Source organism: Phacochoerus africanus, chromosome 1, assembly GCF_016906955.1.
Source record: "Phacochoerus africanus isolate WHEZ1 chromosome 1, ROS_Pafr_v1, whole genome shotgun sequence".
Lineage (NCBI taxonomy): Eukaryota > Metazoa > Chordata > Mammalia > Artiodactyla > Suidae > Phacochoerus > Phacochoerus africanus.
In genome coordinates this window covers 79974154-80099426 of record NC_062544.1, presented here as the reverse complement: position 1 = coordinate 80099426, position 125273 = coordinate 79974154, and the positions used below count along the sequence as shown (strand labels likewise).

Here is a 125273-nt window from a genome sequence, read left to right as displayed (position 1 = left end):
GATGGGGTTTGATCCCCGACCTTGCTCAGTATGTTAAAGAATCCAGTGTTGCCATGAGTTGCAGTGTAGGCTCGGATCTGGTGTTGCTCTGGCTGTGGCTTAGGCAGGTAGCTGCATCTCCAATTTGGACCTCTAGCCCGGGAACTTCATATGCTGCAGGTGACACCCCCCCAAAAAAAATTTTTTTTTAATTCTGGGAGTTCCCCCTGTGGTGCAGTGGATTACTTAAGGATTCCATGTTGCTGCAGCTGCAGCTGGGATTCATCCTTGATATGCTTTGGGTGTGGCCAAAGAAGAAGACAAACAATTTAAAATTCTACCTCTTCTCAGAAGTACCCATTGGTAGGGAGGCATTCTTCAGCCGTGTTTCTATATGTTTATTTACATGTGTATATAGAAACAAATTCAGTTTTGTTTTTACATGAATTCTTTTTTTTTTGTCTTTTGTCTTTTTTGTTGTTGTTGTTGTTGCTATTTCTTGGGCCGCTCCACGGCATATGGAGGTTCCCAGGCTAGGGGTTGAATCGGAGCTGTAGCCACCGGCCTACGCCAGAGCCACAGCAACCTACACCACAGCTCACGGCAACGCCGGATCGTTAACCCACTGAGCAAGGGCAGGGACCCAACCCGCAACCTCATGGTTCCTAGTCGGATTCATTAACCACTGCGCCACGACGGGAACTCCCTGTTTTTACATGTATTCTTTTACCCTAGTGGTCCACCGTAAATGTTGTTCTTTAGTCTGGCCCATAAAGGGCGCTCCATTAGTACTTGGGGACTGGCCTTCTGACTTGGGACTGAGGCTCTTCCAGCCCAATACAGGCCATGTCCAGCTCTGCCCCCTGGGAGGCAGCAGAGTAGAGGGAGGGGACCATGGACCCGTGACAGCTCTGCCTCCTACCAGCCACCAGGCCCTGCAGGTGACCTCACCTCCCTATGCTTCAGTGTCCTCATTCTTCAAGTAGAGACTTTTCTAGTTTGCAGACTTTTCATAAAGATTGAATTAAATGACAAAATCGTCCCAAGATCTTTACCAAGGCAAACACTGAGTTGGTGACCACTAAAAAGCTGTCCCCTCCAACCCCACCAATGTTGTTTTCTTCCTTCCTCTGTCATACTCCAGATTAAATAATGGGCCATGATGAAATCTAGAGACAATCACTGGGACCTCTACTTTCTCAGTGTGACTCCCAGGTGAGTGAGTGGAGCTCTGAACCCTGTCCCTTCCACCACCTCACCTCCACCCCCGCCCACTGCCTTCCTATTGGCTCTGAAAGCTCTGTGATGTTACAGAGGCCACACCCATGGCCTTTAACGCCTTTTTATTCTGAGACTCAAGATAGGGTCACAGCCTGCACTGAGTGTACTCAGTATTCTCCAAGCAAAAGGCCCTACACCCCGTAGGGGTAGGACCAAGGAGAGACGAGGCTCATTTCACTCTCTGTTCCCAGCCTGGGGCAGCCTTAAGGGCTGAGGCTGAGGCTCCATCCACGGCTCATCCAGGGCATCATGGTCCCTTCTCATATGGGCTGTGGTGCCTTCTGAGCTGCTCTTTGTGCATCTCTGGAGGTCATTCTGGGGCCCCAGCTCTGTTTCTGAGAGATGAGCAGGAGCTGGAAGAAGCTTGGAACACAACCAGACAGCCATCACCCCCCTCACTCCATTAGCCCAGGAGTCGAAGGGGCGGTGGTGCTGTCTTGCCACCAAATGCCTCTCGTGATGTTGCTGATTAGACCCTGTTGATGACGGTGCTGGTGTTTGACTAGGAGGATATTAAGTGACAATAGAAACCAGCTAAATCAGCTCAGTAGAAACAGCAATGTGGAAAATACTCTGCTTTATTAGATTCAGTCTGGCTCTTCTCCCAGAAAAGCATATGGGTGAGAAGATGCTTGGCTTGCTTGATTAAAGCAGATGACGATATGCATATTCTAAGCTGTGTGGGGAAACGTCTTTGGAGACAGACAGACAAGGATCCTGGCTTTGCTACATGTTTTCTTTGTGATCCTGGCATTAGTCATTTCCTTACAGAAGAAGGGGTCTCAGGGTGAAGCTGCACATCTGACCTGGTGGTAGTCCTGGCAGAGAGATGCTGGGAGCCGAGCACAGGCTCTTTGCTCATGACCTTGACTGATAGTCCTCAGTGGTTCTCCATTTCTTCTCTGCCTCCACACACCATGCAAGGTGATCAGGAACTTCTCTAAAGAATCCCAGTGATCCTTGGGAGTTCCTATTGCAGCTCAGTGGGTTATGAAACCCGACTAGTATCCATGAGGGCGCAGGTTCAATCCCTGGCCCTGCTCTGTGGGTTAAGGATCCAGTGTTGTCATGAGCTGCAGTGTAGTTTGCAGCTCATGTTGCAACCTTGCGTTGCTGTAGTTGTGGCTGTGGCCAGCAGCTGCAGCTCTGATTCGACCCCTAGCCTAGGAACTTTCATATACTGTGGTTGCAGCCCTAAAAAGCAAAGCAAAAAAAAAAAAAAAAAAAGAACCCAGTGATTCTCAACTGAAGTTGCAGCATAATATGGCCTTCAGTGGGGATGAGGAAAAACGGGTGTTTTAAAGGCCTTTTGAGTTCTCATATCCTCCCCAGGAAGAATCAGACCAGAGCCCTTCAGCTCCAGCCCCTGTGTGGACCACCCAGCTGCTATGGACCACACATAGTCTCTGAGCAGATGGAGATGTGATCCTGGCTCCTCACCACTAGAACCCCGCTGCCATCACGGACTCTACCATCTATGTTCGCCTTAGTTGCTATGGGGTCCTTGGTGCCCTGAACCATGTCCCAGGCCATCTGGGTCAAGATCTTTCCAGCCAACATGAGAAGGAAGAAGGGTAACTCTGAGGATGTATGATGCATTTCTTCTCAGAGCCTAGTGAAGCCTTGCCAGGAGGTCCAGCCTCAGGCCTTCTGGGAGGAGAAGTTAGAGCTGGCTTTCCATTCTGTGAAAGGGAAATCTAGTCTTTGATTTCTTTCCTTTCATAATATGGCCCAACCAAGACCTTCAGGAGGAATGCCTTTCAAATATCTCCTAGGGTTACCCATGCTGAGAGCAGGACCTAGACATCTCTGAGATGCCCATCAGGGTTTGACAACCAGATGACCTAACTTTTCCCCCAAATCTGGGTGCACTACTGCTACCTGGGAAGATGTCTGCTGGTCAATGGGAGTTGTGTAAGTGGAGGAACATCTAAACTCTTCTGTAAGGAGACAGGGGACACCAGAGTTGGCCTAGGCAGTCAGAGGGTGGGGATGGGAATTAGATGGTGGGAGATGGATTGAGTGTGAAAATGACAGTGGAGTGTTCTGGTCTTTAGAGATTGGTGGTGGAAAGCATAGAACTTGGTGTCATTGATCTTAGCTTCGCCATCTACTAGTTATGGAAATTAAATTTTCACCACCCTAAGCCTAGGTTTTCTCATCTGTATTATAGCAATAATAACAATGTGTACCAAGTAGAGTTGCTATGAGTGCCTGGTACATAGTAAGTGCTCATTAAGGTGAGGAGGAGAAGTCTGATAATGGTGGTGATGGTGGTGGTGATAATGGTGATAGTGATGGTAATGCTGGTGGTGATTGATAATGGTGGTGTTGGTAGTTGCCAAGACCAGCTCAGCAGGATGGGGCTGAAGAATGGGTGCTGTGAAACTTAAGAAAAAAGTTAACATAAAACAAGACACAGAGACATTTATCTTAAGTAAAGGTGGGAACCAGAGGATGCAAGGTCTCAGGGACCAAGAGCCCCGCTTAAGAAAGCACACTGCTTTTATTGTGCTCTTTAGGATTATGTCAAGTGAGAAGGGGGTTGTAGGTGCAGGATATAGGTTTTTAAAGTTATTTTAAAAGTCACATAGCCGGTTGCTGATTAAGCTTTTACTCTGACCTTTAGGCATTTAACAATCATTAGCATTTGAGGAAGCTTGGCATCAGCTATCTATCCATAGCATCTAGAGAATCACCATTGTACTTCTGCAGATGGCTTGCCTATTGCCTATCTGCAGCAACCAGGAGTGCCTAGGTTTGCACCTCAGTTCTCCTTGCTAATGCGACCCCTCATAAACCCCTTGGGGCCATGAGGCTCCTCTTTAATTCTTAAGAGGGTGTATCATGCTGTGCAAAGGGCATGCCAATCTGCACAGGTCCAGGGGTGCCTAGACCAACGCATTAAGTCCACATTCAGCTGACCTTATGAATAACTTATGCTTTTAGGTCTTTGTTCTTAAGTTTAAACCATTTACCAGCACTGTGACTGTTTTCCAAGCAGGAAGATGGGGTAAAGTAAAGCAGGACAAGATGGAGTTTTCAGCAAAGAGGCTAAGAAAATATTGTAGAAACATGTCTCGTGACATCTCCCCCTTTTTGTTTTTGCAAGAGGACAAAAGTAGATCTTGCAATTTCTTTTTTCATTACTTCTTGGCTGCTTATTTCATGCATCTATAGACTAAATAGAAAATTATTAAGAATCCTAGAAATGCAATTAATGATCAGATTATTCTTTCACCAAATCTTTAAACCATTTTGAAGGATTGATTATTTTTAAATCTTCCAGAATATTATCCAGTACCTTGTTATGAGGTATATTTTGTAGAGAGGCTTTTGAATACTCAGGACTCTAGTCTGTAGTCTTTTACATCCAGAGTCAAGTCAACTTAAACAAGTGATCTCATAAATGTCTCTTAATTTGTTCTCACGATGTTTCACTAGAATTGTACTCATAGGGAGTAACACAATAAGTAAAAAAATAATTGATATTCCTTTTTTGACTTTTCATAAGTATAATTTCCATCCAAGATTTGAATATTTTCAAAGTTAGGAGTAATTTTCCACAAGTCAATTTGAGGCTTGCAGTTGAGGATAGGGAGGCACAAGGCCTGAATCTTTCTAACTTATGGGGCTTTTGGCTTTAATTATTATTTTTTGTTGGCCTGGTTGCCTGGAGACTGTCCAAGAGAGTAATTCATTAACAGAACACAGAGGCTCATGGCCCATACAGACAGGAATCAGCTTCCCTTTAGGGGACCAATCCCATACACTTCCATAGGAACCATTAAGCAGTATGACCCCCTCCGTTGCCCTGCATATATTCCAATGAATTTGATTTTTCATTCTCTTGAAGGTATCTGTCCTTTTTAAGGGACGTAAAGGCCTGTCAGGCATTCCCATATTAACTGGTTTTACCTGACAGTAAGTGAAACTCCAGCCTGTACCTAAATGTACATCTTCACTAGTGGGCAGATCTAAATTTCCTGAAAACCACATTTGAGGTTCAAGAGTTAAACATAAGTTTTCTTTTCCAATACAAATCAGCCAATTTTTAAACCCTAAAATTTGATTAAAATAGGGCAGTTTGTCATCTCCAGCCCAGGGACTCAAGAGAAATCATTAATAGATAAATATATGCACTGGAGCCTCACCCCATTCCACAGGTACTAATAAAGGAGGATTGGGGACATAGGCCTAGCAGGTATAATTAGTTTCTCCCGCTGTTGCTAAGGGAATACTCACTGAGATAGAAACCAAAGTAAAGACAGCTAGGACCAAATTATTTGGAGTGAGAGGCTTTCTTTCTCTTCTTAGTAGATTTTTGGCTTCTTGGGTTAGATGTTTGATCTGACCCCAAGTGGGAAGATGAGCCCTTCGGGTCTGTGGTAGCGACACATGAGTTGGTGTCACAGACATAGCTGCTATATCTATGGTGGGCAGCTCTGGATCCCAAATCATGAATCTGGGCCTCTTCAGTATGTTCTTGTCCATCATTCTTCTGGGGTCCAGAGGGATGCTTCACGGGCTTGCTCATGATATGGTTTGATTTTTCTTGATGGAATCCAAACAGTTTGTAATCCATGACCTGGTGAAATACAAGCATATCCCCTACCCCAGGTAATACATTTCCCTGGGACCAGACATTTGTTAATGGATCCTGCCACCAAATCAAGGGCTGTTCAGCCTGAGGAAAGTTAATCTTATTTCATTCTGTATTAAAATATCTTTCTGCAGCCATTTTTTCATCAGAGGCCAAATTTAAAAAATTTAAAGTGAATAAGGTTTTATTTAAAAGTGTTTGTTGTGACTTAACTATTTCTGTGTCTCCCCTTTTTTGTATTTGAAGAGCCTGTTTTACATATAAACTGGCTCGTTCCACAATAGCCTGTCCTTGGGGTTCTAAGGGAGACCAGTAGAGTGAGCAATACACCATGTATCAAGGAATATTTAAGTTGAGAACTGATATAAGCTGGACCGTTATCAGTTTTAATTGCTTGTGGCAGGCCCATAACTGCAAAACAGGCATATAAATGACAAATAACATGTTTAGCAGATTCACCAGATTGAGCATTAGCCCAAATAAATTTAGAGTAAGTGTCAATACACACATGAATAAATGACAATTTTCCAAAAGATGAATAATGAGTAACATCCATTTGCCAGAGAGCATTTGGGACAAGTCCCCTAGGGTTAACTCCAGGCTCAGATGGAGAAGGATTGTTAATAATTTGACATGCAGGACATTGACAGACAACTGTCTTAGCTTTAGCCCATGTTACTCCAAATCTCTTTTTAAGAGCTCAAACATTCACATGTGTTAAATCATGAAAATGTTGAGCTTCCTGTAACACTGGTGTCACCAGACAGTCAATTTCTTTATTTGCTGCAGCTAGAGGCCCAGGTAAGTTAGTATGTGCTCTGATATGAGTAATATAAAATGGATATCTTCTTTCCCTTACAGCAGTTTGTAATTCTGTAAACAAGTCAAATAACAAGATAGGTAAATTTTGTTTAATAGTAGCGGTTTCAATAATTTTGGCAGTATGAACTACATATGCCGAATCAGAAAGAATATTGACTAGCTCAGGATTGTCCCTCAAGGCATGGATTACAGTAGTTAGTTCATCCTGTTGGGCAGAAAGGCCAGGCGTTTCTATAATTTTAGATTGATTAGCCACATATCCAGCCTTCCCTTTACTAGTCCCATCAGTAAAGATAACAGGGGCTTCAATGATGGGTGAATCCTTCACTTTTTTTTGGAAGAATCCATTGAGTTCACTTTATAAATTGTAAAATAGGGTTTTTTGGATAATGATTATCTATTGATCCTACATAATCTGCAAAGGCAATTTGCCAACCTATATGGTTTTGAAAACAATTTTGGATTTCCTTAACAGTTAAACTAACAATTACAAGATTCAAATCTTTTCTGGACATTTGTACACAAGTACAACCTTTTAGAATAAGTTTTGCCATCAGGTCCAGGTACAGAGACAAAGATTTTGTGACATCATTGGGAAGAAAAAGCCACTCAAGGATATTTTCTAATTGTATCAATATTCCCATGGGAGAATGAGGAGAAGGTATAATTACTAACTGAATAGGCTGTTTTAGATTGACCCAACTTAGTTGGGAGTTTTGTATTTTACTTTCAACCTTTTTTAGTTCCTCTTCTGCTTCTGCAGTTAGAGAGCAGGGGCTGTTTAATTTAGAATCTCCCCTAAGTAAGGATAAAAGATTTGACAATCCACATGTAGGAATCCCCAAATAAGATCAGAGCCAATTAATATCTCCTCTAACAGTTTTTGTAAATCATTTAATGTAGAAATTTTATCTCTTCTTAATTCTACCTTTTGAGGGTGAACAGTGGCACATTCAACCACAGTTCCCAGATATTGATAGGGACTTTTCATTTCAATCTTTTCAGGAGCAATAATCAATCCTGCTCCCTTTAGACAGGATTGCAAGCATTGAAAAACCTCAATCAGCTGCTCCCGAGAGGGTGCGGCACAAAGTATATCATCCATATAATGAACAATATAGCATTTAGGAAATTGTTGTTGGACTGGCTCAACAACTGAAGCCACATAATACTGACATAAGGTAGGGCTGTTTAACATGCCTTGAGGCAGGACCTTTCTTTGATAACGCTTTCTAGGGGCTACATTGTTTATCACTGGCACTGAAAAAGCAAATTTTTCCCTATCTTCTGGGTGTAAAGGAATTGTGAAATAGCAGTTTTTAAGTCCAGGATAATTAAAAGCCAGTCAGCTGGTATCATACTAGGAGATGGGAGGCCTGGTTGAAAGGCAACCATAGGCTGAATTACAGCATTTACTCCTCTTAAATCTGTTAACGATCTCCATTTTCCTGATTTTTTCTGTATAACAAACACTAGTGAAGTCCAAGGACTAAAGGATTCTTCTATATGGCCCCTCTCTAATTGTTCTTGGAGCAGATCATTTAAAACCTTTAATTTTTCCAAAGAAATAGGCCACTGCTCAACCCAAACCAGGTTTTCTGTAGTCCATTTTAATCGAATAGGTTCAGGAGAAGCATAATTATTTTTACAAGCAGTGGCCACTAATGAAAAGGCCGATGTCCCAAACCAGATTTGTCCATTTTAATCTCAGATGCTACAGGTTCCACTCTCCCCTGATGATGTCGCCCTAACCCCAGTCCGGGAATGTAACCCTGTTTTTGTAACATTGTTTGGCTTTGATGACTATATTGATCTACTGGTGGTATGTAAATTTCTGCATGCCACTGTTGTAATAAATCTCTCCCCCATAGATTGATAGGGAGTTGAGCAACATAAGGTTTTAATCTAGCTGGCTGCTCATCTGGTCCTTCACAATTAAGCCATTGGGCACTCTTTTTGAGACCCTCTGCTTTTCCTAACCCAGTGACTTCAATATGGGCTGGCTGAAGAGGTCAGGTGTCTGGCCAATGTAAATGGCTAATGATCAAAACATCAGCCCCAGTGTCAATCAATCCCCTAAAAGACTTCCCATTTATGATAACTTGACAAGTGGGGCATTCCTCTAGGACCTTTTCTGATAAAAACACTCCTGTCCCTCCTGTGGTATTGAATCCCTTCTGTCTAAAATTATTCCTCTCTTTTTTCTTCTGTACTCTAGGTAAAATTAAGATCTGGGCAATCTGATCCCCCTTTTTAATTTTCCAAGGAATCACAGTGGAAACCATCACCTGTTTTATCATCCCCTATATTATCCAATATCTCAGTGTGAACTTGAACTCCTTGTTCTGTTAGCTCTGCCCTTCCTATTATTAATCCTACTGTATCTGTTGGCAATGGTATTTCCAATTTGGTTGTAATAGAAGTAGGAGTTTCACTAGGAAGGAGAATTAAATCCTGTAAACTAGGGAGATCTACTGTGATGCCGAAAGCTCCTGCAGAGCATAGTTCCCAGGGAATCTCGCATCAGTTGAGAGTTTGGCTCTTGTTTTGGATAGGGAGAGCTTCTTTGGTTGACGGGGCTGGAAGCTTGCCCCAAGGAGAGTTTCCCAACAGGGGGTATCCATCTTTATGAAAGATGGACCGGCACTGACTAGCCCAGTGATTTCCTTATTATATCTTGGACATAGTCTGGGCTGTTTATTATTGTTACTAGAAGGTGCCAAAGCTCTGTGAAAGGAAGGAAGGTTGGGCTTGAGGAGGAGCACAACATTGTTTTTTAGTACACAATTAAAACATGTGCCACAATTAAAACATTTTTCTGAAAATTTGTCTTTAACCTTTAAGTTAGCCATTGCTTGGGCCAGCATTGAGGCCTTAAAGGATTCCATCCCCACTCCCTGACAGGCTTTAATATATTCAGCAATGTTAGCTTTTCCTTTTAAAAATCATATAGCCTTTTTGCAATCAGTATTTGCATTCTCATATGCTAACAATTGAAAAACAGTATCAGACACCTCAGAGTTAGCAATTTGTCGTTTTAATGCCTCCTGTAAAAGAAGTAGAAATTCAGTATAAGGTTCCTTAGGGCCTTGTAGGATCTTTTGAAAAGAAGTATTTTTTTGACCCTTAGATTCAATTTTATCCCATGCCATTAAACAACATTGGCTAATATGTTCAATAGCCAAATCATTCATTCTCATTTGATCTTGAAGATTACTCCAAGGGCCAATCCCTAACGATTGTTACATCATAATTGGAAGATTTCGAGCCTGATTACGATTAGCAGTAGTTTGGGCATGATCTTGCCACCAAGACTTAAATTGCAAATATTCACTAGGCGATAGCACAGCACGGGTTAAGTTATGCCAATCAGCAGGAATCATATGATTTCCTTTAGCTACTCCCTGCATGATTCCTTTTGTAAAGGGAGAATTAACACCATAGTTTCGAATGGTCTGTTTTAATTCTTTAAGAATTTTAAAATGAAAGGCTCATGAATGAACACATAAACTCCATCAGGGTTGGTGGGAATCAATGCCTGGAGCCAGTGTCTCCCTGACAGTTACTGGAAAGGCTAAATGTATGGCATCCAAATCACCTTCCCTTCGAGCCTGTAAAATTCCCTGTTGAATGGATGCTAGATGGTGTTCAGGGATAGTGCTCATTTTCTTTACCACCTTAGAAGTATAGGCTTGACGAGTCCTCATCACCTCACTCCTAATAGGAGGCAATGGAGGAATATCAAAATCAAAATTTGGAGCCAAAGTCTCAGGAGACAAATATTCTCTATGACAATTTTATTCAGGGACTGCATATTTAGCTTCCTCCAACAAATGTGTAAACTCCCCTCTTCTTCCTCCTCTAAGTCCTCCGTGGTCTGTAGAGGTTCTAAAACTGATTTAATTAAGCTCCAAGTATTCCAAATGGACACAGGAATTGGAACCCTCTCATCATGGAATATCCTAAGTTCCCTTCCTACCATTTCCCATATCTTTAAATCTAACATTTCTAATGTAAGAAACCAATCACAATGTTTCTCAACAGTCTGAAAAAGTTCCAAAAGCTTACTTTCACTTGTTTTTGTGTTCCCCTTTTTAGGAAGTTGTCCTAACAAACAAATGTAAGGACTATAGTTTCCTGCAATTACCTTATTTCCCATGTTACCCCGTAAATACCTGAGAGAGGGAACATATCTGCAGGATTTCTTTAGCGTGGCCATGTGAAATTCCTCCCTTCTTCTCAGGGCTCCACAGCACTTCCAGTGAATAAAAATTCTGCTATAGTTGCGGTCCTTCATTCCTCGTGCCTGCCTATCTGCACCACATTGGGCGCCACTTGCTGAAACCAGCTCAGCAGGATGGGGCTGAAGAATGGGTGCTGTGAAACTTAAGAAAAAAGTTAACATAAAACAAGACACAGAGACATTTATCTTAAGTAAAGGTGGGAACTGGGGGATTCAAGGTCTCAGGGACCAAGAGGCTAAGAAAATATTGTAGAAACATGTCTCATGACAGGTAGTAATGATGATGGTGGGGTGGTGATAATGGTGGTGGTGGTGGTGATAGTGATGAGAAGAATGTGATGGTGGTGGTAATGGTGATAGTGATGCTGGTGGCAATGATAATGGTGGAGGGATGATAATGGTGGTGGTGATAGTGATGAGGATGAAGATAGTGATTGTGGTGGTAATGATGGCCACAGTGATGATAGTGTCAGTGGTGATGATGTTGGTGTTGGTGATAATGATGATGGTGGGGTGGTGATAATGGTGGTGATAGTGACGAGGGTAAGGATAGTGATGGTGATTGTGGTGGTAACAATGATGGTGGGGCAGTGATAATGACAGTGGTGGTGAGAGTGATCAGGATGAAGACAATGATGATGGTGATAGTGATGGTAATGGTGGCATGATGGTGGTGATGGTGGTATTTGTGGTAATAATGATGGTGGGGAGGTGATAATGGTAGTGGTGGTGAGAGCGATGAGGAAGAAGATAGTGATAGTGATGGGTGGTGGTGATGATAGTGATTTAGGCTCAGAATCTCTTCCTGTAGGTAACTTATCTACTTAGATGCTTATGCGATTCATGAAAAATGCTAACTCTAGTTAAGTTTATATAGTTTAAACGAAACGCTAATTAATGAATGCCCATTTATCATTGTTTTCTTGTGTTCAGGTTATCTAATTGTCCTTGAAGAAAATACTTGTTTATCAATCAAATGCTGGTTCTCTTCCTTGGACATTGCAGTTTTGTGCCTGCAAATTAATAATCTTTGGTTTCATTGTTTCCTAGGAAAACTTTTTGTGGGTGATCCTTTTGATATGTTAAGAGCCTCTATGAGGATAGTTCAATAACTTACCCTAGTAAGTTGAAAAAAATTAGTTTTAAGGTGGAAAAAACTTTAGCTGGGAAACTCAAATAATAAGTTAACTGGCATGATGGGCTTAGCATTAGCTCAGAGCTGTTGAATATACATGATGTGACATTACATGTAATTTCAGAGTTTCCCTTATTATGCTTTATGGAAATCTGACTGTGGTTACACCCCCAAAACCTTTTCTTAGGTGTTTTTTTTTTTTTTTTACTGGTTATTGTCGGTTTTGTTCAGAGATCCTTTCTACTCCTAAAATCTGCCTTCATAGGTCCAGTTCGTACTTGGCTGAGAGGTAACAATTGTCAGGGTGTGGGTTTCTCACACTGATCCCAGTGGGGGAGGATGGATGTTCTCCCATGGTGCTCTGCTTACCAGTTTGCAGATTGAGAAGATCCAGGAACCACAAACACTTTAATAACTTTCCTGATTCTGATCTGATACATCTGATACGTGCTCATTCTGGTGACCGGAATTCAGGTGAGTCTTTCCTGCACTGAAAGCCCTGACTATTTATACTGCATGACTTTCGTGGTCACACACAGTCTCCCTGCTTAGTGTTGGCACCCTGACAAATCATGCTTTTTGGAAGTGACTGAACCTGAAAGTTTCTAGCCAACTGACACCCAGAGGTGGAAGCACCACTGGCACCCAGCCGTTGCACGTGCTCCCTGAAGGAAAAGGCTGGCTTTATCTGAAAATTTCCATTGCATCCAGGAACAAATTGGGATCATATCTGCAACTTGCTATTTTTGGCTTGAGGGACAGAAAACACACACAAGCTTGAGCTGCTTTCACTAAACGTGCCCTTTTTACACATGTGAAAATTTTTTTCAAGATTCCAGGATGAGGGAAATTTGCCTTTAATTCTTAAATTGCATTACTATAAGAATAGGACCACCAGGATTTCTCAGTCTTGGTACTGCTGACATTTGTGTCTGGATAATCCTTTGTTGCGGGGGCTTTCTTGCACATAGTAGGATTTTTATTGCTATTCCTGGCCTCTACTTACTAAGTGCTACTGACCAGCACCACCCCTTCCTCTCCAGTCCCCAGGTGTGACAACCAAAGATGGCTTCAGACATTGCCCAGTGTTGGCAATTGCCAACATTGCCCCCAGGTGAAAACAACTGCCCTAGAAATAGTGAAGATCATTACTGAGACCTCGAGTGCATCCCATGCTCTCAGTTCGTCTCTTTTTAAAGAATTGCATAAGCAGATTTCTGGTAATTTGCACAGAAGCTGAGCCCTTGTTCCACAAAATTTGGACTCTCTTTTCTAGGTGACCCCTAGCAGGACAGAGTGACAATGCTGAAATGTGGTCAAAAAGCTCATTCAGGGCTTCTGGGTAGAGTCCCAAATCCTTCAGATGATATCAGTTCATTATATCAGATCATGTTGGGTCTCTTCCAGTTGACAAATTGGATTTTTTTTTTAAAGCATGGTAGTGGATTTATAATAATATTTAGGATTAAAGGGGAGGATGAAGGAAAAATTACCTCTTGTCACGAATGGCCTTAATTGAATTTTAGGATGTCTTTTTGGAAGAGCAAGTTAAATGTTAGAAAGAATGTGGCAGAAATGTGCAGATGCTTCAATGTGATCAAAGACAAAACAGATCCAAGATGCTCTGAGGATTCCAAGAAAAATAAACTTCAGTGAGCTCCTGTGATAGTCCATGTTGTAGGTCAAGTTGACTGGGCCACAGTGCTTAGATATTTGATCAGATATCTTTCTGGATATTTCTATGAGGGTGCTTTGGATTGCAATTTGCATTTCCATCAGTGGACTTAGAGTGAAGCAGATTACTTTCCCTAAGTTGGGTGGGCCTCATCCAATCAGTCAAAGTCATGAGTTGAACACAAGACTGTCCTCCCCAGAGAAGAGAGACTTCTGCCAGCAGACAGCTTTTGAACTTGAATTGTATTGCTCTGCTCTGGGTCTCCAGCTGGCTGACCATCCTGCAGATTTTGGACTTGCTAGCATCTATAATCATGTGAGCCAGATTCTTAAAACAAATATCTGTCTGTCTGTCTATCTATCTATCTATCATCTACCTAATTCTTTATACTTATTATATCTATTTATCCATCTATTTATCTACCTATCTATCCATCTATCATCTGTCTCCTGCTGGTTCTGCTTCTCTGGTGAACTGCTGCTAATTGAGAATATTTCCAAGACTCAAAATTTGCTGGTAATCACCACTACCCACTCATCCCCTCTCTGTTCTTCAGGAGGATATGGCTAGAGATGCCTCCTGGGAGGGTTACAAAATGCCTGAGTTTTTGTTTTGTTTTTGTCTTTATACTGCAGAGGCCAGCAGGATGCCAGGTCTTGCGGAAAAAAGTTTACTTTGGGGCTAATAGAAGGAAGCATTTACCCAGCACAGCAGCTGTGAAGTTAGAAAAAGCCACAGAGCAGCAGTAGAACTTCCTAAGCCGCTGAGGCAGGAGGCAGATGTTTTAAAAGTAATTCATGAATTAAAAACCAGCAGGGCCTGGCAATTGTCTCCCATTCCCCCCCACCCCTCACCCTGATTTCCCCCCTAGCCTTGCCATTTCTTGGGGTGCCTGGGCCCAGGGCCCATCGGGGTTAGGCAGTGCCCTCTGCATCTTGTGGGCCTGTTACAGCTGCAGCTTTGCTCCCAAGCACACACAGGCCCACTGCATCCACATGCAGCTTGTGGAAGAGTGAGGACCAGGAGCAGTACTGCTCAGGCTGGTATGGACTTGTGCACACTTGAGTCAGCATCAGGGAGCAGAATCTACAAGTGTGTGCAAAACACTCACCTTGGGGTCTGGTTTCCTTTGCACCTGGAGGCACCATCCCTTTGCACCTCTGCCCCACTCTCCTCCCCTGCCCCCTGCACACAAGCTTTACTGGCTCCAGGGCCAGCAACGCTGCTGTCAGATCTGTGGTGAGGGAAGCATTGTTCCAGGAAAGTTTATTCAGAAAAGCAATATTCCAAATGAACAGCTTTTCAAATGGTGTGAGCTGGGAGTGAGGTTTTTGGCTTTTCAGTGTCTGGTTGCTGTCCTGGGTGAACTGTGTCCTCTGGAAGATATCCTCAGCATCTGTGAACTTGACCTTATGTGGAAGGAGGGTCCTTGCAGATCTGATTTGTTAAGATGAGGTCACACTGGGTCAGGTTGGGCACTCATTCAGTGACTCTTGTCCTTAGAAGAAGAAAGAGATTTGGACACAGATACACAGGAATATGTCATGTGACAACAAAAAATGGAGACTGGGTTTATGTTGCTACAAGCATTGTCGGCAGTTGCCAGGAGCTGGAAGAGGTTGAGAATGTCCATCAATTGGAGACTTCTGAGGGCCTGTGCCCTGCCCACACCCTGATTGCTAAGGCCTAGACTCCAGAACCGCGAGGTAACACACTGCTATTGTCTGAAGCCACCCCATGTGTGGTACTTTCTTACAGTGGCCATAGGAAACTCATGCAGGTGACGACGACGACGACGCTACTGATGATGTGGAAAGTCCTGGGGTTGGGTGGGAGAGGCAGTCCTGCTCCACGTTTGTCACGTGTTGGGCATTTCTATTTACCCACATTTAAGTACTGAGAGCAACACTAAATGACTAAGACCTTTATTCTGGCCTCAATTTAAAGCAGACAGATGCATGAATACAAATAATAGCATCCAGAGGTGACACTAGGGTGAATGCCAGGGTTGGGAGATGCAGACCTGGCCATGCCTGCCACCCCAGGCTCAATGCCTCCCAGGTCCTCATCTGCACCTCGGGGTCCCGCCCAGCTCGAATCTGCGGTCTGTTTCAAAAGTCTCCCCTGCTCAGCCTTCCTGTAATCAATGCCTTCATCTCTTTCTCTGCCCACTAGGTGTTAAGACGTTATGGTCCTCTTACCAAAAAGCATGAATTGATCTCTAAGTTTCATCATTGTGGTTATTTCATCTGGCTCATAAGCATTCCAGGAGCCCTTTGGATGAATTGGGTGGGTGTCTTAGTCATCAAAAGCTGCTCCCAGCCACCCCTGTGCTTACTACTAATAACACCTTCTAAGTCTGTTCCCAAAGGGCCTTCCTAGCAGGCCTGCTGCTGGGTTCAAGGAATATGTTTTAATCAACTGCATTAAGCTTTTCCATTTTATGACATTTCAAAGCAGACAATTAGACTTCAGGTGCCCGATGTCCCAGAGTTCAGCTTTGTGTCTGGGAAACAATTGGTGAAAACACGCCCCCTCCCCTTTTTTTTTGCATGTTTGTATTCCTACTGGAACCATCTGGTGACCCTTGGAAAATGAAAAAGGAAAATCTGAAAAGTGAGAGGAAACAAACCAGGAGAAGAAATGCAGGAGCTTTATTATCACCATTATTATTCTTAAAGTTAACTACAGATAAACTCATCCAGGAGAACCTTTTGCTTTCAGTGATTCTACAACACACAGCTCCATGCCAGATGTAGCAAAAAGGATGTGAAAGATGCACCATGGGGAGTAGCGAGTTGATCCTGGCTGCAACACTAAAAAGCATCGAGGACGTGTCTTCATTTCTGCAGCAGAGGGTGTAGTGGTCCACAGACCTGACCTGGTGCTGTCTGCTCTCAGCATCCTTCAGAGATGCTGCCTCCTGGAGATGGCTGCCTATCTAGCCTGCATCTCCACAAGCCAGCCCCAGAGTATGGCAGCATCTTAGCAATTAAGGACTAGGAGACGTGACTATACAGCGCTTCCAGGGTAAGACCCCGGCTCCCACATCAAGGAGATGGGAAACCAAACATTACTTTTAGGATGTTAAGAAGTGCTGGCTTTTCCTTTAGGGAAGGATGAGAGCTGGGTCTCCTGGCCTGTGGCACTCTTACCAGTCATGGATGTGGACCTGGAGAAGGCATCACAAGGACTGTGGTGTGTGTGCCCAACTGCAGCAAACACCACTCCGGCAAGCGGGACTGCCAGGCTGCACCTTCTCTCAAAGCATCTGCTCTGGGAGATTTGAACCTCTGAGTAAATAAATGAGCCCTTTGGCATATGGTAGAAAAGCAGAAAAGCAAGGCATATGGTAGCTATGAGCCAGTGGGCAGTCTAGGGTGGCTCTGGGCAGGACATGTGGACAGAAAGTGCTAGACGGTTTGAGATGGCAAGTGAACATGGGCCCAGGCAACTGGGCCCTTGGGCAGAGGGAATTCTGGACACTTTGACTGATTGACAAACAGGCTTTTCTAGCTCAAATGGCACATGGTGTTCTGCTTTTCCCTAGGGAGGCAAAGGGCAGGTTTTCATCTGGTCTTTCCATGGACGTTAATGGCTTTTGCTCTAGTGTTCCAAGACTAGCTATGTGTCACCTGGTCAGTGATCATGGCCTGAACCCGAAGACAGCTCTGGAGGTGATGCCTGAAGAAGGAAGGTTTTCCTTGATTTCCTACAAACCCATTGTGGATGGTGGGGCTGTGCCGGACTTGGGACCTGCACTGACAGATCTGGTTTGGGCAAAATTTTCAGCAAGATGACTCCTGGGAAAGAAGAGCCATTTCAAAGCTGTGAGCTTTTCCGTGGCCTTTCTGTGAGTGCTTGGTGTCTCCTGTGCTGTGATCCCTTGTCACACAAGGGAGGGAAATACAGCGATGCTGTTGCCTGTTTCAAAAGTCTCCCCTGCTCAGCCTTCCTGTAATCAATGCCTTCATCTCTTTCTCTGCCCACTAGGTGTTAAGACGTTATGGTCCTCTTACCAAAAAGCATGAAATGACTGAGCTTTCCCCTGACCTTCCTCTAACCCTCCAAAATCTGTGCCCGCTTGTTTTTAAGTCCACTGACAGGGCAGCCGATGAATGGGAACAAAGCTAAACTCTGAACAAGCTCATTTCACTCAGGTCTGGTAAGTTCTGCTAATGGCACTTGTAAGAGGCCCAAGGACCCTCAAGTGACACCAGCCAGGACTCCCTGCAAACAAGGTTTGGGGTCTGATTCTAGTGTTAGATGTGGAAATTTAAGGCAACCGAAGGGGAGTTTTGCTTTGTCTGGGATTTCTCCACGGGGAAGTGTTTTGAAGAAGATGCCAGTCCTCTTTGTCAGGAAATACCAAGTGTCAGGGAACCGAGGCTAGGGTGGGTGGTGGGTCCTCGCCGATCACTTGCGAGGCTGCTGGATGTGCTGGGTTCTCGGGCATGGATGCTTGTCTATGGAGGCATGGGGCTTCTGGTGGGCCACCTGGGCAGCCGCAGGGGGAAAGTCTTTATCACCCTGTTGGGAGACAGAAAGCACTGACTCATCAATAACGAACAGCTGGGTGGTACGTGAACCAAGACCCAAACCCAGCATCCTCCAGCCTCCCTGGGGAGCAGGGTGGGTACTGTGGGTGCCTGATGGAGTGGGGAACCTGTCAGCAGGTAGCAGCCAGTCTCCTGGGACTGTGGGGGTCCTGAGGCTCTCTGGAGTGCTTCAGGGGGCGCCCATGTGCCTCCCAGAAGCTCACGGTCTCTGCCCTCACGTCATGGGGTCAGGACTCATTCAGGACTAAGTTGGGGGTTGGGTGGCTTTCTTCTGCTGGGACACTTCTTGTCACCTTTGGAATTGGGGGCAAGACGGAACCCAAATCCAGGGTCTTAAATTCTGCTGCCACAGCTGTGAGATGGGCCTGGAGTTCTGGTTGGGAAGGAAGCACACAGAGCAGGGCTGAAAGCTGTGAAATAAGCCAGATTCAACCCGCTGAGTCTCAGGGAAGGTCCTCAGCTGTTTCTCAGGGAGGAACTGCCTTCTTGTGTGTGTGTGTGTGTGTGTGTGTGTGTGTGTGTGTATGTGTGTGTGTGTGTGTGAAGGGGCTGGGGCCCGGCCCAACATGCACAGGACAGAGCCATGGTGAACTGTCAGCTGAGCCATGGACTTGTGCGGGCATTTAATTTCCTCGCAACCTGTCTGTCCTAGAGGCCCTGGATGGCAGTGGTGAGCTAACCCAACCATGGCATTTTCTTTACACATCATACGCTAAGGGCTCAAATGGGCTATAAGCCATGCAGCTATGCATGGGATCAGGGTGCCAACGCCCAGGTGGGGGCTTGCTGGGGGGAGATCTGGGTTACAAAAAATGTTGAGTGGTGGAGTTCCCATCCTGGCTCAGCAGTTAATGAATCCAACTAGTATCCATGATGATGTGGGTTTGATCCCTGGCCTTGCTCGGTGGGTTAAGGATCTGGCATTGCTGTGAGCTGTGGTGTAGGTCACAGACAAGACTCAGATCCCATATTGCTATGGCTGTACTGTAGACTGGCAGCTGTAGCTCCGATTGGACCCCTAGCCTGGGAACCTCTATATGCCGCAGCTGCAGCCCTAAGAAGACCAAAAAAAAAAAAAAAAAAAAATTCTCAATGGGTAGAGAGTGACTAAAACCCATGGTTTAGTTCAGAGGTCAGCAACTATTTTCCATAATGGGTGAGAAAGTATTTGAGGCAAAAGGTCATTATTCTCAGACTCAAGGATTCAGTTCTGTCGGTGAAGCCTAAAGAGACCACAGATGAGACATCTGTGAACGGCAAGGCTGGGCACCCCTGAAACTTTATCCATGGACACTGAGTTTTTGTTGTTGTTGCTATGGCTGCACCCATAGCATATGGAAGTTCCTGGGCCAGGGACTGAATCTGAGCTGCAGCTGTGACCTACACTGCAGCTGAGGCAACCCCAGATCCTTTAACCCACTGTGATGGGCTGGGTATCAAACCTGCACTTCCACTGCAACCTGGGCCACTGCAGTCAGATTCTTAACCCACTGAGGCACAGCAGGAACTCCATGGACACTGAATAATGAATTTTATGTAACTTGCACATGTCAGGCCGCATAATTCTTATTTCAAAAATTTCAACTATTTACAAATGTGAAAATGTTCTCAGCTCACAGATCACCCAGGAGCCTGTGGGTAGTTGCCGGCCCTGGTTGGGTAAAGAGAAGGGAGATGTCTGAGGGTGGAGGAGAGGCTGGTAGCATGGGCTCTGTGTTGCCACCATCCTATCCATTCCTGAGCACAGAAGCATGCTCCATGAACACAGGGCGACTAAGAGACCCTCTGATGAGTCTCTGGGTGGACAGAGAGGGGTTGGATAAGGGCAGGAGGAGTCAGAGGATCATGTGCTGAGGTCCCAATGTGACAGAAGGGCTCTTACCCGGGCGATGGCTCCAGAGATGAACACAGTCGGTTTGGGTGGGCTGGAAGACAAGAAGGGAAAAGACATTGAACATCTAGACTCACAAGAGAGGAACACACAGGCGATGTGAACCAGGGGACTGGCTCCAGGGCAGCGTGACAAGCAGACTCTCAGGAGTGCAGGGGAAGTGAGAGGCAGATCTCTTCCTCTGTCATTTCTTCCCTTGGACCTGCTGGCTGCGGGGCTCAGGAACATTGGCCTCATCCTGAGGTTGAGCTCAGGCAAAGAGAGAGGACAATGACTGTAGCAGATGGTTGCCAAAAAGCACCTTCTTTTGATTTTTGGTTCATCCTTACACTTGGACAAGCCCAGTAGTTTCAGTCTCAAGAGATAACGGATATGGGCGCTGCCTGAGGAGGGAAGGAGTGGGGCAGGCTGGATGAACGGAAGATTCCAGGCAAGGAGCTTCCCATTCTGTGGGTGCAGGGGTTGTCTTTCTGAGTCCTCGCAGAGTCCATGGCTTCTGAAGCTTCTAACAGGTGAGATTCCAGAGCTGATGCAAAGCTCTTGGCTCCTGTGGGACTCCCAGTATTAAAAACGTGAGATCCTTGTGAAGCTATTGCCATTTCTCATCCTCTTTCATCATGCTGAGCTGGCCCACACTGTCACCAGCCCCGAGGGACGGAACATAGGACCAAAGCAATGCATGCTCTTTGTTGACAAGCTGATAAGCCAAGCATGTTAAAATCATTTGTAGTTCTCCCACCTAGAGAAAACCACCTTGGATAGCCATCCAGCCTTCCTCTCTATGGATAGACAGACTCAATTGTTTTCTTTTTTCTATGTTTTTCCCACTTAGAATTTTAAACGTTTTTTAAAAATTAGGAGTTCCTGTCGTGGCGCAGCGGAAACAAATCCGACCAGGAACCATGAAGTTGTGGGTTTGATCCTGGCCTTGCTCAGTGGATTAAGATCTGGTGTTGCTGTGAGCTGTGGTGTAGGTTGCAGATGCAGCTCAGATCTGGCGTTGCTGTGGCTCTGGCATAGGCTGGCAGCTGCAGCTCCGATTAGATCCCTAGCCTGGGAACCTCCATATGCTGCAGGTGCATAAAAAGACACACACAAAAAAAATTTTTTTAAATTAAAGTATAGTTGATTTACAATGTTGTACCAATTTCTGCTGTACAGCAAAATGACCTGGTCATACTCTCCTCCTATCTTCCATCATGGTCTATTCCAAGAGATTGGATATAGTTCCCTGTGCTGTATGGTAGGACCTCATTGCTTATCCATTCTAAATGTAATAGTTTGCATCTACTAACCCCAAACTCCCAGTCCCTCCCACTCCCCCCACCCCTTGGCAACCACAAGTCTGTTTTTTATGTCTGGAGTCACTTGTTTTCTTTCTTTCTTGTTCTAGGGCCGTTCCCCTCGGCATATGGAAGTTCCCAGGCTAGGGGGTCTAATCAGAGCCGTAGCCACTGGCCTACGCCAGAGCCACAGCAACACGGGATCTGAGCCGCGTCTGCAACCTACACCACAGCTCACGGCAATGCCGGATCGTTAACCCACTGAGCAAGGGCAGGGACCCAACCCGCAACCTCATGGTTCCTAGTCGGATTCGTTAACCACTGTGCCATGACGGGAACTTCAGGATTCACTTGTTTTCTTATTAAATTTCTTTTTCTCTTTTTTCTTAGCAAAAGAGTCATCTTGTTTTGTAGTCTACTTTCTGCACTTGGCATCTGGCGAGGATACTTCTATGGCATCACACACTCTTCTAAGCCTTTGAAAAAATACCTGCACATGTCAGAGTTTAAAGCCATCCAAACACAGTTCCAGGTAGTACACAGATGTGCATGCCTCTGAAAGACCTCAATCAGAGATAAGGGGATGCAGGAGCCATAGGTGAAGGCAAGGCCAGCAGCGGGGAGATCACCATGTGGGCAGTTCCCAGAGGTGGCCAGTCTCCCTCGAGGCTGGTCTCAGGACAGGGAGAAGGGAATCCATCCCTGAGCTGCGCAGCCCGCCTTCCACCAGCTCAGCCACTCTGCTCTGCTGCAGGGGGGTCCTTTAAAGGAAATCACTTGTCCTAGCCTCATCCTGCTGCCTGAAAAAGTCCCAATATTCAGAAAGTTCACATTGACATCCCAAAGAATTTAGCAAAAAACACCTGAAATTCCCCCAAGTAATTTCTGCTACTCCATGAGACTAAAAAATTTCAAGGCTTATTAAGCAGCATAGAAATGCTCCCTAGATGATGTTGGTTTTGTTTTTATTTGGCTTTTTTTTTTGTTGTGTGGTTAACTGTTTTTTTTTTTCCTTTTATTACAAATATGACTTGGCTGCTGGATCAATAGCCAGCCAAGGATGAATAAGTTTGGCTCAAGTCTACGTCCCTGATATAGTAAGTTTGGATTCACCTGGAATCCAAGCGTGTCCTGCCTCAACTGTTCCACGGTCCCCACGGGCTCTGCCTGCAGGGTATTCATGGCCAAGCATTTTGCACCCAAAATTTGAGACCCGTGCTTCCAATTCTAACATTTTATAAATGTTTTGGAAAGGAATAGGAAAATACTAGTACGAACTTTGCTTCCGTTCTGAATGTTCCTTTAAAAATCTAGGAAGAGCTGGAAGTAGAGGATGGTTCCATTTTGACAGCTAATAAGGCAGTGTCACCTTCCAAGAAGGCATGGCTCTCTTCCGTGCAATTGCTTCATCTCTGCTTTGTATTGGTTTTGTAACCTAGATCAAGGATCTGAAAGGAAGAAAGTGAGCCAGCTCCTTCCTCTCAGCACGAACGTGATGGGCAAATCACCCCCAAAGTGAACCTAATTAGAATAAATACACAGCAGAGGAGATTAACTCCCCCAAAAGGTGGCCAGGAGGCTTGGAGATTTTACATATATATATATATTCTCTACATATGTATATGCTCACTGTTGAAAAGAAGACAAACAAAAAAAAGTTAAAATCTCCTGTAATTCTATATTATTATGTGTATAAAATACACAAAGACACATATTTCTTCACTGAACTGTACTGTAACAAAATCAGAGCCAAAACCAGTACATTAGCTCTTGGAAGGTGTGGCATCGGGCTCCTGATCAAGGTTACTGGCTGTGTCACAGGTAGAGTCTGCAGTGGCCCCTGGCATCCAGTCTCCCTGCACAGCGCCCCAACCCCTTAGCTCCTGGGAATCTTGTTGTCAGGAGCTTGCTAGTGGCTCCTGCTCCCTGTATGCATGGAGGAAGGGGTCTCCAGACCCTAACAGCCACATCACTGGGTCCCCTGCTCCCGCTCTTGGACCTGTCATCACTTAGGCTGTGGAGTTTTAGCGGCTTGTTGGAGTCTGCTCCTACCGGGAGAGTCTATCTACAAAAACCATGTTGAGTCAGAATAAAGAAATGTGCTTCCAATCACAGTTGGGATGATGACAGAGCAAGCTGGCTGCTGGCTTTGTAAATCAGATGCTCTACAGTATGTATATTCTATGTATGTATAAAGCGGCTATTGAGGTTTGAGGTAGGGGAATTTTTGAAATATTATACCTGGAATTTACTAAACACTTCTTGGTTGAGGATGAGAAAAGGGAGCAGGTGACAAAGTTCCTAAAGCAGTGGCCTCTCAGTGGGGGGTTGGGGGGGGTCATATACCCCAGGAGGTACCTTTGCAAAGGAATATGGAAGTTGTAAATACCACAAATCATAAAGTATTAAAATGTTATAAATATTAAGCAAAATAAGATATTAAATAATTAAGAATTATAGTTCAACTATCTTCTTTTCCAACCTTTGCTCTTGGTATGTGGCTTAAACAGACACCATTATCTTATCAATGTTCATTCTGTCCAGTTAAACTGGGGCATGGCAGGGGCAGTGGAAGGAGCTCAAGGACTTTATCCTGAGTCACTTTTCCCAGTGTGGGTAAGAAACAAACAGGGAAAAAGCCCAGGAGATCCAACATGTCTGAGAAGTTCTTGCTTTATGATTGCATCTTTGTTCTTTTTTTTCCTTTTTTTTTTTTTTTTAGGGCTGCACCTGCGGCATATGGACATTCCCAGGCTAGGGGTCAAATTGGGGCTGTAGTTGCCAGCCTACACCACAGCCACAGCAACACTGGATCCGAGCCACATTTGCATCTACACTACAGCTCACGGCAACGCTGTATCCTTAATCCACTGAAGGATTGAACCCGCATCCTCATGGATACTAGTCACGTTTGTTTCTGCTGAGCCACGATGGGAACTGCCCTTTATCCTTTAAAACAAACCCCACAACATTTAAGGACTGTGCTGTATGTGCAAAGTCTTATCCAGCCTGCAGAGGAGACTGGCCTGTGTTGGCCTCTGGTCAGCTCCAGTAAACGAATAAAGACAGACCCCAGATTCTTCCCTGCCTTTTAAGTTTGCTTTGAAACCCCAGCTAGCTCAGCAACTAACTTTAATTAAAGGTAAAATTAAATTTACCTTTTAATTTTCTTGGTATTTTTAAAATTATAGTTGATTTACAATGTTGTGCCAATTTTTGCTATACAGCAGACTTATATTTTTAGCCACTTTTAATTGTATAATTCAATGCCATTAAGTATATTTACAACATTATATAAGCCTCACCACTATCCATTGCAAGGACTTTTCATCATCTTCAACAGAAACTTGTACCTATTAAATAATAACTCCCCAGTACCCTGCCCTCAGCCCCTGGTACCTGCTGTCCTAAGTCCAGGTACCTCATATAAGTGGAATCCTACAGTATTTGCCCTTTCGTGTCAGGTTTCTTTCACTTAGCATAATGCCTTCAAGGCTTATCCATTGTCACATGGATCAAAATTTCCCTGTTTTTAAAAGCCTGAATATCCTTCCATGATATGGATAGACTACATTTTGCTTATCCATGTGTCCACTAATGGACACCAGGGTTGTTTGCACTCTGGGGCAGTTATGAACAATATGCTGTGAACGACATGTGTAAGCTCTGTGTGGACACATGGATAGGCAGCTTCTTTTCCTTGGCTGCATCTCTAGCAGTGGAATTGCTGGGTCACATAATAACTCTACCTTTTAACAATAACAACAAAAAAATAACTCTACCTTTTAGAGGAACCAAAAAATGGCTTTCCACAATAGTTCTACTATTTTAGATTCCCACCAGCAACACATAAGGCTTCAATTTTTCCACATTCTCACCATTTATTATTTTCTTTTTTTTAATTTTTGAAAGTAGCCATCCTCATGGTATCCCATGGTGACTAGATTGAGCAACTTATTTTAAGAACAAGCTTCCTTGCACCAGGGACTAATAAATATCAATCTATATTGATTATTCAGTCAAAGTTTTTATGACATCAATTTCCTCTCCCCAAAGTCTTCTCTTTTCCATAATGGAAAAGGCCATAATTGACTATAAGGACGTCGGAAGGCTGGCCTCTTGTGTACTACCTAAGAGCAGTATCTGTTTTCATTTAGATACTTTTGGCAGAGTGTGCAGTGCTGGTTTTCATCAAGCTTGGCCAAAGGGTCCTGAGCTCAACGCGTTTTCCATCTACAATTAATAGCACATAAAATTGGTGAACGATTTATTACACTTATAGAATAAAAGCTCTTTCTTTTTCCTCCCTCCCTCCCTCCCCCCTCCCTTCCTTCCTTCCTTCTTTTTATAGCTGCACCTGCAGCATAGGGAAGTTCCCAGGCTAAGGTCAAATTGGAGCTGCAGCTGTGGCTTATGCCATAGCCATAGTAACACCAGGGATCGAACCCACATCCTCATGGATACTAGTCAGTTTCTTAACCTGCCAAGCCACAACAGGAACCCTAAAAACACTTTCTAAACTCTTTGAGATATGGTAGCTTATATTCACAAACACCAGTAAAGAGTCTGCTCTGGAGGCTATGTTTGCAAGAACACACGTATTTTAAATTCCACTAGGGTTCCATGCAAAGCATAACCTACATTTCCAAGGTTCTATAAACTGTGATAGTGGCTTTGAGGATTTATTTAATCTGATGAAAATCATTCTGACAGATATTGTTTTGAAGAAGCAACATTACTTTCTTTCAGGAAAGAGAGATGGTGAAAAATATCATTCCTGCCCTCCCCACATCCTCGGGTTTTCCAGGTTTTGAAAATGTACTTATTTCAATTGAAAGGAATTGCAAGCATATGAAATTCGTAGGGTTTGGAGCCCTGATAACCTTCCTATAGATTGGCAGAAACTGCAGTTTCGACACGCCTGGCCTGGGCACCTGCCAAACGTTTCATGAGTGTAGGCTTCCAGTGATTATCTGTCAAGGACCACACCGAGATGATCTGTCCTAAACAAAATTTCCTTGGAGATCCCATCATAGCTCAGCGGACTAACCCGACTAGTATCTATGAGGATGCAGGTTCGATCCCTGGCACCACTCAGTGGGTTAAGGATCCAGCTTTGCTATAAGCTGTGGTATAGGTCACAGATGCAGCTCAGATCTGGTGTTGTTGCGGCTGTGGCATAGGCTGGCAGCTGCAGCTCCAATTTGACCCCTAGCCTGGGAACCTCCATATGCCACAGATGCGGGCCTAAAAAGAAAAAAAAAAAAACCTCCATTGACCTCTAAAACAGCAAGTATATTTTATTTAATTCAATCTACCCCCAATACTACCAATCCAACATATAATCATTAGAAAAATCACTGAGATTACTTTCTGTTTTTGCGTCTGTCCTAAGACTTCACACCCTGGACTGTCAGCTTATGCCTACCCAAACCTCCTGACAAGGACTGGGGTCACTAAGTTGGGGTGTGGACACACACACACACACACACACACACACACACACACACACACACACGAAAGGCAGGAAATCCAGTCAGATCACTGATCCCCTTGCAAGTAGTAAAAAAGCAGCAAAGGCAGTGCCGAGAGTTCCATTTTCATGTTAGCAGTTTTGATCTGGGTTCAAGGCAGTCCACCAAATTATCCTCTGCAAATATTCTCTCCTCTTTGTGTAAACGAGCTCTGAAAACATCAGCAGGTGTTGTCAGAGTTCCCATTGTGGCTCAGTGGTTAATGAATCCGACTAGGAACCATGAGGTTGCGGGTTCGATCCCTGCCCTTGCTCAGTGGGTTAAGGATCCGGCGTTGCCATGAGCTGTGGTGTAGGTTGCAGACGTGGCTCAGATCCTGAGTTGCTGTGGCTCTGACGTAGGCCGGGGGCTACAGCTCCGATTAGACCCCTAGCCTGGGAATCTCCACAAGCCACGGGAACGGCCCTAGAAAAGGCAAAAAGACAATACATACATACATACATAAAATGCAAGGTAGTAAAAAAAAAAAATCAGTGGGCATTGTTTATACAGAACATGGGGACACACAGCTCTCTTTTCTCTAAAGGTTGGAGATGATCTTAGATGATAATAGTTACTATTTATTGATTACTTATCATGGGCCAGGTACTGACTTAGTGTTTTATACAGAATTGCGATACCTCACCTTTTCAACCCTATGAGGTAGGAACTATTACCTCCATTTTGCAAAGGAGGGAATGGTTCTTCAGAGAGGTGCAGTAACTTGCCTAATTGTTGCACAGTAGATAAGCGCTCCAAGCCAGACTTGGAACAAGGGCAGCCCAGGGTATTAGCCCGATGCCCTCATTTTAGGGCTGAGAATTGGGTCATGGAGCAGCCTCTATTTTTAGGTTCTGGCTTCTAGACATGATGTAGAGATGCAGATTTTTAAAGGAAGTCATCTAAATGCAATCAGAGGATCCTTTATTCAACCAGACACTGCAAGGTATTTAAATCTGCCTAGCATTTACTTTCTGAATTTACTTTCTGAAAGCATGAACTTTCCAATTTTTTTGATTCTTTTTTTTCTTGAAAATTATCATCTCTGTCTATAGCATTTAACTAGGACGCAGAGTGCTTCCACATACATTATTAAAATCTGTTTAACATCTGATTCTCTTTAGCACATGTTCCCCCACTTGTGGATGAAGGAATGGAAGAGGCTGCAGCTTGTCTGTGGTCCCCGAGGCAGAGCCCAGAGGACACAGGTCTGAAGCTCTCAGCTCTGTGATCTTTGCTGGGTCACGGGTCCTACCATGGTCCACATCTCAACTCCCAAGCTTCAGGAACAAAGCCCAGTCAGTGAAGATTTCAAACTATCCATCAAGTCAATGCAGTTGACATGGTCTAAAGAGGAAAAGTGGCAGGTGGACACCTGCTGAGTATGGGCTCTGATGTCACACCATCCCGGCTCTGTCTAACATTAGCTGGTGGGATGGCATTTGACATTCAGAAGCTCAGTTTCCTCATCTGTAAAATGGGTGACTACAGACATCTGCTGATGAGCACTTGGCAAGCACTCAGCAAGTGGTAGGTGTTGGCATGAGGATGACACAGTCCCAGCCCCTCCTGTGTTACCCCCCTGACTCATGTTCCCACTGCTAATTCACAACTGGCTCAGCTGTTTAATCTTCAGACCCCCAACCACGTAGAATAACCCTGTTTATCTGGGACAGAAAAGCTTCCAAGTAAGCAAAAAGAGGTTGGGATACACAAAACAGATGTCACCAAACCATGGACTTGAGGAAAAACTCTGGGCCCTCCTATTTTGACACGATTTGAATGACATGAGTAGCCTGAAAGTGATGAGGCCTCTTGCGTTCACGTGAGGCTGCGGACCTGTAGGAAGTCCAAGCCACCAGCTCCTCCTCCAATCCTAGCTCTGGGTCACATCACAGGATGTCTGGCGGAGATGCTGGCAGTGGTCGGTGGGCGCACCGCACCATCCAGGTTATAGCAGGACCTGGGAGCGATGATCACGTGATGCTCTCTCCCTCCTAGATGAAAAAGCCCAGGCACACTCAGGAAACGATTTCCCCCTTAAGATCTCCCTAAAGTCAAGGCTGCCTGGGCAGGGAGCGGTGGTCTCAGAAGCACTGGCATCGGAGTCTCCACTGCATTTCCTGACAAGCCGCTCACACCTCATGGGGTGGGGTCAGGCCGACCCCGCCCCAGAAGGCGGAGTTTAGGTTGAGACCCCCCCCCCCCCCGCCCCGCGCCCCGTGTGAGCCTGCGCACATGCCTGTATGATGGGAAGGCCGCGAGGCCCACAGCCCCGCGAGGGGAAAGAGGGGGCAGAGTTTAATCAGCTGCTGTCAACACATAGCCACTGAGTCGAAGGCCCCTCTTCCCTCAGTGATGCAGGTGGGGTGGTCTGGGCCCCGCTGCCATGAGGGATTCTCCCATTTTCTTGCCCAACCTCCTCATGAAAAAACAGATCTAGAAGCAGCTTCTGCAGCTGTATTCCAACTTGGCTCTAACCGTGGCTTTATGTTTTCAGAGAATTTAGGGAAAAACAGACCCCGCTCGGATCATTCAAAATACATTTCCTATGAGTTCCTGTTGTGCCGCAACAGGTTAAGAACCTGACTAGTATCCACGAAGATGCAGGTTCAATCCCTGGCCTCGATCATTGGGTTAAGGACACAGCATTGCCTCAAGCTGCAGCGTGGACAGCAGAAGCTGCTTGGATCTGAGTTGCTGTGGCTGTGATGTAGGCCGGCAGCTGAAACTGGGATTCGACCCCTAGTCTGGGAACGTCCATGTGCCGCAGGAGCAGCCCTGAAAAAGAAATAAATAAAAATAAAATAAAATACATTTTCTAGTAAATAGAAGGAAAACAAGTCTTTCCTAGCAGCTGCAGTTCTTATGACATCTTTCCGGCTTGGCATTCATTTATTTGGGTTATTAGCTTTCATCAAAATAATAATTCACATGGCTGGTGACCAGAGGGAAGCATCTCACTTGTCTGTACCTGGACATTCCTTCACATGCCATTCTGCATGTGACAGCCAAGGTTGTCACCCTCCTTTAGCCTGATTTTGGGAGCTCCGAGAACTCCCACAAGATGGCACTGCTGGTCCTCTTAGCTGGTGGCTCTGGGGCTGGCATGGCTTTGGGCGGCTCGGCCAGGCCCAGGGTGACTGGAAGCTGGGGGTCTGAGATGGGCAGGGGCCACCGGCACCTGAGGACAAGGGGTCCCTTATCCCTCAAGGATGGGTTGTTGTCCGGTGAACCTGACTAAAGGGAAACTGAACACGACTCCAGGGCTTTAGACAAAATTCCAAATCTAGAGGAAATAATCAGGAACCCAGTTCCTTGTAGGATCTAGCAGGTGGAGTTCATAGGATCTTTTTAAAGGGTGTGAACCTAGGTGCTCTTTGGCAGACAATGTCTGAGCTCATGTTTGTGTCTCTGTTTCAACAAGAGGGGCTTGGTTCAGCACTGGCCGTGGTGTCTCTTGTTTCTGGACTCAGGCTTGCGATCCCAGGGATAAGGGCCAACCTATCCTGTTCCTCTGAGCCTGTCCTAGAGACGTCTCCATGTGGGAGAGTGCTCTTCTTTGGGATTCTAAAAGGACTGCTCTCCAGATGACATTCCACCCACAGATATTTGGCTGATGGTTGATCCAGATGCTAACACCTCACCCCCCATTTATTTTGAGAAGGCTGCCACCCTGAAGGGCAAGGCTGGTCTCCGGGTAAACGATGTGTCCCACAGACACTCCCTTAACAGGGCCTGGGAATCCCCAGCCTCTCTCTAGGCATGTGTTTCTAGAAAGCTACTCTGAACTTCGTACCAGTGCCCTTTACACACTGGATGGTCTCTTCGTGTAATCTACGCTCTCCCTTATGCGTCTTTCCTCTGCTCTGACCTTATCTCCTCTCCTTTGCTGGATGCAGAGAAGATTAATATGGTCATGGTTCTAATTATTAGCTTGCATCTTATGGATCTCATACATAGAGGTCATTCCAGGCCAGTGCCAAAGAACTTCAACCCCTGGCCACTCCATTCATCAGCACCCTGTATTTATTCAACAATATAGGGCAAGAGAAAGGACTGCCTCTTTTATGTTGCCTAAAGTCTCAGGGAAGATTCCTTTTAGGAAGAAAGTAGGTTATTGTTTAAAGCAAGGGCTAAGTTCTAAAGTTAAAAAAAAAATTTGTGTTTTACCACGTGGCGACGCCAGAAGTGTTGGGAGAGAGGGGTCTGCCTGTTGGTTAGCTCCAAAGCTACACTGTTGAAAAACACTGGCTGTGGATGGGCTGCCTCTAAAGATGCTAAATCAGGCGGTACTGGGAGATATTCAGAACAGCTCCCAGGTATGCCGAGGAAGGGCCAGTTCACAGTGCCTGTGTTATATGGTCAGCTCCTTACACCAGGGGAATGTTCTCAGCATAGCCTGATAACATTCTGTATACAACCAATCTATGCCACTGCCATATATGTATTAAACCTGCTAAATGTTCCTGCATTTCAGGAAGTAGCATTTACATGTGAAACTATCCCGTCTTTGAGTCTGAACACATTTGTTTCATTGTCCTTCTTTTGAATTTCAATATAGGGAGGTGCCAGGGAAGAGTTAATGCTGACTATGTAAGAGCTAAAACCAGACTATTGGGAGTTCCCTTGTGGTGCAGAGGAACTGGATCCAGTGTTGTCACTGCAGCAGCTTGGGCAACTGCTATGGCTCGCTGGTGTTCAATCCCTGGCCTGGAACTTCTAAATGCCAGAAAAAGAAAAAAAAAAGCAAAAACAGTATTTATTATCTGTGGTTTGAAATCAGACCTAGCTGGTTGTCTTCAGGGTCAAGGTCATGTTTTATAATGGTATGATTTGGGGGAGAAGGGTGCTATGGTTCCAAGCATAAAGTATGGTTTTTAAGCGGACAGCTATTTTGACTTTAAAAAAGAAAATGATCATGTAAGTAGAAAAAACCTGACAAGAAAACTGTTCATAGAATTTCTATTAGAAAGAAGTACACACTGATGTTAAATCAAATACAGACACCAAAACACTCTGGTCTGAGTCCACTCTCATCTTGGGAAATGCAGGGGGCTGGTCTTACCTGGGACCAGCTTTCACTAGGATGGCCCTGTGATACCCCAGAGAGGAAAAAGAAGACCCAGATCAACCTGCTCTGGGAGACTGTCAGCCAGCAGTGGCGGGGCGGGGAGCAGTCTCGTGGCTGTGGGAGCTTTGCCTCTCGCAAAAGTCAAAGACATGGCCTGAGAGAACCAAACACAGCACAGGTTAAAGTCAAGTACATGGAAGGATGGCCAAGAGGTTTTGGATTGCTCTGTTGCTGCACTCACCAGTAATTACATTCTTAATCCACCCTCCAAACCCACAGCACAGAGGGATTTGGGAGCTGACAGCAGCTGTCACTCCCTCTCGAGGCCGCCAGGAGCTCATGATAAGCAGTAAGCTGCCGGCCTCAGTGGCCCCCAGATTTGCAAATTCAGCTGCCACCCAATTAAAACACTGCCTCTGTGGACTCTCCTGGGATCACGCCACATCCCCATGTCTTTTCCAGAATTAACAAAAAAAGAGGATCAAAGTCAAGTACATGGAAAATTAAACCCACCACCAATTCTCCTTACTTTTTCAAAACCAGCTAGTGAGTTAGGGTGACCTCCATTCAACCCAAGAGCTCCCACCCTCACCACAAATTTAGAGCAAGGGCTTCAGAATATTCTCAGGCATGCAGCATGGCAGGACAGCCTGGGTCAAGTCACTACAGTTTTGGGGCATGCAGGCTGGGCGCTGATTCAAGTCTTCACCTTTCTGACAGCGAACAGCCAGGAAGCTCTGATCCTCTCCGAGACCAGGTCACTGCCTGGGTTAACCACTATTCGGGGCCCTAAGTTTTATTTCTCATTCATTAGTTTCATTAGTGCGTTTATTAACTGATTGATTGATTGATTTTTTTAGGGCCACACCTGCGGCATATGGAAGTTCCCAGGTTAAGGGTTGAATCGGAGCTGCAGCTGCTGGCCTATGCCACAGCCACAGCAATGCCAGATCTAAGCCACATCTACAACCTACACCATAGCTCACGGGCAACGTTGGATCCTTAAACCACTGAGCAAGGCCAGGGATTGAACCCACATCCTCATGGGTACTAGTCAGGTTCTTAAACCACTGAGCCACAATGAGAACCCCACTAGTGGGTTTATTTGTTGATTCACCAGTTTCACTTATTCACTCAACAGAAATGCACACACACACAAAAAGTACAAAATGTGCCTCAGAATCAGGAGGCTTATATGTTGCATCTGGAGGCCTCCTGTTTCTTGCTGGATGGGACTTGCCCGTTTCTCATCATTGTCATGTCCACTAACACTCTTGGACAGGCCTGTGGGTTTGGGGCCAGGTGGAGACAAAAGTCCTCAGAGAGCTGGTCCTAGAGACTCCTCGCATGGCATCAGGAGGCCGATGGGGACTACCTGTGAGATGTGCCAGACACTAAGCTAGAAAACATGTCATGACTTTCCAGAAATAGGTTTCCCCTTGTTCAGTGTGGCTAGTCTCTGTGGCCACCACGTGTAAATCAATCTTGTCCTTATCGACAGGAAGAACTTGCACAGGCTCATCCTCCGATGGGGAAGAGAACTTTCCAGTGCTGCTCCTGAGCACAGGTGGGGAACTAGGGAATTTCTCTGAACTTGGCAAATCTGGTTTCCAGGTGGGGAAGGAAAAGCAGGAGCAGGTGTCGCCTTGGCCCCACCCCAAAGCTCTCATCGTCACCCTCCCGTCCGAATGCTCCCTTTGGGTGTCCCCTTCTTCAGGGCCCTTTGCTTTCCAGGGGCGCAGCCAGATAATGCTTTTCCCACCATGAAGCATCAACGTGCTTGTTATTAACAAGAGAGGCGCTTGGCAGTGCCGAGGCAGACATGTGGGACTGGGAGAGAAGGGCTGAAAAATACTCCTTTTCCCCAATGGCCAGGTGGCTGGGGCCTCAGCTTCATCTGAGATGAGGAGCTAATGACTCCCGGAGCTCACAGGAACTTGGGGGCGATCAGGCCAGCACCAGGCATCAGACACGTCACATCCAAGGTGTGACTCAAGGTGAGTTTGTGAGGTCAGCGTGTTGTCAACTGAAGCAGGTTTATCTCCAGGTTACAGTGAGGAGGGGGGCTGGATGATGATCACCAGACTTGCAAAAGTGACAGCAGAGAAGCACATCCTTGTGTCTGGAGGATGGCCCCAATCTGTCACCAGAGGCAACACTGGGGACCACAATGTGGATCATGCCAGAGTTTTGGGGTAAGAACTGAACCAGCCGCAACCTGGAGTTTTCTACCAAGAAGGGCAGGTGGTATTCACATGAGACACATGACCAAGCACCTAGATAAAAACCACTTGCATCTGGGTTGCTTCTTTTATGGACGCAGGCAAAGATGGAATAGGAGTACTAACCTGAAACACTGTTTTTTTAATTAATTAATTTATTTATTTATTTTATTTGTGGGGTCATACATATGGCATATGGAAGTTCCCTGGCTGTGGGTTGAATCGGAGCTATAGCTGCCTGCCTACACCACAGCCATAGCAATACTAGATCTGAGCCACATCTATGAGCTACACTGCAACTCATGGCAATGCCTGATCCTTAAACCAATGGGGAGGGCCAGAGATCAAACCGGCATTCTCATGTATACTAGTCATGTTAGTTACTGCTGAGCCACAAGGGGAAATCCAGAAACACTGTTTTAAAAGAAGTAATTTCCATCCCTACAGAGAATCACAGTCAAAGAGTTTTTTTGGTTTTTGGTTTTTTTTTAATGGCATGTGGACGTTCCTGAGCCAGTCATCTAACCCGTGCCACAGCAGTGACAATGCTGGGTCCTTTGACCACTAGCCACCAGGGAACTCCCAAGAGGAGATCTTCATAAGCTCAAGATGCCATTTGTTGATATTCCTGGACATTAGCCTCAGAAAGGTGCTGATTTGACTATAAAAATAAAGTAATATCTTTTGGTTCAGCAACAGGGCTGAGAGAGTCCTAAAACAATGATCAGTAACATAAGCAAAACATTGTCTGCATTGCAGTCTTCAAAGATGATCACCAGGGCAGATGGCATTGTATTCGCCTCCCTATCCTTTTCTGGATGAAAAAAAAATAGCAGTGAATTCCCACCTGCCTCCTCCCTGACCCACAGTGGGAAGATGGAATGGGCCCCAGTTGTCCTGGGGGACCGTCTCAGGTCCCTGACTATAGTGGTGTAATTATTAACAGCAACCTCCTTTCACTCCAGAAAATCAGTCTAAACACGTTGCACAGCCATTCCAAAATGAAACAGAATTCTAGAAAGATCCTCATCATCACTGGGGCTTTTAGGAGCTACACTGTGCATGTTATTAGCAATGCTGATATTGGAGGTCCTGTCATGGCTCAGCAGAAACGAATTTCACTGGCATCCATGAGGACTCACGTTCAATCCCTAGCCTCAATCAGTGGGTTAAGGATCCAGCATTGCCGTGAGCTGTGGTGTAGGTCACAGACACAGCTCAGGTCTGACATTGCTGTGGCTGTGGTATAGGCCAGCAGCTACAGCTCTGATTCGACCCCTAGCTTGGGAACCTCCATATGCTGCAGGGTCAGCCCTAAAAAACAAAAAAACAAAAAAAAAAGGAAATGCTGATATTGAAAGAGAAAGACAAATACCATATGATGTCTCTTGTACAAGGAATCTAAAATATGGCACAAACGAACCTATCTACAGAACATAAAGAGACTCATGGACATAAGTGAACAGACTTGTGGTTGCCAAGGGAGAGGAGGAAGGAACTGGGATGGATAGGGATTTGGGGGCTAGTGTATACAAACTGTTACATTTAGAATGGATAAGCAAGGAGGTCCTGCTGTATAGCACAGAGAACTATATCCAATGACTTCTGATAGAACATGATAGAATATGAGAAAAGAATGTGTGTGTGTATAATAAAAAATTAAAAAAAAAAAGAAATGCTGGTAATCCTCCTGCCCATATGACCTTTAAAACTTGAGCCAGCTTCAAAGGCGGCTCACATATGATCTTTCCGTTGCTCTCCCTGAACTGATCCCTGCCCAGCTGTCTTCCCACAAGAACTTCCCACAAACATGAGGCAGTGGAGGTTCGTGCATGCCTAACTCCCCTTCAAGGTCAAGGTCAATGGTTAAACTTGTGGTGTCCCCAGCACCTGACATAGTGCCTGGTGGTGTACAAAGAGGCTTACCTTATGCTGTCAGCACCAAATGAGCCCGGCGGGGGTGGTCCTTAGTAGCAGGGCAAGGAGTGAATTAACCAGGGTGACTCACCTCTCAGGAAGGTGTGAAACTCCTCTTGCACCAGAGTCTCAGAGGCTTGCAAAGGAGCCATTCCAGATGTGGATTTGCTTTTGCTATCTACCCATCTGCCTGGGCCAGATCTGCTGACAATGGCAGGATAACTCGGAGTTCCCTAGCAAAGGGGCTCTTCCTCCAGCTTTTAGAATGATCTTGAAGCCTAGTAAACAGTCTCTGTCCTCATTAAGGGAGAGGTTGGGCTAAGAGGTACGTCTTCAAATCATCTCAAGTCAACCTGAGAGTGTGATGCAACCAATAGCTGAGTCTTAGATGATAAGAACAGTTAGCTGGAAGTGGAAGGAAGAGAGGGAAGCGGCGAGAGTCTTATTGAGATCACTTTTGAGGGCTGAAATAAATTAAACAGGGGAAAAAAAAAATAGCAACCTTCTATATGGCAATTCCTGGCAGACGCCAATCAGGGCTAGATTTCTTTGAAGGACTCTTGCCTCCTTTCCCTAGAAATCTGGAATGGTTCAAAAAAAAAAAAAAAATATGAGTGACCAGACCGAGGCCCAGGTACAAAGGCAGTAAACCTTGTAAGGGAGTCTTTTTATAAAGGGTGACTTCACTGAACACAAGAGGGGCCATAATGTCCAGGCATTTTCTCCAAAGCTTGGAGAAGATAAAAATGGGCAGCTGCTATTCTAACCCTCAACACGGACAGTTTGGTATGTTTTGTCTCTTCAGCTGGATTCTCTAATACATGTGTCAGGAACAGTGGTGTGGGATTCTATTTTAGAATTCTGGAAGCACTGCCAAGGGAGAAGCCCAGTGAAGTTAGCTCTAAAAGGACCCTTTTCTCTAATAATAAGAAAGAATACACCAAAAGATCCAGAAGGGATGTGTAAGTCATTAAACTATTAAGAAGTTGCTATACATACAGAGTTAATTTGCTAATGCAAAATGGGCTGGTACAAGATTTCCGAAGCTCATAAAATACCGCTGGCTTTTGGCTGCAGCTAGCACCTGGGGTGTGTGCCAACTGCTTCTTCACCCAGCAGCCTGGGTGTGGGGGTACCTGGGAGCCTTCTTCTTGGCTGGCCTCCCAAGACACCCTGGTGGAACAGAGAACAGGGCCTTGAAGTGTGAGGTACCTTCCTGCCACCCAACTCAGGGCTGGGTACAGACCATCTGTAGCTTTAAGAGGGAATTCCAAAGCACAGATGAGGAGTTCCCTGGTGGCTCAGTGGGTTAAGGATCCAGCATTGTCACTGCAGTGGCTCAGGTCACTGCTGTGGCACAGATTCAGTCTCTGGCCCAGGAACTTCTGAGTGTTACAGGCACAACAAAAAAAGAAAAAAAAAAAAAAAGCACAGATGGGGCTTCCTGCCAGGTGCATTCACAAGGGTGAGGCACAACCTCTCACCTGAACCCAGTAACAAGACAGCCCACTCTTCCAATCTCTGAGCCCACCTGTATGACATCTGTCTCCAAGTGTGCCTTTTTAAGTCAGAGTTCCCATTATGGCACCTGATCTCATACCCCAAACCCTTGGGGGCCAGAGAGTTTTCAGAATCCAGATTTTTTGCAAATATTATAAAGGGACCACATTACAGAAATCATGTATAATGAATATCCCCAAAGGGGCCTGGGGCAGCACCCCGTAGTCAAGCCCATTAATATTTTCTATAGCAAAATGTATGGAGATGACACTAAGTAAGATAAAGAGGTCTGTAAATAGCCACACATCAGTTCAATTTTTGCCACCGTGAGTTTTAATATGAAAATATGAAAACCTATGCAGTTTTCTGTGCCCTCCAGACTGTGCATTTTACTTGCTCTGGGGACAGTGGGGCACTTCCGCTTACTGCCTCCTACAAGACTCTGGCCACTGCTCCCTCCACCACCAAGAAAGAGAAATGGATTTGGAATAAACAAGACAGTATAGCTGTCAGGGGGTAAAAAGAATCACAGGCATTAGTCTGGGATTACACAGAGAAGCTGCGGTCAGCTCTGTACATTTATCTATAGAGAGAAAGTTTGATTCGTGCATTTAAGCAAAGCCCTTGGCAAGGCAGAATAAAACAGATGTAACCAGGGAATTCCTCCCCAGCCGGCTGTCTGCCTCAGCCTTTTCTGGGTTCAGAGAACTTGGACTAATAACCCTGTCTTTATTTGCAGGCTTCCGCTGATCTCAGAGCCCGCTTGCCCACATTCAGCCATCTGACTGCCAGGTGGCACTCAGGGAACTCTGGGCTCTTTTCACATAGGTGAGGAAGCTCCTTAGTGACCAAAGAGGTTGTGTCGCCTATGATCACTGGTCTGAGAGGAGATGGAGCCCAGGCAGTAAACTGGGGCCTCAAATTCTCTGGCAAACTGTTCTCCTGACACTGGCCACATGCACAGACCTCAGGACTATGATCCAAAATATGTTCTACCCAATTCTAAAACTGGACGGCCACATGTAAAAGAATGAAATTAGACCACTTCCTAACACCATACACAAAAATAAACTTGAAATGGATTAAAGACCTAGATATAAGACCAGATACTATAAACCTCTTAGAGGAAAACATAGGCCAAATACTCTCCGACATAAACAACAGCAACATCTTCTCAGATCCACCTCTTAGAGTAATGACAGTAAAAACAAAAATAAACAAATGGGACTTAATTAAACTTAAAATTTTGTTTCTGCACAGCAAAGAAACAAAACGAAAAGACAACCCACAGAATGGGAGAAAATCTTTGCAAATGAATCGACTACAAGGGATTAATTTCCAAAATTTATAAACATCTTCTGCAGCTCAATACAAAAAAACAAAACAAAACAAAAACACCATCAAAAAATGGGCAGAAGATCTAAACAGACAATTCTCCAAAGAAGACATAGGGATGGCCAAAAAACACATGAAAAGATGTTCAACATCACTCATTATTAGAGAAATGCAAATCAAAACCACTATGAGGTACCACATTACACCAGCCGGAATGGCCATCATCAAAAAGTCGACAAACAATAAGTGCTGGAGAGGGTGTGGAGAAAAAGGAACCCTATTACACTGTGGGTGGATTGTAAGTTGGTGCAACCGCTGTGGAAAACAATATGGAGATTCCTCAGAAAACTAAAAATAGAACTACTGTTTGACCCAGCAATCCCACTCCTGGGCATGAGAGAAAACCATGACTTGAAAAGATACATGTACTTCAATGTTCACTGCAGAGCTATTTGCAATAGCCAAGACATGGAAACAACTTAAATGTCCATCAACAGAGGAGTAGATCAAGAAGATGTGGTACATATACACAATGGATATTACTTAGCCATTAAAAGGAATGAAATACCAGCATTTTTAGCAACATGGATGGACCTAGAAATTATCATGCTAAGTGAAGTCAGCCATACAATGAGACACCAACATCCAATGCTTTCACTGACATGTGGAATCTGAAGAAAGGACACAGTGAACTTTGCAGAACAGATACTGACTCACAGACTTTGAAAAACTTACAGTTTCCAAAGGAGAGAGGTTTGGGGGGGGTGGCTACTGGGGGTTTGGGGTGGAAATGTTATAAAATTGGGTTGTGATAATCATTGTACAACTATAAATGTAATACATTCATTGAGTAATATAAATTTAAAAAAAAATTAAAAAAAGAATTATACAAAAAAACCCCCCAAAATATGCTCTACCCAATTCTAGTTCTTCTAACATGATTTCAGTAATCTTGGGCAATTAATTTTGGGGAACACTGCTGCCTATCAGAGATTTAAATGCCTCTAGCGCATTAGGGCCCCCAGGTGTCATAAAGGAAACCAGATTAATTTCACTGAACCCGTGAAAATGCATCTGAATATGGAACCTTTCGGGGCCAAACTCCCATTAGCATCAACACCTTCTGGGACACTGATTAAAGGCAGTTTCAACTCTGTTCCAGACTGTGCGTGGAGCTGAAGGCGGCTTATCCATTTGGAAAGTGTTTTACCTCCAAGGCTAGAAGAGAAACCACAGTGATTTAACAGGAGACGCAAGGGAATCTGTTTTTCTGTCCTCCTCTGTTTCCTCCCCACCACCAGTTACCTCTGGCCACGTGCCACTGGGGTCACTGGATGGACAAGTGTGGCTCGAGCCACTGCTGACTGTGAGTAAGGCTGCGACTCTGGCTCAGAGATGCTCTGGCACCTTATCACTTGTGGTAACACCAAAGGCCAAATGCCTTCTCTGGCACACACTTTCTATGCTAAACTCGGTGGTCAACAGGAACTTTATTTTTTAGGGTAACACCTGCAGCATATGGAAGTTTCCAGGCTAGGGGTCGAATTGGAGCTGCAGTGGCCAGCCTATGCCACAGCCACAGCCACACTAGATCTGAACCACATCTGTGACCTATGATGCAGCTTGTGGCAATGCCAGATCCTTAACCCACCAAGTGAGGCCAGGGATCGAACCTGCACCTTCATGGATACTAGTTGGGTTCTTAACCCACTGATTCACAATGGGAACTCCACAACAGGAACTTATAAGGGGAAGGGAAACTCAGCTGCAGTATAAGACCCTTTCTGACTTCCTCTAATCTTCCTTTCCAAGCCAGTTTACCTTTTTCTGAACAAGTTGACGACGAGGGGAACAGCAGAAGACTTAAAAGTGAAATGAAGTCATATCTTTGAGCTCTGATTTTCCCTTTGGAATTATGTGACATACTTACATTTTGGGGAATTCTAGAAATTATGAAATCCTTGGTCAGCAGGGAGCACTGGACCACACATTGTTATTGGGACATTTGTTCCAGAAGCCATAACAAAGTGACATTCCTTTGGGTGCTAGCAATTTTGTGTTCATTTGGGTAATAGTAAAATTGCCCTTGAAATTGTGAGAGATCCTTAGAAACAAAGCATTTTTCAAACATGCATTATTAGGTGAGATGAGAAAGCCACGGTCATCTCCAATTTGAACTTCACTCAGCATCGGCACTTGGATCCAAGAGCACAGTGCTGGAAAGATGCCCTAAAACCCCAGAGGCGAATGGCAGCACCCAAGGCAGCACCGACCACCTGCCTTCTGTCAGCCTTTCCTGGCACAGTGAGAACAGACACAGGTGGTACTCCTGAGCACCCTGTGCCTTCAGTGTTCTAGAACAACCAGAGCGACCCACTTACAGAGTGTGAGGATTGCTTTCAGCTCTAGGATTATGACTGTAAAATGATGCAGGCGAAAAGAACTAGCAGTCATACTATTAAGAAGAGTCAGTAGTTCTCTTACTCTGTGCCAGGAACTAGTCCAGGTGCTGGAGGTGCCTTAACTCAGCTAATCTTTAGGAGGTAAGATCTCATTAACCTCGACTTACTTACAAAGGAGGACATGGAGGCATAGAAAGGTTCAGTAAGCTGCTCAAGGCCACACAGCTGGTAAGAGGGGGAGCCAGGATCCAAACTCACAAGCCTGGGCACCTCCACAGCAGCCAGTGCTTTTCAAAGTCCCACCCTCAACACACTTTAGGGTCTTTTGCAGCTATAGCACAATTTTGTGAGTTTACCCAAACGTTGCTTGTTTTATGAGAAAATCAGGCAGCAGCAGACAGACTTGTTGAGACTGACTTTACATGTCAATGACCAGGAAGGTGGGAAACACCTTCCTAGGAGGAATTTCTTGGAACAGGTTCTGAGACAAAAATTATGATGGGAATTGATCAAAGACACACTCTTTACTTAAAAATAGTACCAAGGGTCAGAAAATGCGTATCCAAATTTAATACATTAAATTACACCTAAGAAGTCAACAGTTGTGTACATGCATCTACACTGCAGGCTGAGACCACGCGTGGAGACAGCAGGTGAGGCTCTGACCGCTGAGAGGTCAGCATACCCCTTGCACGTGCTCCATCCTGATCCTGTTTTGGGAACAATACAAACCATCCCTATCTCCCTCTAACCAGTAACCTCGGCCATGCAAGTTCTCCTTTCTTGATCTGGGTTCCCACAACTGCGAGACACCAGGGGGTCAGGCCAGGTCCAAAACCCCAGGGAGAAGTCAGAGGGGAGCGGATTTCAAAGAGAAACCGGTGATCTGGCACCGAGGCAGGTGGCCAGTCTGTGACCGCTGTGGGCCCAATGTGAAATAATTAATGAGAAATTAATTGAAGGCCTATATTTAGGCCAAAAGCTATTAGGCGGACAGGCAAGGCCCAATGGGAACACGTACAGCTGGGTATCTGGATTGCAAGGCCAGAGAGGTATCGCTTGGCTCTGAAGATGAGCTGAGCACGGATGACATCTGTCTCGCGAGATTTTGAAACAGTTGAGGGCCCGCGACATGATAGGGCGGGGACGGGGAGAAAGGACCAGGGGTCGCTCTCCTCTTTTCCCAACTGCAGCACACTGATTATCTCTGGATTTAGTTTCATATTCACAAGGCTTCACAATGAAGCACACGGCACTGATGGAGGGGTGGGCGCCGCGGGTGCCACCAGCCCCGCTCACAGTCCTGTTCTCTTAAATTCCCCTCAATCACACTAGGTTGTGCCTCACTCTCATGCTGTCACCTCCAAAGGAGCTCTATCTCTTATTCAGCACTCAGAGCTGGATGCTACTCCGAAGAGCCGAAGCATCCTTTAATGATGCAAAGGAATCTCATGGATAGTACAAACTTGAGCATCGCTGCAGCTCCAGGGCGGCTCCTAGAGGGCGTAGCGCTGACAGCGCACAGAAAGAACGTGGGGGCAAGTAAGGCCAACTTAGAACTTTAAGGAGGAAAAGTTGAATCTTCAGTCATTAATTCTTCTCTAAGTCTGGAATTGCTTAAACTATTTTCTTGCAGATGGCTTTGACCATGATCCACAATAAAACCTTAGATCATTCAATACTATGACCCAGTGTGCGCACACAGACACGCCTAAAACAAACAATTCTGACTCTTTCAGCCTGGGATGCACTGTAATATTTTCTGCTTGACCCTATTCCATTATTTAAAAAAAGGCTGTTCTCCACCCACTGAACCAACTTCAGGACCAATCAATGGACCACAGCCTACAGTTTACTCCTAGGAAATGCATTAAATGAGAAAATTTCCTGAGGCTTCATTTTTCTCTGTAATTATAATGATGCAGGAAATTCACTGAAGGGTTTTGCAGGTAAACTTGTGCACCACAGGGTGGTTACAGAAACAGGTTTGGAGACAAACAGCTAAGGCTCTGACCAGGACACAATGTCCTTGGACCAGATGGCAGGGCCCCAGAGAGTGGCTTGAGTGTGTTATCAGGCAAATGCTTTTTCCATTAGATTAAAACTTTAGTTAGATTTCACTAATTAGAAATTAATATTCATTAGAAGAAATGTTGGACAAGCAGGTAATATAAACAAAACAGTAGGAAGAATATTAAAATCTCTTAAGAAAATATGGTTTAAGGGAAGTAACCCAAAACACCCTACAGTGAAAATATTACTCATGTGTTATGTGTATACAAACATAATTGATATATTTATTACAAATAATTCTTACTTATGTATGACATCATGTCTCCTCTATGAGGAATTTTACTGGCCACACTCTCATTGGACAAGTCTGATCAGAATGATTACAAAACTGACAATACCCCACTTCTTTATACTTTCTAACTTGGAATTTTCAAAAGTGTATCACACCATGACTGCATAGAATTAATTCAAAGTAGTGAAGTTCTACTGCATGAGGCTATACTTTATAAGACCAGTTAGGTCTGCTGTTCAGAACAGAGACACAGGCCTATAGTCAGGCAAATTACCTGGACGGAAGACAACACAAAATGTCCAATTAATTCCACATGATCCCACAACATTCTAGTCGAGGCCATGTAGCTGTTGCCCAGGGTACAAGAGCCAAGCAGAGTGTGCCCTGGAGGGGAATGAGCTAATAGGTCAAGTGCTAAAGAAATCTCACCTTGGAGAAGGTTTCCTACCCAACTTTATTGCCCAGATCCATTTGTAAACTCCCCATTGTGCAGAGGGCTGCGGGCGGGTTTGGCAAATGATGGGTTGCACAGGGTTTGTGGCTTTCTCTGGGGTTGTACCTCCCTGGCCAGGTCAGAGGCTCAGGTATACTGGGAATTCCCAGAAGGGGACCACAGGAGACACAGGTGTGGCGGATTCTCTATTGGACTCAATATATATTTTTTTTAATGGCCGAACCTACGGTGTGTGGAAGTTCCCTGGCCAGGGACTGAATCTGAGCCACAGCTCTGACCTATGCAACAGCTGTGACAATGCCAGATCCTTTAACCCACTGCTCCGTGCTGGGGATTGAACCTGAGTCTCTGCAGTGACCTGGGCTGCTGCAATCAGATTCTTAACCCATTGCCCCACAGCAGCAACTCTTACATTTTTTTTTTTTTTCATTTTAACTTTGTATTTAAAATTGGCAAACATATGCTAAATAGAAAGTGTAGTATATATGCCAGCACCCAGTTCTGACAACTAACAAACACACATTCTTCCTTCAACTCTTCCTCTCACCCTTGTTTTGTTGGTGGTTTTTTTTTTGTCTTTCTGTCTTTTAGGGCCACACCAGCAGCATATGGAGACTCCCAGGCTAGGGGTTGAATCAGAGCTGTAGCCACTGGCCTATGCCAGAGCCACAGCAACTCAGGATCTGAGCTGTGTCTGTGACCTACACCACAGCTCACAGAAATGTCAGATCCTTAACCCACTGATGGAGGCCAGGGATCTTCCTGTATTCTCATGGATGCTAGTCAGGTTTGTTAACCACTGAGCCATGATGAACCAAATTTCTGATGTCACATCATTCCACTCATAAATATCTGGGTAGGTATCTCTAACAGACAAGGACTTTTGACAGAAGAAAATAATATCTTTTTGGCATACCCAACACAATTAACAGTAATTTAAAAATCATACAATCAATAATATGTTCAATTTTCTTGATTGACTGAAAAACTGATTTTTTGTTTTTGTTTTTTTCTTCTTTATGACTGCACCTGTGGCATATGGAAGTTCCCAGACTAGGGATCGAATCTGCAGCTGCTGGCCTAAACCATAGCCACAGCAACACCAGATCCAAGCCTCATCTGTGACCTACACTGCAGCTTGTGGGAACGCCAGATCCTTAACCCACTGGACAAGGCCAGGGATCAAACCCATATCCTCACAGAGATGTCAGATCCTTAACTCCCAAAGCCACAACGGGAACTCCATGAATAATGCTTTTTCTATTGGGTTGTTTGAAGCAATTAAAAATACTTGGAGCTTTAAAAAATATTTTAAAACACAACATTGTAAATCAACTATACTCAAAATAAAACAGAATAACATAAAATAAAAAGTATTTTTAAAAACTTTAAAAAATGCTGTCCTGGTTGCGGCCAGTGAGCCGTGCTGCCTGAAAGTCCTGCCTGGTCCTGTGCAGTGCGTACCAGTGGGTGATCAGTGGAAATGGAGCCCGAGGCTACACAATGACTACATGGTTCCCAGCCCATGTCCTCCAGGAGGGATCACACAGGAACCTGAGGTCCCAGGAAGACAAGGAGAGGGGAGTGGTGCTATAGGACTCTTTCTATCAGAGCACTTTACAGGCATTGGCATGCTGGGATGCAGGCTGTGACAGATGTGACACAGGAATGTGCCCATCTCTCACAGCAGCCTCAGAAAATGTGCCTAAGGATATTGAGCCTCTTGTAACATGTCCCTGAGGAGGCCCTCCAAAGGGAAGATGGTTATCAGTCCTCAACCAAAATTACCATGTTTATCTGTGTGCTTTAGGGCAGTGGCTCAAAGTGGCCCCACAGCAACAATTCACCCAGGAACTGAGCCACTGGTTGGAAAGGCAGATCTTTGGGCCTCATCCCAGAACTATTCCATCAGAAATTGGGCTGGCCACTCTACCTGCTCCCAGGTGATGCTGCCGTGACTCAGGCTGAGATCCAGCCTGTCCCCAAGGTCACCGAACTTGCAGGAGAGGGGCAGCCCTAAAGGCCCAGTCACCTCCAGCTTCACAAACAACTAGGGAAAACTTGCTACTGCATGCTACAGCAATGAAGACAGACCAGCAAACAGTTTTAAATCTGTATTAACGTAAAACACAACAACACACACACACAATGTAAAAATTATCGCCTTCCCCTCCCCATGCCAACCCAGAACAATTCTGCCCTAAGGCCTTAGGTGGAGCAGAGCAAGATTGTCTTTCCTGAGTGTCCACTGTTGGCCAGCACTGCCCCCCAACAAGTCTCAACCAGCTTGATCACGTACAGTCCCCCTGAATGAGATAAAACCACCTATTGCCAAGATGGAAAACAGGCTCAGGGCATTGCAGGTAGGCATGTGGCCAAAGCACAGAGTGGCTGCAGCAGAACTAAGTTTAACCTGCGCCCTCTCATCACCAAAGTGCCTGCCTGAAACGTCACCACAGCACAGATAGTCACGGAGGTCTGTGAAGGGGTGAGAGGTGAGGTTTGGAAGCTGAGGAGGGTGGGGTGCTCAGTGGGGAAAGGGAAGCAAGGACAGAGGCAGTGGTGGGCACAGTGCCCCCTGCAGGTGATGGGGATCACTTCCCGGGAATGTTCTCCGGCCCCACGGCTGAGAGCCCTGTTTAAATGGCTGGTGAGAGCCAGGGAGACCCTGCCTCCAAGGGAAAATGGCCAAGGCTTAGAACCAGGTCTGACCACTCTGTCCCTCCTGGGGAGGGGGGTGGTGCTTGGGGCTGCTAATGGGCTGCAGCGAGGTTCCTGTGCCCTCAGTCTGGCCTGTCCCCAAGGTGTTACCCCAGGCATCCTCCAGAGCCTGGCAGGCAGTAAGAGTCCCAAGGCGTGAGGAGAACATTTCCAAACACAACTTTGACCTTGAGGACAAACATTATGGCCTTGAGGAATTTAAGCAGAGTTCCGCGGAGCCTAGGCAGGGCAGCTGAGGCCCAGGCAGGGGAGAGGGTGAGGAGGAATCAGCCAGGTGAGGGAGTCCCTGGCCTCTATCACCCAGTCCCAGGGGCTTCCTCAGCACCAGGGCCTGGGACAGAGAAACGCATGTAGGCCAAGGCCTGGGTGTTTCCAGGGAGCCCTTACCCTCCTGGGGGCCTCAGAGAAAGTGTGGGTGGAGGGCAGCTGAGATGAGGAGCCACCCCAAGTAGATAGTGAATGGCACAGAGCCCCACCCCGAGACTCTGTGTCCAGTCAGGCAGAGTCCAAGGGCCCAGGACTACAGGGTGCTGTGTGTGTGTTCATGGGGGGGTGGGCTGCAAGAGTTGCCCTCTTAGGGCTTTAAGGTGCAAGGGGGACAGTGAAAGAGAAGCAGGAATGAAGGGGAGGAGCAAATGGGATGTAGCTTATTTTGGACATCTAACCAGAGGGACCTCAAAGGTGGTAGGCAGCTCAGCCTGAACTTGGGGCAGTGGTAAGGGGCTGGAGATACGGCTCTGGGGTTATCTACACCTGGAGAGAATGGCCTTGGGGTTATCTACATTTGGAGACAATGGCCTTGGGGTTATCTCCACTTGAGACAATAGCCTTTGGGTTATCAGTAGATATACAGTATGGAAACTGAGTGGAAATGAGATTATCCCATGAGAAAAGAAGGGACAGAAGAAAAACATAATGTAAAAAAATAAATAACTGAGGGCTTTACTTGAAACACAAGTGAATGTACAACTTGACCTCTTGAAATATTTGAAATCATCAAACATGACACAAATCCTGCCCTGGGGTACATGCCTCCAAGTTTTGTCATGAGGGGAGAACAGATGGCTCTGCCCTTCTGCACGCTGCAAGGGAAGGTTAAGAGCAAGGGGATCCAGGGATCAATGTGGCTCAGAATACCTTGCAGCTCCCAGCTGGCTGGACAGCCAGCCTCCCACCCAGCATGGGCCTGACCCTTGCTCTTCATGAGAAACCATCAGAGTTTCACCTCTCAAGCCAAAGTGCCAGGTCTGTGTTTGTCCTCTACTAAAGGCTAGCTCTGGGCAGGGTGGGGCTGGCGACATGACTGTGGTTGAGAAAAGAATGATGCTGACCAGATATTCCTGATGGAATCCTCCCAACTGGTACCCTGGGGATGCACTGGTCCTCTCCAGGGTTACTCTTTGGCTTTAAAATCCTCTAAGCTCCTACAGTGCTTTGTCTTTTTTTTTTGTTTTTCACTCAGGTGGTGTTTCTCACTGTCCTGCCCATAGGCGAACAGCCCTGTGTCCCCGACTAGACCGTGACCTGCTGATTTAGGTCAAGGCAGCTGCCTCACAGTGTACTCAAGCACTTCAGGGGTGCAGAGGGACATACAGAGAATGCTTCCCCAAAGAGGAGACACAGCATATGGGCAGGAGATGACCGTGTGCTAAGTGAGGGGCTAAGCTGTGCCCCACAAATTCATGTGCCAAAGTCCTAACCCCCAGCACCTCAGAAGGGGACCTTATGTGAAGACAGGGCCATAAAGAGGTCAGTAGGGTGGGCCTTAATCAAACATGATGGGTGGCTTTATAAGAGAATTTGAGCACAGGCACACACAGAGGGGTGACCATGTGAAGCCACAGGGAGATGGTGGCCATCTACAAGGTAAGGAGAGAGGCTGCAGAAGAAATCCACCCTGACGATACCCTGACCTTGGACTTTCAGCTTCCAGGATGGTGAGAAAATACATTTTAGTTGTTTAAGCCGCTCAGTCCGTGGCCCTTTGTTCTGGAAGCCCCAGCAAATGGATGCAGGATACAAGGGCACATGCAGCTGCATGCATAGAAAGCATTCATTCAGGAGATGTCCCCAGAAGCTGCAGGAATGCAGAAAGGAGGGCTCTGTCAAGAAGGAGCTAATGGGGGGCCTTGGGGTGAGCTGAGAGAAGCTTCCAGGCATGAAGAGCGGAGGTGCGAAGGTGGCAGGGGACACAGGCACGGTGTGTTCTCTACTCAGGCCTGGATCTGTGGAAGAGTGAGGTCTGTAGGGCAGGGTGGACAGAGAGAGGCTGGGTTGGGCCTTCAGGCACAGGTTACAAAGGGCAGGAGCTCAAGAGACCGACAGGACCCAGCAGAAAGCTGAGGACCCGTGCAGGGTGAACATGTGGTCTGTAAATGGGCCCTGACGTTCTTTCTGGCTGAAGAAGCCCCAGCTGAAGAAGCCTTGGCTGCACAATGAGCAGCGGCCACCATTCACAAAGTGCCTTATCTTCAAGGCTGCTGTCTTTCCACCCTGTGAAAGGGTTCTTATTTCACCCCCATTTTATACCCCCAAAGCCCAGGCTCTAAGAACTACGATTTTTGTCCCCAAGCACACAGGCAGCAGGGCACAGAGGCTGAAACCCAAATTTTCTGGCCCAAACTCTGTACCCCATCCCACTGTGGAGGTAGAGGTGAGGCCAGATGCCCTGGGGCACTGTCCCTGCAGCCACGGGCAGGCTCAGTGCCCTCGGGGAGCAGAGCTGGGGCCAGCAGTCCTGCAGGTAACCCTCTCTGGGCTGAGGACTAAGGCCAAAGACATGCAAACTATGATGGATGGTGAAGAGAAAACAGCCCAGAGGCGTCTGAGGGCTGAGCTGAGGAACACTCACTGTGTGAGAGGAAATCATGTCCATCCACCCGTGGATGTTCTCCTTGTATTTGAAAATAGAAAAGGCAATCAGGACTGGCAGGGACCCAGACTTGCTGTCCAGTCACTTAGACTAAGCTGTGGGTTTTCCACATTGGATTGCAGGTAGATGTGGGGTTTACAACTGCAAGAATCACTCTGGAATGCAGACCTTCAAAAAGCTGTCTGATGTGATAGAAAATTAGAGGAAATCTGTCATACATTTAGACAGCTAGGTTTGATCTAACATGGCTCTAAGGGGACAAGGGTTTTTAACCCAAGGGGCGCAAGATATAAAAATCAGGGCCCTCATGAACTAGGCTAGGGGAGGAGTTCCTGTTGTGGCTCAGTGGGTTAAAAACCTGATTAATCTCCATGAGGATGCAGGTTCAATCCCTGGCCTTGTCAGCAAGTTAAGGATCTGGTGTTGCCACAAGCTTCAGCACAGTCACAGATGTGGCTCGGATAGATTTGGCATGGCTGCGGTGTAGGCTGGCAGCTGCAGCTCCAATTTGACCTCTAGCCTGGGAACTTCCATAATGCCTCAGGTATGGCCCTACAAAGAAAACAAAAACAAAAACAAAAACAAAAAAAAGAAAAAAACTAGGGGAAAAGAAACAAACCAACCCCAAACCCCCTATCTTTATCTTCATTCTCTTTCATTATGAATTCAGGCAACAAGCCACAGGGGTATCAGCAGAAACTTTAATTTTATGTCACGTTCCTGCTGTCGTGGATACCTCGAAATACGGCTTACATTCATCACTCCTTCCAAGTGCTAGTGGTGATTATGAACTCTTGGGGTTAAATCTTTAAAAATTAAATATATCAGCATTTAAAGTACCATTTTAATAACTACATCTCATACCTCTTATGGTGAGAAAAACCTGTATTGTGAGAAAATAAAAACAAGATCAGGAAAATGAGACAGGAAAAAATTCAATAGGATTTGAAAACCAGAAAACAGAGATGTGCAGACTGTATCTTCTGTTGGAAGAGTAGGGATTTCCTACAGGTGAGCCTCCACTGTGGCTGGAAATTTCCCTGTACCCCCTGTGGAGGGAAATACAGTTTCTGAGCTGCTATATATGTATGTATGTATATATGTTTGTATGTATGTATATATCTATCTATCTATGTATTGGCCTTGGCACACAGCAGCTTGATGATGTGGGATCTCAGTTCCCAGACCAGGGACTGAACCTGGTCTATAGCAGTGAAAGTACCAAGTCCTAACCACTAGGCTACCAGGGAACTCCCTGAGCTGCTTTATTTATGTATTTATTTATTCATTCATGTTTTTAAGGGCCACACATGAGGAAGTTCCCAGGCTAGGGGTCAAATCAGAGCTGCAGCTGCAGGCCTATGCCAGATCTGAGCCACATCTGCAATCTACACTGCAGTTTGTGGCAATGTCAGATCCCTAACCCACTAAGCAAGACCAGGGATTGAACCTGCATCCTCATGGATATTGGTTGGGTTCTTAAACCACTGAGCCACAATGGGAACTCCTGAGCTATTTTTAGAGGTGAGTGGAGGGGGGCCCTCAGGACCAGTGCTGAAGTTACAGATGCCCCAGGGGGATATCCTGCCCCTTAGAGAGGTGTTGCTACATCTGATACTAGAGTATTCATGACATAATGGGAATGGCTTTAAAGAATGTGGGGAGTCACTCCCCAGCCCCCATGCTGCTGACCTCCTGTCCACCTCCAGGTGACATTCAGGTAGCTGAGTCTGACAGTTGTGCCCCACCCTACTCTCCCCACAGAGCCATCAGCTGCAGCCTGACCCTGTAGGTTCCCATAGCAACCTCCTCTGACCTTGAGAATCTCAGGCCAGTGGCAGTGGTCTGCCTGTCCTGTGGGCCACTTAACAGGCAGTTCCTGAGGCCCCGGCAAATGCCCCATAAAAGAGTTGCTGGGTCACTTCTAGGAAAGCAATTCACAAGGGTTTATCTGGGGAGGAAGCAAGAGGAAAGGGTGAAGAAGTCACACACCTGTTGGGAAAGGAGTGGGTTAATAATGGTTTCCATGATGCCAGGGAAGGAGATGGACAGCTGCTGGAGGAAAGACGCTCTCCTGCCTTGTCCATCATCTGTGCCCTGGGGCCATGGAAACTCACCACGGAATTTTAACAGGGAGGTTGCACTGAGGCATTTATCACTTTCTTTACATGTCAGCTTGTCACATGTAACAATTAATTTGATGATACCAAATTGGACCTGACAAGAAGCCTCTTGATGATACGGCATGCCTGGATTCAGCAGAGATGAACGCCGTTTTTAATTTCACCAGCAGAGCTGCAAAGGATCAACCGGAGCCGCTTTCACCATTTCCACAGCAATCAAGGCAGCGCCCAGCTCCCGGCCAGGCAGCCCTTTCCTCTGACAGCTATGGCCAATTTTAGGAAGCATGGTGTCCCAGAGTTGCTTACTGATCACGTATAGTTTTCAGAGGTGAATGAGATGTGAGAAGAAGAAGCAGAAACTGAGTACCACCAGTGGAGAATCAGTGGGAAACAAGGCTGAATAAACTCGGAAACTATGTCAGGAAGAAAAGAACATTTGATTGGGGAAACTGACTTACGATGAACTTCTCAGGAAGCCATCAATGGTACCAAGCAAACTCCTTTTGGAATAGACATCCCTGGGGAACCAGAAGAAACGTTTTCATTGCTGCTCCTCCTACAAGCAGCTGCTAAGTAAACCTGGTCCCTGTGGCATGTGTGTTAGCTGCCACCACCCTCCCCGCCCCACCCAGGCCCCATATGACAAGGAAGGTGCTGGTCACCCTAAGGAGAACCATCTGGGGGAAAATGTCAGCATCTGAACCAAGATGCTTAGCCACTGACAGTGCTCATACCCGCCACCTAGTGACCGACCTGACCCTCTTGCCGAGTCTTTCTGGAAATTACTATTTCTGACCACCCTTTAAGGGATGCAGTTAGGAAGGAGGCTGGAGAACAGAGTATCAATCACAGAAGCTGCACAGCAAGACATTCCATGTTCGATGTACCAAAAAATCCTCTTCCGGTGACTTTATGCTCCTGCCCACTGCCGCCGCCATGTCCTCGCCATCCTTCATAGCCATGTCCCTGATAAAATGTCAATGCCAAAGAAATACTGATAGATATACCTTACCTACTGCTGCTTCACCTCCTTTTTGCCTCCACAATCTCCACTATAGGGTAAGCAGTTTACAAAAGAAAGTGAACCATTTCTCCCTTCTGAAAGTGTGTTTATGATAACAAACTTTAATGCTGATGAAAGAGGGAAGATACCATCTTAAGAGCCCATTAAATAAAAAAAATAGAAGATAACAATGTAAAAAACCATGGAAATTAATTCAACTCCCCTTTTATCTATATCTCTCTACCTATCCATCTATCCATACACACACACACATAACCACACACATATGTATCTCCTTTTCTGCACATTTAATTTGAGTTGCACAGGGTCGCTCAGCTAGCTAGAGGGACAGCTGGCCCAACTCAGATCTGCTAACTGGGCCAACTAGGTCTTTCCTTTCCACCTTGATGCCTTGTAAAAACAATTCAGTGGCTACAGAACCTTGGGAACAACGCTTAGCTCCTCTGGATCATCCTAACATGCCTATTATCAGCCCACTTCCTTCAGCCATTTGGGCAGGAAGAAACAGCAGATGAGATACAGAGGCACATATAGGAATATTCACTAAGACTACCCAGGCAAGAGAGAAAACAAAACAGTTCTGGGGATTTTTAGTAAAGCAAAAGACAGCCTGCTACAGTCACTAATTAACACACAGGACTTTGCAAGGAGAGTGTATTTGGCAGGCTCTGGGCCAGATACTAAAGCAAAAGAATAAACGTGTGAAACCAAGCTCCCATCTCATTAAAAATCTTGGTAGGGCTATACATCTTATTATATGCCATTATCTTCATCCTCATTCTAATGCTGAGTTGTGACACCTGCAGCTGTGACAGAGCTCCTGAGAGTACATGAAAAGGAGGCTGGTCCATCTTGCCCTGATTCTTAAAGGGGCCATCTGAGTGCACTGGCCAGGCGTCCCTTTGGAAAATCACTGAGGAAAGGCCCCAATACAAATGGCAGGCACAAAATAAACCTGAGAGAGCTGTTTAACAAGCCACCCAGCGCAGACAGTCCATTTCCTCATGCTGCCCTAAAAATGTCACACATTAATTTTCCGTAAAAACTTTAAAAAGATTTAAAAGCATCCCGTCTAAACCAGAAATAGTTTAGAAACAGTTACCCAGGAACTACTCTACCCTCAAAGGAATGCCGGGGCCCTCAGTGAGGACTGGGCTGTCGCCCCAGAGTTTCTGGAGGATAGACTAACGTTTTCCCATCCCCTCCAGAGTCTGGTGGGGTTCCGGCCACATGGCGGGCGCTCCGTAACCAAGTGACTGTTATTAATCCATGCTGTGCTGGGAGCTCTCTTCAAAGCTTGCAGGTATCCATTTTCCCTTGCTCTGCTTTTGATATAAAAGCCTCACGAGAGAAAGGGACGGGTCTATACATTTCGTGCTACAGATGAGCAGAGAGGTCCTAAAGGTCAATGCCTGACCTGGGACCTCTCAGGGGTCACAGGCTGGGACTCAGGGGATCCGGCTCCATCCCCTGGTCTAGAACTTTTCCTGGCCGAGCTGCCTGATGCACATTTCAGGCAGACATGGAAGGCTACCTCTTGAGGACTACCTGAACCTAAGTTGCTTGCTTTTGTGGTCATAAGGGTGGTCCAGGCTGAAAAAACAGACGAGCTAATAGACAAAAGGCCTGAGCTGGATCCAACTCATGATTCGAGGGGAAACATTCTTCTGGTTCTGTGCCCCCTAAGGGACGGAGCCTTCTTGCTCACCCCAGGCCTAGATTTTCAGTGCCTCTCATCCACGATGCTCTGAACACCCAGAAGATGCTAGGCGTGGAGTTCCTCCTCTTCCTGGGAGGAGAGGTGGAGGGACCGATAGACAGCTCTCTGCTGACCTGAGCCTCCCTCTCCTTCAGGCTCCCCTCTGACCCAACAAAGGCGGCAAAGATCTTTCTGGTAGGAATCCACCTGGTAGGCTCGGCCTTGCCGAAAGTGGGGAGGGTTTGTTTCTATCTGTAACTACACTTGGAACCCGTGGCAAAATGAAAACAGACTCTTTCATTCTTTAGCAGTGTTTGTTTTGGGCCCATGTAGCACCACCTTTCCCATTTAAGACTTATTATTTCTTTTTTCCACTGAAAGTCATAACAAAGTTAATAGCCGTGAGTCATCAGTGTTACCCTGACGCCAGCTTCCTCTTATTTGTACTTTTCTGGTCTGATTCTCTTTCTTCAAAGCCTCGGAGCTATGGCTTCTTTTTTTTTTCTTTTTTTTTTCTTTTTTTTTATTACTCAAATGAATTTATCACATCTGTAGTTGTATAATGATCATAACAATCTGTTTTCACAGGATTTGGCTTCTCAAACCGAGTTTGTGCCCTGCGTCTTCTACACGCAGGGCTGGGCAGTTCCTCGGTGGATGGTCATTTTCCTGGCTCTGCGGCTCCATGGAGACCTCAGACTTGCTGGGGTAGTGGCTGCCATTATTGAGGCTGAGGAAGCAGGGATGGGGGGTAAGATATGCCCCCGTAAGTGCCCCCACCACTGCAGAACTACTCCAACAAAGACTTTGTGGAATAGCAAAGCTCCAGGTGACAGGGTCACCTCATCGATCTTCAATGAGCTTAGCTGGAAACCAGGATCCAGTAAAATAATACTAGTGCTGAAGATTGGTCTCCGAACTTTACAATTCTAAATAAAATTTAGACTCTCTTTTCAAGGATTTCTCTCCAACTCCTTTCGAAAAGAGAGCTAATTGCCACAATCTGGGGGTGGAGGTGGGGGGTAGCAGAGTGGCAAGTATTTGGCATTATATAGATTTGGGGTCAAATTCTACTTCTGTCAGTTCCTATCAAAATCAGTCTGGGCATGTCATTAGCCTTTCTGAGCATTTCTGCATCCATAAAATAAGGGTCCACCACTTCCCTAGTAGCCTGGGAAGACAAAATAAGACTAACTATAAAGCTTCTATTTGACATTTGGCAATTAGACTTCCTGAATGAGGCTGACTTGCTCATTTGATAACATGGACAGTCTTCTAAACTGCCCACTCCCTGAGGCCTGATTAAGGTGAGACATAATTAGAAACTCAACCGGCTGAGTGACAGATCCTTTCAGATTCAAGTTCCATAGAAAAAAAGGTGCAACCCTGCCCTATGGACAGTTCACACACTGTCTGCCTCCTCCCCCTGGAGTACTTGTAAACACAGTGGTCGGTTAGGGAACTATAATTACTTACGGACAGCTAAAAGGCAAATTATTCATATAGTATTTTCAACCATTTCCCTAGTGTCGATACATTTCTGAAAAGCATACAGCCTTTATGAGCATCACAGAGATTGAGATGGGGTCTAGCTACTCAAAGTATGGTGGTTGGCCTCCCTACCTCTGACCCCAGCCTCTGCCAGATGATCTGCAAGTGCACCGAAATTTGAGAAGCTCAGAGGAGTCACCTGGGGAGTGGATGGCCCTAGAGGCCAGCATTCTCCTGATTGCTGCCAGTTCTGCTTGGCTGAGCACCACTGGGCAAGTTACACACCATCCACACCTTCTCGCACCATCCCTGTGTTACACTGGAAACTGTGAAAGGTCTGTGGCTTTATCTCACTTGCCAGCTAGCTAGTTAGCCTGCCACTCTGTGTGTGTGTGTGTGTGTGTGTGTGCGTGCGTGCGCACGTGTGTGTGTGTGTGTGTGTGTGTGTGTGTGTGTGTGTGTGTGAGAGAGAGAGAGAGAGAGAGAGAGGGAGGGAGAGGGAGAGAAAGCACGCTTGCATGTCTGTAAGCACAGAAGACAACAGACTTCTGGGACAAATCCACAGCTAACATTGCACTCAACCACGAAAAGTTGAAAACTTCCCCACTAAGATCAGGAATAAGACAAGGATACCCACTCTCAAAACTCCTATGTAACACAGCACTGGAAGCTCCAGCCAGAACAATTAGGCCAGAGAAAAATAACAGGCATCTAAGTTGGAAAGGAAGAAGTAGGAGTTCCCATTGTGGCTCAGTGGTAACAAACCCAACTAGTATCCATGAGGATGCGTGTTTGATCCCTGGCCTCACTCAGTGGGTTAAAGATCCAGTGTTGCTGTGAGCTGTGGTGCAGGCCAGCAGCTGCAGCTCCTGCTCAACCCCTAGACAAGGAACTTCCATATGCTGCATGTGTGGCCTTAAAAAGCAAGGAAGAAATATATAATTGTTTACTGATGATATGATCTTAGAGAATCCCAAAGTCTCCACTGAGAAATAATTAGATCTAATAAACAATTTCAGTAAAGATGCAGGATGCAAAATCAACACACCCAGAAATCAGTAGCATTTCTATATGCTAACAACAAACTCTCTGAAAAAGAAATTTTTAAAAATCCCGTTTACAAGAGCATCAAAGATAATAAAATACTTAATAAACTTAACCAAGTAGGTAAAAGAACTGTACACTGAGAACCATAAAACACTGACGACATAAATTTAAGAAGACATAAATAAATAGAAAGGTATCTCGTGTTCATGGTTTGGAATACTGTATATTCTCAATTATATGTGGAATCTAAAAAAGCAGAACTCACAGATAGAGATGGTGGTTGTCAGGGGCTGGGGAGATGTTGGTCAAAGGGTACAAACTTCCAGCTATAAGATGAACTCTTAAGTTCTGGGGACCTAGTGTACTGTACGGTGACTACAGGTAACAATACTCTATTATATACTCAGTGTTGTATTAAGAGAGTAGATCTTAAGTGTTTTCACCATTAAAAATGTTTGAGGGGATGGAGGTGTTAACTAACCTTATCGTGATCATTTCACCGTATACACATCTATCACATCACATTGTCTACCTTGAATTTACATATATATCAGTAATAGCTCAATAAAGCTGGGAAAAAATAATGAGAATGGAAAGCCAAGAGGATATCAAAGTTTGGGGTAAGAAAATGATGTGTTCAAATTTGTAGGCAATTTGCAACATTTTTAGGATTGGGACATCCAATATCCATATAATGAATAGACAAATATAATACTAGGGTAATTTTTATTTTCTTTTTAGGGCTGCATCTGAGGTAGATGGAAGTTCCCTGGCTAGGGGTCAAAATGGAGCTGCAGGTGCTGGCCTACACCACAGCTACAGTAACGCCGGATCCTTAACCCACTGAGTGAGGCCAAGGATCGAACCTGCATCCTCATGGACACTTTGTTGGGTTCTTAACCCAATGAGCCACAATGGGAACTCCCATTGGGGTAATTTTAGTTTACTTTTTTAACACCAGGAAGTGCATTTTTAAAAAATGTGTTTATTTTGAATTTTTATTTTGTTTATTGGTATTATTTGTTTACAAATATTTACTCTTTTGTGAATTGTTTATTCATGTCCTTTTTTAATCCACTGGGATATTTTTACCATCAGTTGTATACTCCCCATTCATTTTTTTTTCAGTCTGTACAAGGATTTAAATTACCAATGCCATTAAAAAAAAAGAAAAACATGAGTATGGAGTTTCTTAAAATGCTAGGGAGAAGATTCAGACAGCATAAGAGATAGGCAAGAAAGAACAGTGGGGACCTTTGATGGAGCAACACTCCATTTCTCTAACCTTATTTTTCAGAGCTTAAAGGAATGAAATATAAATAGATGTATTAAGAGGCTGGTTCTGGTTCAAAACCTTTTTTTTTTTTTTCCTTTTATGGTCACACCTGCAGCATATGGAATTTCCCAGGCCAGGGGTTGAATTGGAGCTGCAGCTGCCGGCCTACGCCACATCCACAGCCACAGCAGATTCAAGCCGCATCTGCAACCCACAGCTTGTAGCAATGCTGGATCCTTGACCCACTGAGTGAGGCCAGGGATCCAACCCACATCCTCAGGGAACTATGTCAGTTGCTTAACCCACTGACCAACAACAGGAACTCCAAAAACTTAAAGCAGTACTACTGATTTATAATCTAACTGATCTGTGAATGTTCAGAAACCTGACCTGCCAGGAAGTCCAAGTAAAAGACATGATCATCAAAATTCTAGGTTCAAATTAATAACAAACAGGAGGCGTGTATCTTGGCCAAGACCCACAGCACTGGGCAAGGACACTGCCACGCCTTGAAGCAGCTTGGAGAGATAAACCTCAGACCACGGTGCCAATGAAGAGAGGAGGAGAGCCATGGAGAGGAAGAGGAAGGGGACAGCGTTCCGCCCAGCCCCCCTCCATCATTCATCCCACCTTTTTCAAATTGCCCACTGGTGCTGTTCCCCGGCCAGTACAGTCTCCCCATCCTTCTGCCTATCAAAATTCTAAATGTGGAGTTCCCTTGTGGCTCAGTGGGTTAAGGATCTGGCATTGTCACTGCTGCAGCTCTGGTTACTGCAGTGGTACGATTCAATCTCTGGCCTAGAAACTTCCGCATGCCGTGTGTGTGGCCCCCCCCAAATTTCTATATGTGCTTCCAGGTTCAAAGAGTGCCAACTTTTCTGTGTTTAAACAACTGGATAACAAACAGATTCGTATGTGTTGCTAACTGTCCTGGCTTTTCTCTCAACTCCCAGAACTTTTCCAATACTGCAGGGAATCAACGCTTTCTCCACACAAGTGTAGGTTTCCAAACTGCCAAAATGATTCCCTCCAGTCAGCTTTCTACTGAATCCACGTGTAGCAGAAGTTAGCCTTAGCTGCAAAGGTCAAGCTATTCTGTACAAAGGAATGTTTTTAAAGAAAGGGAAAGGGAGTTCCCGTCGTGGCGCAGTGGTTAACGAATCCGACTAGGAACCATGAGGTTGCGGGTTCATTCCCTGGCCTTGCTCAGTGGGTTAACGATCCGGCATTGCCGTGAGCTGTGGTGTAGGTTGCAGACGCAGCTCGGATCCTGAGTTGCTGTGGCTCTGGCGTAGGCCGGTGGCTACAGCTCCGATTCAACCCCTAGCCTGGGAACCTCCATATGCTGCGGGAGCGGCCCAAGAAATAGCTAAAAAGACAAAAAAAAAAAAAAAAAAAGAAAGGGAAAGAATTACTACCCCTGCAATCAACCTTAAACATCATACTCAGCTGCCATCTTGGAAGATGGGCCCCCTCCGCAGAACTTGCCTATTTCTACTCTATCATCTCAGCTTTCACATTTTCACGCCTCCCACAATGCCCCCCTCAAAAAGAGTAAACAGCAATTACCTCTCTAAACTTAGTGAGCCTGGCGGAAGATGCTCGAAATTTCATTATCCTCACGCAGAGGGAACCACTACAAAGGACACTTAACAGATGTCATTTAGAATCGTTGCACCCCCAGTTTTGATCTTAGTCCAGACATATAAATTCTAAATTACCCAGAACAAAAAGTCAGTAGTGGCGTCCAACTTTCAGACAAATTCTTGGTGTAACACAGACACACCTAGTGCTCTAGGGTTCTCCTGTGAGGTTGTGCCGCCAACCACCTCTGCCAGTGCACCAAATTGCCCATAAATATTGTGCCTTATTTGAAAATTCCTTAGCCTCAGGCTTGATCATCATTCTTGAAGCCATTTCCACAAAGATCCGACTCCCGCTTCCCCTTAGCAGAAAACTCATTTTTGCAGGGACCCCAAGTCAACAGTAGAGCAGAAGTGGTTAGTCATGCTGTCAGTTGGCTAACATGTGACACTTGTGGGCTCAGGAGGACACTGTCAGCTGTGTCCTCTGACAGTGGCCCCAGTGTCCACCCCCACTTCCTCCCATACCCCGCACCATTAATGGAGATGAAGAACATTCAGTTGGCTTCCTCCACATGTGGGTCTCCTGAGAGATGAAGAGCGTTTCCACAGAGAATAGCTAACTGTCTCCGTGTAAATGCGGTGCCCGTGCCTGAACGTAAGCTCTGTGAGAAGAGGGACTATTTTGTTCACTAACATGTCCCAGCTGTGGAGCATGGGGACAGCACATAGCAGGCCTTACGGAGGCCAGGTGAGGAAATGAAAGGACACAGGCAGGGAGGTGGAAGGCTTGGATGTGTGTGCCCTGTGAAATAGCTAAATGCTGCCATGTGCAAAAACACTGGGCACAAGGATGGTCTGTCCCATAAAGATCTACTAGAAGGATGATGGACTGTGTAATTCTAGTACCTTAACCAATGGTCTCTGGTCAGGATCGATTGTGCCAACAGAGAATCACCTTTAAGAAGATTTGGCCTTAGACAACAACATTCTACCTATAGTGTGGAGAACTATATTCAATGTTCTATGATCAGCAATAATGGAAATATAGAAAAATGTATAACTGAAATTAACACAGTAGAAATTAACATAACGTTGTAAATCAACTATGATTTTAAAAAAAGATTTGGCTTAACTCACAAATTCCTCAGTTTTTCATTTTAAAAGTGTATGGCCACCTCTTCTGGGTTCAAACATGGGGATAGGTCTGGCTTTATGGGGGATTCTATGAGCACCCTTGGGAGGGGGATCTTTCTGTGGTGCTGGTCAGGTGCCAGTCCCTAACTCAGACCCTGGTCTAGACGCTGACCTCCTGCTGCCAGCCTCGTGGGCCCAGGGTCCTCAGTCCTGGGTCGCGGTTCTCAAACCTTGTGCTTCAGGCTATACGCAAAGGTCTGGATCACTGGTACCACTGCTCTCCCTGGACTTCACTCCTCTCCCACATAGACCTGGAGCACCTGCTCATCCCCCCCCCCCACTCCAGAAGCCCTCCCCGGACTGATCCACATGACCCAGGGTACTGGTCTCTGTGCCTGACTTTGCAACGTTCACAGGACCCACGATACCACAGGGTACGAGTCCCATGACTGTTTCAACCAAGGAGTTTGCTAGCAGGCTCTGGCAAAGTTTTTCCTTGCTCCTAAAACAGGCGTGAGAAGAGATGCTCATTTCCTCCTCTGGGTACCATGTGTCAGGATGTCAGGCCTGGACCTGCTACGGCTAACCTGCTGCTGGATGGGAGGAAGCAGCCCCAGGATGAGGCAGAGCCACCAGAGGTGCAGAGAGGTGGCTGGGAGAGGCTGAGGGACCTACCTCAACTGCAGCCAAACCTGCCCTGGGGCTTATGCACAGGAGGCAGTCCAGGGCCTCACCACCAGGACCTGTTTGTGCTGGGATTTGCTGCTGCTTGCAGGGGAGGGCCTTCCCCACCTCCCCCAGAGGTGTCCTGCTGCCCCTAAGGGTGGGAGCCATGGCCCTCTAGAAAGTCATTTCAGTGCATCTGCTTTCCCAGCTTCGAAAATGTGGGGGCTGGATTACAGCTATGGTTCCCAAACTTTCATGCCTGAGGACTCCTTTTTTTTTTTTAATTGAGGTAACTTTCACATATCATAAAATTCACCATTTTAACTACTTAAAAACACATTTTGAGTGGGTATAGAGGGAACATTCCTGAATATAATCAAAGCCATTTATGACAAACCCACAGCAAATATAATACTCAATGGGGAAAAACTGAAAGCCTTCTCACTCAAATCTGGAACAAGACAGGGATGCCCACTCTCACCACTGCAAACCAACATCGTTTTGGAAGTCCTAGCCACAGCAATCAGACAAACCAAAGAAATAAAAGGCATCCATATAGGAAGAGAAGAGATCAAACTGTCACTGTGTGCAGATGACATGATACTATACATAGAACTAACCCGAAGGACTCAACCCAAAAACTACTTGAACTGATTAATACATTCAGCAAAGTAGCAGGATATAAGATTAACATTCAGAGGTCAGTGGCATTTCTCTATACCAGCAATGAACTATTAGAAAAGGAATACAAAACTATAATACCTTTTAAAATCGCACCCCCAAAATCAAATACCTCGGAATACACCTGACCAAGGAGGTAAAGGACCTATATGCCGAGAACTATAAAACTTTAATCAAAGCAATCAAAGAAGATGTAAAGAAATGGAAAGATATTCCATGTCCATGGATTGGAAAAATCAATATTGTAAAATTGGCCATACTACCCAAAGCAATCTACAGATTCAATGCAATCCCTATCAAATGACCCAGGACATTTTTCACAGAAGTAGAACAAACAATCCAAACATTTATATGGAACCACAAAAGACCCAGAATCGCCACAGCAATCCTGAGAAACAAAAACCAAGCAGGGGGCATCACTCTCCCAGACTTCAAGAAATGTTACAAAGCCACAGTCATCAACACAGTGTGGTACTGGTATCAAAACAGACAGACAGACCAATGGAACAGAATAGAGAGCCCGGAAATAAACCCTGACACCTATGGTCAAGTAATCTTTGACAAGGGAGGCAAGAACATAAAATGGGAAAAAGAAAGTCTATTCAGCAAGCATTGCTGGGAAACCTGGACAGCTGCATGCAAAGCAATGAAACTAGAACACACCCTCACACCATGCACCAAAATAAACTCCAAATGGCTGAAAGACTTAAATATTCGACAGGACACCATCAAACTCCTAGAAGAGATCATAGGCAAAACACTCTCTGACATCAACCTCATGAATATTTTCTCAGGTCAGTCTCCCAAAGCAATAGAAATTAGAGCAAAAATAAACCCATGGGACCTCATCAAACTGACAAGGTTTTGCATAGCAAAGGAAACCAAAAAGAAACAAAAAGACAACTTTCAGAATGGGAGAAAACAGTTTCAAATGATGCAACCGACAAGGGCTTAATCTCCAGAATATATAAACAATTTATACAACCCAACAGCAAAACAGCCAATCACCCAATGGAAAAATGGGCAAAAGACCTGAATAGACTGTTCTCCAAGGAAGACATACAGATAGCCAGCAAACACATGAAAAAATGCTCAACATCGCTGATTATAAAAGAAATGCAAATCGAAACTAACATGAGATTCCACCTCACACCAGTCAGAATGGTCATCATTAATAAGTCCACAAATAACAAGTGTTGGAGGGGGTGTGGAGAAAAGGGAACCCTCCTGCACTGTTGGTGGGAATGTAAACTGGTACAGCCACTATGGAGAACAGTTTGGAGATACCTTAGAAATCTATACATAGAACTTCCATATGATCCAGCAATCCCACTCCTGGGCATATATCTGGACAAAACTCTACTTAAAAGAGACACATGCACCCGCATGTTCATTGCAGCACTATTCACAATAGCCAAGACATGGAAACAACCCAAATGTCCATCGACAGAGGATTGTATTTGGAAGATGTGGTATATATACACAATAGAATACTCCTCAGCCATAAAAAAGAACGACATAATGCCATTTATAGCAACATGGATGGAACTAGAGACTCTCATCCTCAGTGAAGTAAGTCAGAAAGACAAAGACAAATACCATATGATATCACTTATAACTGGAATCAAATATACAGCACAAGTGAACCTTTCCACAGAAAAGAAAATCATGGACTTGGAGAATAGACTTGTGCCTGCCTGGGGAGAGAGGGAGGAAGTGGGAGGGATTGGGAGTTTGGGGTTATTGGATACAACTTGGAATGGATTTACAAGGAGATCCTGCTGAGTAGCATTGAGAACTTTGTCTAGATACTCATGTTGCAACAGAACAAAGGGTGGGGGAAAATGTATACATGTAAGAGGAACTTGGTCTCCATGCTGCACAGCAGAAAAAAATTAAATAATAAAACAAGAAAAATAAAAAATTAATAAATAAATGAATAAATAAATAAAAACACATTTTGGTGACCCTTTTAATACACTGACTGTGCTATACAATTATCACCTCTAATTTCAGAATATTTTCATCATCCCTAAAGAAAAGCCATATCTATTAAGCAGTCACTCCCCAGCTCCTTGGCAACCAGGAATCTGCTATATGTAAGCTGCTGTATGAACTCCACATGTAATGCTGTATGTAATCTTCTCTTTGGATTTGCTTATTCTAGACCTGTCAATATCAGTGAAATCATGTAATGAGCAGCCTTTGGAATCTGGCTTCTTTCACTTGGTGTCATGTTGGGTCATCCAATGTTGTCAGATGCATCTGCACCTCATTCTTTTTTATGGCTGAATAATATTCCACTGTATGGATATACCATGCAGTATATATGACATTTGGGTTGTTTCCACTTTTTGGCTATTGTGAATAATGATGTGATAAACATTCATGTACGTTTTTGTATGAAAAATTCTCTTAGAAATACACTTAGGAGTAGAACTACTGGGTCATGTAGTAATGCCATGTTTACTTTTTTTTTTTTAATGGCCTCACAGGTGGCATATGGAAGTTCCCAGGGCAGGGACTGAACCTGAGCCGCAGCTGCGACCTACTCCACAGCTTCAGCAATGCCAGATCCTTTAACTCACTGTGCTGCCAGGGACTGAACACTTGCCTCCACAGCAACCTGAGCCGCTGTAGCTGGATTATTAACCTACTGTGTCACAGTGGAAACTCCCCCATGTTACTCTTTTTTTTTCTTTTTTTTAGGGCTGCACCCACAGCATATGGAGGTTCCCCAGGCTAGGGGTCAAATCAGTGCTGTAACTGCTGGCCTACACCATAGCCCCAGGAACGTAGGATCTGAGCCATGTCTGCAACCTACACTACAGCTCACAACGCCAGATCCTTAACCCAGTGAGTTAGGCCAGGGATCGAACCTGCAACCTCATGGTTCCTTGTCAGATTCGTTTCCACTGCACCATGACAGGAACTCCCCATGTTTACTCTTTCAGGAGCCAACAAACTGCTTTCCACAGCAGCAAGGGTTTCTTTTCTTTGCTTCTTAAATTTCTTTTTTTTATTGTGGTAAAAAACATGCATCATAAACTGTGTCATCATGACCACTTTTTACGTGTACAGTTCAGCGGTGTTAAGTATCTTCATAACCTGCTCATTTCGCAGAACTGAAACTCTATAACCGTTAAACAACAGCTGCTTTCACCTCCTCCCCCTGGTCTTTAGCAACCCACACTCTACTTTCTTTGTCTGAATTTGACTACTTTAGGAACCTCATATAAGTGGAGTCATACAGTATTTGTCCTTTTGAGATGGCTTGTTTTACTTAGCATAAGGTTCATCCATGCTGTAGGATGTGACAGGGTTTCCTTTCTAAGACTGCATGGTATTTTGTTGTACGTATACGGCATTTCCCCCCCACCCCTGCATTTTGTTGATCTATTCATTTATGAATGTATATTTGGGTCACTTCTACCTCTTGGCTATGGTAAATAATGCTGCCATGAACATGGGTGTGCAAATAACTTGAGACATTGCTTTCAGTTATTTTGGATATATACCCATAAGTGGACAATCACTTCTATAAAAATCTCTGTAGACCTCTACACAATAGCAGTTTTGCTTCTTGTATCTACATTCTTCTAGATCCTTAGTAAAATCTTCCACCTTCCCTCTAAAGAGCTCCACTTGGGAGCACCTGGACCAGGTGAAATCCCAGGTGTGTCCAGCTCTAAATCTAATGATCTACAAGAATGTCCTGAGTATAATACTGTCCTCATAACTAGTTCACATTAATGAGTATATCTCTGCCCCAGAAGATGTACACAACCAGGTCAAAGTAAATATCCTCCCCAGAGAGCTGAGGCTCAACAGAATATGCCAAGGATGAGGAATTTTATTCCTCAACACTGACCTTACTGGTTCACCTTTTTCACCAGCCACAAAACAGGAAGTGACCAAGCTAATAAGTTGGATTCCCATCCATGAGGATGTGGGTTTGGTCCTGGCCTCGCTTGGTGGGGTAAGGATCCAGTGTTGCTGTGAGTTGTGGTGTAGGTCTCTGATGCCGCTCAGATCTGGTGTGGCTGTGGCTGTGGCTGTGGCCGGCAGGTGCAGCTCCCATTTGACTCTTACCCTGGGAACTTCCACATGCCTCGGGTGTGGCCATAAAAAGCAAAACAAACAAACAAACAAAAACAAAACAAAAAAAACTTAACAAGCTCATTAACTATGTACCTTAAAAAAGATCAAATCTATGCTAATTATCACTGCTTCACTAAGTATTTTCCGAGTGCTATGCATTCTCACACAGATGAAGTCAACGGAGTTTATTTCAATAGACGGTTTAAAAATTTCAGGCAGAGTAACTGTAACATAATAAACTCAATAAAGGGCTCTTGTTTCTATATAGGTATTCTCCTATGGAACATTCTTCTGTGTAATTATTATTACATATTGCCTTGTATAAAATCCAACTGCTGGAGAGGTGATTTAAATTCAGTCCCTATGTTTACGTAATAAGAAAACACTCCTGATAAACAGTGCAACCCTTTGAGGAACATCATAAAAAGAAGAGTTATCTGTTCCAAGAGGCTGACTCCAGTGCAGATGTACAGGGGTGTGTCTGGAGAGGAAAATTAATAGCTCCATTTCCTTTCTTCCCTCTTTCTATCTGATAAGAGATGCTCTCCTGGGATGGAGAGGGCAGTCTTGGAAGGAGGATGGAAGCCTGTGGAGGGAGAGGGACCAGGACTGACACGCTCAGAAACTCATCAACCACACCTGGTTTCTGCATCCATTATGGAACCAGATGTGCAAATACTGCCTCCGAGCGGATTGCCAACAGCACCAGGCACTGGAGGGAAGCTGAGCCTTCCACATGTTTCTTCTCATTGTCACGCTGGCAGAGTCCAGCCAGGCTCCTGTGACACACGGACGCCCATATACATCCCTGATTCTCACCTTGCCAGACCTGGGAGCCATCAATAGGAATGGGGAGCTCAGACTTCGAACCCCTGACAAGGCCGTGACCCCAGACTCCCAGGACCCCAAGGAGCCTGCATCGCACCCTCCCACCCAAGCTGCTCTGTGTCCACTGGGCAATTCGGGGAAAAACTCAAAATGTGCAGAATTGCACTCCTATTGATCATCCTAAAATACATGTAGCTATGGGTTTTGGAAGACATGCTCAATCTATACTACATGCAACAAGCATATCTCTGCCCCAGAGGACATACCCAACCAGATCAAAGTAAATATCCTCCCCAGGATATGGAGCCACCACCAAAACCTGTTGGGGAAGGCTACAGCGTCATGGGGAATATGGGATAAACATGCAAATCTACTCTATTTACATTTATCTTTATCTACAAAACGCACAACAGAACGGACCAAGCTTTACCATTTACTACATGGACTGTTTTGCCTGTGTGCAGGCAGACTGGCCATCACCCAGCTTCATGGTCCTTAGAGCTCTGGAGGAGAGAGCAGGTCACCACCCACAGGTCCCTATGCCCCTTCCTTTGCTTCCTGCGTCCTGCAACACACATATGATACTGTCTGGTTAATGGGATAATGAAGTAAATTCTCTAGTTTTACCTTTGATAGATCCCAAGCACCTCGAACTGTACTCAAATGTATAATGCATGAATTTAAACTAACTTTGATGAAACGGACATATGGCTTAAAAGATTCCTGCAAAACAAAACAAAACAAAACAAAACAAAACACCCTCCAGAGGCTGAAGTTAACACCAATACGAGCACAAGTGAACAATAATAAAAGAAAAGAGCTCACACTTCTTTCCTGGTATAAGTACTTCTTGAATAATATTACAAATAATACCTAAGATCTAATCAGATTTGACAGGAAGTGGCCCTTTGCCACAAACCTGAAATCTCTAGGGAGAACATTAGAAATTTAGATTTACATCCCAAATCATTAATAAGAAACATTACCTCAAGGGTATTCGGACCTTGGGATATTAGCTAATGATAATAAAAAGTCCCAGTGATTAGCAAGACATTTAAAATATTGCTTATTTCACCTTTATCAGATACATTAATATCCATTTTGTATACATTTTACAATTTACACAATGGTAGCAAAATATGCACAGGTATACAAGTATCTAGGGTGCAGGCAAAAAGCAATTTTTAAATGAATGGGGTGCATGATCAAAGTTTGGTGTCATAGCCCTGGTACAGAGCATCCACCTGGATGGAAGGCAGACTGCTGCAGTGCTCAGCCTGGGCAACAGTCAAGTGCTGGGCAACAGAAGCAAGAGTCATTTACATGTAGGCCTCACAGTTAATAAATTACTGTGCTGCTATTGCTATTGGGATGTCACTGGAAGGTTCTGATTCACTACCTACAAGACCTGAGTCTTCCTTCCATGAGGGGCTGCCTGCTTGTTATGGACTGAATTTTGTTCCCCACCCCCCTATGTCCCATATTGAAGTTCTAAGCCCAGGTGCCTCAGAATGTGGCCTTATTTGGAAATAGAGTTGTTGTACCTATATACTTAGTTAAGATGAGGTCATTAGGCTGAGCTCTAATCCGACCTGATTGGCATTCTCAGGAAAAGGGGAACCTGGACTCACATACACACCCAGTGAGAATGCCATGTGAACACCAGAGCTACGCTGCCACCAGCCAAGGAACTATGAGATGCTGAGAGAAGGCCTGGAACAGATTCTTCCCTTCTGCTTTCAGAGAGGGCAAGGGACTGCTGACTCCCTGATCTCAAACTGATGGCTCCCAGAACTGTGAGACAGTACTTTTCTGTTGTTTAAACAACCCAGTCTGTGGCACTCTATTATGGAAGCCCTATGAAGTGAACTCACTGTTTCTTGGAGCGGAGGCAGCCAGTCTGGTGGGAAGTTACCACTATAACCTGGGTGGAAATAGAGCCTTTGCAGAGTGATAAACACGGTGCTACCTTTAGGACCGAATGCAGACTCTATAAATGCAGAAAGACACTCCCCTTCCTCTGCAGGCTCCCCCACCTATGCACTGACTCAGTGCCTATGGGGACTCAGGGACCTGCACCAGTTCCACCCAAGTGGCCCTAGGGCAAAATGATGACTTTCACCACACCCTTGCTGGCAAACACATTGTAACACTTCATCAACACCCCATGTTGCCTACAGACTTAGAACATTGATCTTTGAGCCTCAAACTTGCGTGGATCGTGAGAGTGCTGAAAAGCAGTAAGAATGTGCCCATTTTACCTACCGAAGCAGAAAGGACCATTTGTCATTTCATGCTGCCATGAAATCATGCCTCAGATGCTTTCGATTCTGAGATCTTGCTGTACCTTCAGGAAGGCTTTTCCTTAGCAGAGGCATCTCGGTCACAAGCAGGTGACAACCAGTTATGCCCATCACAAGACATTCCATGTCACTCCACACCCCCACCACCTTAAGACTCTGTCTCCTGCCATACTTCAGCACCCGGGTCAGCTGTTGCTGCCACACACGGGCCCTACCTGCTGACACAGGCTGTGCAAATGGCAGAGAGCCTGGTGGCTGAAGGCACTGAGCATCCCCAGTCCCCTGGGATCTCCAAATATCATGAGAAAAAAAGATACATCTCTTTGATTCTTCTTCTTCTTCTTCTTCTTTTTTTTTTTTTTTTTTTTTTTTTGCTTTCTAGGGCTGCACCCATAGCGTATGGAGATTCCCAGGCTAGGGGTAGAATCAGAGCTACAGATGCCAGCCTACACCAGAGCCAGAGTAACATGGGATCTGAGCCGCATCTGCGACCTAAACCACAGCTCACGGCAATGCTGGATCCTTAACCCACTGAGCAAGGCCAGGGATCGAACCCACATCCTCATGGATACTAGTTGGGTTCGTTAACCACTGAGCCATGATGGGAACTCCCAATATACATTTCTTTTAAAAGACAGCTGACAACTAGCTTGGCTATAAAAAATGATATTGTTGGAAAGTAAGGATGATGTTGAAACTGACTTACCATATGGTTTAATTCAAGTTCAAAAATAATGGCTTAAAAATAAAAATCCCTGGGCTATAAGTCGTGCCATCTCTTCATTTCAGCGTTTTCAATTTTGTGTTTCTTAATAATCTTGTATTTAATGGAAAGAACCATTAAAAATGGCCATAGGGTACCACCTGGCATCAGTTAGGGTTCCCCGCCCCCAAATACATGAACTCCTTACCCTCAGTATCTCAGAATTTGACCTTTCTTTTGAAATAGGGTTTTATGGAAGGAATTGAGTTAAAATGAACTTTTAGGGCAGGTCCTCATCAAAAACAATCGATATCCTTACAAAAAGGGGAAATTTGGACATAGAGAGAAAAACCACGTGAAGGCAGAGGTCAAGGTGAAGTATCTACAAGCCAAAGGAAGCCAAAGATTTCCAACGAAGGAACCAAGTCAGGAGATACGTGGGTACTAGACTTCCAGCTTCCAGAACTGTGAGACAATACATTTTAGATATTTAAAGCTACCCAGTTTGCAGTGTTTGTTACAGCAGCCCTATGGTAACCCTCTATGCATCCTGTAATAACCGGTTCAGGCCAGAGTTATCAGCGATGGCTGAAAGCAGCAGGTGAAAGTTTGATGAGAAACAAGTTCTCGTGGCACTTTCACGGCCATTCACAGATGGGCACGGGGCAGTAAAAACTGTCACTGATAAGCACATTCCCATCTGAAGTTCAACAGGATGAAGCTCTGTGGTCTTACTTCAGCTTTTACACTGTAAACAAGTGTCCTTTTCACGGTATCCATGCAAAGACAGACACTCTTTTGCAATAAATCAATATTGAAGTTGAGGCTGGAAACATCCTATTTCCCCTTGAATTTTTGCCCACTAATCGTAGCATCTGTCAGTGGGTCCTATCAACAGCAAGCACTGTGCTGTTTGGTGATATTCTAGTTCCCACCTTCATTATACATTTATTAATTACAATTCTTCTGTAAAGACCTGTTCCTTCTCAACTATTTATCACTATGGACTCATGGATATCTATTTTCCTCTATGGGTTATAATCCAATACTATCATTATTTATTTTCTCACAAATTGTTCCAGCTTCAGCCATTTAGAACACCTTCAGGTTGGCTTCGGTGCTGTTCTGACATGTCCTCATCCTTTTTTTTAAGTTTTACTGAAGTATAGTTTATCCACAGTGTTGTGATAAATCCTGCTGTACAACAAAGTGAGTCAGTTACACACACACACACACACACACACACACACACTCGTTCCTTTTCAGATTCTTTTCCCATAGAGATTACCACAGCATATTGGGTTGAGTTCCCTGTGCTATACAGCAGGTCCCTGTTGGCCCGTCATGGCATATGCATACACTGTGGTATATGGAATGACTCATCCTTTTTGGAACACTTCCTTATATTCCGGCACTACAAGTTTTTCCAGGCTCATCTGATATTTTTCCAGTCCTGCCTGGTCCTGGAATGTACCTTAAGCAGGCAATGGCGCTTAGAAACAAAAACACAGTACAACAATTTGATCACAAGGAACCAACGTACCCTTGCTCATAGACAAACCCTGCCCTGCGGCCCTAAGGATGCTCATGGCTACATGGGTGATAGTTCTTTTATGCCCTCTCAGGGAACACAGCTAGGAAGTATGGTATGTACACTGACACGCCCTCATGTATATTTATGTATGCATGTATGTACCTGTCTGTATGAGTCTACTATCCACTATCCATTCATCCTTCCAACCACCCATTCATTTAAAACTAGGAGTTCATACTAATAATCTCCAGTTTCAATGAAACACCAGTCATTTGAGTCTTCCCCCTTTCCTATGTGTAACCTTCTTTTTCTGACAGTGAGAAACTGGATTCTCATTAGCTACAAAATATTGACTTATTTGTTCAGTCCTAGTCAATACATACAGCAATTGCAGAACTGCTAACCTAAACCCCTGTAAGAAACATTGACTATTTGGAATATAGCACTTATGCACAGTTTTTTGGATTTTTTTTGTCTTTAACCTTATAGTATTCTGTCAAAATACTGCTGCCCAGAGTTACTGAGGTTAGGTCTTTCCCCCCTCTATGCCCCTTCTTTGCAGTTGGTAATAGAAAGCATTTGTATTAGATCTGTGACTGTGTGTCTTCATCTTGGATCTCTCCCACATCCTGGGTGATTGGGATTGTTTGCTATTTGGGGGTATGTAAAACACTAAACAGTAACAGGGTCCTAAATTAGAATTATACCAAGGGTTGAGCTCAGAGAGGGGCTTCTCCCTTCCCATCCTCCTTGCCCCAACCCCACTCCCCCTCCCTTCCACCCCTTTCCTACCCATCCCCACAAACACCTCCATTTCTATTCTACTCCTACAGACACCTACCTTTTTAATAGCAAGCTCAATTCATGGTAGGACTTTGATATGTGTTCACTACTACACTGCTTTTTAGAGAATCCTACTGACTCCCAAAGTTGACTCCATGTCTGCAGTTTCTCCTTTACGTAATGAAACTGGGCACTTTGTCTTAATACGCTCAACAGCAGGCTTTGAGAAAAATCACAGCTTTCCTTGATTGGGTCAGTTCCGAGCCTATCATCTTCTTAGATATGAAGAGCCTCAGGTAAATGGAACTCAGCTTGATGGGAATTCTTGGAAAAAATTTTCAAATTTTTGCTACATTATTATTATTAATTTATTTATTGCTTTTTAGGGCTGCACAAACAGCATATGGATGTTCCCAGGCTGGGAGTCAAACTGAAGTTGCACCCGCTGGCCTATGCTCCAGCCACAGCAACGCAGGATCCAAGAAGCGTCTGTGACCTACACCACGGCTCACAATGCTGGATCCTTTAACCCACTGAGCGAGGCCAGGGATTGAACATACATCCTCATGGATACTAGTCAGGTCATTACCACTGAACCACAATGGGAACTCCATTATTTTTCTCTTTTTTAAAATGTACCATCTCAAAACAACTTTGTGGCATAAGAAATTATTTTTAAATATCTGAAAAATTACAAGATTAAAGGGGTAAGAATAATAAAAAGATCTGCAAAAGAAAATTTTAAGTAAAAGCGTTCTTTTGTTTGGTTTGGTTTTGTTGGGGGGGTCATACAATAACCTCTTTAATGACCCAGTTGTTTGTTTTCTCTGTAATTAGTGCTCGATTTTCTTTCTTTCTTTTCTTTTTTTTTGTCTTTTTGCCTTTTCTAGGGCCGCTTCCTGTGGCATATGGAGGTTCCCGGGCTAGGGGTCGAATTGGAGCTGTAGCCACCTTCCTATGCCAGAGCCATAGCAACGCAAGATCCGAGCCGCCTCTTCGACCTACATCACAGCTCACAGCAACGCCAGATCCTTAACCCACTGAGCAAGGCCAGGGATGGAACCCGCAATCTCATGGTTCCTAGTCAGATTCGTTAACCACTGCGCCACGACGGGAACTCCAGTGCTTGATTTTCTGATTGGGGAAGGAAGCCACTAGAGATGAGTCAGTAAATGCAAAGCCGATTTTAAATATCTGGCAAGGAAAGCAAAGAGTTTTGCAAGTGCAGATCTGAAAAGGAAACTGGCATCTGAAACAATGCATTTATTTGCATATTTGGAGAACACTTGGATCAAAACATGAAAATATATAAAACTTCAGGATTAGCGTAATGTGAAAGTTGAAGTCACGCACCATAACATTTCCAAGGGAAATTATGTAAAATATTAAATGTTTGACAAATTCTGGACATAAAGAGCCCTTTCCATATGTAAAGGAAAGCCAGCCCAGTGCCCTGACACCTTGTTGGAAGCTTATAATTAGGCCATTTTCTGACTGTGAGCTGCATGGAGAGGATCATAGGCTTGAGGAATATGGAAAACGTTCTGGGCAACCCCAGAATCAGTAAGTTTATTGTCTAGAGGGATCTAGATTTACAGTCTATGTTGATCCTAAAAATATTTTGTCAATTCCGTGGGATACTGCAGGCTTCCAAGTCAAGACAGAGTCAGGGCTGAATCCTGGCCAGGCCACTCACTGGCTACACATCATTGGGCCAGACAACCTCACTGAGCCTTGGTTTCTTCAGCTATGTAATGGGGGGAGTAATACCAACTTTTAGGTGGTATAAGCATGAAACCCGATGTGAAGCACTTACGTGCCCAGCACAAACAGGTGCTCAATTGGTATACCCATCCCAGGGGCTACGAGTGGGCACTCCAGACCCAGTCTGGAAGGCTGGCTCTGCCACTCATTGGCTGTATGCCCTTGGAAAAGTCATTAACCTGAGCTGTGGAAGTGGGAGTAATCTGGAATGAGGATAATAATCAATAACCGACTCTCAAATTGGGATGAGAATAGAGTAGTTGCAGGGATCAAATGAATCAATACAGGCAGAGCACTTGGAAGTGGGCCAGGCACGTGACACTCTGTAACATCATCAATGATAATTATTAACTATGATTATTCTATTAGCCCACCAGAAAACTGGGGAGTGCCTGGTGATGGAAGTGAACTACTACACGGGGTACCAGGTCTGGTGCAGGGGTTCGGAGGGAGTTGTACTAGCAGCATATGCTGACAGCTTGAAAGCGCACAGAGGTTTACCCCATCTGTCAACAGTGTGTCGGTGGTTGTACCCACAGCAGTAAAGAGAGAAGCCAAAGTCCAGAGGACAAGAGCTAACACACAAGAAACCCAGTATAACGATTTGACCGCATGAAACAAATGTACCCTTGCTCATGGGCAAACCCTGCCCTGTGGTCAGCTTGCTTCAAAATACTTAATTCCGGAGCAACCAAACCTTTACGGTGGATGAGATGCTAAAACCTGGAGTGCTGGGAGCTCCCTCCTCTCTCTAGCAATAATTCATCCTCTGGCATATTTATTTAAATTGCACAACTTCAATAAACGCTGTATTTCACCTCGTGAGGAAAAAAATCAATAGAAAGAAAACTAATGGGCTGTTCTGTCCCTATTTCTAAACACGCTAATGAATTACCCTCTGTCACCATATTGACACTGTGATACACAGGGAAATAGCTATTTGTCCCTTATTCCACTTAAACTCACACAGAGAGGCATGTCTCATTAATGTGCCAGGATTTTCCTTTTTCTCTAGGCACAGCTTTCTGCCTCATCGTCCTTCTTCCTTCTAAGGGAACTGGTGGAAATGAAGGGAAACGACATTGCAGGTCTCCTGGGGGGGAAATGACAACAGGCCACAGGTTCTTACCCTCAGCTCCACATCCAGAAACGTGTTAAACACTGAAAGTTCTAATGTAACACTGATGCAGGCAAAACTTAACCTGAACTGATCCAAATCTGACTTTTGTTTTGTCTTTTTAGGGCTGCACCCGCAGCATATGGAGGTTCCCAGGCTAGAGGTTGAATCGGAGCTGCAGCTGCTGGTCTACACCACAGCCACAGCAACACGAGATCTGAGCCAAGTCTACCACAGCTCAAGAGAAAGGCCAGGGATGGAACTTGCGTGATCATGGGTGCTAGTCCAGATTTGTTTCCTCTGAGCCAAGACAGGAACTCCTGAAAGTTTTTAAAATGCATTTCTGCTGCTGTGAACACCATTTGCAGATTACAAGGGGCTGCCTGCAACCCCCTTTGGGTGCTGCCTGGAATGTGGACAGTCTATTCTCTTAGATCCTCCTTACTCTCCTAAAACATCGGAATTTCTAGATTCTGCTATGAGGCCCAGAGGTTTCCAAACACAGGATGTAAACCTGTAGAAGAATGCTTGACACTGTTAGGGACCAAACACAGCTTTGTGAAGAGCCGGTAAGAAAGACAATTCTCGAATTTTCCTTCAACTGCTTTCTTCTTTTATAAAACCAGAACTTGGGCCGAACCTTCAAGTTGCTGAGAACCGGAGTTAAAATGGGCAATAATCACTCAGAAACTTTGTTGTACATCTGTCCTCCAGTCAAGGGACAGCCCTGTAAGTCATCCCACATGAGGTTTTACAAAAACATGCAAGGGTGCAGCACATAGGTAAAAGAAATGTGGGGTCCTTCCTAGGGGGTGCCTGCAGCCAGGAACTACTCTTTTCCGGAAGCCAGGCCTGTCTGTGGACCCCAGACTTGGTTTTAAACTCCTGTTTGACAAGGCAGAACTGAAACGTGCACTTCAGTCTCCCTGTGTCAACCTGGGGATGTTCCACTCGTGATTCAGGACCACTGGAATGAATATAGAAACACAAGCTGGCTGTTTTCCACGAGTCTGGCAGAGACTCGTGGGGGGTAAGTTATAAGGTGGAAGGTTTAGCGTCCATTTTCCCTCTACATGGCCAAGCTTGGGGGCTGGGTGGACACTGGGACCGCATGTTTGTATATTATGAGGTGGGAGGGAATGGACTTGAATCGATGTCCTTGGACCAAACTTGACATCAGAACCTCCAAGGCAGGTAAAAACGGAGATGGTGGTGTTGCAGGAGACATGCTATGGGGACCCAGGAAGCTGGGGGCAGAGATGTCATTTAAGGACACTTGCTCACTCTTGTGTGACCTCGACATCATGGCCTCAGTGATTCTAGGTTTGGCTGAGACTGGCAAAGCCCTAATGCTTGTGAACATTATTTAAATCAGTAGTTCTCTGCCCTGATGCACAGAATGCCAGGCTCAGCCCCAAGATTAGACAGACAGGGCATTTCCGAAGGTCTGTGGGTGATGGCAATACCGAGGCTTCTGCCCAGACTGATGCATCTGCTCAGATTCAGTTAGGGCGGGGGGCATGTCCTAGATGCTGTATCTTTCCCCTCCTGGGAACAGAACCCCCACCTCACTGACCAGGAAAAGAAAAGCACACAGCACAGGGTCCCACACAGCCTAGGGGTTATCCAAGCACAGAGTGGAGAACAAACGTTAATGTTTAACTGCATCTGAGACCCCCCAGAACTCTCCCACCTGGGGCTTTCCCACTCCTGGTCGTCCTTGTCCTTCTCTTCCTTGGCATCTCCAGAGTGCGGATGTTTCTGCACAATTCGCATCCCACCAGCTTTCACTGAAATGAAGACAGAGCAGCGTATGATCAGTTTGGACACGCACCCACTAGAGGACAGGGCAAGAATAGCAGGAAAGTGTCTGGGCACCCCAAGTCATAAGTTAGTCCAGATCACCCAGCAGTAACAATGATTAACTAGAGGTCAGTGTTGGGGGAGAATCAACATGATATGCACTTAGCACTATCTCTTACTCCACATCCACTTAGAAACTTTCCAAGACTCCTTTGTCTGGTCTCCCTTCAAGTATCTGGTAAGAGCAGCAGTGAAACGGGGGTGTAAACCACGTGGAGACGGTGGCTGCTTGCTTTAGGGTCTGAAACAGCTTCTTGGTGCACAAAAGGTCCACTTAATCCCTGCCTGTGATATTTTCCCAAATGCTTGTGATGCTTCTGATGGGGTGATAGAGCCACAGGTGACAGCAGACAGCGGCTCTGTCCCAGTCAGAGTCCACTCAGGCAGCAACCTTTCCCAAACCGTGCTGTGACACTCCAGGGTTGGCAGAAGTTGATTCAGTTGTTAAAAACAGCCTTTTTGACATGTAGTTCACATACCTTATAATTCAGCCATTAAGATTGTACCATGCAATGGTTTTGAGTGTATTCAGAGTTGCACAGTCCTTTTCAAACATTTTCATCACCCTGAACAGAAACCCATGAATACTCACTCTTCAATCCCCCTTACCCCCAGCTCCTAGCAACCAGTCATCTGGATTTGCCTATTTTGGACGTTTTACATAAATAAAATAATAAATATGCGGTTTTTGGTGACAGGTTTTTTTCTCTTAGTGTAATGTTTCCAGGGCCTAGCTGTGTTGTAGCATGTATTAGTACTCTGTTCCTTTTCAAGGCTGAGTAATACTCTATGGCACCGATAGACCATATTTTATTATCCAGTCATCTGTTGGAAGTCATTTGCATTGTTCCCACTTTTCGGCTATTGTGACTAATGTAGCTGTGAAGAACCTGTGTATGGACAAGTTTCTTTGTGGACATGTGGACATACACCTTCATTTTTGTGATACCCACGGAGAAGTGGAACAGCTGGGTCACATGATAACCCCATATTTACCCTTTGGAGGGATCCCCAAATGCTTTCCAAAGCCACAGCACTGTTTTCCACGTCATCCAGCGAGGGCTCCAATCTCTCCACCCACTCACCAAAACTTATTATTGTCTATCTTTTTAACTATAGTTATTCTAAGTGGGTGTGAAATGCCACCTTATTATAGTTTGATTTGTATTTTCTTAATGGCTAATATGTTAATACTGTTTTACAAGAGAAAAAAAAACAGCAAAATGAGGATTCTGGGCTTGCTCTATTAAGTGTGGGATATGCTAGCTTGAACAAATTAAGAGTTTCCTGAAGACAGATTTTTTTCTGTCCCCAGCATACTTTATGTGGCATACAAAGCTTGACATCTTTCCCAAGTGTATTTGACTGCAGAACTTTCCCCCAGTAATGCTGGTTATCATCCTTCAGGAGTCTAATGTTCCATGGGATAAGGACTGGAAATGCAGGCCTTCTGTCCAAAGTGCCAGTCCCACATGGCAGTCACCAACACATGCTTTGGGGCCAGTAAGTTCGTGTGTCCTCAGCTATATGGTCTCAGTCTAGTCAGCCACTCAGAGCCTCAATGCTTCATCTCCAGAAAGGGGCTAAAAGCCTCCTCCTAAGATGGAGAAGCTTAAATGAGAGAAGCTATTGAATCCTAACCTCCAAAATAAGGCTGTTTGGAGGTAGGGCTCATGAGGGTGGAGCTCCCGTGAATGGGATTAGTGCCCTTATAAAGAGACTCCAAGGAGTTCCCTCACCCTTTCTGCCAGGTGAAGACACAGATCATCTGTGAACCAGGAAGCAAGACATCACCATGCACCAAATCTGCTGGCACCTTGACCTTGAACTTCCAGCCTCCAGAACTATGAGAAATAAGTGTCTGTGGTCTACAAGTCCCCTCCCCCATGCCCCAGTCTGTGGTACTCAGTTATAACAGCCCAAGCAGGCTAAGACAGAGGTCCTAGGCGGCTTCCTAGCACTTGAGAGAAAGCAGACCCTGTTAATTGAGCTTACTGGCCCAAGGTCACATGCAAGGCTCAAGGTGCTCATCCTCCCTGTTCTGAACAGTCACAGCCTGCTCCAACCATAGTACAGCCAGCTTGTCAGGCCACATTCTCTGGTGTCTCAAATTGTGTTGGGCCCTGCTGAATTAAGAAAGTCCAGGACTGGGAGTTCTCATCATGGTGGAGCAGAAACAAATCCAACTAGGAACCATGAGGTTGCACATTCAATCCCTGGCCTTGCTCAGTGGGTTAAGGATCCAGCATTGCCGTGAGCTGTGGTATTGGTTGCAGATGTAGCTTGGATCTCTTGTTGCTGTGGCTATGGTGTAGGTCTGTAGCTGTAGCTCTGACTGGACCTCCATATGCCACGGGTGGGGCCCTAAAAAGCAAAAAAAAAAAAAAAAAAAGTCCAGGACTAATTTCTTTGCGATGCTGAAGAATAGGAATGAGAACATGAAGCACCCTCAGGCTTATACACTTGGGGTTTATTTTCCATTTCCCTGGGAGGATTCAGGAAGCTGGTGAGGGCTGTTGCATGACTGGCCCAGTGGTACCCAGACAGAGGAAGCAAAGCAGAGGGCATGTGAAAAAAGGACCGTGTTTAATGATGGGTCAGTGGATCTGAATTTGGAACTAGGATCTTCCTCCTGCCACCATCACTTCTTTTCAGTGGGGAGGGGATATTCTACTTTGTTAGGAAAGAAATAAAACCCTCTCCGGTAATTCTCTCAAAAATCTTCTTTTACCACAATGACTGATTTTTACTCCACTTTATCTATCACTTCTAGAGTTTTTCCCTCTCTCAAACTCTGGTCTTTATTTGATAATGTCTTACTCATTTCTTGTGTTTTCAATTCTTTTACATATTAATCATTTTAGGTATACTTGTTTAATGGCTGTATACCTGATTATTTTATTATCTGAGGTCCTTGGGGAGGGGCGGGGGGGGAGGGGCTCATCCTGCTGTTTGTTCTTCTCTGCTGCTTCTGGCTCTTGTTTGAGGTGACAGTGGGCCCTGGGCTTGATTTCATAAGGCTTTATCTGTGGGGATCCTCTGGGGTGTGTGGTAGAGGCAGCACCCTCTGGACAGATGCTGTACATGCTCTGTCAAACCAGGAGTAACGCCACCTGGAAATCCTTTATACATCAGATTCTCAGAACAGGAATGGCCAAACAGTATAAATTTGAAGTCCTCGCCCATGGAAAGGCAGCCCCGCGTTTACAAACTCTCAAGAGGACTTTGTTCTCCATCTGGAGGCCAGGCTAAAATAGACCAGCCTCCTCACCACCCCACTGTGTTGCTGGACAGTTTCTTTCCTGCATCCTTTCTCTGTGCATTTGCCTTTGGAGCAGCCAGCTTTAAGCCAGGGTCTTGGGTTAAAGGAGACCTTCAGGGTGGGGCCCTAATCCAACATGACTAGTGTTCTTATAAGAGGAAGAGACCCGGGAGTTCCCGTCGTGGCGCAGTGGTTAACGAATCCAACTAGGAACCATGAGGTTGCAGGTTCCATCCCTGCCCTTGCTCAGTGGGTTAACGATCCGGCGTTGCCATGAGCTGTGGTGTAGGTTGCAGACGCAGCTCGGATCCTGCGTTGCTATGGCTCTGGCGTAGGCTGGCGGCTACAGCTCCGATTAGACCCCTAGCCTGGGAACCTCCCATATGCCGCAGGAGCGGCCCAAGAAATGGCAAAAAGACAAAAAAAAAAAAAAAAAGGAAGAGACCCCAGGTCACTCCCTGCCTCACATGGGCACAAGGCTCATGAATTCTTTTCAATTTAGTTTCTTCTTCAGGAGTGGTGCCTATGCATTTCCCCCACTTTGGGCTCAGATTAAAGAAAAAATAAGAAGAAAACAAAAATACATTTGCAGGCAGCTTATCAAGATCTCCCGGGTTATGTAGCCTGCCAAATCTTATGAAATGGAGACTGAAATTAAAAGTCTGTAATACATTTAAGATAATTTTTCTACTCACTCTCTTGAAATGTAAGATTACGAATGTTTTTGGCCAAATGTTTTTGGCCAAAGGAGGTTGAAGGAATTGTCCCACTGAATGTTTCTTATTTTTTTATATTTACTTTTTATTTTTTGTCTTTTTATGGCTGCACCCGTGGCACATGGAAGTTCCCAGGCTAGGGGTCGAATCAAAGCCCACACCGGAGCTGGCCCACACCCGAGCCACACCCGAGCCATAGCAACATGAGATCAAGCTGTGTCTTCGACCTACACCACAGCTCATGGCAACACCGGATCTTTAACCCACTGAGAGATGCCAGGGATCGAACCTGCAACCTTATCGTTCCTAGTCGGATTCATTTCTGCTGTGCCACGATGGGAAGTCCTGAATGTTTTTTTAAAATTAATTTTCCTCCCCCATTTATCCCACCCCATCCCATGCCCATTAGAAATTGATTAAAGGTGCTGTTATGGGCTGAACTATGGTCTCCCCAGATTTATTCATTGAAGACCTAATCCCCAAACTTCAGGCAGTGGCTGTATTCGGAGACAGGGCCACTAAATGGGTGATTATGTTAAAATGAGGCTGAGGGGTGGGGCCCTAATCTGATAGGACTGGCATCCCTATCAGAGGAGGAAGACAGAGCAGGAAGACACAGGAGGAACACACAGGCAGGTATAGAAAAGACCAAGCGAGGATGCAGTGAGAAGGCAGCCATCCACAAGCCATGGAGAGAGGCCCCAGGAGAAACTACACCTGCCGGCACCTTGATCTTGGACTCCCAGACTCCAATGGAGACATACATTTCTGCTGTTGCAAACTACCCATTCTGTGACATTTTGTTGTAGCAGCCTGAGCAAACTAATACAGATCATTTAAAAATGACCTGAGTCATTTCAACTTGGCTGCGCTGACACAAGACCTTAAAACTAGAACTCACAGGTGTGTTCTACAAACTGGCTAAAAGTAAAGAGCTTGTGCAACTCAGTGCAAAAGGAACAGACAATGAGTATCAAGGTGACTTTGGAAATAATCAAGTCCAGGAAGCTTGCAGGGAGCCTGTCCACTCCTCTGAAGTAAGTATGCACGTCAAGACCCAGTCACCTCTCATTCGCACTTCATTTAATTTAGTTTATAAAAACAATTAACTTCATCAATCCCTCACAGTATGTGTGGTAATTAATGCAGCAATAAAAGTGGCAATAATAATAATAACTCACGGCAGAGACAGATTCATTTTCACTTGCACGACTGCCAAAAAATATGACAGCACATATTCATTGTTTTATCATTGTCAGTGGAATTCATCATTTGTAAAAAATAAAATAAAATAAATAAAAAATTAATTAATTAAATAAATAAATACTGAAATAGAGTTATTTCTGCAGAAATCTTTGCAAATATAAGAATTTTTCTGAGAGACATTAGAATAAAAGAACTCAGATTTTTGTGGTGGTGGTTGCTATTCAAATGAGAGCTTCAAATTTAAGAATAACAAGCTTCCTCTTGGCAGGCGTACTAAGTGGAGGTTTAGGTCTTGGAGCCAGATTCCTGGGTTCAAATACCAATAGTGCCTGTGTGTGTGTGCTTCTGGGCAAGTGGCCAGTTCTCTGCCTCAGGGTCCCCTGTCTGTGAAGAAGGTATGGCAATGCCCCTCACCAGGGGCTCTCTGAGGACTAAATGAATGAGCCCCCGTGAAACACCTCCATCAGGGCCCAGTTCCAGCCAATGCTCAATCTTCCACTACTCATATTGAACGGGTTTTAACAACTAGTATCCAGCACTCACAGAGCCCTCAAGGGTTCAAGTCCCTGGTAGTTTACTGCCTCCTCACCTCAGTCTCTCCAGGGCAGAGTAGGGGTGGCAGGGCCTGTGTACTGGGCTGTGGAGGAGTAAGTGACACACTCTGCAAAGAGCCTACCCATGTGAGGCTCCACTGCCCTGCTCTGCTGACCACCTCCAGGCCTGTCGTTAGTGCCTCACCACCTAAGGAAGCTTCTGGAGAATAACAGATCCTGGATAACCCCTCCACCTGGCTGCTCTTCATGTCACCCTGCACCAGGCACTGCTCTAAGCACTGGCTGTGAGCTCCCTCCCTTTACAGCAACCCTGGGATGCAGAACCCCTCCCCGCCCCAGCCCAGGAGGGGCAGCCAGAGGCCCTGGAATCACAGCCAGCAAGTTCTGACCCCGGTAGCCTGCGCCCTTAATCACAGCCCACAGGCCTTTCGTCACTTGAACTTTCCAGGAAACAGAGCATGACTGTACCTCAGAGACACAAGTGACAGCCTGTGGGCAAGTTCAAGGCCAGGAAGAAAGTGCCTTTGATGTAGAAAGCTCTTCAGAGCAGCTTCCTGCCCAAGGGGCCAAGGGGGTGGAGGAAGCAATTGATGACATATCCCCTGGGTCGGCTGGGCCTCTCCTCAGATGTTGGGGTGCCAGCTTGCTCTGGACCCACACTGCACAGCAGGCTGAAAAGCCCCCCAGCTGCAAGCCTGGCAGGGGCACAAGAAGGGTCTGCCCAGACTGTACAAGCGCCCTGAGCCAGGGTGCGGCCTTGCACACCCCTCAGCACTGTTCAGGACTTCTAAGCTGAAGCTTCCTTTGTTCTTGTCCGAGTAGAGAAGAGCTATTGAAATGTGACTCAAAGGAAAGCAAAGCCACCTGAAAGAAGAGAGGAAAGGCTCTGAGAATTGTTTGAGTGAGAATAAAAGAAAAGCAGAGCAGAGACACGCAGAGCTGCAGCTTAGGAGTGAACATGATCATTTCAGGTAAAGCAACGCAGTGGATGGTCAGCAACATGGACAGGGGGCTGGATGGCCCCCGGGATGGGGGACAGCGGGGGGACCAGGACAAAGGAATATGGTTCTGCTTAGCAAAGAGAACGGGCTCCACCAGGAGAGGAGACTCCTCCGCCAGTGAGGAAGCCACCACTCTCATCCAAGAGGGCTGGTGGGCCTGAGGCAGGGGTCCTGTCCAGGGGAAGCGGGAGGATGAGGGGAGAGAGACAGTGAGTAATGGGGACCCCGGGAGCTCCATCCCCCATGGAGGCTTCTGAGTACAAGGAACGTTTCTGCTCAAAGTCCCTGATAGATTCCTGAGGGTTCCCTCTCTGAGAAAGCGCTTAGAGTCACAGACTGTTAGGTGGCAATGAGGAGGACAGGTTCAAAGGAGATGCGGTTCAGAGGCCTGATCCAAAGCCCTGCAGCCCTGACAGACTTGCAGTCTCTGAACCTCCAGGGCCATGAATCTGCCTCCAGGCTCTCTGAGTCTGCCAAGGCTATAGGGCTGTGACCCCGAGGACAGACTGCATGGTGACCAGACCAGAACAAGGACCCGGCAGGTCAGTGACTGGGCCGAAGCCAAGGAGTACAGGAGGCAGCTGTAGGGGTAAGCCTTGAGTTTAGGGAGGCTGATTTCAGAAAGTCCTGGGGAAAGCAGGATCCCTGCCCAGAGATCCTTCAGAGAACCTGGCACCTGAGGACAGGCAATGAGACAGTGTCTAGCAATCCCAGCTCCAATCCCGGCCTCCTCTGCAGCTCGGTTAGGGCCATTTACCTAGGTTGTGGCCAAACACAGCAAAAAGAGCCGGGTGGGCAGCGTAATGCCTGCCCCCCACCCCCTGCTCAGATGTCCACACCTGAACCTGTGAATGTGCTGAGCTGCATGACAAGGGTGGATTAATATCCAGGATGGGATGAAGGCTATAGGCAGCCTCTGGAAACAGGAAAAAATTGAGAAAACAGATTCTCCCCTAGAACCTCCGGAAGGAACCAGCCCTGCCAACACCTTGATTTTTGCCCAGGGAGACCCATTTTTGGACTTCTCATCTTCAGAAGTTTAAGATAATACAGCTGTGCTATAAATTAAGCAACTCAATTTGTTATGATGTTGCAACGGCCTTAGGAAACGAATGCAGTGACACCTGCCCCTTGCAGGCTGCACCGCAAGACCCCACGGCCTGTGCTCTCAGTCCCCTCCACAGAGGTCACGCACTGAGATAGTGGAATCGCTGGGCAGGAGAGGCCTGGGTCTCTGCACTCTTCCTTCCTTCCTTTACTTATTTAAAAAAAGTTTAAATATGCACATGGAAGTTTCTGGGCCAGAGTTGAATCTAAACCACAGCTGCAGCAACACCAGACCCTTTAACCCACTGCGCCAGCTGGGGATCGAGCCTGGCCCTCCGCAGCAACCCATCTCCTGCAGTGGGATTCTTAACCCACTGTGGAAGTGAGCCACAGCAGGAGCCCCTTTGCATTCTTCCTCGTAGGAGGGCCACCAGAGACAGAAATAAACCTCGTGACTTATTCAGCCACTGAGATCTTGGGTTGTCTGTTCCAAGTGAATACAATACAATACAATATAACTGTAACTAAGACAGTGCTTTAGACAACAGTGTGGAGTCCCTGTGCAAAGGAAAGGCCTGCTTAAGCCGGGAAGGGGAAAGACTCACAAAACCAAGTAAGAGTGCAGGGGCATCCTCTGAAATGAAAAGGAATCTCATAGAAGCTGGGAGGAGGTGGCCATCACCCAAAGAACTAGACCACAGAGGGGACACCTAAAACACATCTCAGCAGTGCTGTGGTCCACCCTGACCGGAAGCTTCAGATAAAAAGTCAGTAACCAAGGGGGCTCTCTTTTTTCTTGGCAGGTTAAGGAGCGCAGGCAGACCTCTCTTCTGTATCTTCAAGTGCTGATCAGTGACTGGGTGGAGGACAGTGGTGATGGGGGGCAGTTTAGCAAACCTGTGACTATGAGGTTAATACAATAAAAACTGAATCCGTCGTGCCCTTCTAGCAATAGAGTGGCCTCAGTAATATGAAAATTCTTGAGAGAGATAATTCAGGGAGAGGTATCATCCCCAACCCTTTAAATGCATTGATAGAAGAGCGAAGTGCATTATTTTGAAATTGCTAGAGAAGACCAAAGTGGTCTCTTTCCCATTTTACTTTAATAGATTTGTGTTCCTATTTCCACGTGACCCAGTTCGTAAAGTCTATGCACTGAAGAAAACCATATGGCAGATTGGCAACGCTCAAAGCCATAGCATATTAGATTTATGAGATCTTTACTGACATGGTTTTGGCTCCCTTGGGAAGTGGAGGGAAGTGGGGCCAGCACAATGTCTTTAACAAAGAGATGCTATGCCCATTGCCACCACAGATTTACAAGACTGGCACAGTGAGTAACAGTGAGACTTGTCACCATTTCCCTCCTTCTGCCTAGATGGCCAACACTGGATGAAACAGAACCTCACTCTGCTAATCTGTATTTGCAAGAACTCCCATAAAACAAGCAGTCTTGCCCCATTTCTCTGCAGATATTCTGGCCCCAAGAGCAGTGGTGAGGTCTCAAATCATTAAGACTTGGTCCCTTTTACAGAGGACCTGGCGGCCACTGCACCTCCAGGATACCCTGCTGTGCCAGCCATGGGGGAGAGGACTTTGCATTTATTTGCACAGCCCTTGACTTTGCTCTTCAGAAGCCCCATTAAATTCACACCTGGGGGGGGGGGAGCTGGCAAGTAATGTAGCCCCCAATCCAGAAGGGTGGCCAAGGTGCCAAGAAGCCAGGCAGGGTCCCACAGGTTGGCCCCTGTCAAGTCACTGGCCCTGGGGAGTCAGCAACACTCTAAATAACTTGGCTGGTTTCAAAAGATGGTATTGTCCTCTTTACCACAACTGTAAGGTGACTGCTGGTTAAATTAGCTAATTAGTACCAAGCTCTGAGAACCCTCCCAGTGAGGGGGATGGTAGAGTATGCCACTCTAAAACACACTTCTTTGGCCTAAGTATTATTTTGAGCTGATTAAGAAAAAGCACCCAAGGAAAAGCTGAGTACCGAGAAGTCCCCTTTGTTTAGGGATATTCATATTTATAAGGGAAATCTCCACGTTTAAGTGTATCTCTCTGTACCTGGAAGAGAAGGATGACTAAATCATAAGAGAATCTTACCCTCACACAATCACCTTACTCCAGTTTACCATGACTTAACTGGTAGCCTCCCATAACTGGCATCCTCCCATAACTGGCTGCCTCCTCTGGTGGCATCTTTCATCCTTAGCTGAAGATGGTATTTAAGGTGGTAGCTGAGGAGTTACTCACTTTTCCTGAGTCTCTCCCATGCACACAGAAGGTATATATGTTATTAAACTGCTGTTTGTTTTTCTCTTGTTAATCTCTCTTTTATCACAGGGGAGTCTCAGCTAGTCTAGAAGGGTAAAGGGGAAATTCTTGTGCCTCCCCTATACCCTGCATGCTGTAACACTTAGAAAACATTAGTTACTATTTCTACTATGATGATGCTATCTAAGAGTCCCACCTATGCCATGAGTTTTTGGTGGGGACAGCTCAGAGGTGGAGGGAAGCTGCGGGACCCACGTGCCATGGAGATGAGAGGTTCTGGAGAAACTTGAGCTGTGGATTGAGTATTCTCTGCTGGGCACTGTGCATCAACAGGACCCAGCCCCGGAAGCAAGGAGCAAAGAGGTAGACAGGTGGAGGTGAGTACCATAAGGGAAGGGGATGGATGTTCTTAGGAAGCAAAGGAGAGCATCTGGTTCAGACAGCAGGAATGAGAAAACACAAAAGAACATGAAGAGAGACAGGGAGAATTTTATTGTTCTTGATTGCAGATTTCAGCACAAGTTTTTATTATCTAACTTATGCACTTTATGAAAGCATTCCCAAAGTTTTAAGGCCTTTATTTTAATTTATGAATGGCGCTCTTGGCTACTCGTGATGATTATGCTTTATTATAGTGGTTGTCTTTTCTTTCTTTCTTTCTTTTTTCCTTCTTTCTTTAAACACCTACTCTGCAGAACTGTCTGCTCTCTGGTCAGGCTAGAGTAAACAAGACTGCCCAGAGTGTAAAAAAAGGCTTCTGTACAGGGGCCTCTGTACCACAGGGGAAAACATATCCGAGGGTGTCGATTCAGAGGCAAAATACTGCAACCTACAAAAAGTCTCTTTCTTACCTGCACCCTGCGTCAGGATGCCAGGTCCTTCCTTTAACTCTAGCCAAGTGTGACCGGCCTTGGGAAATGTAGAAAGACAGTGACAGCTTCTAAATCAGCTTCTGCTGGACTGGGGACCCAAAGGCTTAAAGAACCTGCCTTGAAGTCACTTGAGTTTGTGGGTGGGATTAACTGCCCTCAGGATTCAATCCTAATGGTGACAGCAACAGCACAAAGACAGCCCTGCCCCACTCCTTTGCCAGAAAAGATCGTCTGGCCCAAACCTCCCATTTCAAGGATTAGGAAAACTGAGCCCTAGAGAAGCAACCAGCCTCAAAACTTAGAACCCAAGTTCCCTGCTACCCTGGCACAAATAACAGTGGCTCCTCTCTCCCTGGGAATAAATGAGATGTTTAATTTGTAATTCACACAGCCTAGTTGTGTACAATTCAAAGAAAATCAGAGCCCTTTATGAAATTTCTCCCAGGGAGTTAATACATACAGTTTATACCTCTCATCTTAAAAATCTCCATATGGCTGTCTCTACATGCAATTTAATTACTGCTACTTTGTTTTGGTGTCAGTCTAACACATACAGCTAATGTCACTCACCACCCTGGGACAAGGCCTCCAAGGGCAGATGGCTGCCACATGGTCCACGACCACAAGTGTAAATGAAGGGCTGGCCATGGACCCGAAGCAGTAGGAATTAAAGGTCAGAGTTATTGTTAATGGAAATGACTTTGAAGTTCTTTTTTAATCCTAAACTAACGTGACACAGAGGTCCCCAAGGTCTATTTTCCATTACAGTGGAACGATTTTCTAAAATTCCTAGCCTCTCACACATCAGTTAGCCATTTTTCTTTCCCACTGCCCGTCAGTCTTGCTGTTGAGAGCTTATTTCACCACTGAAAAGTATCACCTACTCTGGAATGCGACACCTCTAAGGTATTGCTATATTCACCACTATTGAAGCAGAGAATTAGTGCCCTATAGTGTGTGTGTGTTGTGGGGGGGATGGCAGGTGGAACTTAGGGGAATCTTTCCTCTAATCAAGATGGCACAAATGTTTCACAAAAAGCAGCCATGTTTGGCTAAGGCTTCTGTGACAAGCAGTCTGAGTTGGTAACTCCAATGAACGTGTGCAATGAACACCCTAAAAATCCCACACATTGAAGTGACTGGGACTCTGGGACCCAGTCACCTTTGATTCCTTCCCAGTGCCCTTCCATATGGAGAGATCATCACTCCAAAGGAGAGAAATGGTAATCGCCCAGTAAGGGTAGATTCGAAACAGCAAACAGGAACTCTGCTCAGAAAGGAGGGGGGGACAGTATGAACGTAAAGGTGGCTTAAGAGTCCCATATGCTAAGAAAGATGACTCTTGCCTGCATTTAACTTCCTTGGCTCAGAAGTTCAGGATGTGCTAAAGCAAAAAAACAAAAAAACCAAAACCACTTTTGAGGAAGAGCAGCATAAGAAAGAAACGGGGCGGGGGAGGGGGGAGGGGAGTCATACTGGTTGATTAACTATAAAAATGATTTCCGTTCCTTTGGTTCTTTAGTCAGTAAAAAAAGCTGTCAGCCTACAATCATTCATCACCATGACGCTAAAAACATTGATTTTTAATAGTTTCAGCTACTTGTTTTTTAAAAACATCTGTACATTCTAAGTAAGTAGCCACCGCCGAAACTTTGGGGTGTAAGTTGTTCAACTGGACTCCTTCAAGACACTCATTTGCATGCAACTCCGATGTTTCGCACACCTTAAGGCGATGGGTCTCATCCGCCCGGGGGCTGAGCTCAATTTAGACCCCAAGAGCAGACACGTCCCAGGCCGGCGGCCTCCCCCGCCCGGCTCCCCGCTCCGCGCCCCGTGCCCGCGGGTTCGAGCCCGCCCTCCGGACCCGCGAGAGGGGAGAAAGTTGGGAACGAGTCAGTACCGGCGGGCGGGTGTCCTGCTTTCGTCTCTAGCTTTCCCTCGGGAGGCGAAGACATGGCGCGACCGGCTTTCTGAGGGGCCGAGACGTCGGCGGCTGAAGGATAGCCGGCGAGAGGGAATTGCGCGCGAGCGTGAGCGCTGGGGAGCAAGGGAGGCGCGCGCGTGAGGCGGCGGGACCGCGCGCGGGCGAACAGACCAAGGCCGCCGAGAGGGGGCGCGGCCGCTGCGCGTCGACGTGGCGCGGTCCCGCCTGTCCGCGGCTGCGCAATAGCGTCACTGCGCCCACCCCGCCCCGCCAGCCGTCGCACATCCCAGGTACTGAGCATGCGCAATCGTCGTCGCCACGTTTGAAGGCAGTGGCCGAGGGCGGAGAAGGAAGGGGGACCGGGGCGGGGCGTTTGCGGTTCAAAGAGGCGGGAGCTGGTGCTGGCAGGAACACTCGCTGAAGGTTGAAAAGAGGCCGGGAGCAGAGTGGCACTTCCGTGAACGGTGCTCAGCCAACCCGCCAGATAGACGGTTCAGGAGAAACTGAACATCAGTAAGAGGCGCCCAAGAGGCTGATGTGTGTTCAGGTAACCGGCCAGTCTGCCAGATGTCCTCACCCAGCTCACAGCTAAAAGGACCGGTTAAGTGCGGAGGTGAGACCCCGGGTGGGACCGACAAAAGGCCCAAGCAGAGCAGAGATTTGTTAAAAGATGCTATAAACGGGAGAGTCCCCCCCCCCCCCCCCCGAAAGGAAGACAGCGCTGTGAAGCTTGGACCAAGTTCTTGGAAGGTTGTGTCTGCTCCCCCTGTCTTTCACCTCTCTGTTGCGATGAGTCTTGATTCTGTCCGAAGCTGTCCGAAGCTTTGGTCTTGTGCCCAGGATTGCGTTCCTCTCGCCATCTCAAGCATTTTGCAGCTAGAGGTATCCTCTCCTGTGACATGAATCCAGCCTTGCTAAATTAGCGTTCAGACGTGGCCAATGTCTTTAGAAAAGGAAAAACTTCTGCCTCTCTTGGCTGTATATCTGTCTTTGACAACACAGCTGCTCAAAAAGCACCTGACTCCCTCTCACTCTTCAACCCAGTCCCGTATATCTGGTTGTCATTCAGCTCTACAGAGTCTACCACCAAGCAGGAAGTCCTTCTGCCAAGGTCACTAATGACCTTCATGCTGCCCAATCCAGTGATAACTCTTCCACTCTCACCCTACTTGACCTTTCAGCAGCACTTGCCCTAGGGGACCATCCCCTTTCTCCTTAGCTTCAGGGATTGGACATCACTCCTTAGACACCCAGTATTTGAATTAGGTGCTTGGCTCCTAACTCTCAGTTGAATTGGTTTGCTCCTCTTGTAGGTTTATAAACACTTGAGTATCCCAAGGTTCAACACCAGCTGTCTTCTCTGTGTAGACCTGATTCAGTGGTTACAGGCAGGCCCACTGTAATCCATGTGCTTAACGGATCTCAAATCTTCAAACCAATTTTCTATGTCTGCCTCTCCATTAAGCTCCACACCCATACCCCACTGCCCCCTTGACCTCCCTACCCAGATATCTAACTCAGCACTGCTAAACACTTTGCATCACAGCACACACAGAAATGCACACAATGTGCATTTTGTTTAGGGTTAGGGTTAGCATTAGCACTACCAGCAGGATAGAAATTGGCCAGGCAGAAGTTGTGATATAGTTGTCATTGTCATGCACTCACGTCAAAACTTGCAGACAGGTGTCACCTGCTTAGGAGAAAATCCAAAATCATTAGTGGAACACTCTTAAGAGATGCTCCATCACTAACACTTTTTTTTTTAATGATTTTTATTTTTTTCCCATTACAGCTGGTTTATATTGTTCTATCAATTTTCTACTGTACAGCAAGGTGACCCAGTCACACATACATATATACATTCCTTTTCTCACATTATCATGCTCCATCATAAGTGACTAGATATAGTTCCCAGTGCTATACACGAGGAGGTCATGGCTTATCCATTCCAAAGGCAATAGTTTGTATCAATTAACCCCAAATTCCCAGTCCATCCCACTCCCTCCCCATCCCCCTTGGCAACCACAAGTCTGTTCTCCATGCCCATGATTTTCTTTTCTGTGGAGTGGTTCATTTGTGCCACATATTAGATTCCAGAGATAAGTGATATCATGTGGTATTTGTCTTTCTCTTTCTGATTTACTTCACTTAGTATGAGAGTCTCTTGTTCCATCTGTGTTGCTGCAAATGGCATTATGTCATTCTTTTTTATGGCTGAGTAGTATTCCATTGTGTATATATACCACATCTTCCGAACCCCAGTCCTCTGTCAATGGACATTTGGGTTGTTTCCATGTCTTGGATGTTGTGAATAGTGCTGCAATGAACATGCGGGTGCATGTGTCTCTTTTAAGTAGAGTTTTGTCCGGATATATGCCCAGGAGTGGGATTGCAGGGTCATATGGAAGTTCTATGTGTAGGTTTCTAAGGTATCTCCAAACTGTTCTCCATAGTGGCTGTACCAGTTTACATTCCTATTTGTGGACTTTTTAATGATGGCCATTCTGACTGGTGTGAAGTGGTACCTCATAGTAATTTTGCTTTGCATTTCTCTAATAATCAGTGTCCATCACTAACACTCTTGATAGACTAGAGTGAGGAAATCCACAGACACTACTGATTTGGATTCTAAATAGAAACTTTAAGGATACCTAACCAAACTCATTGTATTACTATTTTCCTTTCTGTGTGTGTTCAAGGGTGCTATATGCTTAAAAACTTATGTCTTTAAGTCTAAAAGAACCATTTCTAAGAAGTGTGAAATGAGAGTTCTAAAACATTGTGTTGTAGTTTAATTGGAAGCATTTTTTCCCTTAGTGGTACATCATGTTAAAGAGCAATGGCATCTTAGATTCAGTGACCTATGTCATTGCTCAGGAACCCTGGGGGTAAAGGATATTTCTGAGGAAGGACTCAAGCTACTGAGGGCCTTGGAGGCTCCAGTCATCCTGGGCTGCACTGAGGCCTGAGAGGATCCATATCTTTGCCTGAGACCTGTTCTGAGCCGCACAGATCCAGACACTGGTATAACATACCTAGTTTTACATGTCAAAGCAGAATTCCTCACTTACCCACCTACCCACAGATACCTTCCCACCTAGAAGAGAATCCAAACTACTCATTACAGTGCAGAGTTCTTGCCTAATCCATAACATTCCTACTGAAGAAAATACTATTGTTTAAAGAACTTAGCTTGAAAAGAAAACCCATATTTCCCAGACTCCCTTGCAGCTAGAGGTGGTTTAGATTTCCACTGAAATCTAAGTGGAAGTTGATTGGGGGTTTTCTGGGGAAGTTTTTTTTTTTTGGCTGCAACCATGACATATGGAAGTTCCTGGACCAGGGAGCAAACCCCATGCCACAGCAGTGACCCAAGCCACTGTAGTGACAATGCCAGATCCTCAACCTGCTGCACCACAAGAGAACTCCAGCTTTTGCATTCTTAATGTGAGGAGTAGCCTTCCTTCTAGAGACCTCTCTGTTCATGCTGCCATGACTTCAGACAGAAAGTGGAAAGCAGAGCAATCATAGTGCAACCACGAAGCAACCAAAGGCAGGACAGCCATATGCTAAAGGTGGCAGAGCAGGAAGACCAAAGGAGATGGGACTTCGAGGTTCTGTGGCAGTTTTTCAGAGCAGTAGACCTGGCTCCATTTTGTTTGTGGTGTGGAGCACAACCCCCTACAAGATCCAGTTCCCTGTGGCTGGTGTCTTTACATGCAACCAATACAGGCCCTACCAGGCTCTGGGTGATTGGGGCCCTGCCTGCCTCAGGAACTCATCTTCCACAGCCCCTCTGGCCACAGTGGGCTTTTGGATGCTCCTCAGATGTGACAAGCCAATCCTTCCTTTTGGGCCTCCAGTTTCCTTCACTTGGGACCGTCTCCCCCAGATTTTTGCATGATTAACTCCTTCTCATTCTGGAGTCAGCTTTTGCAAGGGCTGCTCCTGATGCCAGAGCTAAAGATGGCAGCCTGGGCACTTGACTCTCATCACTTTGTCTTCATCATGCCTCTGGGCATTATCAAAATTCATTATATCTCTGGGCATTACTGTCTTTCTCCTCTGAGTAGCATGGTCACGTGTCAGCCCCACAAAGAGAGAGATCTTGTCCATCTTGCTTGCTGCATGCCCAGCATCCAGAAACCAGGGTGGGCACAGAAGAAGCATTCGATAGACATTCTCCCCTGTAATTCTGGAGTACAGATATATTTAATTTCTCCCAACTGTTATGTTAATGAAGAGTAGCAAATGAGGTCCACATAGAGAATGAAAAATATTTACGGAATATAGATAACATTAATACAGATGGCCACTAACCTTTTCTGATCCTTTCACTCATAAGCACGTTTACGTGTGTGTGTCCAGCCCCACTGGTCCTAGATGGTGAGGATAAATGTCAGACACCACCCTTTGAAGCTTTTTACATGGATATGCACACTCAAATATTACTCGAATTGCTGAGTAATCTTGTAAACTCACTATAACTCTGGAAGTAAGGCAGGTTGACCCATTTTTGCCAAGAAAAACAAAAGCAAACAAAAAGGAGAAGAAAGGATTGTTGGACTTCCATGGGACACCACTCTACTGAATGCATGCTGGGACCAGAAGCCAGCTCTCTAAACCCCAATCCCAATTCCCCCTACACTTGGCTGCCTTCTAAAGCAGAGTTTTGGGAACTGTGTCCCCTTCTTTAGGAAGGCTGTTCTGTTATCCCAAATGGTGCTGAATCTAAGACACTACTTAATGTAAATAGTGTAAACACTGGAAAAAGTATTCAAAGAAGAAAAAGAAAATGCAGATTCTGTCCTGTGTATGTATATTTTGTAACGTTGGCTAGGTCCCCAAAACATTCAGAGCCTCCGTTTCCTTATCTGCAAGTTGAAGACGTGAACCCCAACCTCCCTCAGGACTGGTGTGAGAAGCTAGCACCTTCTCAGTGCTACCTGTGCCCCCTTAAGGCTCTGTGTCATCCCTTCTACTCGCCATAAGATCCTAAGACAGGAGGGCTTCTCTTCCCTTGTAGATGGAGGAACCAAGTCTGTGAAAGGCTAGGTACAGGGATTGGTAGCTCATGTGGGCAAATCCAGGAGATCCCAGCTCTCGCCACTGTTGTGGTTGCCCAGTTGGAAGTGCTTTGTAAACCATAACATACTATAGAATATACTGTTACTATTGCAGAGAGAGTTTGCATTAGCATTCAAGAAACACAAGAATTGTTCTACCGTGTATTAAAGTAACCCCGACTATTAATCAATTTGATGAACATTGCTTTCTTCCTCTGGTCTGGCCCATGCATTCTGTCTTCTTATACTGTTGTCTGATGGATGAGAGTCAGGACCATTTCTGATAATGCTTGAAGAGGAAGGGCAGTAGCCATTCTTGACTCTGTTTTGTGGCATCCAGTGTGTTTCTTATTATGTTACGGGAGTTTTAAATAATATTAATTTTAAGTATAATTTGTTTGACACCCATAAGTACACATGCAATACTTGAGGAAGATAGGCGTGTTCAGAAGCCAAATAAAAATGATAGACTATCACACTTGCCCAGACACACACGCACGCACACACGCACATACATGGAAGTAAGGCAGGTTGACCCATTTTTGCCAAGAAAAACAAAAGCAAACAAAAAGGAGAAGAAAAGATTGTTGGACTTCCATGGGACACCACTCTACTGAATGCATGCTGGGACCAGAAGCCAGCTCTCTAAACCCCAATCCCACTTCCCCCTACAGTTTCATTTGGCTTCAACTTGTTAGTCACAGGTAATTGAGAAGCATTTTGAGGCATTTTTCAAAAGTAAATCAACAACTAGTAAAGGACATGGAGGTCAATTTTAGTCACTTATGAGGTCATCCTTTAGCTGAGGATATTTGAAGAAAAAAATAACCAACGTGAGTCTCAGCAAAATATTCCTTTTATCTTTATTTGGAAGTTAGAAAATAGAAACTGCAAAAGAGATGGGAGTACTACAACCATGAATACTGATTTCCCACAAAATTGCAAATGCTATGTAAGTTGTTTACAAAAACTGTGTTTTAGCAGAGAAATGGGGGTGGAAGGTAGGAATAATTTTATTTCTGGCTCTTTCACTGAGTCATTATTTGACCTTGTGCAAGCTACTTTCACACTCTGTGATTACAGTTCCATAGCGGAGGCAATAATGCCGATTGTACATGGGAATTCAAATAGTTATTCAATATTATGTCTTAGCACTTATCTCCCTGTATGAAATTTCTTACAAGGGTATAGGAATTGCTATAAGTATATAAAATAAACATGACAAAGACATCAAGAATAAAGAGGCTTTTCGGCAAGAAAAATCATCTCAAGGGAGCCTAAAATCTGAAATTGAAAAACAATGTATTTTTGTTGCTTTTTCTTTTCTTTTCTTTCTTTCTTTTTTTTTTTTTTTTTTTAAGGAATCGATCCAGGATTCAGGCTTCAGTGGTACCAGGACATTATTTTACCATTTTCCCTTTAAATTGTGTGTATGTATGTGTGTGTGTTTGTGTGTAAGGCACTTCAGGTGTGAGTGTGTCACATTTAGAGAGCTAAGGAACAGATGAATAGCAGAAGGACGCTGAGTGGTTACTTCTGCCTTTTCAAGCCAAGCCTCTACTCAGCTTTCCAGGTGGAACCAGTCTGGGGAGGAGAATCTGGAAACGGCTGAGCATGGGTCCTGGGGTCTCTAGACTGAAGTTTGAGACTCAGCCTGATTAGATATTAAATATGCACCATCAGGGAAGCTCCATTTGCTTTGAGTCTCAGCACCCTCATCTAAAAGTAGGGATAATAACACACCTTTCTAGAATGTTTACAAGAAGTGGACATGTTAGCATATCAAAAACACTTGCTAAACTTTAAGGGACTAAACAGAAGTCTACCCAAAGCAAACTACTTAGAGATTTTAGAGGAACAGCAAAGTAAACATTTATTTTAAAATACAAGGTAGGAGTTCCTGTCGTGGCTCAGTGGTTAACGAATCTGACTAGGAACCATGAGGATGCGGGTTCGATCCCTGGCCTTGCTCAGTGGGTTAAGGATCCGGCGTTGCCGTGAGCTGTGGTGTAGGTTGCAGACGCAGCTCGGATCCCGCATTGCTGTGGCTCTGGCATAGGCCGGTGGCTACAGCTCCAATTCAACCCCTAGCCTGGGAACCTCCACATGCCATGGGAGTGGCCCTAGAAAAGGCAAAAAGGCGAAAAAAAAAAATACAAGGTAGATGGAGATGAATATTCTAGAACAGAAAAAGAGAATACTGCTGGTTTGTACGTGAGTAGAATAGTGATAATGAACTATTCAAGAGAAGGGGAGAGTGGAAGTGAGCCTTTCCCGATAACAAGAGGCAGAAACAGGGCGTTCTACATAAAGGAGTGGTGGAGGAGAAGTGGAGCTGGGACAGCAGTTCACATGCCCAAGACAATGATTTGTTCAGTCTGACTTGAGAGTAGGATGAGCCTGGAAGTGTGGCAGAGGACTAGAAAATCCTGGTTTAGGGTCTGGCTGAAGAAAGACAGCTGGATTCCTGTCTTGGTCTCTTCATTCAGTCTCTTACAATATGATGTCAAGTAGCCTCTGGAAGATTTCCTGTACACTTTAGATAGTATAAGAGTGGAAAAAGCAAAATATCATGTGATATTATTTATATGTGGAATCTGAAAAAAGATGCAAATGAACTTATACACAAAATAGAAATAGACCAACAGACATAGAAGACAAACTTATGGTTACCGAAGCTGGCAGGGAGGGATAAGTTAGAAGTTTGGGATTAATATAGACACACTACTATATATAAAACGGGTAAACAACAAAGATATATAGTATAACACAGGGAACAATACTCAATATTTTGTAACAACCTATAAGGGAAAATAATCTGAAAAAAATAGATATATGTGTATGTATAACTGAATCACTTTGCTGTACACCTGAAACTATCACAACATCGTAAATCAACTCTACTTCAATTTTAGAAAAGCAAAATAACATTTCAGTATTACTGAAAAAAATAGTTTTGACCTCTCAGACCCCCTGAGGCGATCTGGAGAACTTCCAGGGGTCACTGGCCACACTTTGAGAACTGCTGTTCTAGATCATTCTTCAGACCACTTATGGATTTCAGAATAAGAATGGAAAATATTTGGATTATAAAACAATCACCACATTGCAGTCAGTGGTGATGTCAGCCCTACAATCAGCTGGGACCACAATGCCAGGTGGTGTTGCCCCAGCAGTGGCCCAGGGCAGCAGGGGGACCCTCAGGGGCTCCCTTCTAGGCTGCCTCACTAGTTCTCAGAGCAGGGGTGTGAAGCTGATCTCTAGAATGACAGCAGCAGCCCCCACTGTGTGGGCTTCCCCACTCACCACAGCTATTTCCCAGTCCACAGACCCTACCTGCTACACTGTTTGCCTTCAAAAAGGCAGTTTGAGCAATCAGAGTTTTGATAATGCTGTTGACATCGTTTTTCAAAAAGGCTGCTTTCACGGGCTTAAAAAACTGAGATATAATTGATATATAAGGTTGTATAAGTTTAACATGTACAATGTGTTGATTTCATACATTTGTATGTTGCGATAATGATTTCCACCTCAGCATTTTAGCTAACACCTTTCGCATGTCACATAATTATCATTTATTTTCCGTGGTGAGAACAATGAAAATCTAGTCTCTTAGCAACTCTGAAGTTTGTAGCACATTATTGTTGACTATAATCACTATGTTGTGCGTTAGATCTCCAGGACTTATTTATCTACTAACTCCAAGTTTGTACATCAACCATCTCTCTCATTCCCCACACCCACACCCCCAGCCCCTGGTAACCATCTTTCTACTCTCTGTTTTTATGAGTTCAGTTTTTTTTTTTTAGATTCCACATGTAGGTGATATGATACAATGTTTGTCTTTCTCTCTTTGACCTAGCATAATTTCCTTAAGGTCCATGCTATTAGCAAACCATCAAGAACAAAAAAATAATTAGGAGGGAATTTAACCAAGGAAGTGGAAGACCCCTACTATGAAAACTACAAGACTTTGATGAAAGAAATTGAAGGAGACATAAACGAATGGAGAGAGAGCCCATGTTCATGGACTGGAAGGATGGATACTGTTAAAATGTTCATACTGCCCAAAGCCACCTTTGGATTCAGTGCAATCTATCAAAATTATAATGTCATTTTCCATGGAACTAGAAAAACAAATTCACAGGATTTTAAGTGAAGATTGTCAGAAGTCTCAAACAGAGGGTTCTTGGCTATATTTTTCCCTCCAAAGCTGCATGTGGTGCTTTCTTTTAGTACGTCATATGAAAGTTTTGACTACTTTCAATAAATACTTCCTATGAATACATTTTGAAATAATACAAAAGCAATATACTGGAAAATCTAAGTAACAGTATTATTTATATCCAAAGGAGAAAGCAAGTCACTGCTTATCAATAATCCTGGAGGGTAAAACTACTACTGGAGTTTACCCCTTATAACAACCTTCTTTATATGTCCCTCCAGACTTCCAGGAAAAAAAAAAAAAAAAAAAGATAAGCATTCTCTTAAATTATCTCCTCTGGTAGATTGTCCACCAATTTATGTTTGTCTAATGTTTCTGTCATTGTTAAATAGGGGTTATGGCTTTGGGGGAAGGAAGGCAGTATAAGTGAAATACCATTTTCATCACATGATATGTCAGAGGTAATGCTGTCAATATGACTTATCATTGATGTTGTTAACCTTGATTAACTAGCTGATAGAAAGTGTTTAAATACGGTTAATAGATTTAGATTAACTTATTTGTAAGTTCAGCTTCTTATTAGAAATCAGAGTGGACAGGAACTAATTTTTTTTTAATATTATAACCTTGAAGTTGCCTAATAATTGATAAGAGTGTATATTAATAAGCATATATCTGGCCATGATTCCAGAAGGTAACCTTTGGGATCTTTCCAGCTCAGTTTTCTTCTCTCTCACAAGTCTGGGTTAGAGATGGCAAATACTTTCCCTTACAAATTTAAAGACTGTTTTTCCCTGCTGAAATTACCTAGGTTTCTTTTTAAGCCATCTTTTTTCTCAGCCAAGTGATTTCACATAATTGATTAATTATTCCATTCAGGCTCAAGTATCTGTGTGTGACTTTGCAGGCTAGAGAAGGCTGTAAATAATGACTTCAGTCAGCATCTAGTTCTTACTTCGTTTGCAGAAAAGCTAGCTCTGTTCTTGCTCAATTTTTAGAAAAAGGTCCGAGCTTGGGAAATACGATTGCTGTTAATCCAGATAAAGCAAATCCCAGGCCCATCCTTCAGGTTTGTAGGGAACCTCTGGGGCACCATTCAGAGCTTTTCACTGACATAAATTAATAAACTGCCATGGGCCACGGAAAAGATAAAAGAAAATATACAAGCTTCAGTTGCTTGCTAGAAGCTTACAACATGACTATTCATCTCCTTAACAAAGAACCATGAAGTATTTGGGAAAAGAAAGGCTACACTTAAACTATTCCTTGTAGAAGAGGTAAAACTTGATGTGATATTGCTTCCATAGTGTGGGGACGCAACTGCTGGGCTAGGCTTGGTTAGATTTGGCTTAATATTAACTGCTCCCCTGTCACTTAAGGATATTATTCTTCTTTCCTCTCCTCTCCTCTCATTCCTTTTTCCCTCCTCCCTCCTCTCCACTCTCTTTTCTCATCAGAAAAAGAAACCAACTCTGAGTTTTTCTTTTCTTTTCTTTTTCAGCTGCACCCATGGCACATGGAAGTTCCCAGGCCAGGGATTGATTCTGAGCTGCAGCTGCAACCTACACCACAGCTGTGGCAACACTGGATCTTTAACCCACTGCATCATAGTGGGAATTCCCCAACTCTTATTTGAATATTTTCAGAATATTGGAAGAATTCATGGAATTAAGAAGAGGGCTCCTGCAGCCTCAGGAAGAAACTGATCTTCAATCTCTAAAATGCTGCCAGAGGATGACTCCGTGCCATGGTTCATTTTATATGTCCACCTGGCTAGGCCACAGTACCCAAATATTTGCTCAAACATTATTCTAGATGATTCTGTGAATATATTTTTAAAATGAGATTACCCTTTAAATCCATAGACTTTGAGTAAAGCAGGTTACCCTCCATAATGTGAGTAGGCCTCATCCAACCAATTGAAGGCCTTAATAGAAAAAAGACTGATCTCCCAGATGAAAGGGAATCCTGCCAGCAGACTTCCTTCAAACTTGAACTGCAATTCTTCCCTGGGTCTCCAGCCTGCTGTCCTACCCTGCAGATATTCGACTTGTCAGCCCCCTTAATTTCATAAGCCAATTCCTTAAAACAAATTCTTCTCTCTCACTCTCAGACTATCCAGATAGATATGAATATGCATATGGTTGTGGATATAGATATAGATGGTATTTCCTATTGGTTCTCTTTCTCTGGAGAACCCTGACTAATACACTAGCTCCAAAATTTTCATTCATTTGGCTCTCCATTCAAGATCCAATGCAGAGAACATGAAATATCCTTGTCCCTCAAACTATTTGAATTCAAGTGCTATGCTCTTGTTGGCTGGGAAAAAAAAAGCACATGGTAAGAGTTGTTAGTTTCAGTTTTATTCAGGGACTTTACTGAGGACAGTAAGGGAAACAGCCTCTCAGTTGCTCTGATGGGACTGATCTGAACAGATGGGAGGGAGCCCATACATACATGATTTTTGGTTCAAGAATACCTACAGTCAAGTACACATCTCAGTAGTACTTGAATGCAGTTATTCCTGAGCCAAAGGATGTAAGAATGTGGGTTCATTAAAATTCTTCATAAAATAAGGAAGACCTCTTCCTTTGAGAGGTCTGTTTTTCTAAAGCTCAGGGTGCCTAATCTTGTTTTGTTTTGTTTTTTTTGTCCTGAATTCCTTTCAGGGTGCATCTTTGGTCAGCGACTGCAGTGACTAATAATTAGACCCTTGTAAAGCTGGACGATGGGCAGCACTCTATTTTTTTTTTTAATTTTTTACAGGCCCCCTTTTTGGTTATACATTCAACCAAGATTTGGGAGGCATTCATGATCGATTTGTCTCATGGGACTAGGAAATCCCATTTCTAGGTCATGAGAGGATTCTATTGATAGGCCACTCAATTTCTAGGCCCTGTTGATAGTCACAGTAAATGTTTCTGAACCACATGTCCTACTAGTCTATTATGGTCCATGAAATGATTCTTCCTTGTTTTTCTTCCCATATCTAGAAGTATACTATTACAATCATTTAACTCTTATGTAGAACTACATATTTGGTCAATCATTTCAAGTTGTTTAGTCATCCCTAATTTTTTCAGAAACTGTTATACATTGGATAATACAAAAAATGACAATCTTTTAAAATAGACAAAATACAGGTAATAGGACTAGTATCATTAAAGTTATAAGCAAGAATTTAAGCCAAGAATTTCCATTACCAAACCAGTTCTTTAAGAGACCACCAAGACAAAGGAATGGATCATTAGACAGAAAGCTGGTTTTTCATGGGGTCATTAAATGTATCACATTAAAGGATTAATCTGGCGTATAAAACATTCAGTTTGAATTAGGGTGAAGGTACCTCCTTGAAATGCAAAGGCCATGTGACATTGTAATAATGCTTTTCTCCTCATGGAAACTTCAGAATTCAGTAGCATAATGTGCTGATAGCTATATCATTTAAGGCTTGCTGAGTGAATTTTGTTAAGGATTCAATGTGGGTGATTATATTTTCCAATATTACTGGAGGTGCAAAGAATGCTGCTACATGGTCATACCAATAAAATGGCAATGATTCATTGGCCTCATACCAATGGTAATTTTGCTGGAATCATCTAATTTTGCACCCAAGTGGCCTTGAGCCCAAGGGAGTCCTAGGGTCCGTCTTCTTGTCTATCCTGGATAGTTTTCATTTTAAAACTTAGTCATGAGTCAGGTATTACAATATAAAACTCACTAGTTTATAAATAACAGTTGGAATAAACTGTCTACTTATTTGAGTTTAAAAAGACCTCTTCTGGAGTTCCCACTGTAGCGGGTTAAGTATCCCTCACAGTCTCTGAGGTGGCCTGGGTTAAATCCCTGGCCTGGTGCAGTGGGTTAAAGATCTGTTGTTGCTGCAGTTGTGGCATAGGTTGCAACTATAGCTCAGATCTGATCCCTTGCCTGGGAACTTTCACGTGCTGTGGGCATGGCCAATAAAGAAAAAAAAAGATGTCCTTTTTTTTTCCTTTTTTCTCACAGTGTCAGGCATTGGAGATAGTCTAGCTAAGAGCTACTGGGAGCCCTAGTAAAACATTTATATCTGAATTCCTTCCAGGGTGCTCTGTCACTCTGTGACTGCAGTGGCTAACGTCTTAATCCTTGTAGAACTGGATAGTGGGCAACATTATTTGCTTTACACTCCAGATGACCTTTCTGGGTGCTGACATATGAGTGGAAGTGGAGGGAACATTTACAACCTAGTGAGCTAAATAAATGGGGAATGCTGTTAACTGACTAATCAAGCTGAGATCTCAAGTAACAGATTTGATGAGGCTCTGTTATTTGTCATAAAATGTTACTGATCCTCTCCGTCAGATTTTTCTGGAATTTGAGGTTAAAAGATACTAGCCATTGTTTACTCACTGGGGGATGTAACCCTTAACCCCATGCCTTGTGTAACACTAAGCTATAAAATACGCTTAAGAAATTGCGTCAGGTCCTACACCTACCCCTGGTAAGGAATAGTGTTAGTTCATAAATCATGCCTACTGTTAATAACTCAAGCTGCAAAATGACTTTTCTGGCCTTCTACCCATTTAACTCACCAACAGTGATTATATATTTTATAGTATCTTAACTTTTGCTTGTTGGAAGATTCTCAGACATGAGGGTCTACTTTTTCTCCTTTCACACTTGCAGACTGCACATCAATAAAAAGCATTTCCCATGGCTTCTCGGCCTTTTGGCTAAGATCAAATGTAATAAACATTTCCTCTAATGAATTCATGACATAGAAGTTTTGCTCTCCAGCCCCTTCTCCGCTCAGCCAGCCCCATCTGACACCATCTTGCTGGCCTTTCTGTTACTAAAATCTGCCATGTCCCAAGAGACACAAGTTTCGCTCCAGGGTCTCCATCAATTGCCATAGGCTCCCTCCTTTTATCCCAGGCTCCTCCATGGTGTTCTTCCCCAACTCTTCCAATTTTCACTCATGTGGCTGGGGAACTGTGTGGTCCTTGAGATTCCAGGAGCAGCTATAGTAGTTGAGAGATGGAAAGGAACCCTGTTCTTCTCACCCACTCACACAAGTTTGTCCTGATAGGCACAGGCTGGCCTCAAGCCTCCCTCCTGGAGTCTCTGCTCTTCCTACCCTCCCAGGGTTACAATGACCAGGGGAAGGAGTCACATTTGGCTACGAGGCTCTGAGGATAAGTTTAGAAATCTCAAGACTAGGAAAGGGTTTATTGGTTTCCTAGACTTCATTCGATTCAACAGATAATTTTGAGGACCTACCCTGCCCAGGCAATTTTTAGAAATTGAAGATAAATCCTCAGCTTTCTTAAAGCATTTATTCTGGGTGGTTGGAGGCTAAAACTGCATGGTGACAAGGGACAGTGGTAGTTCCTAAACTCCCCAGTGTCTGCAGCTTTGTGATGTTGATATGCTGTGTTGTTTCTGCACAAACACTGGGGAAAGAATTCCTTGGGACACATTTTAAAAGATAAAATTTAGGAGTTCCCATTGTGGCTCAGTGGGTAAAAAATCCAGTATAGTGTCTGTGAGGATGCACATTTGATCTCTGTCCTCACTCAGAGAATTAAGTATCTGGCATTGTTGTGGCTGTGGTGTAGGCTGTCAGCTGCAGCTCTGATTTGACCCCTAGCCCAGAAACTTCCATATGTAGCAGGTGTAGCTGTAAAAAGAAAAAAACAAAGATAAAATTCAGGTGTCATGGTATTTCTGGTTTTCCATTCATGTCAGGAAAGACCCATCAGGAAAAAAATGTGATGTGGAGAGATTGTCTTTCATACACTTTATCTCTTGTAGACGTTGCTCAGACCTTGGGATCCAGGAAGGTCCTTCTTCCTCTGGAGCAGGGGTGAGCAAACTGAAGCCTGGAACCAAGTCCAGCCCACTACTGGTTTTTTAATAAAATTTTACTCACACACAGATATGTGCATTCTTCTCTATATTGTCTATGGCTGCTTTCATGCTGCAATGGCAGAGTTGGGTGGCTACAATAGATACCATATGGGCTGCAGAGCCTAAATATTTATTATTTGACCCTTTACTGAAAGTTTGCAGACTCCCTTAGAATAATGGTTCTGTGAATGAAAAACATCACCTGACATATCAGTCAGCAAAGGATGTTACAGTCATCAAGCCACTACAGCCACCCTCACAGCGAGCCCTGAGGGAACTCAGGATGGGGACAAGAGGGCTTCCTGCTGGCCAAGCCCTCAGCCACTATAGCCAACCCCCAGCAGTGCACCCTGAGGGCTCAGGATGGGAAAGCAGAGCATAGGCCCTAGATGAGTAAGGTGAGTATCAAAGGGATGAATTCAATGAGCCCAGACTCTTGCATCTTCCCATATATAGAAAAATGCTCAATTCATTAACTTGAGAAATCTGGTTTTCTTTATTTAACAGTTAAACTTTTGAGGTTCCAGCTACCTGGTTTTTGTTGCAAAAATCCCTATATATCCCAGTTCCTCCCTTACCTTTTTTGGAGCTGTCCCTCAGAGCCTCCTGAGAGGCTGTGTCTGCCCTAGGCTATCATCCTCAGTTTTGTCTGCCAGATAAAAGAAAATTCTCAACTTCCAGGTTGTGCTTTTTTTTTTTTTTTCAGTTCTCAAAGTGTGGTCCACAGACCAGGAGCATCTGCATCATCACCTGAGACCTTAGACCTTACAAAGAAATGGATGTTCTCTCCCTACCCTAGATCTACTCAATCTAAAACTCTGGGGTGGGGCCCAGTAACCATTTAGTAAGACTTCCGGGTGATTCCCACTCACGCTAAATTTTGAGAACTACTGAATGTAATGTAATTTTTTCCTGTAATTTTTAGAGACCTATCAGGAAGTCAAAACTCAAGCAGTTTTGGAATTTCCGACATCTCTTTTCTTTTTTCCCCAAGTTTGCTAAGAAAGTAAATGTTGCATGTTGAGATGCCTTGGCCGGGGCATTTTAAGAGAAGCTATGCAATGGCATTAATGATTAAGAACCTTATTCACTGCAAAAAAGATCATTAACTGATTTCATGACACTTAGGAGGGTTAATAGTTAACTCATTGATTTATGAGCATCACATCAATGTCCCTTTTAAAAGCTAAATCTCTTTAAATTCACTTTTGATCACAGTTGAGGAGAAGACATTGATTGATTACCAGTATTAGTGCTTTGTGATTACAAACAATTCCCCATATTGTCCTTACATATGATGAGTCTGATTTACAGCCATAGATTATTCTGATTTACAGCTTCCCATGGAAAGCATGAGAAAGGGAAGGTGGGTTGTGATGCTGCCTCAGAGGTTACTGACTCTTGACCACTATTCCTCCTCTAAAGAAGAAAAAATTCTGCAACTGGGCACATTGAGTTTCAATGTTTGGGATTTTTGAAATGCAGTATAAGTGATGAAATGGGAGGGTAAGCATTGGGAACTTTTAGTCCATTGTTTAGAATAATGTATTTCTCCAGTTACATGGATGAATCATGAGTGAAAAGATTCAACCAAACTTCCTTGAACTTGTGATGGACCTGACTCTTGTTTCAGGCACTCAGACTTGGAAGAATCTCCCTGACCAAGCCTATTCCTCTACCTTTACTTCAGATTTCTTCACTATTGTCATGAGCCTTTTGTTTCATTTATGTTTACCTGTATCTTCCAAACAGATGGGGTTTTCACAGCACAGCATACTTTTGTTTTGTCATCAATTAAAAGAAATGAATGTTACCGCTGTTCTAGTTGATTAAGTAGAAATTCATCAATCAGGTGGCAAAGGGTAAATATCAGCTAATTTCAGGTCTTTCCGCACTCACCCCACTCACCCTGTTGATTCAGTTGTCACAAAACTTCTGATTGGATTACAGACAACGAGAGAATTCACAGGTCCTACGTCCTCTCCTTGGATGGTGATTATTGATATGGACTCAATATAGTTTGTACATGTTTATGATGAAGCATTTTATGCATGTGATCTGAATGCCTTTGTTGGAAATAGTAATAGACTGGCACTAGCAATAGTAACATACCAGCGCTAAATTTTATTGCTAATTTTCATTTTATTCTGAAGTAGAATACAGGCTATTCTCAACTACAGGTTCAGCAAACTATACCTGTGAATGAAATTTTTCCTGATGCCTGTGGTGTAAAGTTTTATTGGAACACATCCATGCCTATTATTTAATGATGCTTTTGTGCTGTCATGATAAGATTGAAGAGTGGTAACAGCCACTCATATAGCCTTTAAAGACAAAAAATATTTACTGTCTGGTCCTTTAGCAGGGAGTCTGCCCACCCCATTGACTACATCACTTAATGGCACCAACAGAGGCAACATCTCAGGGCTGGGCACAGACCGAGGTCCTTCTGACACTAATCAGTTAAAGGATGCTTTCTTCCATGTTTCAGCTCTACTGTGGGTATCAGGAAAAAAAGTGGAAGCAAAGCATTTTGTACCTAGTAAATATTTTGATAATGGGCCATATCAGGATTTCTCAGGATTTACTTTTAACCCTTTATTTCTTCTATGTTTATGGAAAGACATCAGTAGATCCTCCCAGAGAAGGCCATCTTTCCTAACTGGCACATGAGCTGTGAAGAACAGATTTGGTAGCATGTTTTGGGAGACATGACCATGTTGAAACTTTACTTTGATTTCATCACATCTTTGTGTGAGCCCCTCCCACTGAGTGTGGGATGGATCTAGTGGCTGGCTTCCAGTGGACAGAAGATGGTGAAGTGATGGATGTTGCTTCTGAGATTAGGTAGTAGAAGGACTCTGATTTCTGTGCTGGCTTCTTTCTCACTCTTTCTTGCTCTCCTAGGCTGTCTACACCAGGGGAAGCCAGCTTGTGAAGCAGCCCTGTGAAGAGATGGCTATGCCAAGAGACCAAACCCTGCCAACCACCACATGTGTGAACTTGGAAGTGCATCCATGACCCTGAGCCCCCCCAAATCAACCTTCAGATGAGACCCAAATCTTGACTGAGAGGTTGACTGCAACCTCCTGAGAGACTTGGATCCAGAGGCTCCCAACTAAGCACCCCCGGATTCCTAACACACTGAGACCGTGAGATAATAAATGTGTGTCATTTTAAGCCACTATATTTTGAGGGTAATTTGCTATGCAACTATAGATAGATATTACACAGGAAAAAAAACCCTAGAACTGAATGAGGGAATGATATAGCTTCCAGACTGGCAGAACTTGTTCAATCAACTTAAATAGTTAAATGAAATTGGAAAATATGACACAAGTAAATTAGCCCTCATTGTAAGTAGACTGTTATTTTACATGGGTTCAGATGTCTCCACCTATTTTCAAACATGCACAAGGCCTACCTGTCCTCTCTGGGTTACATTATGCTCTTGGGACTGGGCCTTCATCTATTTTTATACACAGCTCATGTGGGAAAAGGGTCTCGCAGAAATGAATTGGCTAATATTTATATAAAGCCAAACACCAGAAGATGTCCACTTTGTATTGAGCTTCCATTTCTTCCTTTGAAAACGAAGCCATAGTATATCACAAATATAGGTTTGGATTTTGCAAAACTCCATGCTTTGCTCTCTATTCACTCTGTGGATCAACCCTCATGCTCCGGCAGCTCCTAGCACCCTCGGTTGAGCAGAGGGGCCCTGAGCAGCTGGTGCTGAAAAACCTCAGCTGCCCCAGTGTTGCCCTGGCCAGATCTGCTCACCCTGCTGCACCTGGGCCCCAGCAGCTGCTTGGGTGGCCAGCTGCATCCAGTGAGGCCCATGGCCGTCAGCCAGAGCTGCGAGGGCAGTGAGAGGAAGGCCTATTGCCAGGGCTGCTTGGACCGAGATGGAAGCTAGTTCTGGAAAAGGCAAATCAATATAGTCTTCATTTTTCTTCTCTCATTTTCATCTGCAGAATCTTGAAATGAAGATACTTTCTCAATATGGGCCTATGCTTAGAACAACCCAGACACAGACATGTGGACATACACACAGACACACATGTGTGCACACGCCTTCCTTCTCATATTTGCTTCACGTGGATAGCAAACAGAGGTGATGAACACTTTGAAGCCTGTCCATCCAGTGGCTTTAAACCAACCATCCCTTGGTGTACCTTGGGTTTTTTTTTTTTTTTAAGCTCTTTTAGGGCCGTACCCATGGCATATGGAAGTTCCCAGGCTAGAGGTTGAATCGGAGCTGCAGCTGCAGGCCTACACCACAGCCACAGCAACATTAGGGATCAGAGCCACATCTGCAACCTACACCACAGCTCACAGCAACACTGGATCCTTAACCCACTGAGTGAGGCCAGGGATCAAACCCACGTCTTCATGAATGCTAATCAGGTTCCTTACCACTGAGTCATAATGGGAACTCCTTGAGGATGTTTTATAAATGCAGGTTTGGGGTCCTATCCTGACCTAGTTATGTCAGTCTCTGGTGGTAGTACCCAGGAGTCTTTCAGATGACAGTTTGGTCATGACCATCTCTACCCCCCAGTAAGGGGCCACGCACATTTGGTAACTAGAGATTTGTTTTAGTTTGCTTGTGCTGCTGTAACAAAGTACCATTGACTTGGAGACTTAAAGAAACATACATTTATTGTCTCAGCTCTGAAAGCCAGAAGTATAAAATCAGGACACCTGCAGGCCTGGTTCCTTCTGAGTCTTCAATGGAGAATCTGGTCCAGGCCTTTCTTTTTGGCTTGTAGATGACTGTCTTCTCCCTGTGTCTCCTCACGTTGTCTTCCCCCTGTGTGTGTTTGTGTCCAAATTTTCCCTTTTAATTTTTTTTAAATTAATTTTTTTTTCTTTTTACAGCCACACTTGTGGTAACCTTAGAATTCAAGAGATGGTCATTGTCCCAAATCTATGGTTTAGTACTTGGCCTGACAATGGTGGAGGAGACTGACATCAGCAGATGGTGTGGGCCTGTCCAGCCTGGTTGATTCCGGCATCCATGGGGGATACTTGTCTATGACGGATGCTTGCCTATGGGGGACAAGTGCCTTGCTGCCTGGCCCTCTCTCCCTCCCTGCCTTACAAACAGTGATGGATTCTGATTCCAGGAGTTGTTCTAGAGCCTGTGGACCCTGGAGTTGAACTAGAACAGACAAGGTTCCTGCTCTTCAGGGACGTTCAAATGGTGAGTCTATGGGTGACAAACAAGTAAATCCATGAAGTGTGTCCAGATTTGTGACACCTGCAATGATAGAAGCAAAACAGGGTAATGAGGGTGTGTGTGTGTGTGTGTGTGTGTGTGTGTGTGTGTGTGTGTGTGTGCGCGCGCACGTGTGCCTCATTTTCCTAGGTTCCTCCAATGCTAAACTTTCCAGCTTCTAATTTATGCTTTCTTAGGAGACCTCCATTCTTTTGACACAACTTGTCAGTACCAGCTCACCAGTCTCATCCCTTTTCATTTCTCAGGTTAGGTTCTGCAAAGTGATTTTTTTTCTTTGTTTTTGGTTGTGCCCACACCATGTGGAAGTTTCCAAGTCAGCGACCTGAGCCATAGCAGTGACCCATGCCATAGCAGCAACCCAAGCCACATCCGTGACAAAACTGGATCTTTAACGCACTTAGCCATCAGGTAACTCCTCTGCATAGTGATGTTTGAATTTACCCAATGGTGGAGTTAAAACTATTAAATATGCAATCAATTGACTTAAAACTACAAGCGGTTCTTGCCAATGTTTTTGCTCAGCTGGGCATGATTCTGGACTTTGAAAATGATGTGGCCTCTCTGAAACTACCTCTGTTTTGTGGGAGTCAGTGGAAGCAGAGCAGAGCCCGGGAGAAATCGGAGGCCAGCAAGAGGGTCTTTGTTTCCTGTTTCTCGGCCCTTCCACCTTCTCAGCATTGCCCCCATCCACCTTTCAGCCATCCTCCTCCTAAAGCCTCTCCACTCATCAAAACAGGAAAAGAGTGGCTATCATTTATTTATGGTTAGACAGAAAATCAGGGTTATGGGTAGCAGGCTGGGGACCCACTATTCAGGAATAATGAGTGTGCATTTTTCTGTGACCTCCACAGTTCTCATCCCTGAGGACCTTGAGCTTGGCTGAGCGAGGTATAGGTCAGGGATCCTGGCAGCCCATTGCACAAGGAAAGAGGAGCTAAGAGGCTAGCCCTGGCCCTGCTTACATCAGCAAGGCCCAGACAAGGCAGCTGGTGTGGGGTGGGTATCCATATTGGAATAAACAGTGTCCTTCCAAGGCAGGCAGAGCCCCTCAAACCCAGGGAAGGAGACAAGGCTCTTACCAAGCCCCATTTTTTCCCTGAGGCTCAGCAAGACAGAGCTTATGGCCACACTGAATTCTCAGACCTCCTTCTTGGAGGTATAACTAAGTGAAAATTCTCTCAGGCTGATTTTTTATTTTTTTGTTTGTTTTGTTTTGTTATGGCCACACCCTTGGCATGTGGAAATTCCAAGACCAGAGGTGGAACCAATGCCATTACAGCAACCCAAGCCACTCTAGTGACAACATGGGGTCCTTACCTCGCTGCACCACAGGAGAATTCCCTTTTTTTTTGTTTTTTAAATTAGCATTTTAGGCAACCAAGCTTGTGAAGTGGGGTAAGGCCCTGGCCTCTTTAAACACTATTTCAGGCACGAGCCTACAAACCTGCATGTCTCCTGGGCATTTGGGGTTGGGGGGTGCCTAGGAGCTGCTCTGAGTCCAGCCTCTGAGTTACTCTGAAATCCTCTGGGCTGGAGCAGTCCTCAGGGTGACCTCCCAGCCTGCTCCTGAGTAGCCACTGATGGGGACCAGGCTAACTTGTGGGCTTTCCCTGCTGCTTCCAGATTGTTGACCATGTGGCCTGAGGATGGGCTGGGGCATCAGGGCTCCCCTTGCTGCAGGCCCAGGGTCCACCACTTCCTTGGAGCCCTGCCTTGCAAGGTGGCCCCTTGTGAGATAAGAGAAAGATATCAGGGAGCTATTGTAGAAATAGTTTCAATAGCTATTGTTTGAACTACTTACCATCCATACCACTTGTCACAGGATAAACATGCATATTAAAAATATCTACATATTGGTGTTCCCATCATGGTTCAGTGGAAACGAATCTAACTAGCATCCATGAGGATGCAGTTTCAATCCCTGGCCTCACTCAGTGAGTTAAGGAACTGGTGTTGCTGTGAGCTGTGGTGTAGGCCAGCAGCTATAGCACTGATTCGACCCCTAGCCTGGGAACATCCATATGCCACAGGTACAGCCCTAAAAAGACTAAAAATGATAATAGTAATCTACATATCTATTTAACTTTGAGGCAAGTTTTCTTCAATTACAGAGTCAAAGCTGGCCCATCTGTGTCCCAACTCCCTAGCTGTGTTGCTCGGGTAGCAGGGTCTAAAAACCAAATAGAGAGACAATGGCCTGTAATGAACATGGAAAGGACACCAACTGTGGGCTTTTTATCAAATAGGCTATTTGGGTTTCCTCCTTTCCAGAACTATTGTGTCATAGAAAAACTGAGCACAAATAAAAATTTTCCGTCATGCAGTATTTTATTTATTTTTTTTGACTTTTTTTTATAGTTTTTTTTTTTTCCCACTGTACAGTAAGGGGGTCAGGTTATCCTTACATGTATACATTACAATTACATTTTTCCCCCACCCTTTGTTCTGTTGCAACATGAGTATCTAGACAAAGTTCTCAATGCTACTCAGCAGGATCTCCTTGTAAATCCATTCTAAGTTGTGTCTGATAACCCCAAGCTCCTGATCCCACCCACTCCCTCCCCCTCCCATCAGGCAGCCACAAGTCTCTTCTCCAAGTCCATGATTTTCTTTTCTGAGGAGATGTTCATTTGTGCTGGATCTTAGATTCCAGTTATAAGTGATATCATATGGTATTTGTCTTTGTCTTTCTGGCTCATTTCACTCAGTATGAGAGTCTCTAGTTCCATCCATGTTGCTGCAAATGGCATTATGTCATTCTTTCTTATGGCTGAGGAGTATTCCATTGTGTATATATACCACCTCTTCCGAATCCAATCATCTGTTGATGGACATTTGGGTTGTTTCCATGTCCTGGCTATTGTGAATAGTGCTGCAATGAACATGCGGGTGCACGTGTCTCTTTTAAGTAGAGTTTTGTCCGGATAGATGGCCAAGAGTGGGATTGTGGGGTCATATGGAAGTTCTATGTATAGATTTCTAAGGTATCTCCAGACGGTTCTCCATAGTGGCTGTACCAGTTTACATTCCCACCAACAGTGCAGGAGGGTTCCCTTTTCTCCACAGCCCCTCCAGCACTTGTTATTTGTGGATTTATTAATGATGGCCATTCTGACTGGTGTGAGGTGGTATCTCATGGTAGTTTTGATTTGCATTTCTCTTATAATCAGCGATGTTGAGCATTTTTTCATGTGTTTGCTGGCTATCTGTATGTCTTCCTTGGAGAACAGTCTATTCAGGTCTTTTGCCCATTTTTCCATTGGGTGATTGGCTGTTTTGCTGTTGGGTTCTATAAGTTGTTTATATATTCTAGAGATTAAGCCCTTGTCAGTTGCATCATTTGAAACTGTTTTCTCCCATTCTGAAAGTTGTCTTTTTGTTTCTTTTTGGTTTCCTTTGCTGTGCAAAACCTTGTCAGTTTGATTAGGTCCCATGGGTTTATTTTTGCTCTAATTTCTATTGCTTTGGGAGACTGACCTGAGAAAATATTCATGAGGTTGATGTCAGAGAGTGTTTTGCCTATGATCTCTTCTAGGAGTTTGATGGTGTCCTGTCAAATATTTAAGTCTTTCAGCCATTTGGAGTTTATTTTGGTGCATGGTGTGAGGGTGTGTTCTAGTTTCATTGCTTTGCATGCAGCTGTCCAGGTTTCCCAGCAATGCTTGCTGAATAGACTTTCTTTTTCCCATTTTATGTTCTTGCCTCCCTTGTCAAAGATTACTTGACCATAGGTGTCAGGGTTTATTTCCGGGTTCTCTATTCTGTTCCATTGGTCTGTCTGTCTGTTTTGATACCAGTACCACACTGTCTTGATGACTGTGGCTTTGCAATATTTCTTGAAGTCTGGGAGAGTGATGCCTCCTGCTTGGTTTTTGTTTCTCAGGATTGCTGTGGCGATTCTGGGTCTTTTGTGGTTCCATATAAATGTTTGGATTGTTTGTTCTACTTCTGTGAAAAATGTCCTGGGTCATTTGATAGGGATTGCATTGAATCTGTAGATTGCTTTGGGTAGTATGGCCATTTTTACAATATTGATTTTTCCAATCCATGAACATGGAGTATCTTTCCATTTCTTTACATTTTCTTTGATTTCCTTGATTAATATTTTATAGTGCTCGGCATATGGGTCCTTTATGTCTTTGGTCAGGTGTATTCCGAGGTATTTGATTTTGTGAGGTGCAATTTTAAAAGGTATCGTATTTTTGTATTCCTTTTCTAATAGTTCGTTGCTGGTATACAGAAATGCAGCTGACTTCTGAATGTTAATCTTATATCCTGCTACTTTGCTGAATGTATTAATCAGTTCAAGGAGTTTTGGGGTTGAGTCCTTCGGGTTTTCTATGTATAGTATCATGTCATCTGCACACAGTGACAGTTTGATCTCTTCTCTTCCTATATGGATGCCTTTTATTTCTTTGGTTTGTCTGATTGCTGTGGCTAGGACTTCCAAAACGATGTTGGTTTGCAGTGGTGAGAGTGGGCATGCCTGTCTTGTTCCAGATTGGAGTGAGAAGGCTTTCAGTTTTTCCCCATTGAGTATTATATTTGCTGTGGGTTTCTCATAAATGGCTTTGATTATATTCAGGAATGTTCCCTCTATACCCACTTTGGTGAGGGTCTTGATCATGAATGGATGTTGGACTTTGTCAAATGCTTTTTCTGCGTCTATTGAGATGATCATATGGTTTTTGACTTTTTTTTTTTGTTAATGTGGTGTATGATGTTGATGCATGATGTATGATGTTGATTGATTTGTTGAACCATCTTTGTGAACCTGGGATGAACCCTACCTGGTCATGGTGTATAATTTTTTTGATATGTTGTTGGATTTGGTTGGCTAAGATTTTGTTGAGAATTTTTGCATCTATATTCATCAATGATATTGGGCGATAGTTTTCTTTTTTGGTGGTATCTCTGTCTGGTTTTGGAATGAGGGTGATGGTGGCATCATAGAATGTCCTTGGGAGTATTCCTTCTTCTTCCACCTTTTGAAAGAGTTTAAAGAGGATGGGCACCAATTCCTCTTTATGTGTTTGATAGAATTCCCCTGTGAAGCCATCTGGTCCTGGACTTTTATTTGTAGGGAGTGATTTTATGACCTCTTCAATTTCATTTCTAGTGATGGGTCTGTTCAGTTGGTCTGTTTCTTCTTGATTCAGTTTTGGCAGGCTGTAAGATTCTAGAAAATTGTCCATTTCTTCCAGGTTGTCAAACTTGTTGCCGTATAGTTGTTCATAGTATTCTCTTATGGTTTTTCGTACTTCTGCTGTATCCGTTGTGATTTCTCCTTTTTCCTTTATAATTTTGGTTATTTGAGTTCTTTCTCTCCTCTTTTGAGTGAGTCTGGCCAGGGGTTTGTCAATTTTGTTCACCTTTTCAAAGAACCAGCTCTTGGTTGTATTAATTTTCTCTATTGTTTTCTGAGTCTCTATTTTATTGATGTCTTCTTTGATCTTTATAATTTCCTTCCTTCTTCTGACTTTATGTCTTTTTTGTTCTTCTTTTTCTAATTCATTTAGGTGGAGGGTCAAGTTGTCCATTTGGGATCTTTCTTCTTTTTTGAGAAAGGCCTGTATTGCTATAAATTTCCCTCTGAGCACTGCTTTCGCAGCATCCCATAGATTTTGAGCGGTTGTGTCTTCATTATCATTTGTTTCAAGGTAGTTTTTAATTTCCTTCTTGATTTCCTCATTGACCCATTGGTTTTTTAGGAGCATGTTGTTTAGTCTCCATGCAGTAGGTTTTTTCTCTTTCCTTTTCCCATGGTTGATATCTAATTTCATGGCATTGTGGTTAGAGAAGATACTTGAGATAATTTCTATGCTCCTAAATTTATTGAGATTAGCTTTGTGTCCCAATATGTGGTTGATTCTTGAGAATGTTCCATGAGCATTTGAGCAGAATGTGTATTCTGCTTTTTTGGATGTAGTGTCCTGAAGATATCAATGAAGTCTAACTTTTCTATTGTTTCCTTTAGGATCTCTGTTGCTTTATTGGTTTTCTGTCTAGAGGATCTGTCCATTGATGTGAGGGGGGTATTAAGGTCTCCTATGATGATTGTATTCTCATCAATATCTCCCTTTATGTCCGTTAATATTTGTTGTATGTATCTGGGTGCTCCTGTATTTGGGGCATATATGTTGACGATAGTAACATCCTCTCCTTGGATGGATCCCTTAATCATTAAGTAGGGTCCTTCTTTGTCTTTCTTTGTGTCTTTTGTTTTAAAGTCTATTTTGTCTGATATGAGTGTTGCGACTCCTGCTTTTCTGTCATGTCTATTGGCATGAAATATTTTTCCCCACCCTTTCACTTTCAATCTATATGTATCTTTTGTCCTAAGGTGAGTTTCCTGTAGGCAGCATATTGAAGGTTTTTGCCTTTTTATCCACTCAGCCAGTCTGTGTCTTTGGATTGGGGCATTCAGTCCATTGACATTTAAGGTGATAATTGATAGATGATTATTTATTGTCATTTGAACCTCGTGTTCCAGTTGATTCTATGGTTCTCCATTCTTCCTTTCCTTTTTTTTTTTTTTTTTGGGTGGATGGTCTCCTGTTATTATCTTCTTGAGTGTATTTTTTTTTTCATTTTTTGCAAATGCAATATTTGGTTTTGGCTTGTGCTTGCCCTGTTTTTTTAAGTATGCTAACCCCTTCCCATAATTGTGTGTTTTAGCCTGATGGTCCTGTAAGTTCAAACACTTCATTACTATACTAAAATTAAGAAGAGAAACATACAAACAAACAACCAAAAAGGGTCTATTTATTTCCTAACATCCCTTGCCCACATTTTATGTTTTTGATGACTCTTTTTTCTTTTTTCTTTTTAATTTTACTTTGTTTGAAGCATGTTCTTTTCACGGCCTGGCCAAGCTTGTTGTAGCTTTTCTGGGCTGCAGGTGGTCCTGCAGAGAGCTGGCAGTTCTATGCAGCTGTTCCACCAGAGTTCAGCTCCCCCTGAGGGCTTGGGCAGCTAGCTGGGCCACTGCGAGCCCAAGAGGCTCCTCCTCAGTGCAGCCTGACTTGGAAAGACTGTCCGAGAATTAGACAGATCTTTTCATGGCCTGGCTAGGCTTGTTCTAGCTTTTCTGGGCTGCAGGCCTTTTCTTGGGGGCTGGTGGTGTTTGGTGCTGCTCTGCAGAAGTGTAGCCCCTCCAAAGAGCAAGCAGGCCTGTGCAGGGACAGCCCCTGCGGTGGTAGGCTTCAGGCAATTGTTGAGGCCAGCCCTCCTGGATGGCAGGCAGCCCCAGGTTGGGTGAGAACGTAGGGGGTGGTGGGTGTGGGGGGAGGGGATGCACTGGGAAACACAGCTTTCAGCTAGCTAGCAGGCCTGTAAGCTTGCTGTGGCGTTGGGGGTATTCTATGGGGACCCACCCCTTCTTCTCTCCCCTCCCCAGCACGGGCGCAGACCAGGCTCTTTTCCCAGGTTCCCTCTGATGCGGCTTTCCACTTCCCCGCCCCTAAAGTATTGCTCCCTTTCTCTGCGACAGCTTTGTTTTCTAGTCTCCCAGGTAGTCTCTGCCCGGTCAAATGGTTTCTAGACCTCCCAAGCAGTTTCCGCTCCACCCTGCCCCCCCAGCCCGTTCTCGGGGACTAACCTCTGGAGCCGAGGTCTCAGTGCCCAGCCCCCACCTAGGCGTCTCAATTTTTGGTGACTGTGACCGTAGTTCAGATGGTCCGTTCGGTTCTTGATCGGCTTTTCCGTACTCCAACTTACTGCTACACTCTTCTCTCCATCTGGAGATTCCTCTGGTTCGTTTGATCTTTCCCACATGTAGGTGACTTTCCAGGGTTCGGGATCCCTTTCTCCTCCACAGTTCCCTTTCGGGAGCGCCCGTCCCACTCGGATTCACCTTCTCTCACTCTCCTCTTTTCTCCCGTTCTGCCCAGTAATGTCACGAACTTCTTGCCGTTATTGGAGTTTAGGTTCTTCTTCCAGCGATTGCTTGCTGTTCTGTGCGAGTCATTTATTCTGTAGATGTGCTTTTTTTGTTGTGTTTGTGGGAGAGGGTGAGCGTGTCCCCCTACTCCTCCGCCATCTTGTCCTCTACCCCGTCGTGCAGTATTTTAAATGCCCTCTAAGATCTGTCTCTAGAGCATGTACCCTCAAAGGGTACCACAGTCGAGGGAGCAAAAAAAAAAAATCATACAATTTTACATCATTTATGCTTTTTACGTACAAAGCATAGGTATTTATATAATACAGAAGTAGATATACAGTGTCTCATTAATATTAAAATTCACTGGGTAGTGATTAGAACAAATGCATAAAAATACTCTTGGGTGTGGGGGACAATGATGGAGAAAAAAAAGGAACCTGAGAAACATCACTCTAAATGGATACTTTTGGAAGATCCTGTTGCAACTCAGTGCTCACGAACCCAACTAGTATCCATGAGGATGTGGGTTCGATCCCCGGCCTCACTCAGTGGATTAAGGATCTGGTGTTGCCATGAGCTGTAGTCACAGATGTGGCTTGGATCACAAGTTGCTGTGGCTGTGGTGCAGGAGGCTGGCAGCTGCAGCTCCAATAATTCAGCTCCTAGCCTGGGAACTTCCACATGCTGCAGGTGCTGCCCTAAAAACAAGCAAAAAAAGGGGGGGGATACTTTTATGAAGGTCTCTATTTTAAAGTATTACTTCCTAATTAATTTTTTAAATAGCAATCAAGGTTTTTGGATCTGGAGCTGCTTAAACTAAGACAGACCCATAGAAAACCACTTACTGCTAGAAGGCAACATTCATCCATTGTAGCCACTACACAGGAGAGTCTTTTGGTTGGGAAATCTGTGCCACAATGTTGTAAAATAATAAGGCTGCTTATTGTCCACATCGCAAAAGCAGTCTCATTACTACTTTATGGTCAGATCTTTTTGGTAATAATAGTACTGATAATTACAACACTGTATCTCATCAAACCAAGATTCAGTTGTAAGACGTGCCATTAAAATTCGACACAATGCTAGGATGCTATAGACTGCCACATGCACTGAAGAAAGGTCAAAATGGGGAAAGTGTGCATCATAGGATCAATGAAATGCAGAAATAATGGCCTTCACCACGTGCCTGATCTATCTCATTGTATGTTTTCAACAGTGATGCCCATTTACATGCAATGATTACTACTCCTATTTTTCAAATAAAGATAGCTGAGATAGAGAGGTTAAGTAACTTGCCAAGAATTGCACAGCTCCAAAATGGTGGAAGAATCAACTCAAGGATCCTGGGACTCTCACGCCTCAACCTTCTGAGGAACCAGAGGCTGCATCATTTCCCATTTTCTAGCCCCCTTTGATAAAGTGGCAACCCCACACCCTCCTCACCTAATTACCTTAGTCTTGGGATTGGTTCTGACTCCTCCACGTTCCCACAGTGGAACTGCAACTGGACTTTCACTTTTCGGAGTCCTGGCATCAGGTGTCAGTCCTGAAGCCTGTACCTCATAAATCGAGGCTCTGATAGTCTAACAGCTTCATTAATAAACTCTTGCAGGATGAGATGTTAAAAGCACACTTCTAATAGGTTTATAGCTTTCTGCTTGGGGTTACCGTCTGGGGGAGGTGTTCTATATTTTTAATCTCTTCTGTGCCTTTGTTTAGATTGCTGTTCTGTAAAGGATCTTGGCTATCTGGAGTATATTTAGTTCATTTGGCTGGGACACTTTCTTAATAGTATAGAGATAACCAATTGTATAGTTTATATTGGAATTGAGGATTTTGCCTCCCTCAAGAACATTATAATCTTACCTTATTGTTTGAGGCTCCATTGCTTTTGAATAAATACAAAAATGTGTTTTCTCTTCCCTTATTCCAGTGAGCGGTTTTTCAAATGGAGTGTAACAGAAGCTTTCTCTGTTTGCATTGGGAGTCATCACAGGTTTACATTCGAAAAACCTAATAAAAATGTGAGATGCAAACAATTGGGCAAAAGCAGACAAATGAAAAAAAACTTTGCTGGCTGAGGATTGCGCAACAGTGGGACAGGGCTGTCACTGGCAGAGGGACTTAGATTTTCTTAGGATGGGGTAGGGGTGGGATGGGGGGATGGGAGGGTTTGCTTCTGCCTACCTTGGTCGGTCACTCCAGAGGGTTCAGAGGATCTTGACCCTTCATGCAGAGCTATCCTACACATCTAAGGCAGAGAACCCTTCCACCTGACCTCGGTGAGATTGGGCTGCATTTCTATTAAGTTCTTTCCTGACTTGGTATGATATAAAGCTGTTTGAAGTTATTTTAATCCGAGACCAACCGAAATGTCCTAAGAGATGATGTCTCCCTGAGCTTATCCAGTAATATTTATTCTGCCAGTTTCTGGAAGGAAAAAAATCCCACCTATGTTAACCATATTTTTGGCACAGGTCAAAAGGAAAGTTTTTCCCCCTAAGCTTTCTCCATGGTTTTAGTTTCATTGAGTAAATTGTGTCAGTTGAACAAATACACTTTAGCCAGCAGCTGGGCTGGTGTTTCAGTTCTATGTCTTGTTGGGGTTGGGTAGCCTGGTCTTTTAACTGGGACGCCAGTCCTGCATTCATATGACTTGTGATTCCTGGGTACCTGAGAGGCCATGAAGCTCACCATGGCTGATCGTAAATGTCTCTTTCTGTCCACACTTTCTGTGACGTCATGGCAGAGCTGGCAATTGGCCTCCAGGGAGTATTGGTCACAGAAATTGACAAGCCCTCTGACCTCTTTCCATCCCCAAGTGCTGCTTTTACACAGTTAGAGCTCTCCACTGCCAGCAGCTGTCAAATCTCAGTGAGTCAAGCCCCACAAGGAAGGTTACAAGTGTTGGGCAAATAGTCACTGTCCTGGAACTGCCAGCCTGTGCCAGAGCCACAGCAACTCGGGATCTGAGCCATGTCTGCAACCTACACCACAGCTCATGGCAATGCCGGATCATTAACCCACTGAGCAAGGCCGGGGATTGAACCCGCAACCTCATGGTTCCTAGTCGGATTCGCCAACCATTGCACCATGATGGGAACTCCCTTATTTTTAGCTTTTTAGTCAGATCATCAGATAAATCCTGGCTCCACCATGGTAAGTCCCCCTTTCTGTGGGACTTGCCCCTGCCCCCAACCCCACTCTGTGCTAAATACATGCATCGGCTAGCTTCATAGACCATGGTATCCTTTACTCCCTGCTTTCGTTTCTCAACATAGAGTTTGAGGAAAAAAAAAAAGAAAAAAAGCCGAAGTGCTTCTTTCTAGTGGGAGAAAGAGCAGAGTGTATTACATTCCTGAAACCACATCCAATTGACACAACAATTACAAAATGAGAGGTGACTTGATTCCAGGCACTGCTGTTTGGCATCCATTTGACCTCCCTCTATCTTTTTGAGCAGGAGCATCCTTTCTCATCCTCACAGTTGTCCCAGGCAAGCCCCCAGATCCTGAGCACAAAGAGAAGATGGAGGATGGAATAAATAAACGTGGAACAGAATTGAATGTGATGGAGAGAAGCTCTGTCTAATTCTGAGTTTGATTTCCACTACTGTCAGGTTTCTACCATTTGACCTTGGCCCAACAAGTCATCCTCTGTAAATGGGTTTCTTCTTCTGTGAATAGGAATCATTCTGTCTGTCCTACTTATCTCATACGTCATTGCCAGGATGAAATTAGATGGCACATTGGAAATGTCTTGTAAACTATTGAGAATTCTGTAGTGTAATGTGAGGCATTGTTGTGGTTGCTCCCGTTTCAGGTCCAGTGGAGGAGATGGGAGCTGGGAAAAACAGCACACAGCCCCAGGAAGGTGGGGCAGGAGGTTAACTTGCTTCTTTATCAGCAGATAGGCAAAGCATTGTGACTCATATCAGAAAAGAAGCCTGGCAAACACAAAAGGAAATAGTCTGGGGAAAGCTGATGAGCCCACAGTTGGAATTCTGCATTGGAATTTAGAAACATAAGCACCTGGCTGCTGAAAACATTGGAAAGAGTCCAGGGAAAAGCAATGTGAGTCACTCCAGAGCAGAAGGTCCAACTGGGGCGGGGCGGGGGGTGGGGGGTTTGTTGGTGTGAAATGTGTGAGCTCTGGCTACCGGCACATTGCACTTGTTTTCCCAGGTTCTTCCAGGAGGTGCCTGTTTCCAGGATGTGTCAATTGCTCTGGTGTGGGGAGTGCTGGTGTATAGAACCCTGCACAGGGATGTCCAAAATCTACCCCTAGTCTGGGTGAAGAAGACAGAGATGCATGGGAAGAAAAGGAGCTGAACTTTTGCACTGGACCAATGGAAGTTATACCCGTCAGGAAACCTTGGGCTATAAGGAACAGGCAGTTAACATGGTTCATTACCCTTTAGAAAGAGGTTCTGAGATGCACCAGTATCAGGACTGGTTTAAGTCAACAGCTCAACAAAATCATCTAGGACTCAATTTCTTTTTTAAATTTTTAAATAATTTTGGCTGTGCCCACCACATGCAGAAGTTCTAGGGCCAGGGATCAAACCTGAGCCACAGAGGTGACAATGCTGGATCCTTAACTGCTAGGCCACCAGGGGACTCCTGAGACTTAATTTATTCTCTGTCCTTTTAGGCTGGCTTCCCTCCTAGTTCAAAGATGGAAGATACGATTCCCAGCACATCACACAGATGACACCATCTCTCCTTCTTTGTAAAAGCAGGAAATAATTTCCCAGCAGATTCCTCCTCTCATTGCAGTTGACTGGATCCTTTTTCCAAACCTAAATCTATCACCCACCAGGGGAGTAAAATGGCAGTGACTGGTGTAAACTAATCAAGAGTCTCCCTGGAAATAGAGAGAGCCTGGTCCAAGCACAAGGCCTTCCAATTGCTGAGCACAGTTGGGCTTCTGATGGCAGGAAAGGGGTGGGAGAGCTGCGAGGAAGGAGCTGTTTGGGTATTAACCAAGAACCACTGTCTCCCTCTGGTCCATGTGACTCATAGATGAGCCTCTCCAAAATGGGATATGTAACAGGTAGGATGTTGTCAGTGTCATGGTAACAAATAACAACACATTTACTCTGCACTACCTAGGGTCCTCAGCACTTTGTAGGTGTCATCTCATTCAGCCGTCTCAATAGCCTAAAGCCCCCTCATATGAGATTTTTGGAGGAAGAGAAGTCAAACTTCATTTAAATGAATCATCTTAGAAGAGCCTAAGGTTAATCCTTCTAATATCAAATTGCTCTCTCTTAATAACTATTTTGTTGTGGTTCTAGTTAGTTTCATTTCTTTCTAGACCTCAACTTTGATGACTGTGATTTCTTCCTTGGGTTGTTTTCTTGGGTAGCATCCTCAAGATACATGGCTGGGGGTCAGGGTGAGAGTCCAAGGGTATAAAAAGCCACTTCAGAAGGGAAAGCCATTTGAAGGACAATTATTTACTTTTTGTTTTTGTTTTTGTTTTCTTTTTATGGCCACACCTACAGCATATGGAAATTCCCAGGCTGGGGTTGAATGAGAGGTGTAGCTGCAGTCTATGCTATGCGACCTACGCCACAGCTTGTGGCAACACCAGATCCTTAACCCAGAGAGCAAGGCCAGAGATCAAACCCACATCCTCACAGACACTATGTGAGGTTCCTAACTCACTGAGCCACAACAGGAACTCCTGTTTTTGATTTTTTGGATTGGCACATAATTTTTTTTAAAAGCCAAGCAATACGAAACTACTTTTAAAGCAAATTTGCTACTCACTTAGTCCCTGCCCAATTCTTCTGCCCAACTATTCCATTCCTTCCTTCCTGTTTATTGACTAGCTATTATATGCAAAGTCCATGCCAATGTCAAGCCAGCTTATGGAGTTCCATGAAACTAACTTTGGTTCAATTCCTCTCAACACCCCTAATATCTGTCTGTGCCAAGTCCTGTCAGCCTGGCACAGACTCCACTGCCCTCTAGCTGTGTTTGTCTCCATCCTCTTTTTTTTTTTTTTTTGTCTTGTCTTTTTAGGGACACACCCATGGCATATGGAGGTTCCCAGGCTAGGAGTCCAATCAAAGCCGAAGCCACTTGGCCTACGCCACAGGGGGATCCCAGTCACATCTGTGACCTACACCACAGGTCACAGCAACTGAGCCTTAACCCACTGAGCAAGGCCAGGGACCAAACCCGCATCCTCTTGGATGCTAGCTGGGTTTGTTAACTGCTGAGCCATGATGGGAACTCTGTTTCCATCCTTTTTAAGGTTTTTTTTTATTTTTTTTTTACATAGATTATATTATAAGTTGCATTGCATGCCCCCCCCATTTCTGTTTCATATGTTGGAGTTCTGACCCCTAATATCTCAGAATGTGACTATATTTGGAGATAGGGGCTTTAAGTTAAAATGAGTTCGTTAAGGTGGGATATAATCCAATATGATTGGTGTCCTTCTAAGAAGAGGAGATGAAGGTACGAAGATGTGCACACAGGGAAGACCACCTGAAGAAATGTAAGAGAAAATGTCCATCTGGGGCTAGAGATGGGCCCAGGAGAAAAGCTACAAAAGATACCCACTCTGCTGCTACCTTGGTCTTGGACCTTTAGCCTGCAGAACTGTGAGAAGATACATTTCTCTAGTTTAAGCT

General features: G+C 44.7%; 1 protein-coding gene and 1 long non-coding RNA gene across 3 annotated transcripts; one reads left to right on the top strand and one right to left on the bottom strand.

Moving 5' to 3' along the window:
* Positions 1-16373: 16373 nt before the first annotated feature.
* DAP (death associated protein) lies at positions 16374-90551 on the bottom strand. The gene is made up of 4 exons (XM_047768134.1): positions 90345-90551; positions 77340-77436; positions 20180-20222; positions 16374-18268 (listed from the first exon to the last, which is right to left on the bottom strand). The coding sequence occupies exons 1-4, from the start codon at positions 90397-90399 to the stop codon at positions 18155-18157; spliced, it is 309 nt and encodes a 102-aa protein (XP_047624090.1). The 5' UTR covers positions 90400-90551; the 3' UTR covers positions 16374-18154.
* Positions 90552-90691: 140 nt separating this feature from the next.
* Positions 90692-123154, top strand: LOC125120240 (uncharacterized). 2 transcript variants are annotated; one of them, XR_007133291.1, is made up of 5 exons: positions 90710-90981; positions 108405-108663; positions 110382-110706; positions 122447-122697; positions 122809-123154. It is a non-coding gene; the product is annotated as an uncharacterized LOC125120240 (long non-coding RNA). The 2 variants fall into 2 exon arrangements; XR_007133290.1 differs by lacking the exons at positions 110382-110706; positions 122447-122697; positions 122809-123154 and having other exon boundaries at positions 90692-90981; positions 108405-108684.
* Positions 123155-125273: the final 2119 nt, after the last annotated feature.

What these genes read in the sequence shown, in the direction of transcription:
- DAP (XM_047768134.1), bottom strand. Translation starts at nt 90,399, where the DNA reads ATGTCTTCGCCTCCCGAGGGAAAGCTAGAGACGAAAGCAGGACACCCG. An exon ending in AGCAGGACACCCGCCCGCCG is followed by an intron (nt 77,437 to 90,344) that starts GTACTGACTCGT and finishes TCTTCATTTCAG; the next exon opens with TGAAAGCTGGTGGGATGCGA. An exon ending in TCTCTGGAGCCATCGCCCGG is followed by an intron (nt 18,269 to 20,179) that starts GTAAGAGCCCTT and finishes GTCTCCCAACAG; the next exon opens with GGTGATAAAGACTTTCCCCC.